Source organism: Callorhinus ursinus, unplaced genomic scaffold, assembly GCF_003265705.2.
Source record: "Callorhinus ursinus isolate GAN/ISIS: 27379988/994484 unplaced genomic scaffold, GSC_fseal_2.0 scaffold20, whole genome shotgun sequence".
NCBI lineage: Eukaryota > Metazoa > Chordata > Mammalia > Carnivora > Otariidae > Callorhinus > Callorhinus ursinus.
In genome coordinates this window covers 20,475,437-20,612,061 of record NW_027397082.1, presented here as the reverse complement: position 1 = coordinate 20,612,061, position 136,625 = coordinate 20,475,437, and the positions used below count along the sequence as shown (strand labels likewise).

General features: G+C 44.5%; 2 protein-coding genes across 6 annotated transcripts; one reads left to right on the top strand and one right to left on the bottom strand.

Annotated features, from left to right (window-relative positions):
* The first annotated feature begins 25,924 nt into the window (after positions 1–25,924).
* CNNM1 (cyclin and CBS domain divalent metal cation transport mediator 1) lies at positions 25,925–85,948 on the top strand. 5 transcript variants are annotated; one of them, XR_012381693.1, is made up of 13 exons: positions 25,925–27,891; positions 51,321–51,464; positions 54,352–54,492; positions 56,584–56,753; positions 58,448–58,547; positions 58,940–58,987; positions 62,131–62,193; positions 70,250–70,413; positions 80,376–80,559; positions 80,657–80,806; positions 82,389–82,490; positions 83,498–84,706; positions 85,405–85,948. XR_012381693.1 is itself a non-coding variant. In XM_073904326.1 (13 exons), exons 1-12 carry the CDS (start codon positions 26,328–26,330, stop codon positions 83,575–83,577), a joined length of 2,910 nt encoding a protein of 969 aa, XP_073760427.1. In that variant the 5' UTR covers positions 25,925–26,327; the 3' UTR covers positions 83,578–83,599; positions 84,192–85,948. The 5 variants fall into 5 exon arrangements, 4 of the variants coding, with proteins under 4 accessions (XP_073760427.1, XP_073760426.1, XP_025736949.1 ...); XM_073904326.1 differs by having other exon boundaries at positions 83,498–83,599; positions 84,192–85,948; XM_073904325.1 differs by having other exon boundaries at positions 83,498–85,948.
* Positions 85,949–87,639: 1,691 nt separating this feature from the next.
* GOT1 (glutamic-oxaloacetic transaminase 1) lies at positions 87,640–118,451 on the bottom strand. The gene is made up of 9 exons (XM_025880671.2): positions 118,206–118,451; positions 109,157–109,338; positions 101,871–101,994; positions 101,297–101,409; positions 100,962–101,066; positions 99,047–99,197; positions 98,801–98,966; positions 97,917–98,059; positions 87,640–88,208 (listed from the first exon to the last, which is right to left on the bottom strand). Exons 1-9 carry the CDS (start codon positions 118,321–118,323, stop codon positions 88,069–88,071), a joined length of 1,242 nt encoding a protein of 413 aa, XP_025736456.1. The 5' UTR covers positions 118,324–118,451; the 3' UTR covers positions 87,640–88,068.
* Positions 118,452–136,625: the final 18,174 nt, after the last annotated feature.

The following is a 136,625-nucleotide window of genomic DNA, read 5'->3' as shown; positions in this document are numbered from 1 at the left end:
TATCAGATAAAGGGCTAGTATCCAAAATCTATAAAGAACTTACCACACTCAACACCCAAAGAACAAATAATCCAATCCTGAAATGGGCAGAAGACATGAACAGACATTTTTCCAAAGAAGACATCCAAATGGCCAACAGACACATGAAAAAGTGCTCAACATCGCTCGGCATCAGGGAAATCCAAATCAAAACCTCAGTGAGATACCACCTCACACCAGTCAGAATGGCTAAAATTAACAAGTCAGGAAACGACAGATGTTGGCTGGGATGTGGAGAAAGGGGAACCCTCCTCCACTGTTGGTGGGAATGCAAGCTGGTGCAGCCACTCTGGAAAACAGTATGGAGGTTCCTCAAACAGTTGAAAATAGAGCTACCATACGATCCAGCAATTGCACTACTGGGAATTTACCCCAAAGTTACAAATGTAGGGATCCGAAGGGGTACGTCCACCCCAATGTTTATAGCAGCAATGTCCACAATAGCCAAACTGTGGAAAGAGCCAAGATGTCCATCGATAGATGAATGGATAAAGAAGAAGTGGTATGTATACACAATGGAATATTATGCAGCCATCAAAAGGAAGGAGATCTTGCCATTTGCAACGACGTGGATAGAACTGGAGGGTGTTATGCTGAGTGAAATAAGTCAATCAGAGAAAGACATGTATCATATGACCTCACTGATATGAGGAATTCTTAATCTCAGGAAACAAACTGAGGGTTGCTGGAGTGGTGGGGGGTGGGAGGGAAGGGGTGGCTGGGTGGTAGACATTGGGGAGGGTATGTGCTATGGTGAGCACTGTGAATTGTGCAAGACTGCTGAATCACAGATCTGTACTTCTGAAACAAATAATGCAACACATGTTAAGAAAAAAGAAAAAGAAGAAGATAGCAGGAGGGGAAGAATGAAGGGGAGTAAGTCGGACGGGGAGACGAACCATTAGAGACGATGGGCTCTGAAAAACCAACTGAGAGCTCTAGAGGGGAGGGTTCTAGAGGGGGATGGGTTAGCCTGGTGATGGGCATTAAAGAGGGCACGTTCTGTGTGGAGCACTGGGTGTTATGCACAAACAATGAATCATGGAACACTACATCAAAAACTAATGATGTAATATATGGTGATTAACATAACAATAAAAAATTTAAAAAAAATAACGCTACCCTAGGCTGGTGGAATTAAAACCCAAAGCTGAATCCAGATCCAATTTAAAATGTTCTGTTTCCAAGCAGCTAACACCTAAATTTATATGGGATAATAAGGAGTTTAGGAAAGGTGGGTCAACTGTGAACAGCAGATAGGAAGCATGATATGAGCACACGCAAACTAGAGCACACCAGAAGCCATGGTATTCAGTTTCCAAATGCTCATGACTATCTGGAAAGTCTGAGTACAGGCCAGATGCAGTCTGCTAGCTAAGGTGAGAAATTCCAAGAAATTATAAGAAATCTATCCTCAACTATGTCTGATTAACTACTGCTTAACCTTTAGGTTATCATCTTAGACAACACTGCTTCCGGAAAGTGTCCTGTGACTCCCCAAATCTAATTTCTTTAACCTTGGTTTAGGTAGCCCCTACTCCCCTAAACATGTCCCAACACTTATCACACTGCCTGTTTAATCACTTTCTAGTTTAGAGGCCTTTCAAAGGTTACTCACATAGCCCTCCAAAAGACTTTTTAAAAATATGGACCTCTGAACAGTCACATTTCCATGTAGGATGGATTAGTCGGAAGCAGGTAAACTTACCACTTAACAACAACTAAACCTTGGATAAATTACAAAAATCACATATTTAAAGGTATCAAAGAGCTGAGAAGGCAATAAGGAATATTAGGATCAAAATTCCAGAGAGCAGAGAACCATTTAGAGGTAGTATAAAGGTCCATGGTGTTTTGGGGGCATTTGTCATTTCTGGGGACAGACTAGTGGCTGAGATCTGGAACTAAGCGAAATACAGAAATACTGCTATTGGACAGAGAAATTAGCAAAATTATTGACAGTTGCTTGGTCTGAAGTGATAAAAGTGAAGATTTGAGAAACCTCAAACACAAGGCCAGTTTCTTCAAGGTATTTGCTAAATTCTGAACTCAGCCAAAACTTCTAAAAAGCAGAGTGTAAGTTCTTAGACCACCCACACTCTCAATGAAAAGCCATGAAGACCATGTCCTAGAAACAAAGAAAACAAAGGTAGACTAAATCTGACCAAAACTGCAAACCAGTCTTGACCTAAATAATTTTGTAACTGGATTAAGTTGATAAGACGCCCCCCATTCTATCTTTTGAATTTCACCTCTCTAATGAATACTATCCTATGAAGCCTCTAAAGTTGATGGGATGTGTGTGTGTGTGTGTGTGTGTATGTTTTTAATATAAAACATTTGACATTTAAACAAAAATTACTAAGCATATGAAGACAGAACCACTTGACTGATAACCAATAAAAACAGACCCATAGGTGGGGCGCCTGGGTGGCTCAGTCAGTTAAGCAGTGAACCCTTAGTTTCAGTTCAGGTCATGATCTCAGCCCCACATTGGGCTCTTTGCTCATGGGGGAGTCTGCTTATCTCCCTCTCTCTGTGCCCCACCCCCTGCTTGCACTTTCTCTAAAATAAATAAATAAATAAATCTTTAAAAAAAAAATACCACACCCATAGGTGATCGAGATATGGGAGTTAGCAGACAAGGACTATAAATGATTGCTATATTTAAAAAATATATGTAAAATATGGACAAAAGAGATGAAAAGATTTAAAATTTCAACAAAGAATTTATATAAAGAATCAAATGGACATTCTAAAACTGAAAATAAAATCTGAAAATAAAAATATATGAAATTAAGAACTTAACAGACATGTCTAAAAATAGATTGACCTAACAGAAGACAGGAAGTGAATTGCAAGAGAAATCAACAGAAACTATCCAAACTGGAGCACAAACAAACAAAAAGACTGCTAGTCGGTTAGAGGAAAGAGACAGAATGTGAAGAGAAAGAGAACACACACAGCACAGAGACATGTGGGGCACAGTCAAAAGATCTAACACACATGCAGAGTTCCAAAAGAAGAGAAGAGAGAAAAGGAAGCAATATCTGAGGAGATAATGATGGAGGATTTTCTAAAACGGATCCAAAGATCCACTGGAATAAAACATTTAACTCTGTTTTGGGCAGCTTTCAAGCCCTACCCCTCCCTTTTACCTTCTTGCCCCATTTATGGGCAAATTAGTAAGAGTCTTCCTTTGACACTAGCAATATGTCCCAACCACGCTAGCCCTGGCCCATGTGTAACTACTCTCACCCCATCCTTGCCCTCTTTCCACAGTAAAAGCTAAAGCCAGTGTCTCTTCCTTGCTCTCTCAAGCCTGGGAGCTTGAGACCTTGGATCTGCCCGGGAGCCTGTCTGTCCTGCTCTCCTCCAGAAAACCTTATTATGTAAATAATACATCCTTTTCTATCCTCATGGTTCATGCACATTAAATCAGTCTCAACATCTGAATGAACTTTTTGTGGATGGGATTGATCTTGCCCCCTACAGGGCAATTGTAACAAAATTAGTGCTGTGAGCAAAATGTTAAGATGACCACTGCTGGGTGGGGAGGGGGGTACCCCTGGGTCATGTGTCTTGACCAGGACCTATCACTGTGTCTCACATTGAACTGTGTGTCTGAATTCCAGCATAAGCCATGATTAACACTAGATTCAGGAAAATGACTCTTACCCTATAGCCAACGACTGTGTATCTCAAACAGGTGTTGGTCACTCTTCTATAGAACACTCAGAGAAAAAAACTGATACATAGTATACAGCCAATATCATCACTTGTTCACAGAGAAGATGTAATCACCATGTAGCATGCTAAGGTCCACTCTCCTAAGTGCATAAGGCTCACTAGCACTCTCTGCCTTAAACACCTCTGCTTCTGCTGCTGCCAGCTAGGCCTCTGTTTCCAAAAAAAGATCCTGATCCTCAGATTTATAGGAAAAAACACTCATAGGACCCGCATGGCACAGCCAAAGAATTAATTCATACTTGAGCTACACCCAATATCCTTAAACCCAATCAAACTACCATTGTCATGGGTAGGCCCCAAATCCTGATGATTACAGATTTAAGAATCTCTTGAAAAGTGAGCCGCATGGGTGGCTCAGTTGGTTAAGTGTCTGACTCTTGGTTTTGACTCAGGTCAGGATCTCTTGGGTCGTGGGACCGATCAGGCTCTGTGCTCAGCGGGGAGTCTGCTTGAAGACTCTCTCCCTCTGCCCTTCCCTGCCCCCACACACATACACTCTCTCTAAAATTTAAAAAAAAAAAAAGAATCTCCTGAAAAAGAAAATTACAAATACAAGCATACTAGAGAGAATCCCCACACCAGCAATATATTGAGCAAACACACACATACATGGTTACAGAGGGCTGAAACAAAAATCCAGAACAGAAGTTCACAATTTAATCCAAACGAAATCCAAAATTTACTAAAAGAAATTATACAACAAAAAGAAAAAAGAGTGCCAACTGGCTTTTGTGCCTCTACAACATAGGTTCTGAATTAACATTAACATCTGCTGAAATAGGGGTGCCTGGGTGGCTCAGTTGGTTAAACGTCTCCCTTTGGCTCAGGTCATGATGTCAGGGTCCTGGGATCGAGCCCCACATCAGGCTCCCTGCTCAATGGGGAGTCTGTTTCTCCCTCTCCTTCTGCCACTCCCCCTGCTTGTGCTTGCTCTTACTCGCTCTCTCTCAAATAAATAAAATCTTTTAAAAATAAATAAAATAAACGAGATACTCCTAGAGGACTTATGAAAAATAAAATAGAAGACAAAGGGACAAACAGGTATGCTTCCCTCCCTGACACTGCCAATAGCTATTTATCCTCTCAGCACCTACAACATTAAACAAGCCCAGTATCTTTTAGGGCTCTGAGGGTTCTAGAAGCAACATACTTCTCACTAACAAATTTTACTTAAGCCCACTTATGCTACTGATCACAAATTGGCTTTGAAAAGAGCTCCGTACAACAAAAGGTTCTAGAATCTGAATTCCAGTACAACAGAGCCTAGTTCACTGTAGAGGTGTATTAGTTTTCTACTGCTGCGCTAACAAATTACCACAAACTTGGTGGCTTAAAATAACACAAATTTATTATCTTACAGTTTCATAAGTCAGAAGCCCAACACAATTCTCACTAGGCTAAAATCAAGCTGTCAGTATGGCTACAATTCCTTTCTGGAGGCTCTGGGAAGTATTCACTTACTTGTCTTTTGCAGCGTCTGGAAGCTGCCTACATTCCTTAGCTCATAGAACCTTTCACTGTCTTCAAAACCAGCAATGTTGTACCTTTTTGACCATTCTTCCACAATTAAATCTTCGCCTGATTACAGCCAGGAAAGGTTCTCTACTTTTAAGGACTCCTGTGATTAGACTGGACACTGCCAGATAATCCAAGATAATCTCCCTATATCAATTAAGTCTTAACTATATCTGCAAAGTCCCTTTTGCCATGTAAAGTCCTGCAGAGATTAGGACATGGACATCTTTGAGGCCGTAATTCTGCCTACCACAAAAAGGCTTTAGCAACCTCCTCTCATAGATCCTAGAGCTCAGGAGCACCCTTAATGGCCATAAATTGTCTGTGGGTTTTCAATGCAAGAAACTGCTCTCCTCAACCCCATGCTACATGCTATTAGAGAGGCAATTATTGGCTCATTACTGGGATCTCCTGGAAACAGAGGCTCTCATAGACTCTGAATCAGTTACTCCCCACACTCAGCTGCTCATTGTACCTTGCGTCACAGAAGCAGCACCCACAAATTCAGCATGACCACTGAGGCCCCCTTGCTAAAATGGGAACAGTACCTACCTACAAGTTAGAACCAAACGTGGGCCCTCTGGCATTCCCCATTTGCTGGAGGGGGGAGTCTCTCCTGTTCTCAGTCCCTTGACAAATGCCACATTGCCAGAGATCACTTATCTCCTCAGATGCCTGGGGAGCCCCTTGGGATCAATACTTTACAGACAGCAGTACCACCAGCAGTATCACACATGATGGAGTTTAATGGATAACTACTGCTTTTCATCCCTTAATGGCACATCTCTAATAAAAAAGACAGAACTCAAAGGTCAGCAAAATTGGCCAAACTTCAGGCAGTCTTCTTAGCACTGGATACCCTAACCACAATCTGCCCCTTTTACACATTTTTATAGACTCCTGGGTCACTGCAAATGGTAGAAACAATTTCTTATCCAAGGCTGCCCCATTTGAGGCAAAGAACTCTCAAAATATCATGCCTTACTGATACCCAAAATATATATCAAGATCACCCATATCTCTTCACATACTAATGCCACACTACAAGATCTCACTAGGCCACTTCTTATTGCCTTTGGTGTTCCAAACATTATTTATAGTGGCCAGGACACACATTTCAATTCTCAAAATACACAATACTGGCCTCTTGAACAAAGCATTCAATTAAACTGTAACTCCTTTATGAGCTACAGGCTGCAGGCCTCAAAAAATGCCACATGGCTTAAACAAGTTCAAATTCAATTAAATGAAACATGGAACATCTCAGTTGTCAAATATCAGAGTTGAATTATAATAAAGAGTCTGACTCCCATTTCTGATGTTTGACTACTGACAGCTTTCAAACCCATATCTGAGAAAGCTGATAATAATGTACATGAACTCCCTCCTTTGGTACAGATGGAAATTTAAAATACACAAGCCCTGGCCAACATAAAAGTCCTCACTGTGGCCCAACCCTTAACCACAATAAAAGCCAAAGCCAGTCACCTCTTCTGGTTCTTGCAGGTCATTTTTGGACCTATTATGATCCTAGCCCCGTTCTCCGTAAAAAGGCTCATACATACCAATTAAAATCCTAGTCAGTTTTTTTAAAATATATTAATAGACAAACTGATTCTAAAATATATAAGAAAATGCAAAGGACCAACAACAGCCAAGGCAATCTTTTTTTGCTTAGTTTTTTTATTTAAATTCAATTTAGTGGGGCACCTGGGTGGTTCAGTTGGTTAAGCGTCCAACTCTTGGTTTTAGGTCAGGTCATGATCTTGGGGTCATGGGATCGAGCCCCACGTTGGGCTCAGTACTCAGTGCGGAGTCTGCTTGAGATTCTTCCCCCCTCCCTACCCCTCTCCCTCTGCTCCTGCCCCTGCTTGCATGCTCTCTCTCTCTCTAAAATAAATAAGTAAATAAAATCTTTAAAAATAAATAAATAAATTCAATTTAGTTAACATGTAGTATATTATTAGTATCGGGTAGAATTTAGTGATTCATCAGTTGCATACAACACCCAGTGTTCATTACAGCAAGTGCCCTCCTTAATGCCCATCACCCAGTTCCCCCATCCCTCCACCCACCTCCCTCCCTAGCAACCCTCAGTTTGTTCCCTATAGTTAAGATTCTCTTATGGAGGGCGCCTGGGTGGCTCAGTTGGGTAAGCCACTGCCTTCGGCTCAGGTCATGATCCTGGAGTCCTGGGATCGAGTCCCACATCGGGCTCCCTGCTCGGCGGGGAGTCTGCTTCTCCCTCTGACCCTCTTCCCTCTCGTGCTGTCTCTCATTCTCTCTCTCTTGAATAAATAAATAAAATCTTTAAAAAAAAAAGATTCTCTTATGGTTTGCCTCCCTCTCAGTTTTTATCTGATTTTATTTTTCCTTCCCTTCTCCTATGTTCATCTGTTTTGTTTCTTAAATTCCACATATGAGTGAAATCATATGGTATTTGTCTTTCTCTGACTGACTTATTTCATTTAGCATAATACCCTCTAGTTCCATCCATACCATTGCAAATGGCAAGATCTCGTTCCTTTTGATGGCTGCATAATATTCCATTGTGTATATATACCACATCCTCTTTATCCATTCATCTGTTGATGGACATCTGGGCTCTTTCCATAGCTTGGCTATTGTGGACATTGCTGCTATAAACATTGGGGTGCATGTGCCCCTTTGAACCATATTTTTGTACCCTTTGGATCAATACCTAGTAGTGCAATTGCTAGGTCATAGGATAGTTCTATTTTTAACTTTTTGAGGAACCTCCAATCTTTAAAATACAACCTTGAAAAGAAAATGACTGAACTACTGGATAACAAGGCCTATTATAAAATCCTAGAAATTAAGACATTAGTGAAAGGATAAATAAAAACTAATGTTAACAATACATGCTACAATGTAGATAAAAGCAGAAAACATTGTGCTATGTGAAAGAAGCCAGGCACAAAAAGTAGCACAGTTTACAACTGAATTTATATAAAATATCCAGACTGAATCCAAATAGCAAATCCATAGGGACAGAAAGCATAGTGGTGGTTGTCAGGAGCAGGGGGAAAAGGAATATGGGGAGTATCTGCTTAATGGGTACAGGGAGTGATGAAAATGCTTTGGAACTAGACCGAGGTGGTAGCTGCACATTGTAAATGCATGATGGATTGTTCACTTTAAAATGGCTAACTTTATATTATGTGAATTTCTCCTTAACTTTAAAAATTATGATAAATTGGGTCACCTGGATGACTAGGTCATATAAGCATCCAACTCTTGATTTTGGCTCAGGTCATGATCTCAGGGTGGTGAGATTGAGCCCCACATCGGGCTCCCCACTGGGTGTGGAGCCTGCTTAAGATTGTCTCTCTCTCTCTCTCTACCCCTCCCCCACCCCGCATGTGTGTATCTGTGTGTGTGAGAAAATTATGATAAATGATTTTTAACTAGAAAGAGTAGCCATGAAATCAAAAAGTGCACAGCATGCATAAAAAGTTAAAAAAATTTTTCAACACTATTAGAACAGAATAAAGAGCCCAGAAACACAACCCATATATGTGGCCACCTAATTCATGAAAAAAAAGGTAATAGTCCACTAAGGAAAAGTGAACTGGATATCCATACAGAAATAAAAGCAATCTTGACCTCTAACACCTAAAAATCAATTCCAGATGGAATGCAGACCTAATTGTGAAAAGTAAAACAAAGCTTTCAGGAAAAAGAACACAGGAAAACATCTTCACAATCTTGGAGTAGACAAAGATTCTTAAATAAGACACAAAAGTGTTAACCAAAAAGAAGAAATGGTAAACTGGATTATATTAGGAGTAAGACCATTTGCTCATTAATAGACATCATTAAGAGTGCAATGACACCAAGAGAAGACAGAACTCCTACAAATAAAAAACAAAAAACCAATTTAAAATGAACAAAAAGCAGCATATAAAAAAGACTATCAATAGATGAAAATCAATCAATGTAATAAACTACACATACAGAATAAAGGACAATAACCACATGACCATCTCAGTAAATACAGAGAAAACATATGACAAATTCCAACACCCTTTCATGATAAAAGCACTCAACAAACTAGTAATAGAAGGGGACTTCTTCAACATGATAAATGGCATCTACATAAAACCCACCACTAACATAATATTTAATGGTGAGTCTGAAAGTTTTTCCCCTAAAATCAGAAACAAGACAAAGATAGCTCCTCTTATCCCTTCTATTCAACATTTTCCTGGAGGTTTTAACCTAAACAGAGCAATTAAGCAAGAAAAAGAATTTAAAAGCATCCAGATATGAATAAAAGAAGTAAAATGATCTCTATTCATGAAGACATTTATATATATATATATACACACACACATATGTACATATATATATAAGAAATACTAAGAAATCCACTAAAAAACAATTAGAATTAATAAACAAGTTCAGAATATTGCAGGATACAAGATCAATGCACAAAAATAAAATGTATTTCTATACACTTACAATGAATCCCTAAAAATGAAATTAAGAAAATAATTCCATTTACAGTAGCATTAACATGAATAAAATACCTAGGAATAAATTTAACAAAAGTATAAAACCTGTACACTGAAAACTACAAAACACTGTTGAAGGAAATTGTAGAAATCCTAAATAAATGGAAGAACATCACCTGTTCCAATGTTCATGGATTGAAAAACTTCATATTGTTAAGTTGGTAATACTCTCAAAATTGATCTACAGATTCAACACAATCCATATCAAAATCCCAGCTTTTTTTTCGGTGCTTGACAAGCAAGGGTGACCACCTGGAGTAGCCAAAACAACCTAGAAAAAGGATAAAGTTGGAGGACTGATGCTTCCAGACAACAAAATTTAATGCAAACCTACAATAATCAAGGAAGGGTGATACTGGCATAGGGCAGACATACAGACCAACAAAACAGAACTGAGAGTCCAAAAATAAACCCTTACATATATAGTCAACTGATTTTCAACCATGGTGCCAAGACCATTCAATGGGGGAAAGTCTTTCCAGCAAATGTTGGGACAACTGGATATCCACATGCAAAAGAATAAAGTTGGGCCCTTACCTGATGCCATAAATAAAAATTAACTTAAAAAGGATCAAATACCTAAATGTAAGAGCAGTTTTGAAACTATAAAACTCTTATGAGTAAACATGAGTGAAAATTATTGTAACTTTGAATTAGGCAATGGTTTCTAAGATAAAAAACCATGTGCCAAAAGCCCAACTGACAAAAGAAAAATTAGATAAATCAGTTTTCATCAAAATAAAATACTTTGTGCTTCAAGGACACCATCAAGAAAGTGAAAAGACAACCCACAGAATGAGAGAAAATATTGCAAACAGTGTATCAGATAAGGGACTTGTATCCAGAATGTATAAAGAAATCGGACAACAATAAAAAGACGGACAACTCATTTAAAAAGTGGCCAGAGAATTTAAATAGACATTTCTCCACAGAATACATACAGTTGGCCAATAAACCATGAAAAGATGCACATCATTAGTCATTAAGGAAATGTAAATCAAAGGTGGCTATAATGAAAAAAGCAGACAATAACAAACAATGGTGAGGATATGAAGAAACTGGAACCCTTAGATGTTCCTGGTAGGGTTGTAAAATGATTCACCTGCTTTGGGAAACAGTCTGGCAGTCTTCAAAATGTTAAACATAAAGTTACCATATGATCCAGCAATTCTACTCATAGGCATATACCCAAGATTATTAAAAGCATACATCCACACAAAAACTTGTACATGAACATTCATAGCATCATTATTCATAATAGGCAAATTGGAATCAATCCACATGCCCAGCCACTGACAAATGGGTAAGCAAAATGTGGTGTATCCAATACAATGGAAAGTTATCTGGCCATAAAATGGAATGAAGTAATGATACATGTTATAACTTGGATGAACTTTGAAAACATTATGCTAAGTAAAAGAAGCCAGACACAAAAGATCCCATATTATATCATTCTACTTATATGAAATTTTCAGAAAAAGCAAATCCATAAAGACAGAAAGCAGATTAGTGGCTGCCAGGGGCTAGGAGCAGAAGGAATGGAGAATGTAATTGTTAATGGGTATGGGTTGGTTTTTTGGTGTGGGGGTGACGAAATGTTGTGAAATTAGGTAATGATGATGGTTACACAACATGGTGAATATAATAAGACCACTTCATTGTTATTTCAAAAGGTCGAGTTTTATGGTATGTAAATTATATCTCAAACTGTTATTTAAAAAATGAACAAAATAGGGGCACCTGGGTGGCTCAGTCATTAAGCGCCTGCCTTCAGCTCAGGTCATGATCCCAGGGTCCTGGGATCGAGCCCCACATCGGGCTCCCTGCTCAGCGGGAAGCCTGCTTCTTCCTCTCCCACTCCCCCGCTTGTGTTCCTACTCTTGCTGTGTCTCTCTCTGTCAAATAAATAAATAAAATCTTTTTAAAAAAATGAACAAAATACTTGAAAAGGCATTTCATAAAAGAGTACATCTTAATGGACAACACCTGAAAGGATGCTCAACTTCATCAGTCATCATGGATATGTGATTTAAAATCATAATGAAATACCAGTACACATTGACTGGAATGGCTAAAATGAAAAGAACAGAAAATACCAAGTGTTGGTGAGTATACAGAGTAAGAGTCAGCAAACAAAGACCCACCACCTATTTTTGTAAATAAAGTTTTATTGGAGAGCAGCCGTGCTCATTCATTTATGTAATGTCTATGGCTTCTTTCATTCTACAATGACAGAGCTGAGTATTTGACACAAGTCCATATGGCCTATAAAGCCTAACATATTTACTATTTGACTCTTTCATATCTGGCACCCAGCCCTTGATGCAAAGCAACCAGAACTCTCATACATTGCTACTGGGAGTGTAAATCGGTACATCACTCTGGAAAACTATTTGGCATTATCTACTAAAACTGAACATTTGCATATGTTATAAACCTTATGTATTAGTTTCCTGTAGCTGCTGTTACAAATCACCGTAGCCTTGATGGCTTAAAACAGAAATTAATCCTCTCACGGTTCTGGAGGCCAGAAGTCCAAAATCAAGGTGTCATTTACCACAACCATAAGACTCAAAGTATTAAAAAAAATTTCTTTTGAATGGTACAATTAGTACCCAATCGAGCAAAACAGCATAAACATAATTTATATCGATATTAAACACAAGAAAAATTTTTGGCATCATAAATCTTAGTGAGATGAAATGTGGCTTTTACTTTATAAATCTATGTACTTACTGATAGTATCAGTCAATGTACAAAAGCAATCACTTCCCTTTTTTAAAAAATTTATTTTTAAATGTAAGCTCTGAGAAAGTTTGTTTACATAAATAAGTAAATAGGAATAGTAACCATTTTCTTATAGCAACATCACATAACTCTTTGCTCTCCTCTAGAGTTATATGCCAAATCCCAGTGATCTCTTACTCAAAACTACTTTTAATTATCTATCAACAACTACAGTAGGTGCTCCTTCAGTTTTGTAGAAAGAACTGGAAACCACCTAAATTGTAAAAGTATTTGTGGTACAATGATTTGGGTCATTCACTTTCTCAAGATTGGCACTAATTTTCCTTCTACACACCACAGTAAGATTAGGAATGGATGAGAAATATGCAAAGGAAACCAATTATATTGAACTATATTTATCAAAACATTTTTTAAATTAGTGACACAATTTAAGTGTTTCAATGTTAATGCAGTGAATAAAAGATCAGGTGGCAGGGCGCCTGGGTGGCTCAGATGGTTAAGCGTCTGCCTTCGGCTCAGGTCGTGATCCCGGGGTCCTGGGATGGAGTCCCGCATCGGGCTCCCTGCTCAGTGGGGAGCCTGCTTCTCCCTCTGCCTCTCTCTCTCTCTCTCTCTCTCTCTCTCTCTCTCTGTCTCTGTCTCTCATGAATAAACAAATTTTAAAAATCTTTAAAAAAAAAGATCAGGTGGCAAATCACATAACTGAAAATTTCACAGTAGTGAGCAAGAATATTTCTAAATATACATAATGTGACAGTCAACACCTAAGATTTCTATGGTCGAAGGTACAGGCACTGTTAATACTACATGATTTCTACTGATGACATTGACACAGGTACTGCTAACACTTCTGTGGTTTACAATTTCATAATCGATGAAAATGCGAAAGTTGATTTAGATGTTAAGCAAAATAAACATGTGATTTTCCTTCCATCCTAGTTCACGAATCACCAAAATTCTCATTTTGGTGATTCTCCTCATTCTCTTCTCATTCTCCTCATTTAATGGAAGAAAAGAGGGAGTGAGGAGGAGAAGAAGCAAGGGAAGAAGGGACAAGTGAGGAAGGGAAGAAGAGAAGGAGGACCGGCAGGAGGAAAGGAAGGAGAGCAAGCAAGAAAGATATATACAATGTATCTAAATCTGTAGACTCAGGCAAAGCAAATAAGCTTGGATAGTCACTCCCAGTGCTACTGTTATTTCTAAGATTTTATATATCAACATTTTATAACTAGGTTGTTCAGCGGAGTCCTACCCACTAATCTCCTCCTCAATTCCCTAGTCACCCAACTGCAGCAACTCGGAGTCCAAATGCAATCAGTATTTCCCGCGGTCTTCCAGAACAGTGAGTATAAATCTGATCCCTTTAGGGCCATACCCCAAAATAGTCCCCATCCCCCTAATTAACAGGGAGTCCGTATTTTCTCGGGATACCCCCTCCTCCATTAGTCCCTCTAGGAGTTCTCAAAAGCGGGCAGTGCTCACCTGTCTACCGGCCACCACCTGCTGCTCTCCGATCTCGGCCCAGAGTCCCTCGGCCCGCAGCTGGGTGTCGGGTCCGTCGGCCCTCTCTGAACCGACACTAGGGCTAGCTTCTCCCTTGCTGGCCGCGAAAAATAATCCCCTCCTGGGTCCCTCTTTTTTTGGAAGCAGAGCTTTCCCGCGTTCGCCAATCCCGGTTTTCCCGCTTATCGCCAGGCCGCCGCCCTCGCAGGGCACACGACGATTCCCCAGGGGCGCAGGCCTGCTCTTCTTCCCATGCGGGCGTTTTTCTTCTCAGGGACTCCAGCCAGGCGGCCACCATTCTCTCGCAGGCTCTGGCGGGTCCAGTCCGGTGTTCCGGGCCCCACGGAAAGACAAGCCCAGAGGCGGAACACGTGTTGGAAAGTCAGCGCACATTCGAAGACCTAAGAAAATTCCTGAACTTTCTTCGCTAACCCCCCGGGAACCTGTCAAACGCGAACACTCGGCTTCGGGGGCGGTATCGCGATGTCCTTATTGTTGACGAGGTATCGCAATGTTTCCGTCAGTGGGAAGGGTCCTGGCTGAGAAGTAGTCGCGCTCCAAGGGTTTACAGACGCGGGGTGGGATGGTGTGGCCCCACCCAGCCAAAATACCGTTAGACCCACGAAGAAGGGCCCCTGAGGGCAAAGCCCTAAGAGCAAAGCGGTACCAGCTTCCACCCGCTCCAGCTCTGTCTTTGTCTGTTTCTCCTGAGCATCTCTGCTGCCTTTTGAGTTCTTTTTAGGTTGTGCTTTGAATCCCCCGCACAAGAGATCCAAACAGGAAAATAACTCTAGTATGACCTTCCCGACCCCCAGGATTAAGTATCTAAAAATGTCCAGAATAGGAGCATACCTTTTTAAGGAATTGTAAATCTTCTGTTCGTTTATTCAACAAATATGTTTCCAGTACCCACTATGTGGTAGGCCTTGGAGATGTAATGATCCATAAGATAATTACAGCCCTTGAAATCACAGAATCTAGATTCCTGTCAAAGAACTAAGTAAATTAGCCATTATAATATAATGAATATGTTATATGTCAAGGGAAGAAAGGGGATTTAAAGGAATATAGGGCAGGGGGCGCCTGGGTGGCTCAGTTGTTAAGGGTCTGCCTTCGGCTTGGGTCATCCCTCTCCCACTCCCCCTGCTTGTATTCCCTCCCTCGCTGTGTCTCTGTCAAATAAATAAAATCTTAAAAAAAAAAAAAAAGGAATATAGGGCAGAATCTTCGGACTCAGACTTGGGGAATTATGTAAAGCTATATGTAAGATATAGAAACTTCTAAGCTGAGATCTGAAGGATAAATAAGGGAGGAGTTTTCCAAGCCAGGAGAGTGAACAGAGAAAATTCCAAGCAGAGGCAAGAGCATGTAACAAAACCTAAAGATAAGAAAAAGCATAGTTCATAGGAAACAATGAAAGAAATTCATTATGGCTGGCTGCTGGGACAATGCAGGAAAGCAATTAAGAATATTATTACTGGGAAGTCAATTATCTGGGTTTAAATTTCAGCTCTGCCATTTAGCACCATTGAGAAGTACAACCCATGAGATACCTGTTAGGATGGCAATTATCAAAAAGAGAAGAGATAACAAGTGTTGGCAAAGGTGGAGAAAAGGGAACCCTTCTACACTGTTGGTGGAAATGTAAATTAGTATAGCCATTATAGAAAACAGTATGGAGGTTTCTCAAAAAAAAAAGAGAGAGAGAATAACCATATCTAGCAATCCCACTTCTGGGTATTTATCTAAAGAAAACAAAAACATTAATTTGAACACTGACGACTGGTGAGTGTTGGTGAGGATGTGGAGCAACAGGAAATCTCATCCATTGCTTGGTAGGAATGCAAAGTGGTATAGCCACTTCAGAAGACAGTTTTGGTGGTTTCTTACAAAGCTAACCATACTCTTACCATATGACCCAGCAATTGCTCTCCTTAGCATTTACTAGGTAGTCCTAATAGGGGGAAAAGATAACAAATGAGTAGTAAATAATTACATATTGTGACCGTGCTGTAATGGATGGTGGTGTGGGGATGGAGACTTTACTTTTTTTAAGATTTTATTTATTTATTTGAATGAGAGATAGAGAACAAACAGGGGGAAGTGAGGATAGAGGGAGAGGGAGAGGGAGAAGCAGACTCCCCACTGAGCAGGGAGCCCCATGTGGGGCTGAATCCCAGGACCCTGGGATCATGACCTGAGCCAAAGGCAGATGCTTAACAGACTGAGCCACCCAGGCGCCCTGGGGATGGAGACTTTAGATGACATGTTTATGAAAGGAAGAAAGTTGAGAAGGAATCAGTAATGCAAGAAGCTGGAGGAGTGAACAGCAAATGCAAAGACCATGAGGGGGTAATGATCTTGGAGAATTCTACAAACAGCAAGGAGGCCAGTGTGGCTGAAGACTGGTGAGCTCAGGGGAGAGTGTTAAAAGTCAAGATTTAGGCAAAGGCCAGATTCAGAAGAACAATGTGGGCCCTGTTAAAAAGTTAGGTTTATTCTTGGGCGCCTGGGTGGCTCAGTTGGTTAAGCGACTGCCTTCGGCTCGGGTCATGATCCTGGAGTCCCGGGATCGAGTCCCACATCAGGCTCCCTGCCCAGCGGGGAGTCTGCTTCTCCCTCTGACCCTCTTCCCTCTCATGCTCTCTATCTCCCATTCTCTCTCTCTCAAATAAATAAATAAAATCTTTAAAAAAAAAAAGTTAGGTTTATTCTAAATGCCATGGGAATCCACTCGAGGGTTTTAATTAGAATATCAGATCTATGTTTTAAGAGGACCCTTTCTAGAGCTCTATGAAATGCATAGCCCAAGAGCAACCTGCCCAGCTAACAGAATTTTAGCACAGCCCAGGAAATTAAACATCACCAAAATTCACCTCCAAAGTCCCTCCCTGCTCTAACAATCAATGGGTCCATGCTGAAATTACAGTGAAAAAACCTTTGATTTCTTTGATTTCTCAGCAATGCAATCTAAGTATAGTTTCATTATTCCTTTTTCCCTCTGTGACATTGGTTTTGAATGGTTGAGTAGTGTCAAATAAATGCTTTTATTTATTTATTTTTTTAAAGATTTTTTATTTATTTGACAGAGAGAGACACAGGGAGAGAGGGAACACAAGCAGGGGGAGTGGGAGAGGGAGAAGCAGGCTTCCCGCCGAGCAGGGAGCCCTATGCGGGTCTGGATCCCAGGACCCCGGGGTCATGACCTGAGCCGAAGGCAGACGCTTAACGACTGAGCCATCCAGGAGCCCCAAATAAATGATTTTAGTTGTTCCTGTTTCTTGCCTCCAAATTCCCAAATGTTAACCAACAATTTTCCACTAATGAAGTGTCCAAAACTAAAAACAGCATCCCAGGTGCTATCTCACTAGGGCCAAAAAGAAAGAACCATTATCTCCCTGCTTTGTAACCAGAGGCCGGTGTCATATTTTTCTCACAAAATTATACAACAGACATGTATCTAATTTGCTATTTAGCATCACCATTGGGCCTATTTTGGCCATTACTATTTTCCAGGTGTTGCCCTCCCCATGAAAAGTTTTCTTTCCAATGACTTCTCCCCAGATGCCTCTACTTGAATTTTTTCCAAGTTGAGTGTCTTTCTCTTTGCCATATTGCTAATGTTTTACATAATTTCTTCGGCTTTCCTGGTGTTTGCAGCATACCCTCTTTTGGGGTCATCTGCAAATTTCATTAACATGTTTGTGGACAGGATGTAGCTGGAAGGGAATTGTTGAGGGATCCATCTTCTGTTTCTTTATTAGTTAGGAACTACTTCTAGAAATGGAGAAGGAACTCCTTCATCAAAAGTAGAATGGCTTCTGTCTTATACACACACACAGGCTCACATGTACACACAGACATACACACACACACACACACACACTTAAAAGTGTTCTCAAGTCTCTAGACCTCTCCTTTTAAAAAAGCTTTTTGCCATGATGTAGAACAAAACCTCTGTATTGGGGTCCCTAACATGAGGATCATGGACACAAGGCTGCTGGAGTTCCCTTGCAATTGTAATCACAAGATATTCACATTATTGTGTCCTTGCATACATGCGCAATTTTCTAGGAAAAAGGCCCATAGTTTTCATTAAAAATTCACAGGAATGCGTAAATTTAAAAAAGATTAAAAACCACTCCTTTGTATCTTGTTTCTCCAAAAGTGAGCCAACAGGTCAGCTCTATTGGAATCACATGAGATGCTTGTTAAAATGCAGATTCTTTTTTTATTTTTTATTTTTTTATTATTATGTTATATTAATCACCATACATTATTACATCATTTGTTTTTGACGTAGTGTTCCACGGTTCATTGTTTGCATATAACACCCAGTGCTCCACGCAGAACGTGCCCTCCTTAATACCCATCACCAGGCTAACCCATCCCCCCACCCCCCTCCCCTCTAGAACCCTCAGTTTGTTTTTCAGAGTCCATCGTCTCTCACGGTTCGTCTCCCCCTCCAATTTCCCCCTCTTCATTCTTCCCCTCCTGCTATCTTCTAAAATGCAGATTCTTGATTCACAGAATCAAAATGGAAATAGGAATGTGCATTTTTAATTAAATGTAAATTATTTGGAATAAGAAATGAATGTTAACTGTACAAAATGTAAAAGATCAGAAGGAAAAAGTCTCTCTCCTGTTTCCCAGCTACGAGTTTCTCTTCAGAGAGGCAACCATTGTTACCAGTTTCTATGTATTCTTCTACTTTTTTTTTTAAGATTTTATTTATTTATTTGACAGAGAGAGACACAGCGAGAGAGGGAACACAACAGGGGGAGTGGAGAGGGAGAAGCAGGCTTCCTGTGAAGGAGGGAGCCCAATGCGGGGCTCGATCCCAGGACCCTGGGATCATGACCTGAGCTGAAGGCAGACGCTTAACGACTGAGCCACCCAGGCGCCCCTCTATGTATTCTTCTAGAATCTGTTTCAATAAAAACAAACTTCCCAGGTGATTGTTATGATTATTATACATAATAAAAAGAGAAACATTGCTCTATAAAGAAAAAATGTTTTGCTACATTAAAGACTGTCTTAATCACATTGATTTTTCCCTACCCATCTGAGAACACATTATCCTGAAAAACAGTACTCAAGCTGATCACCTAAATAACATTCCATTTTTCCCATTTCTTCTTAGTAAAGAAAACATCTTCAATATTTTTTTCAGTTTGCCTAGAAGTTACCTCTGCTGCCAGTTCTCTGTGACCCAGTCTGGTATCCCACACTGGATTGCCTGGATTTTGGTGTTGAATAAACTAACTAGCTAGTGATCAAGTGGGGTTGACTTTCTGACTGCCCAGATGCTGAGGATTAATCATTTCCCAAAAGAACTCTTGGCTGTTTTTGAAAGGAAAAAAAAAAAAAAAACCCTCCCTGCCCTAGGCAAGAGCTTTTCTTATTAACTATAGAAATGCCTGTATCTCAGAAATACTGTGCACACAATTAACTGTTTATTGTGGACATTAACAAGTCCAGACTGCCTTACCCCTGCTTTACTGGGAAGCTCCATCTCATGTTTCTGTCTCAGTGGGGTCCAGGGCTTCAAGCAGAGTAAAGCATGGGTTAGTGTTTTCAGATATAAACCACTGTTGAAAGTTTGTCCTATGAAAGAGCAGGGGTACTTTAAATTCTAGCCCAAAACTTTAGCCCCGTTCCACCCAATTTCACACCTGAAAGACTAACAAATAGGGCGCCTGGGTGGCTCAGTCGGTTAAGCGACTGCCTTTGGCTCAGGTCATGATCCTGGGGTCCCTGGATCGAGTCCCGCATCGGGCTCCCTGCTTGGCAGGGAGTCTGCTTCTTCCTCTGACCCTCCCCCCTCTCATGTGCTCTCTCTCTCATTCTTTCTCTCTCTCTCAAATAAATAAAATCTTTAAAAAAAAAAAGACTAACAAATATATGAAGAGATGATCAAAGTTGTTAGGAATAATCAAAGATGGGCAACCCCATCTGGTCCCCTCCCCCCTTGGGAGCTTTGTACTATCACTTTGCTATCGCTCAATTAACCTTGCTTTGCTGCCCACCAACAAACCAAAAAAAAAAAAAAAAAAGAATAATCGAAGACATTCATATTTTAAAAATGAGATAGCACTTCATACCCCATCAGCTTGGCCAAATTTGGAGAGTGAATAATAATAAGTTTTAGCTAAGACGTAGGAAAACAGGAAATTACAGACACTACTGGTGGAGAATAAGCTGGCTATCCTGCATGAAATTAAGTGTATCTATACACTGTGACCCAACAGTCCCACAGCAGGTACATCCCAGAGGGATCCCCCATACGTCCAGTAGGGAATGGTCAAGGATTTGAGTGTGGCTTTGTGTGTGGTAGTGGAAAGTTGATGGTAATCTAAGTGTCCACCCTCAAGGAAATAGATGAAAATAATGTGGCTATCCACTGTGGAAGACCACCCAGCATTTAGAAACATTAAACCAGGCGCACATTCAGCAACATGAACTGATTTTACAAACATAGTATTGAGTGACAATGTAAGAAACACAACAAGTTCTATAGCACATTTAATGAAAATGAAAAGCACATACATAAACAAATGTAAATCAGCAGATGCTAGAGCCTGGGGCAAGGGAAGGGAGGTGATTGCTAATGGGTATGGGATCTCTTCTGGAGGTGATAAAAATATTCTGGAATTAATTAGATAGTGATGGAGGTTGTAGAACTTTATGAATATACGAGAAACCACTGAATTGTTTGGTTTAAAAGGGTGAATTTTATATGTTAATCATATCTCAATAAAACACACACACAAAAGCCAATATATTTTACAAGGATACATATGTGTTTAAGGACATATCAAAATATTGGAGTGGCTACCTAAAGGGGGGTAGGATGGGATTGGGAATTAGGATGAGGTGAAGGAGGCCCCTTCACAGCCCATGAACTGAGGAAGATGATTCACTCAATCCTTTGGGCCTTGGTAAAATCAACAAATAAACAATAATAACAACAAAAACAACTACCACCTGCACCATAACAGCAGAGGACGAGAGGAGGGAAGAAAAAAGGAAAAACATGCTTGTAAATAGTTTTATTGAGCAAAGTATGCTATAATGATGAATGAAAAGAAACAGAATATTATAATTGTAGGTACCTTATACATGTAACTATATAAAACAATGTAGGTAAATATTTGTATGTATGTATGCATGTCACAAAAATATGACAGGTAGCTATAGTGTGTGTAGAGTAAAATAGTGTGGTAATAGTAGCAGTGCTTATACCACTGGTTGTATAATTTTGTCCACTAAGATACTTAATCTGTCTGTAGCTTAGTTTCCTCATGTAAAGTGGAAATGATAGTAAAAATACCTACTTCCAAAGGCGCTTATGAGAATTACATGAGATAACTGATGCCTGATATATAAACCTTATATAAGGGTTACCTGGTATTATTATTTTCCCAACTTTTTAAATTGTAGACTCCAGACTCAGACTGGTATCCAACTGGGCTCCATCCACTACCCATTGATGATATGACTTTCACAAAGTTACCCAATCAGAACCCCAGTTTTTATCTATTATGAAGATTAAAAAGGAGAATGTATGTGGCATGTAGTAAGCTCTCAGTAAATGTTAATAGATTTATTATTAGGAATATTATTAATACAGTGTCATAGTTTGTTATGTACAAATAGGGATAGAAAGCACAAAATACATTTTTCATGTTCTTCCTAACGTATAAATTCTTCCATTTTCATTGAATTTCATTTTTGGATATAGTCTTTCCAAACTTTCCTCTCTAGATGGGTTCCCAGATTATATACTTGTGTGGCACTTTGACCATCATCTTCATAGGAGTAATTAATTAATTAGGGAAGTAAGCAATTTCTGGTTCATGTCTGTCATCTTCACTAGAATCTAAGCTCCATGATGGCAACCATGGTATCTGTCCATGCAGAGTATCTAGCACAGGGTCTGCCACTTTGTTCACAGACAAGAATTTACTGAATGAATGAATAAGTAATGAAATAAACAAAAAGCATTTTAACATGTACATTCTGAAATAGCATAGTCTTGAGATTAAAAGCAAGTATCATTTCCTCCATCTCTCTGAGAGGTGAGGAATTGCCCATCTTGTAAACTAGGAAGTGCCCGTTTTATAAGAGATATGATGATCTCATCTACATTCAGATCCCAGGGAGCTATTTTTGGCAGTTCTTCCTTTCTAGAATCACACTGCCTAAACCTGTCCCTAGGTATCCTTTCAGTTATAGTAGAGCTCTGGAAACCCAGTACTTTTCCAGAACCTCCTGTTCAGTAAAGGAAAAGTATGTCTCTCTAGATTATCTTCACCCAGTGTACATTAGCCGTTACTCACTGACTCATGAAGGTTAGGGATCTTAAAACTGTCTTTCATTGGGGCGTCTGGGTGGCTCAGTCGTTAAGCGTCTGCCTTCAGCTCAGGTCATGATCCCAGGGTCCTGGGATCGAGCCCCGCATCGGGCTCCCTGCTCCGTGGGAAGCCTGCTTCTCCCTCTCCCACTCCCCCTGCTTGTGTTCTCTCTCTCGCTGTGTCTCTCTCTGTCAAATAAATAAATAAAATCTTTAAAAAAAAAAACAAAAACACTGTCTTTCATTTCACAGATGAGGAAATGGGCCCAGAAAAGTGGATTGACTTTCCTAAGCTTAACACTTGTGAATAATAGAGTTGAAGCAACTGGAAATAGTTTCATTCTTACAGTTCCCCCTCTCTCCCAATATAGATACAGTAATAGTCCTATTCATTAAAAATTATGTTTACAAAAGAATTTTTTTATATTCAGGAAAATGCTCTTGATATATTGACAGAAGAAGAGTAGAATTGTATGTATAATATGTATTCAATTATAAAATAGACAAATATCTGAGGGGGTGTGTGTGTGTGTTTCTATCAGTGTACATAGAAAATAAAAAAAGGAAATGTGCCAAAACATTAACACTGTTTATCTCTGGATGGTGGGGTTATAGTTTATTTTTATTAATGCTTTTCTGCATTAAAATTTTATTTTCAATGAGCATGTAATACTTATAATCAGAAATTTAGGTTTTTAAATTCCTGATCTAATATTTTTGAAGGGTTTTATTCTAGTACTGGTCAACACTGCAAGGTGAGGGAGCATCAATCTAGAGTCCAAAGAAGTTTTACCGAGACATTTAACCTGATCTGTAAAGTGGGTAGAATTACATCTACTACACAGGGCTAGTGTGTGTGTGTGTGTGTGTGTGTGTGTGTGTGTAATAATAAATAAGACATTCCTTTGTAACACTAAAGCTTGATAAAGCTGTTAAGTGGGATTATAATGATGATAAAGTCCTGTGGCCCAAAAGAGGTAGGAGAACCCTTAAGATAGGAGGTGGTTTTGTGCTGAGGAAGCTGGGCTGGGAGAGGAGAGAGATACAAGTGTCAGGAGAAAGATGAGAGCAGTTTTTGCCAATACTTAAGAGAAACGATCACATGCTTTTTATTTATTGATTTATTTATTTGAGACAGAGAGAATGAGAGAGAGAGAGAGAGAGAAAGAGCACATGAGAGGGGGAAGGGTCAGAGGGAGAAGCAGACTCTCCAACGAGCAGGGACCCCGATGCGGGACTCGATCCCAGGACTCCTGGATCATGACCTGAGCCGAAGGCAGTCGCTTAACCAACTGAGCCACCCAGGCGCCCAAGAAACAATCACATGCTTGACCCCTCTTGTCCCTTTCCTCCATACTTCCCCTACATGCCTCAATGTTCCCTCTTGAGATCAAATCTTCCTTCTATCTCTCAAGCTGCCCACACAAAAGGCAGCTTGTAGTAGACAGGCTCGAGTGACTTTTTAAGGTAATGGTAGGTTTGTTTCACAATCCCTGCATTCTATTTCACATTCCCTGGGAAAGGCCTCTATGTAGGAATGTGACCAGCGGTCTACTAAGGCCTGTCCAGTCCCAAACTGGGAAGGGGTTACTTCCACTCTGGATGATAAGAGTTTGTAATGAAAACAAGGTAACTTTTAGCTAGAACCATTTGTACTGAGCTATATCATTTGCAAGGCCTTTTTAATCAATATCTTTGGAGTCTTACAAATTCTGTGGAAAATAAGATTTCACACAAAGCAATGATTTTTTAAGTTAGTCAAAGGCGCCAAAGGTAGCATGTCAAATTATTGTTACTTTTACATTTTTTTAAAGATTTTTTTATTTATTCATTCGAGACACAGAGATACGGGGAGAGAGAGAGAGAGAGAGAGAGAGAGCATGAGCAGGGGGAGAAGCAGAGGGAGAAGGAGAAGCAGACTCCCCGCTGAGCAGGGACCCCCCCGACCCCCAGGGCCCTGGGATCAGACCCAAGCTGAAGGCAGAAGCCCAACCATCTGAGCCACCCAGGCGCCCCACTTTTACATTTTTAAAAAGTAATACAGACCTATAGTCAATTTACCCAAGAAAAATGAAAACACATGTTTACACAAAAACCTGCACACAAACATTAATAGCTGCTTTATTCATAATTGCCAAAAACTGGAAATAACTGGTAAATGGATGAACAAACTTCGGTGCATCCATGTAATAGTATACTACCCAGCCATAAAAAGGAATGAACACAACAACATGGATGACTCTCAAATGTGTTATACTAAGGGAAGCCAGATCCAAAAGGCTTTAATTGTATTATTCCACTTATTTGACATTCTGGAAGAGGAAACTATAGGGGAAAACAAATCAGTGGTTGTCAGAGGATGGGATTGGGGGAGGGGTTCCACAAAGAGAGACTCAGAGTGAATATTGAGGGATAATGGAACTATTCTTGATTGCGATACATGAATATGCATTTGTCAAAACTCATAGAACAGCATATCAAAAAGTGAATTTTACTATATAAATTTTAAAAATAAATTTATAAAAGTAAAAATAAAGTAACAGGTCCATGGTAAATTCAAACAATACAAGGAATTCGGTAAAAAAAAAAAAAAAAGTCTCCCTCCCAGAGCTTTATGGTGATAGAAAAAAATCTGCATTTTGATTGCAGTGATGGTTATGTAAATCTACCTATGTGATAAAATGAGATAGAACTCTGCATACATTTTACACCCATGCCAATTTCCTGCTTTTGGTATTATACCATAGTTAAGATGTAACCCCTGGGTAAAACTGTGTGAGGAGTAGGAGGATCTCTGTATTTTCTTTGCAACCTCCTGTTTATATATATTTTTAAGTATCTCTCAACAAAACTTCCTATCTAGTCCTGCTCCCCTGCTCCCCAGAGGTGAACACTTAGAAATTTCTGGTGTATCTTTTGCATATTAATCTTTTATATGTGTATATATGCATATCTACATTTAACATTTAATACAAACTGGCATATCATACATTGTTCTGCATCTCACTATTTTTCTTTTTTTAAGAGTTATTTATTTTAAAGAGAGAGAGAGGACAGGCAAGCACAAGTGGGGCTAAGGACAGAGGGAGATGGAGAGAATCTCAACCAGACTCCCTGCTGAGCCTGGTGCCCATTTCAGGACACTGAGATCATGACTTCAGCGTAATTCAAGAGTCCCACGCTTAATAGACTGAGCCACCCAGGCGCCCCTCCCTATTTTTCAACCATTACTTTGGAGATATTTCCACATCACAAACACAAGAATCCCCATCATTCTTTTTTCCTGCTGCATAGTATTCCATCACCTAGTAGCGTCACAATTTATTATGGACATTTGCATCTTATTCATGGACATTTGGAACTTAAGTAATTAGGAAATTTTTAAAACCTAAAAGGTCAACCAGACTTGAGACCAAATGCAAAGTTTTCAGACTCAAGACTTGTCTAGGGCATATCTTTTGACCAGAAGGGGGAAGGCAAGAGACAGGAGGAGAGGCAAAACGCTAGGAAATATCCCTGGCCAATGGGGAAGCAGTGGGGCCGACAGGGAATTACTGCCGGGTAGGAGCTCCCGGAGGGGCGCCCTACTGCTGGAGCAGGAGGCCGAGCTCCAAAGCCAAGCTTTCCTTAGGCTGCCGCTCAGATACACCGAAGTGTTTCGGGGGTTATACATGATGCAGTGATGCGTAGCCACCTCCGGCCTCCTGCGGGGACCCCCGGTGGGGGCAGGGTCTGAACCCGCAACGCCTCCAGCCCACGCTCGCAGGGGGCGCACACGTGGTGACCTGCTCGCGGCCCGGTTCCCGGCTCCGGCTCCTCCTCCCTCCAGATCTCGCTCTGTTCTCTGCAGTATCACGTGCAGCCGCGCCGGGTGCAGGATGGCGGCTGCGGCAACAGCGGTGGGTGTCAGGCTCCGGGACTGCTGCAGCCGAGGCGCTGTGCTCCTGCTCTTCTTCTCCCTGTCCCCTCAGCCCCCGGCCGCCGCCGCTTGGCTGCTGGGCCTGCGGCCCGAGGACACCGCTGGAGGCCGCGTGTCCCTGGAAGGGGGCACCCTGCGCGCAGCGGAAGGCACCAGCTTCCTCCTGCGAGTCTATTTCCAGCCCGGGCCAGCGGCGCCCGCGGCGCCGGTGCCCGCACCCACCCTTTCCCCAGGAGAGAACGGCACCGGCGACTGGGCTCCGCGGCTCGTGTTCATCGAGGAGCCCCCGGGAGGTAGCGGCGTGGCGCCCAGTGCTGTCCCCACGCGCCCCCCGGGGCCGCAGCGCTGCCGCGAGCAGAGCGACTGGGCGTCCGACGTGGAGGTCCTGGGTCCCCTGCGCCCCGGAGGCGTGGCGGGTTCGGCTTTAGTCCAGGTGCGGGTGCGGGAGCTGCGCAAGGGCGAGGCAGAGAAGGGCGGCGCGGGCGGTGGCGGGAAGCTCTTCTCGCTGTGCGCCTGGGACGGGCGCGCCTGGCACCACCACGGCGCCGCGGGCGGCTTCCTGCTGCGCGTCCGCCCGCGGCTGTACGGTCCTGGCGGGGACCTGCTGCCGCCCGCGTGGCTTCGGGCGCTCGGGGCGCTCTTGCTGCTCGCCCTGTCTGCCCTATTCAGCGGCCTGCGCCTGAGCCTGCTCTCGCTGGACCCGGTGGAGTTACGGGTGCTGCGGAACAGTGGCTCGGCCGCAGAACAGGAGCAGGCGCGCCGCGTGCAGGCGGTGCGCGGCAGGGGGACCCATCTGCTCTGCACCCTGCTCCTGGGCCAAGCCGGAGCCAACGCTGCCCTGGCCGGCTGGCTGTACGCCTCGCTGCCGCCGGGCGTCGGGGGCACTGGCGAAGATGACGGCGAGGCAGGGATTCACTTCCCGTGGCTGCCGGCGCTGGTGTGCACCGGCGCCGTGTTTCTGGGCGCCGAGATCTGCCCCTACTCGGTGTGTTCGCGGCACGGGCTGGCCATCGCCTCGCACAGCGTGTGCCTGACCCGACTCCTGATGGCGGCCGCCTTCCCCGTGTGCTACCCGCTGGGCCGCCTGCTGGACTGGGCACTGCGACAGGAGATCAGCACCTTCTACACGCGGGAGAAGCTGCTGGAGACGCTACGGGCCGCGGACCCCTACAGCGACCTGGTGAAGGAGGAGCTCAACATCATCCAGGGCGCCTTGGAGCTGCGCACCAAGGTGGTGGAGGAGGTGCTGACCCCCCTCGGGGACTGCTTCATGCTGCGCTCCGACGCCGTCCTCGACTTCGCCACGGTCTCGGAGATTCTGCGCAGCGGCTACACTCGCATCCCCGTGTACGAGGGCGATCAGCGGCACAACATTGTGGACATTCTGTTTGTCAAAGACTTGGCCTTCGTGGACCCCGACGACTGCACGCCGCTGCTCACCGTCACTCGCTTCTACAACCGGCCCCTGCACTGCGTCTTCAATGACACCCGGCTGGACACGGTGCTGGAGGAGTTTAAGAAGGGTGAGCAGTGGTCTATCTCCTCTCTCAGCTACTTCCCCCTTCAAAAGTATTCATAAACATGTGAAGTTTCGGGTGTGCAAAGCAACTCTCCTATGATAGCAAAAACTCAAGGAAGGCCCCACCTCTTGGTGGCTATTTTCATTTCACTTTTTCCTACCTTCCTTGCAGCTGACTGAGCCCCAGCCTCTAACCTTTTACTTGGCTCACAAGATGCGCTATATGCCTCATTCATTCCCTTTCAGTATTTTTCAGGAGCTAACAATTGCCAGGTATTGTGCAGGTTGGACTCGGGGGATAGTCCTTGGAGGTCATTGGGTCGCTCTCCACCCAGTACAGGAGGATCCTCTACAGCCTCTGATAATAAGCAGCCTTCCTTTTAAAAACTCTTCCCAGGGCTGGAAACTCACAATATCCCAGGCAAACTAACTCCATTGTTGGACAGCTCCAGCTGCTGATAATGTCTTTCTTACATGGAGCAAAAAGTTATGTCTCAGGAACTTCTCTCTGGGTCCTCTTTCTATCCTTTGAATCACACAGAGTAGTAAGCCCCAGACACCTTCGTGGTTCTTTTCCCTTATTTAACTTTCCCAGTACCCAGGTTGGATTAAAAATGGACCCAGATTAAAAGTTGACTAAGGCATCGGGGTCCTTGTACTTCTGGGAACCGGGGTTCCATGAGGAAGGGTGGATCTGGATGTGAGGAAATATTCTGGTAAAGGGAACCACTAGAAAATTCGCATATACAAATGAATGGGGTTTCCTTCAGAGCAGTCACCACTCCACCCCTGTCATGTCTATAGCATATCTACTACCATCTGGGGTTTGCCTTTAGAAAGTGTCTTCTGGAGTTGAGTACAATTCACTCAAGAAAAATCAGCCTGGATTCTTTAGGGTCAATCTTCTTGGGATTACACAGTTTGACTGGTTCTCCCAGTTAACCAGAAGAACACTTGATTGTTTTTGAAAATCAAATCTACCTTCAAGAGTCACCATTGAGTGCAGAAGACTGTCTCATAGACCCTGGAAACAATTCCAGGACTGAGTTGAGAACAGTGACATGGTGAGGATAAGTGTAGAACCTTCTAGAATGACCATTTTGAAGGAGGCATTCATCTGTACATATGAGTTAGCATGTTTAGTAAAAACAAAACAAAAACGTCAATCCCCTGACTTTAGAATCAAGCTTCAAATACAGCTTCCCTGTGGCTAGCAAGACATTTGGCATATCTTGACACATCTTTTTGGTTATCAAAAGTTCAGTTTCATTACTTTATCATCACAGGTACTCTTTAGGACTTTCATACAAAGAGAAATCTGGGGTCTTCCTCCTGCCACAGTTTTTTTGGACAAATAAAATTGTGTTAAGTATCAAAGTGTAGCCTGAAAAGGGTCGGGGGGAGGAGTTGAAAACCTATTTTCAGTCCCAGCTGTAGACTTCGTGTTGGTATCATGAGAATGGGAGGGAAATGTGTATATATTACAGTTGTTTTAGCCCAGTCTGAGCTGTTGTTTAACCCTTTTCCATCTGTCTCCCCCAAGCCCTTGCCTGACTCGATCCCACTGTACTCCGAGGTTCATCCATCCACTCTTAGAATTATTCTTACATTTTGTAAGACTGCTTACAGAAGGGAGTCTTGGATCTGGGCATAAAAACTGTGAAAATTTATATATTAGTTTGCAAGGACTGCCATAACAAAATACCATAAACTGAGTGGCTTAAACAACAGAAGTTTATTTCCTCATAGATCTGGAATCTGGAAGTCTAAGATCAAGGTGTCTGCAGGTTTGGTTTCTTCTGAGGACTCTCTTTTTGGCTTGCAGATGGCTGCCTTCTCTCTGTCCTTTCACGGTCATCCTTCAGTGTGTGTGAGCTCATTCCTGGAATCTCTGTGGTTGTAATCATTTCTTCTTATAAAGACACCAGTCAGGTTGGATTAGGGCCCACCCTATCAGCCTGATTCTAGCGCAACTATCCCTTAAACGTGATAGAGAGAGTGCAGTTGAGATGGTGTCTCATTGTCATGTGCTGCTGGAGGATATTTTTCATGAAACTCCTATAAACTCATTCATTCATTCGTTCATTTACTATTTATTGAGTACCTCTGGAGCAGGCAATAGGTGAGACAATAACAGTGCCCTCAGAAAGTTAACAGTCTACAAGGGTGTACCATGTCAGAATACAGACAGTCTTCAGAAGCAGGAATTGTGTCTCACTAACCTTGGTATCCTTTGCACTTCGCACAGTGCCTTGCACATAGTAGGCTGCTCAAAAAAAGTCAGTACTGATCTGAAATGAGTCCTGCTGCAGAGTTTCTAAATCTGGTCTGAAAAAGGCTTGTCGGTGTTCTATCCGTAGTCAGTTTGTAGTGAGCTAGATCGCTCAAGAGAAGCTGGGAATTACAGCGCACACCATGCCAACGAAGAGATTTCCACATCCCTTCAGAGCCTTGCTCCTTCCTCAAGGTGTGCTCCAGAGACCAGCAGCATGGGCTTCACCCCAGACCTTGTTAGAAATGCCGAATTTCCTTCCTCATTTTAAATCCACTGAATGAAAATCTGCATTTTAACAAGCACCCAGGTGACTCATGTGTACATTAAAGCCTGAGAAGCATTGCCTTCAGTGAACCCTTATTAATAGTGATGGGTAGATTTACTTAGAATAAATACAAGGAATAAGTATCAAGTTGAGTGTTCTATGGCTTCATGCCATAGAACACAGTGGTCATTATCTATACACGTTGTGTTTGCACCATAGGTTAGGAAAGGAAAGCCGAGTTGAACTACTTTTCTTTACCTTTAAGAATAACTTTTAAAGTAAGTCATAAAAGCCCTTCTGTTTCCCTCACTTCTTTGCATCTCAAGTAACTACAAACCCCTTAGGAGGTAGGGGAGGTAAATGATAAATAGGAACAATTACCATTAATTGAGCAACAGCTCTGATAGGCACCCTGCCAAGCCCTTTACATACTCAGAATAACCCTCCTGGGTGGACATTATCAACTCCATTTTATACCAAAAGAAGAAACTAAAGCTCAGATCCATTACATGACTTACTCAGCTCCCCACAGTTGATAACTGAATTGTGATTTGAACTAGATCTGCAAGACCCCAAAGCCTGTGTTCTTCCCACTACACCAGTCTCATTCCATCCTCTACCCTAGAACTCCTGCCACCCACAGGGTTCAAAGCCAGCCTTTCACCTCTGGCTTGCTGCCTCTGTCTGATTTACCTCTAGTTTTCATAGGTTAGAAATGGAGCTTTTATAATTACAGGGATTGCTAACATGTATATTGCATTTTACAAAACATTTCTACCTATCTTCTCTTGTCTGATCCATAAACCAACTCTGCAGTTACAGGTGAGGACCCCAAGACCCAGAAAGTTTACTTGGCCTATCAAGACCATCACTAAGCTAGTATTCCAAGGCCCAGATTCAAACCCAGGTCATGTGACTCCAGAGGTCTTACCCATATGGGATTTTACCTCTATACTTCTTATGAGCTCCAGGTCTTTAGAAATGGGGAAAAGGAAAAAGATCTTTCTAGCGAGCATGCTAGCTTTACTAAAAGGAACAGTATTTCTCCCCACTGGACTGTGAGCTCCTTAAGGGCAGACAATGAATCTTACTTATTTTGTATTCTCAGGACAAGCACAGTGGCCACCGTCACAAGGGGATGAATAGAATATTTATTGAATGAATGGTTTTAAGTAGCTAATTTCTACTGTATTTTTTATGTTTGAGTGAGGTGAACCCAAAGTATAGGATAATTAGTGTTGTTCCATTGACCATAACCAACCTCTCCTCTTCCCAGATTCTCTACCCCAGTCAGCAGCACCACTGCCCTGCCAGTCTCCCAGGCGAGAAAGCTCCCCTCCACCCCACACCCTCATCCTACTAATCACTGATTTGTCTGTTGAGTTGCCATCGACTGGGTGGCTTCAACAACAGACGTTTATTTTCTCACAGTTTGGAGGCCAGAAGTCCAAGATCAGGGTTCCACCTGATTCGCCTTCTGGTGAGGGCTCTCTTCCTGACTTCTTACTACATCTTCACATGGCCTTTCCTCAGTGCGTGTATACAGAAGAGAGCGAACTCTGGTCTCTTCCTTGTAGAGCAGTCCTGTTGGCTTAGGGCCCCACCCTTACGATCTTCTCTAACTTAAATGATTTTCCCAGAGGCACCACTGCGGGGAGGGGGATTTGTGCTTCAACGCATGAATTTGGGTCGGGGGAGAGAGACATTCAGTCCATAACAATCACCAAAGTCTGCCAAAAATTTGCCAAAATTGCATCAGAAATATTTCTTGTATCTATGTATGGTATAGTCCACTCTTTTCACTCAGGTGAGTCATTGAGTTTATTCAGGAAATAGTTGCTGTGTATCTGTTGTTTCGGCACGGTGGGGAACATACAACAGTCCTGTCTGCATAGGGCTTTCATTCCAATGGGAGAGACAAAACTGAAACAAAAGAGATAGAGATTAAGAGCATAAGCTTTGCCACCAGGCTGCCCGAACTGCATCCTGGCCTCAGGACAGTTACCTAACTGTTTTGTTAGCTGTAAAATGAGGATAATAATGGTATTTACTCATAGGGTTGGTTGAAATAATAAGCTACTTTGCATTATACTGCTTATTTAGTAATTGTCGTCATAAATGCTAAATAAATGTTCGCTGAGATTCTTAAATATAAACACAAACCTATTACTCTTTTGTGCAAATGCCTCCTAAGAAATTTCGCTTCTTCTAATTTTTGCCTCCCTCTAATCCGTCTTCTCCCTTGCCACTAGAATAATCTCCGGTAACGTCATGCCCCGCATAAAAACGCTTCTGCTCTCCCCCCACTGCCTGCAGAATGGAGTCAAAGCTGTGCTCTCCTCACCCGCTCCCTGCCTTCCCCTCCAGGCTCATCCCTCACCACTCCCTACCTCAGCTCCCTGCTCGGGCAACATTGAATTTCATGGCCACACCGCTATTGCCTTTGTACCTTTCCTCATGCTGTTCTCTTTGTCAGGAACACGCATTGCCTGATTAATCCCTACTCCAGCTCCTCTGGGAAGCTTCTCCTGTAAAGCCCAGTTTGAGCCAACTTAATTGTCCCATGTCTCTCCTACTGAATTAACAGGTTGCCTGATTGGTTTTGCTTATTAGTGCTGCTCACCCGCCGAATGAGCCAGGGACTATCCTCTCCGACTTTGTAGCTGTAGCACCCGACAACGGACAGGGCACATGATAAGTATTCAGTAAATGCTTGCTGAATGACTAAATGAATAACTGAAGGAGTTAAATTTTAACAGAAAGGATCTGCACAGCTCTGTAGTAAATGCATCATTAATGATCTCCAGCCAATCATTGTGGGCCATGCAGGACAAAGGCACATTTTAAGTGTTAGAAGAAAAGTGTTGTATATATGGTTTCTCCACTTTTTTTAGGTGCATCTATTTATTGTAACAATTTTTGATCCCTTATTGTGTTGAAAGCACTGTGCTAGGAGTTGGATGTATGAGATACTGTCCCTGCTCCCAAAGAGCCTACAGCCTGATGGGAGAAGAGTGTTCCCCTTTGAAAAGCAGGAGGCAGGCTGGACTGACTTTTCCCCCCATCCCCCACTTCAACAACGTTACAATTCACAAGTCGTGTTTCAGCATGTAGCATGTGGCTAAGACGGACCTGTATATAAATCATTAAAACAAAAGTGATACAATAGAAATATAAAAATGCAATGAGAGCATGGAGAAGAGAGTGACTATGGTTAGGTTTTTGGCTTTTATAAAATTTTTACTGAAGTTTGTAAGTTTCTATACTACATATTCAGAATAGAAAACTGAAAAATATAGAACAGTAGACAAAGCATGGAAATCACCTGAAGGTAATCATCCCACTATCCTGAAATAATAACTCCTCTAATATTTTGTCATATTAAAAAATATAGCACCCATAGTAACCTTAATCAAATTCTTAAAAAGAAAATAAAGAGAAAAATCCATGGTCTTGCCTTCTTCCATTAATAAAATATCCCATTCTAATCCCAAGAGTGATTTTTTTTTATATGATGATAATTATTTTCACTCACTCCTTGGGAGTGAGTCCCATAATTTGGGAAGACTGATTTATAAAATGGAGCCCTAAAGATTTGTTGAACTTAATTTCTACGGATTACTCTGTTTATTGGACTGTTTTTAGGAGAAAACCAACCGTATGCAGAGAACAGGGAGAAGGAATAAAGCTTCGTTCTGAAGTCAATGGCCTCCGGGTGCTATCGCTCTAATGTTTAACGGTTAAACAACTTGGCTCTGCCGGGTTAGTAACACCATCTTCCTACACAAAAGACCTCATAATGCACATAATGTTGGATTATTCTATCTATAGACCAGCATGGCTGTAAAATAGCTTATTGCAGTTTTCATACTCAGTCTTTGTTCATTCATTCATTGATTCATTCATTTATTCAGTAAATATTGAACTTCCGCTTTAGACCAGGCACTGTACTAGGCCCTGGGAATACAGTGGTGAACAAGACAGACATAGTGGAGCTGAAAAGGTGTCCTCTTCAATCTTTGCTTCTACCACATGCAATCTGTTGCCTAAAAGACATCCAGCTAGCCAATAAACGCTCCTGGCAGAGACACACAATGTAACATTTTCACTGAGGAATAATCTGGTTGAAAAGTCAGTGTTTTGCTTTATCACTCCAAATTCTGGTGTGATACTTTAGCAGGAAGAATAATCATCCCATTGCTTAATTCTATAAAAAGCTGCCAAAACATTAGTGCTACATTTTTTTGTCTTTCGTAAAAGAAAATAAAAAATTATTTTCACTCAGAGTTCTATTTCACTGATATAATAATAGGTTTAAAAACATGTTAAACATTGCTAAATAATAATTAGTAGAATTTAGAATGTTTACCTTCTAAACAGTAATTAGAGCAAACGGTAAACAAAGCATAGCCCATCATGTACAGGGAGGCAGAACAAAAATAAACAAGAAAAAGTAGAAGTAATTAGATATACGAGACATTAAATTGCTGATTTATATTTTTTTCTGTAGATATTTTTATTATGATTATTGTAATATTGTTCTGAAATAATTTTTTCCTCAGCCTGGCAAAAGAAATATGAGGTAACAATAGAATCTGAGCTGGAAAGGGCACTGACAAACCTGACTGAGAGTCTAATTCATGCTTTCATTTTTAGATTTAGTTATCTTTTCCAGCACATAACAGCCTTCATTGTCAGACTTTTTATCTAATCTAAATCCCACAGGCTGCAGTTAAATTCCATTTCCTCATTTTATCATCCTTGGTGAGTCCTCTCTTATTTGAAGAATATAGTAGCTCACCTCACTTCCATTTTTTAACAATCAAATACATTGGGTTGTATTTCTGGACCCCTTATAGCATTTGGATATCAAGGCGGGGGTGGTATCTGTGGATGTTCCTAATACTTTCTCTTTTTTTTGTTTGTTTTATTTATTTATTCATGAGAGTCAGAGAGAGAGAGAGAGAGAGAGGCAGAGGCAGAGGGAGAAGCAGGCTCCCCGCCTAGCAGGGAGCCGGATGCGGGACTCGATCCCAGGACCCTGGGGTCATGACCTGAGCCGAAAGCAGATGCTTAACCATCTGAGCCACCCAGGCCCGTCCTGTTCCTAATACTTTCTTAAACTGGTTTACCTCTAGGCCCAATAAGACCTTTCGTAACAACTCTTCCAATTCTCCTTATTGTCTGCTGTCTCTTCCTTTCCCAGTTGGGATTCTTCTCAATTCATTCTTCTTTCCTTTCTTTCTTTCTCCCTCCCTACCTCCCTTCCACCCTCCCTCCCCCCCCTCTCCCTCCTTCCCCCCCTTCCTTCCAAATGACATTATTCTGTGTCAGGCCTCCTGCCCTCCTGGTGCTTGCCATGCAGTAGAAAGATCTACCTTAACCAATAAATAATTACAAGTGGTAACAAGTGATTTGAAGAAGAGGTAGAGGGAGGCATGAGAGCGTACAACAGGGGTCCTGACCTGGTCTAGTGGGGAGGATAGACTCCTCCCCCTCCCCAAGTGATATTTGAGCTGAATCCTAAAGGGGGGCAAGAAGAAGTGTCCCAGAGGAAGAGCTTTCCAGGGGAAGGGGGCAGACGTGCAAAGGCTTTGAGGAAAGGGGGCCCGTGTGGCTGTCACGTGGGTTCCTGGGCCATTTAATATCCCTTAGGGAAAGTGCCACCTCGGCCAGCCAACCTTCCCTCTAACCCTAGTGACTGTGGGCAGCCGAGTTCAGGAACATTCACTGAGGGCATGGCTACCAGGGCTCTGGGAGATGGATGCAGATGTAAATGTGGGAAAGAGCCTGCCCTCCAGGAGCGTGAAAGGGGGAGGGTCCCTGATGGAAAAGGGTACCGGGCAGCCCGGTAGGCAGGCAAGGGCATCCAGACATCTGTGGGGAAGGCAGAAGGGAGAAATTCCCTGGAAGGATCTGGGAAAATTCTCTGAGGAGAAGGATTTTGAGAAGCAATTATGAAGGGAAAGGGTGTTCTAGCTGAGGCAGGAGACTGAACTAGAAGAATAAAGGCAGAAAGGAAGCAGACGCCGCATTTGAATGCTGGAAGGCAATGACCTTAATGCTGGTTTTCTTCAAGTAAAATGGCAGAATGAGATATTTGTCAAACAATTTCTGTTCTCTCCAAAGGCCAAAGGTATATATTTTAACCATTTTTGGTGGTGATATTTCTAAAATGTTTTATGCCCATTCCTGCCTTCCTTAGGAAAGGATCCTAAATATAACCTAATCTTTTCTTGATGACGCAGGAGGGTGGTCATGCGAATGTAGTTATTTTATGCCGTGTTATAAAGCCATCCGTTGTCTATTTTTTTCCTGTCCCCTGGTTATCAGCTGCTAGTTCTCTTTGAGTCGGCCTCGAGCCAACCCTTCCCCCCACCTCACTCATCACAAAACCACTCTTTCTGTGTGTCTTTCAGAGCCTCTATTTACTGAGAAATCAAGTAAATATACGTGTTGGGAATTGTGTGCCTGGTATACAATAAGCTCCAATAAATATTTGTTGAGTAAATGATTAATTAGGCTTTGACTGGGAGCCTAGGGCATGGGGTTGGTGTATGGACCTGGGGTAGTTCCTTCTGGGACCAGATTTAAAGCTGTGCAAAGTCAGATCTCCAGATGATGGGTAGTTACTCTGCTAATTTTGCAGCGTTGCTTAGCAAGCCAAACTGCCAACCGGCTCAGATCCTAGTGACTAACAACTATTTTTTCATGCCCTGGTAATACTGGTTACCATGGTGTTCTGGGTGACACAGTTGGCTTTTTTATAATTGCCTTTAGGGGTGCCTGGGTGGCTCAGTTGTTAAGTGTCTGCCTTCGGCTCAGGTCATGATCCCAGAGTCCTGGGTTCGAGCCCCACATCAGGCTCCGCCTGCTTCTCCCTCTCCCACTCCCCCTGCTTGTGTTCCCTCTCTCGCTGTGTCTCTCTCTGTCAAATAAATAAAATCTTCAAAAATATGTATATATTTATATGTATATAATTGCCCTTAGTGGCTCAAGAAATTTTTTTGTGAGAAGTGTATTGATTGTTCTATTTTGGATGAAGTAGAGCAAGATAATTACTACAAAGTATAGCCTTTTTTCATAAACTAGAGAAAGGGACTGTTTTGTTTTTCCAAATCAAGGTGGTTGCTACAGGACTGGTAGGGACGGTAACATTTTTGTGTTTCTCTTCCTGATCTGATAGAAAGTAATTTGATTTGTTTGTATAGATTAAAAAAAAAAAATCTAGCTTGTGTCAAGGCATCTTTCTGTCATCTTATTCCAATGGAATTCTTCAATATTAACATATAAATTGTGTGCCTGGTATTGAGTTCACAACCCTTTGTAAATGCAAGAGGCTATAACTGTGGCACTGTTAAAATTCTGGTATACATCACAAAGAATCATTCTATAAAGCCAAACTGTTTTTGTAGCCAAGGACTGTTTAGACTTCTAAAAGTAGAGAATTTTAGGGGTGCCTTTGTGGCTCAGTCAGTTAAGCGTCCAACTCTTGATTTCGGCTCAGATCATGATCTCAGGCGTGGAGCCTGCTTAAGATTCTCTCTCTTCCCCTCTGCACCGCCCTCTAAAAAAAAAAAAAAAAAATAGAGAATTTTAGGACCTTGGAGGTCATCTGGTCCCATCCTTGAATTTTAAGGTGGAGGAAACTGAGGCCCAGAAAAGACAAATAATAAAAAGAGCAATGATAATCCCTCATAGTTAATCTTTACATTTGCAAAGAACTTTCCCAGTTAGCTCCTTTTGCACCACCGTGCACGTAAAGTCAGTAGCATTTTTTCCCTTTTCGTATATGAGGCACCTGCGATCTGGAGACATGAGTGTCCTGCTCAGTGTTAGTGACTGAGGCAGAATCAGAAGCCACATCTGTGACTTGCTGCCTCAGGCCATGGAGCCACAGACACCGAGTCCTGACACCTGGGCTCAGGTCCCGGCTTCTTTGTTTACTGGCTGTGTACTAGGGCCGGTGACTCTACCACTTTGACTGAGGCTTATCTCCCTTCCCAAAATGGGAATAATGATACTACATTGTAAGTTTACTGAAAAGTCTAAAGATAATGCCTGTACTATATATACCACATTCAAGACATTCCACCATTTGTCTTCTACCTTATTGATCTAATGACACAAAATGTATCTACTTAGTCAGTTAGTATAACAAGTGCTTTCTCTGATCCAACCCATGTAAATGTGACTGGACATAATGAACAGAAGTGAGAGCTGTTTACTTCGGACAAGTGACTATTTCTCTGAGTGTCCGTTTTCTCATTCGTATATTAATAATACCAGTTCCCATTTGGCAGAGATATGATGAAGACTACAGGTTAAAGTGTGCACCCTCTGAACAATAGTTATAGCAATTACCCCTACGGCAAAAACTGGAAAATGGGGTGAATGTTGATCTGTGCTCTCAGGAGTCAGCTGGGTTTAGATCAGAAACAGTAGGGAGAATGTTGGAGTAGCTGTTGGCTGTCTTTACCAGAATGATAACCTTCAAAAGGGTGGGAGTCTGACTTACTTAAATAGAGCCCCTGAGAGCCACACCTTTTTCCTCCCTGGGACCAGCCTAGTTCGGCCAGGGCCTCTGGACTGGCCCAGAACTGTATGATTTCTAGGCAACTTATTAAGCCAGGCTTATTTGCCTTTCAGTGTCTTTCCTCATGTCTGAGGTTGGTTCATGGCCTGCGAATGTCACTATCAGTCAAAGCTTAGCTAGATCACTCTGGGTCACCATGGTGATTTTTTAAGCTGAGGATCCTGGTTATGTTTAGCCTGAACCTAGAGAGACACAAACCGGCCCCACAGTCTGCCTCTAAGACCAGCTCTGAGTCTGAGAGGCCTGAAATTCAAGAACCAGTCCCGTTTAGTTGTTTTGAGGTTCCCACAAACCCCAGGTGGGTGGGTCCTGTTCAGTTCCCTGAGTTCAAGTATTGGCTCTACCATTTATTAGCTGAATATCCTTGGACCAATTGTTGTTTTGGGGAACAAACGCAATCCATTAGAGTAGTGGGAAAGAAGGCAAGGTATATACCAAAAAACCATGGAGGCCTTTAATGGCAGCAAGAAGACTTCAGAAATGATCCTTCCTGGTCACTGGTACATGTTACTGAAGTGGGGAATAAGCTCATAAATGCTGTTTGGGGGCAGTTATTCTGTTTTTTTGTGGATAGAATGGATTGGAGTTGGAGAAAACAAAAGGAGGATTGGTTAGGATATTAGTGCAGTTGTCCAGGATGTGATGAGGACATGGAAATGAAGGACTGTGCACTTGCAATTGGAATGGAGAAAACCTCTGAGACTTCATTACCTTCTAGACCTTCCTTCTCAGGCTCCTTTACCAGCTCCTCCTACATCATATTCACTGATGTATTCTCAGCACTTGGTGCAGGGCCTACCCATATCAGATGCTCAAGTATTTGTTGCATGAATGTTGCATTCCTATGGCCTTTAAATGTTGGAACACCCCAGGGCTCAGAAATGGATCTCTTTGTCTAGTCTCACTCCTGTGATTATGCCTCTCAAATGGTTATTTCTCATTCTCCCAAAGATATCATCAACAGCTACCACTTGACGTTCCACTTGGAGGTCTGAAAGGCGTCCCAAACTTAAACTGTCCAAAACTAAGCTTCTGTGCTTGGTGCCAAACTGACTCCTCATACAGTATTTCCAAACTCTGTAAATTGCTACTCTGGCCCAAACTTCTCTTTTGCTCTTGCCCCACATCCAATCCCTCATGTAGGCTCTGCTTTCAACATAACCAGAGAATCTGCTTATATCTCACCACCTCCCCTACTACCTCCCAGCCAAGCCACAGCCCATCTCTCACTTGGATGACTGCCAGAGCTTCATATGAGGTCTCTGTGCTTCTACCTCCGCCCACTTTATGTCCATTCCTAACACAACAGCTAGGAAGAGCCTTTTAAAACATAAGTCAGATCACATCACTCTTTTGTCAAAACACATACACACACACACACACACACACACACACACACACGCACACGTGAAACTGTACAATGGCTTTATCTCGCTCAAAGAGCCAGGTCCTTACAAAGGCTTTGCAGGCTTTATCACAGGTGCACCAACCACCCCTTCCCTGACCTTGGCTCCTACTACTGTCCTCTCCCACACTCAGCAGCTACCCCACCAGCATCCTTGCTATTCCTTAAGCACATCAGTAGTACTTCCAACTAAGGGCCTTTGCTTCTTGTTCTACTGCAAAAGGTGTCCCCAAGATACCCACAGGGCTCCCCACCTCACTGCCTTCAGATCTTTACTCAAATACCACTTTCTCAGGGACTTCATCCCTGCCCTCCCTTACCTAAAATTGTAACACCCACACACTTCCTCATTGCTCTACCTTGCTTTCCTTTTCCCCTTAGAACTGTGATGTAGATTTTACGTATTTCTCTGGCTTATTATCTCTCACCCCAAGTTACTAGAATGTAAGCTACAGAAGGGCAATGATTTTGTCCATTGTGTTTATTGCTGAATTTCTAGTGCCTAGAATAGTGCTTGGTACATAGCAGGCATTTAATAAATATTTGTTGATAAAAATGAAGGAAGAAAAGGCAGATTGCAAGAATGCGGGGATTTTGTTTCCTAATAGGAACAAAGGAAAAGGAAGTAAAAAGTGACTCCTGAGTGATGACCCTGGGTAACTAGAAGGTTGATAGTGACACTTACTATAGTGAAGAGGCAGGAGGAAGAAGGATAGTGGCCCTTGAAGACCACGTGATCCTATTGAGATAAGTGATTTTGACAAGACAAAGAGACAGCTCAAGCAAAATGTTTAAAACAGGTTGGGAGATCAAAGTAGACACGATGCTGAGATATAAATTGAGTCCTCAGGGGAGAGGTAGTGGTGATATTTCAAGTGATGGGCTCTGCTGGGATCTGTAATCAAGAAGAGAGGAGCAGAGGATCAAGGACTGGAGGAGAGACTCTTAACTGCCCAGTAGAGTCACCTGAAGGAGTTTTAAACATCCCAATGCCTGGACTGCACCCCAAGCCAGTTAGATCAGAACTTCTGCGAGTGGCACACAGGTAATCAATAGGTTTTAAAGCTCCCCAGGTGACTCGCACTTGCAGCCAGGGTTGAGAATCACTGAGCTAGAGGCTTTGAGATGTATTTATCTTTAGGTGAGGATGAAGGAATCTGCAGTGGAAACAGAAAAATAACAGTCATAAGGGTGGGAAGGAAACCAGGGTCCTGACCAGTTCTCTTACTCAGATGTGCAGAAGAACCACCTGGAAATCCTGAGGACATGCAGATTCTAACTCAGACTGCAGGGATGGGGCTGAGCTGCCACAGCTCTCACGAGCTTCCCGCTAACGCCAAGTCTTCTGGTCCGGGGGCCACACGTTGAGTAGCAGGTGTCAGAAGCAGTGCTTCTCGAACTTCAGTGTGTGTGAGAGTCACCTGGGATATCATTGAAACAGCTGTCTGGACTGCATCTCACCACCAAGTCCTGATTCTGGGTGTCAGAGGTGGCACCCGAGAACCTGCATTCTGAACAAGCACCCAGGTGAGGCTCAGTGCTACTGCTCCCAGGAACACACCTGGAGTTCGGGGCACACTCCAGGGTAGACTGTTCCGAAGACCAAGGTAAGAAAGAAGAGGCACTCGGGCGCCTGGGTGGCTCCAGTTGGTTAAGCGACTGCCTTCGGCTCAGGTCATGATCCTGGAGTCCCGGGATCGAGTCCCACATCGGGCTCCCTGCTCAGCGGGGAGTCTGCTTCTCCCTCTGACCCTCTTCCCTCTCGTGCTTTCTATCTCTCATTCTCTCTCTCTCTCAAATAAATAAATAAAAAATAAAATCTTTAAAAAAAAAAAAAGAAAGAAGAGGCACTCGATGCTGTCTACTAAATGGATAAAAGATGCTGCAGGGACACCAGGGAGAATAAAAAGGTAGCAAATGTCAATGTGTTTTACAAGGTGAAGGTCATAAGAGAGGCAAAGCCCATAAAACCATAAAACGATTTCTGCTTTCCTTAGTTCTCTCTTTCCAAGCAATTATGATTTTGTCTTAGCTTCTAAATTTTATCTTGGGAACAGTTACCTTAGCAAAGTGCTGTAGCTATTTTTGAAAAAGAAGCAAATCAATTATTTGCTTTTTTTTTTTCCAAGGCATATGCTAACCGAGGCCTTAGGAGGTCTTCTCTGTGATGTGCGTAAGCCATCTAGAGGCTATATTTATTAAAAACCCTTGGAGAACATTTCCACTTCTTCCAACACTGAAATATAGTTGTGGTATTGCCACCGCTTGCTGACTTTCTGTCTCTTTAAAGCAGTTTCCAATCTCAGCTCTATTGACATTCCTTGCTGTGGGGCTGTCCTGGGCATTGCAGGATGCTTAGCTGCATCTCTGGCCTCTACCCACTAGATTCCAGTAGCATTCCCCGCCCCAAGTGTGACAACTCAAACTTGCCTCCAGCCATTACCAAATGTCCCCTCAGGGTGGGGGTGGGGGACATCGAATCAGCCCAGTTGAGAACTGTTGCTTTATTTTTTATTTTTTTATTTAATTTTATTATGTTATGTCAGTCACCATACAATACATCATTAGTTTTTGATGCGGTGACCCACGAGTCATTGTTTTCGAATAACACCCAGTGCTCCATGCAGTACGTGCCCTCCTTAATACCCATCTCCAGGCTAACCCATCCCCCCACCCCCTCCCCTCTAACACCCTCAGTTTGTTTCTCAGAGTCCAGAGTCTCTCATGGTTCATCTCTCCCTCCAATTCCCCCCCCTTCATTTTTCCCTTCCTTCTCCTCATGTCCTCCCTGCTATTCCTTATGTTCCACAAATAAGTGAAACCATATGATAATTGACTTTCTCTGCTTGACTTATTTCACTTAGCATGATCTCCTCCAGTCCCATCCATGTTGATGTGAAAGTTGGGTATTCATCCTTTCTGATGGCTGAGTCATATTCCATTGTATATATGGATCACATCTTCTTTATCCATTCATCTGTTGAAGGGCATCTCGGCTCTTTCCACAGTTTGGCTATTGTGGACATTGCTGCTATGAACATTGGGGTGCCTATGGCCCTTCTTTTCACTACATCTGTGTCTTTGGGGTGAATACCCAGGAGTGCAATTGCTGGGTCATAGGGTAGCTCTATTTTTAATTTTTTGAGGAACCTCCACAATTGTTTTCCAAAGTGGCTGTACCAACTTGCATTCCCACCAACAGTGTAAGAAGGTTCCCCTTTCTCCACAACCTCTCCAACATTTGTTGTTTCTTTCCTTGTCCACTTTTGCCGTTCTAACTGGTCTAAGGTGGTATCTCAATGTGGTTTTAATTTGAATTTCCCTGATGGCTAATGATGAACATTTTTTCATGTGTCTGTTGGCCATTTGTATGTCTTCTTCAGAGAAGTGTCTGTTCATGTCTTCTGCCCATTTTTTGACTTGATTATATGTTTTTCGGGTGTTGAGTTTGAGAAGTTCTTTATAGATCTTGGGTACCAGCCCTTTATCTGTAGTGTCATTTGCAAGTGTCTTCTCCCATTCTGTGGGTTGCCTCCTTGTTTTGTTGACTAAACAAGGAGAGAACTGTTACTTTAAAAGCAATGCCTGGGGGTGCCTGGATGGCTCAGCCATTAAGCATCTGCCTTCGGCTCAGGTCATGATCCTGGGGTCCTGGGATCGAGCCCCACATCAGGCTCCCTGCTCCGCGGGAAGCCTGCTTCTCCCTCTCCCACTCCCCCTGCTTGTGTTCCCTCTCTCGTTGTGTCTCTATCTGTCAAATAAATAAATAAAATCTTAAAAAAAAAAAAAAAAAAAGCAATGCCTGAAAACCTAGTTGCCCTTCTAAGAAATGTGACATGTAGTTTGGGTGTTGATGCCCGGGGTGATGAGATAGACTAATTCCAGAAACCAGTACTACACCAGCCTTTGGATTTGGGGGACAAGAGAAGTGACTAGTTTGACTTTCAGTAGTGGGAAATTTTATTGACCTGAGTGAGACACACCAAGAGCCTAATAGATAGTGCAGCACCTCAAGCTTGTCTCAGAGGTGATTGGTACAGAAACTACAAGAAACCCCTTTTCAAGCTCAGCATTAAACAGTCCAACACTCACTCTCTGCCCAAAGTCAACCAAATGCCATAACCACCACATCATATGAGAGAGCGCACTCATCAGCTTGCTACTACAACTACCTTTTGTTCCAGGAGGTTGTTTTCTGTCTTTTAGTAAGTACTTAGCATCTGGCGACTTAAACCAGGTGCACCAAAGGGACCAGGATTTTACTAGACATCTCAGTGCTTGTTTTTCTTCCTCATTAGTAAGTCATCTGACAGATAACCAGAGTGCCAGAGCCTGAAAGCCAGTGGTTTTCAAACTTTAGCCTGCATCAGAACTAGCCATAGAGCTTATTAAAATCACAGATCACTGGGCACAACCCCTGAGATTCTGATTTACTAGGGGTGGGGTGGGTCCTGAGAATTTGCATTTCTAACTAAATTCTCTAGTGATTGTTGATGCTGCTGGTCCAGGGAGCACACTTTGAGAACCATGACTATAAGCCAACTCGTAGTGCTCAACCTTGGCTGAGCATTAGCATCATCTGGGGAATATTTTAAACTATTGATGTCATGGCCCCACCCCTAACTGTTGACATCAGAATCTCTGGGTGTGGGATAAAGTCTTTAAAACATCAAAGCTTCTCAGATGGTCCTAACATACAGCCAGTGTTGGCAGCCATTGAACTAGTGAAATGCATTCCAAAGCATTGGGCTTGGAGGATCTCATGTTTAATGGAGGACTATAATATGACTTAATCCCAGAAAGGTGTGACTGACCCCTTATGCTTCACTGAGGATTGAGTTCCAACCAAAACCATCCTAATGCTGTGGTCCAAGCAAGACCCAGGCCATAGGTATATATTCTCTACTTTGTGTCTCATCAGGGTGTAGATAGCATCGAATCTAGAGACTGTAAATCAGAGGCTGAGAGAAAGTAGTCCAGGCTGGAGGGAAGCAAACCAACACTTAAGGAGCTCACAGCTGCTAGAAGCCAGGAAAGGCATGTTGGCAAGTCAACCATCAGGGCAGAGTTGGGGCTTCTGCTGAGACTGGACACCAGGAACACAGCAGGGATTCAAGCCACAGGCCAGAGCATCTATAGTTACCAGTTCAGAAGTAGAACACCAGTAGACCCAGAATAAAATATACTCTTTACAACAGAGACAAAGGTAGCCTTAATTTTTAGAAAGTGAATTGCCATGAAATCCACTGTGTCTGTTATCGGTCAACTCAGCTCACAGATTTCCCATCTGTTGTTGTTCAGTGCCACAGTAGTTTGGTCCAGGGACATAGTACCTCATAAAGCAGTAGCATTCATGAATTTTCTCTGTAAAACCTTACCTTTTCCCTCATTATATCTTAATGAGATCTTTGTTCTTAGATTCTTTCCTCCCAGCTGTGACAAACCCTCATCCCTGCTCACCTTCTCCACCGTCACAGAAATTGATAAGATGGTGCCCTCTCCCCCTTTCCTGTTCTCCTGATGGCCTCGCCTGTGTCCACTTTTGGTCTCTGCCACATCCTAGAGGACAAAATAACAAGTACTCTAAACTAGCATTTTGCCAGCATCGCCACCTGTGTCCAAACTAGTGTTGCTCTTATATTTCAACCTATTCTCTTTTTATGAAACAGTTCCTATTTTTACTCACCCACTGACTTCCTGTTCATTCAAGCACTGGTTTTTTTTTTTTTCTTTTTCCAAATGGCTTTAATAACAGCTTTACTGAGATAAAATTCACATACCATAAAATTCACCCTTTTAAGGTATACAGTTCAGTGGACCATCGACTGTACACCCATCACTAATTCTAGAACATTTCATCACTCCAAAAGAAACCCTACAGTTTTTCCCCATCCCCTTCTTCCTCTAGCTCCTGGCAATCACTGATCTACTTTCTTTCTGTATAGATTAGCCTATTCTGGACATTTCATATAAATGGAATCATACCAAGGTGTGGCCTCTTGGGTCTAGCTTCTTTCATTCAGCATGATGTTTTCACAGTTTGTCCATGTTGTGGCATGTTCCCCTACTTCATTCTCTTTCTATGGCCAGACAATATTTCACTGTCTGGATATACCACGTGTTATTCATCCTTTCGTCAGTTGATGCACATTTGGATTGTTTTGACTGTTAAGCTTTTAAGAATAATATGAACCTTTGTGTACACATTTTTGTGAGGACATATGTTTTCAGTTTGCTTGGGTGTTTACCGAAGTATATACCCGTATGTGGATTCGGTAGAATTGCTGAATCATATGATAATTTATGTTTAATATTTTGAGAAACCACCAAACTTTTCGAAAGCAGGTAACCCATTTTACAATCCCACCAACAATGTCTAAGGGTTCCAATTTATCCACATCCATATCAACATTTGTTATTGTCTCTTTTATTATAGCCATTCTGGTGGGTGTGACGTGGTATCTCATTCTGGTTTTGATTTGCATTTCCCTAATGATGAAGATGCTAAGCATCTTTTCATGTGCTTATTGGCCAGTTGGATATCTTCCTCAGATAACTGTCTAGTCCCATCCTTTCCCAGTTTTTAATTGAGTTATGTTTTTATGAGTTGTAAATTTTCTTTATATATTCTGAATACAAGCGTCCTGTCAGATATAGGATTTGCTGGTAGTCTCTTAAATACGTTCTAAAAGCATTCTAAAGTCCAATTGATCTGTTTTTTTCTTCGTTGCTTGTGCTTGTGGTGTCTTATTTAAAAAAAAAAACGTTTTCTACTCCAAGGTCACAAAGATTTACTCCTATGTTTTCTTCTGAGAGTTTTATAGTTTTCACTCTTCCATTTAGGCATTTGATCCATTTTGAGTTAACTTTTGTGTACGGTGCGAGGTAGGCATCCAGCTTCATTCTTTTGCACATGGATATCCATCTATCACCCACTAGTTATAGAGCTCTTACTCTGTGCTGGGTGTTATTCTTAGATTCTGGGGAAATGGAGATTAAGTAGACCATAGCTGTTGCCCCCCCCAGAAAGCTTACCATCGTAGTAGGTGAAATAACTTAGAACAATAGCATGGTGAAATTATGCCTGGCTCCTTGGGTGGATACAGCAAAAGGTAGCCGCTATAATAATAATAATAATAATAATAGTAATAGTAATAATAATAGCTGTTATTGTTGTTATAAATGGCAAAGAGAGGTTTGTACAAAGTGCTATGGCGGGAAGGAGTGACTACGTTTTCCCTGTCTCAAGATTGGCTTCACTGGGAGCCACCCCTAACCCTTCTGAGGCCTAGGAAGCAGAAGGGTACCAGGAGATAGGTCTCTTAAAGGGCAGCTTTTTTGAGAGAAGATGGACCTCAGGTCTATGTGTCATGAGCACAGCTGGTTTCTGAACAGAGGTTATGTGAACAGGATTATGTGATTTCTGATTCTGATTCCTATTTCAGTCTGTACCCAAGGAAGAACGACTTCCTTCATTTGTCTGTAGATCTCTGTAGGCATTTGAGGTGATCAGAAAGGCTGATTGTGAATTGCAAAATATTTCTAATAGATTACAAAGTGTATTGTCTTGAATATTATATGTAATTAGGACTTTGTTTTTTAATCTCTATTTCCTGGCGGTCACAGAGTGGACGTCCTCAAATTGACCTTATGAAGTGTAGACCAATGGTTGATTTTCACATGGAAGTTATGGCACTCTGTGAAGCATCATAAAATCTTAATTTATTTAATCCCATTACATGAACTAATCTCTTAGTGGCAGAAGTATGGCTGTATTATATATATTCTAAGCTCAACACTACAAAACTTATCCAATTATAGAAAATAATTTTAATTACTCACTTCTCCAAGAGTTCCGTTATACTAGTCATTTGTTTTGTCATCTGTTAGCGCATGTTAGCAGGAAAGTGAGAACAGGTGCCATAAGTTTAAGAACAATGTGTTGAGGAAAAACCCTTTAAATTGAGCACATTCTAACAATTAACATAATCTAATCTAAGCTACAAAATACAGTTGCAATTGCTTCAAAGAAGGATAATTTTAGAACCACTGATGTAGAGTTTAAATTTTAACTTAAACACATTGTATTTTATCAAAAAATAAAGGTTTTAGTGTCTCGTTTTAATATCATCTATTGTATCAACTATGGATTTTCAGTTTAGTTCAGTTTATCAGGCATTTATTTGGCTTCCTGTTAAGTGGAGAGTACCCTATCTTAGTGTATATCCTGAAGGAGCCTATGGCCTGAGGAAAAAACATGATGCAGTAGAGGACACACACATTGCTAGTTACGAGAAGCAGCAAATTGTGACAAATGCTCTGATGGAGTTATCAAGGGTTTCAAAACACAGGCAAGGAGAGATTGGTTCCAATTTAGAATGGGGCAAATCTGGTAGGACTTTCTTGAGGAGCTAGCCCCTGAGCTGGAACTTGAAGAGTGGACGTGGAGTGGGAGGGGACAGTGTGCACAAAGCGTTAGAAAGTACACATGGACAAAGTGGGGGAAGTGAAGGTAACACGGCGCACCCAGAGTATCAAATGAGTAGGGGGATAGAGCAGGGCATTTTGCCATCTTGATAATGCCAAACCAATGAGTCTCGATTTGATTCTGTGCATACTAGGGAAACTTGGAGGACTTTTGAGCAGGGCAGTGGCATGATCAGACCAGTCTGGAGACAGTTGAAAGACAGGTTGAAGGTGGAGAAGAAATTTGAGACCATTCTTGAGTAATACAAATCCCATCTTTCCAATTAAAATTCTGATAGGTAGCTATTTTGTGATTTGAAGTATCTGATACAGAAGTTCATGTGTATAATTTTAATGGTTAATTATGCCTCCAGCAAACTGACTACTCCTTTTATCTGATATTTTTAGCAATGGCCAAGCTTATAAAGGGTAACACTGATAAAGTGTGAACTTACTTTTTTTTTTTTTGGCAAGAATAACTTCTAAGTCAGGACTCCAGATTTTCCCCTTAAATGTCTCTCAGCCAAGGAAAAGAACCACCCAGATTTATGTTTTAGAAATAGGACCAGGAAATCTGTTTATCAGCGGATATAAACAAACCAAGGTGAAGCAGGATTGCAGCACTGTTAGGTAAGACCCAGTCCCTACTTTGGGACTGAATCCAGTTACCTGGGTTTGCAATCCAGCTGTGCCACTTCCAGGCTATGTAACTTTAGGCATGTTTCTTAACCAATCTGTGCCTCAGTCTTTTCATCTATAAAGTGGGGATAACAACAGTACTTGTCTCAAGAGTTGTTATGAGGATTGGATGCATCAATACACACAAAGTGCTCCAAACAGTGCCTGAATCATAATGAGAGTTCAATACACATTAACTATTATTATTCAGTTGTTGGACAATAAAAATTCACTGCCTGCCAGAGACCTATTATAGTCTACAAAGCACTTCAACACACCCGCTAGGTCATCTGAGCCCCACAATGACTGTATGGCTATTGGTTATCCTAGTTGCCATTACTGCTCACAAACCACCCCAAAACTTAGAAGCATAAAGCAACGGCCATTCTACTATGCTCACAGATTCTGTGAGTCTGGAATTTGGACGAGGTACACAGCAGGACGAGCTTCTCTCTGCTTCACAGCCTCTGTGCCTGAAGCCGGAGAAGACTGGAGCGGCTGGGGAGGCTTCCAGTGGGTGGCGCTGGATCAGCTGAGATTGCAGACCCACTGCCAACACAGCTTCTCCACTCACCTGTCTGGCGCTGCGGTGGGATGGCTGGAAGGCCAGGCTCAGCTGCACCTGTCACCTGCGCACTCACACTTGCGTGTGCCCTCTCCACCATCGTGGTCTCAGACTTCTTAGAGCATTTCTCCAGCAGAAGCCACATGCCTTTTGTGACCTTGTCTCAGAAGTATCCTTGCAGATGCTTCCCTGTCCTCTGTTGGTTAAAGCAGTCACAGGCCCGCCCAGACTCAAGGGAAGGAGATAGAGACCACACCTTTCAATAGGAGGTGTATCAAGGAATTTGGGGCCATGTTTTAAAATCACCATACCGGTATTATTCCCTAATTCTGGATGAGAAAATCGAGACCCAGTAGAGGTTAAATGATTTGCTCAGGGTCAGTTTCACAGAGAGTAGCTGGGATAGTTACGGGGGAAGTTTGGAGGAGGAAAAAAGACTTCTAACCTAATTCTTTTTTTTTTTTAAGATTTTATTTATTTATTTATTTATTTATTTGAGAGAGAGAGAATGAGAGAGAGAGAGCATGAGAGGGAAGAGGGTCAGAAGGAGAAGCAGACTCCCTGCCGAGCAGGGAGCCCGATGCGGGACTCGATCCCGGGACTCCAGGATCATGACCCGAGCCGAAGGCAGTCGCTTAACCAACTGAGCCACCCAGGCGCCCTAACCTAATTCTTTTGATTCCAAATCCTCATTCTTTCGATTATTCAACCTCTTTCAGCTTAGATATACTTGCTAACATGTGAAAGTTAAAAGAAAGAAAAGTTAACTAGCTTTGTGTTTATTAGGTAACTTTCCTAGAAAAGAGACAGATATAAAAGTATAAGGTTTAGGGGCGCCTGGGTGGCTCAGTCGGTTAAGCCTCTGCCTTCAGCTCAGGTCCTGCGATGGAGTCCCATGTCGGGCTCCCTGCTCAACAGGGAGCCTGCTTCTCCCTCTCCCTCTGCCCCTCCTTCCTATCACTCGTGCCCTCTCTGTCTCTCAAATCAATAAATAAAATCTGTAAAAAAAAAAAAAAAGTATAAGGTTTGCATTTGTAAGAGCTTGTACACAAACTTCCCATTCTAAGGAGGTCCTAAGATCAGTCCCAAGATGGGTCACAGCGCAACTTTGTATAATTTTCTCTCAAGGAAAGATTACTCAAAATATTCCAGGTGCTTCACTGGGACTTCATTTGTTCTCTAGGAAAATCTCACCTGGCCATTGTCCAGCGGGTGAACAACGAGGGAGAAGGAGACCCCTTCTATGAGGTGATGGGCATCGTGACCCTGGAGGACATCATAGAGGAGATCATTAAGTCAGAGATCCTGGATGAAACTGACCTCTACAGTAAGTGCATGGCTTTGGCTCTTGCCCAAGGTCACCCCGTTTCTTCTGAGACTCTCAGAGCTGGCTTAGTTTGACATACTGTGTGAAAGGGTGACAGGACAAGCCCATGCGTGCACTGCTGTGTCAGACCCCAAATTTTAGGTGCTGGCATGGCAAGAGCACCTGGCTTGAGGCACCCTGCGTCGCTGAGAGCATGCCAGCTAAATGTTTACCAGGAGGGAACCGGTGGGAACGGAGCCAAGACTGAAAAGGAGACCTCCTGCTCCTGGCCTTTGGATGGAAAAGGAAGGAAAGGACCCTAAGTGTGCCTCGGGTGGCCACTCTGCCCCTGTTTCCATCCGCCCCGCCCCGTTTTGTTTTTCTTTTGTTTGGTTTTGGTTTTGTCTCTTCATCCATCTAGACGCGGACCCCAGCACTTGCTGGGGTTGCACTCACAGTCCACCCACATCACAACATCAGTGCACGGCGGGGACCATCATGAGATGGCCCACACACAGCCTAAGCCAAAACCTTAAATACCCCTTCTTGGACACTGCTCTTCTCCCTTACGCTTCTCCAGCCCCACAGCCTGGTTTCTCATTCTCCCTCCCCACCCCTCCCCTCCCACCCATGCCCCCGCTCAGGAACATTACGGACTCTACGCAGACAGTGACTGCTTTCGGTTACTGAGCTTTATCAAAGCTTTGCTGGCAGACATTACAAAGGCTTGCTTTGTCTGTGGGATGAGAGGGTTATCTAAATCTGTGGGAGTCCCTAGGCCAGGAAGTGTTTCCTCCTCTGAATTTCACTTCATGAGACAGCAGTCCCTTTCCCCTACCTCAGCTAATTCATTCCATCCAGACCCCTGTCCTTAGCTTGCTAGAAGCAGCCATTCAGAAACCAGCTCCCAGTACAAAGAGCTTTGATGCTCTAAGGCAGTGAGTGGTGCAGAAAGACTGCTTCCCTTTAGACTTAGAAGAGATCAAACCCAAAAGGTGGGTCGGGCCCTGACAAAACACAGTAAGAGTGTCACGTATCTGGTACTGCCCTGATACCCTGGCCAGGCCCACCTTCTTCAAATAGGGGTTAACCTCCACCTCCCCCTTTCCCTTCTCCCTTCACCTCTGCCCACCGCTCTTGATTTGGAATTCCCAGGTATCTCAGTAGATCTGTTGGGGAAGGCATTCACACTGGTGTTGGGGGCTGATAGTAGTGATGATAGTCTAAATGAGTATGCTCCTCCAGCATTTAACAACCTTAATGCTCCAAATAGTCCCTATTAAAACAATAGTAATGAAGAGGGAGATGAGGAATGATTCTCCAAGGATGAAATGTTAAGTGGCATTCTGATGGAGGAGGGAGAGGGGATATTTAGGCAAACGTCCTATAAAGCAGAAGGTTGCTCACCAGTGAGAACAAAATAATTGATCCAATACGTATATTTGCTGCTCTCTTGCTGAGCAATCCTCTCTCTGGAGGACGGGGTTAGCGCTTTCCTGCCCTTATAAATACACTGCTGGCATGATTCCTTAAGAGCTGTGAGAAGGCCAAGGAGCCAGGAATACTGTGTTTCTTCTCACTTGACCCTGACCCACAGGACAGCTGGGTCTGCATCTTGCCACTGTTGCTACCCGAGCAAAAGGAGTATTAAAGCAGCAACCCAGGGTCCAAGATAGGCCCACAAGACCGCAGCACGGTAGAAGGACACTTTCTGTCTTCTAGGAGGAAACCCAAACAGTGGGGCTGAAGTGAACTCCAAAAGGAGAAGGAGAATACCAGGGAACCAGATTCTAGGGCCCTGGTTCCTTGTCCCTGGGCTTCATTCCCTTTAACGCCCACTGCGTCCGCTCAGCCTGCACTGAAAGATCCCCCCAGCCCTGTCTGTCTCCAGGCCAAGTCTAGAGAAAACCCAAATCCCTTTCCCTGCAGCCCTTAGCACTGTGAAATAGGCAAGACATTTCAAAATTGTACTCAAAACTAAGGGAAAGCAAAAGACACCTGACCAAAGAAAACATTCCCTCTACCCGTGAGAATTTTTTTTTTTTAAACAAGCTTAAAAAAAGAAGGGAGAAAAAAATTAAATTGGAAAAAGCAGATTTTCTCCCTCAGTAGCACAGGTTCCCCTCGTTTTGCCTGAGGGCTCCGCGTAGAGAGCCCAACCTTGTAAGTTAGAGGGCTGTTCCCATTCCTTCTCCTTTCTTCTTCCCTTGATTTTTTTCCCAATCCCCCCCCCCCCCGGGGAGAGGCTAGGGTTGAAGCAGGAGAATTGTGAGTGGAAAGAGGAGGTGACCACCTACGTCCCTTGGGTGACATGCTATGGATACTGCCCAGGGCGTGGTTTAAATCCGCAGGAAGAGACCTGGTAAGCCCAACTCTGGGGACAGGAGAAGGGCAAGAGGCGGAAACCCTCTGGGCTCTGCCAAACCCCTTGATGCTGAAAAAGCTAGTCCCTCATGTACGAATGCCATTTTGTAAGCACTTCACAGGTAGGTTCTGCTCGGAGTCTCCTAAGAACTGCATGGGATGAGTAGAAGCATCATCGCTACTTATGAACCTCGTTGTGTAGATGAAAACAAGCACACGCTGTGTCCAGAGAGGTTGCACAGCTGGTCAGGAGGGGAGCGAGCACTGGAACCCCGGCTTCGGGGAGGGGGGGGTTGCCAGGCCTGTCTTTCCCGTCTTCCATCCCACACCACCTAAGAGTAAATAATCCTGTGACCTGGCAGCATCTCCCACCTTCTGTCCCTTAGTAGCATCCTTCTGCTCCCCGGGGAAAGAGAAGTTGTGAGGTCACCTACAGTTGACACGTTGCAGAAATTCATGGGATCCCAAGGGATCTCTCTGTCCCATGTGGCTGTGGGAAAACTGATTCTGAGATGGCCGCCGTCTGTCCCCTGTGACCCTGCAGCCGACAACCGGAAAAAGCAGAGGGTCCCACACCGGGAGAGGAAGCGGCACGACTTCTCCCTGTTCAAGCTTTCCGACTCGGAGATGAGGGTGAAGATCTCCCCACAGCTTCTGCTGGCCACACACCGCTTCATGGCCACAGGTATGGCCCTGCCCCCCGCTTCCCGCCCGCGTCTCCTCCCCAGGCAAGAAAGCAGAATCTGGAAGGGGAAACCCACACCAATCACGTCAGTACCTTGCAACCTAATTCCAGAGCGCAGCGGAGACGGAGAACCACTGTTCCAGGGGGAGGGGCTGCCGTAGGTTGGGCCGTAGGAGGCCACGGTACTGTCCCTGTTCGGCCCCAGGCCTGATCTAGGGCGGAAGTGAGTACAACTCAGCTCTGCTTTTCTCTCTTCCACTCAAGAAAAGAGCTAAAGAAATCACTGCTGCTCTTTTCCCTTCCTCCCCTTGCTTCCTGGCAGGAGCCTGAGGCCGAGTGCCCCCGAGGATTTGCTGAGGAGGGAAAGGCCCTGTCCTACTGGGCAATGAGGCCTGGGTTACTGGGCAACAGGTCCCTCCCAGGACCAGATAGGCTTGTGAGCTACAAGTTCTTAAAATACAGAAGTCAGTTGTGAATCTTGGAGTCTTCAGAAAAAAAAGAAAAAAATGAGGATCCAAATACAAACTTCTCCTTCTTATAAAGAAGGTAGTATTTGTCTTTGAACTTTCTAGTCTTCTCTCACCCAGGCCTAATTAAGGTTCCTACTTAGAAGGATCACACCCATGACTAAGTTCAATTGTCAGTCCAACATCTATTTATTGAGTGTGTTATGAGTGCTAGTACCGTTCCAGGTGCTAAGAAGTAGAAAATTTTAAATTGGAGCTTCTTGAAAGTAGTTTTCAACATGTTTCCTGGGCCTGATTACAGACTTCTTTTAACTACTGCCTGCCTGTCACAGCAAACCAGCTGTATCTGTTCATAACATAACATATAATAATATAATAATGCCTGTTAATAGGAAAATGTGATGCAACAAGGCTTCACATTTTTGGGAATGTATCACTTATGTAATTAACTCTGTATTAACTTGGAATTTCATTTCATTCAGCAGATACATGTCATACCAATAAGTCAGATTAAATTCTCTGTGTTTCATTTGATTATAGCATTTAAGGCCTTTGTTCTTTACATGGCTTGCTTACCCATGCTTTTTTTCTTCTTAAACCACTTAATTGAGGTAAGATTGACATACAAAAAGCAACACATATTTGATGTGTACGACTTGAGGACTTTGGAGCTAAGTATTCGCCTGTGAAACTTAACCACAGTCTCTGCTATAAGCATATCCATCACCTCCAAGAGTTTCCTCCCACCCTCTTTACTTATTACTATTTTTTCTATGTTAACATAAGATCTACCGTCTTAGCAAAATTTTAAGTATACAATAAATACAGTATTGCTAATTACAGGCACTAAGCTATGCAGGAGATCGCTAGGATTTATTCATCCTGCCTAACTGAAACTTTGCACCCTTTGACCAATACCTCGCCCATGTCCCCCTCCCACTAGCCCTGGCTAACCTCTCCGCTTCTATGAGTTGGACTAATCTATTACTTTTAAAAGATTTTTTGAGAGAAAGAGAGAGCATGCACAAGGGCGGGGGAGGGCAGAAGGAGAGGGAGATAGAATCTTAAGTAGGCTCCAGCCCCAGCGGTGGAGCCCAACGAAGAGTTCAGTCTCACCACCCTGAGATCATGACCAGAGCCAAAATCAAGAGTCGGATGCCCACCGACTGAGCCATCCAGGAACCCCCAGTTTGACTATTTTAGATTCATCATGTAAGTGGTATCATACATATTTGTCCTTATGTGTCTGGCTTATTTCATTTAACATAACGTCCTCTGGGTTCATCGGTGTTGTTGCAAGTGGCAAAACTGCCTTCTTTTTTAAGTCCACACTCAAATTTAAATAATATCAAGAAGAAAATTAATAGCAAAACCGACACTTCCAAAATGGTGACCTGTTTCCTCCAGGGTGCCAGCACAGGGACACGTATCCCCAGAGAGCATGGGGAGACGCTGAGATGCCCACTTGGGTGGGAGGCCCCCTCCCCCCACCTGAGAGACTCACAAGAGCCCTGCCGGCTTGGTGCCCTGGAGCATGAATGGAGGTGGCTCTAGACACAAGCCCTGGTTTGCCCATCCTGACTCCTCCAGCTGCTTATTCTTCCTGCCTCCCTATCTCCCCTAGAAGTGGAGCCCTTTAAATCTCTGTACCTTTCGGAGAAGATCCTGCTCCGGCTCCTGAAACATCCCAATGTGATCCAGGAGCTGAAGTTTGACGAGAAGAATAAGAAAGCCCCAGAACACTACCTCTACCAGCGCAACCGCCCCGTGGACTACTTTGTGCTGCTCCTGCAGGTGAGTGGCGGAGTTAGAGACCCTCCCAGGGCAGGACGAGGGCCTCTCCAGGCTGGATGGAGAGGAAGGGCTGTGCCTTCTCAGTGCCAGGTTCAAAGCCTCAGCCTGCTACCTCAGGGCAAGGCCAGTTGGGGTGGGCGTTTGTCCATGACCCGCAGAAGGGGCCAGGTGTGACTGGCAGGTGTCCCAAGAGTGGTGGGACCTTGACGGCAGTTAGTCTGACCAGTCAGCAGTGTTTATGGTGGGGTGGGGTGGGGACTTCTCCAGCAGAGGGGTTCTGGGACTACACTTCCTAAACTGTCGTCCTGAAGAATCCCAAACACCCCGTTGTCTGCTTAGACGTCTCCAGGAATGCAACGGTCCTACTACCTCCCAACATGTCTGTCGTGCTGACATCTCACCATGTCTGCGTCCCAGCCGCTCCTTGCTCTGGAGGTGCAAGGAACACATCCACTCTCTCTGCCACATTTCAGCCTTTGCCGCCTCTTGAAACTTCTCCTCCTTAAGAGGACCAGGGAGGGAACAAATGACGGAAAGAAGAGGCACAGCGTCTTCCCGGTGCTCACATAACTACCATCGCCTTCTGCCCTGGGTGCTTGGATAGGCCTGTCATGAATACATGTCCCGTTGTGGTTCCAGCTTGTGACGCCGCTGGCTCCCTGGCCCGGCTCCAGCGTTGGCCCTGTCACTATTACCCATCTCTTCGCAACAGAATCTTCCAGACCTTAAATACAGGGATTGCCTTAAAAATCTTAATTAAGCTCAGTTACCTTAGAAGTGGCCTCTCTTTGCTTACAGTCCACCTACAGCCTGTCTGCTCTGACCCTGTGGTGGGCCTCACACCCGTCCTTCCACGTAGCCTCAAAAAGTGACCTCCCTTCTCCAAAAATGGAGTCCCACTCTTCACGGCTGAAAATCAACAAGAGTCCCGTTACGTTGTGTATATAACATAATGAACCCATATAACCTACTATCCTATGCTTCATGTAAACGTAACCATTTTCAAATAAAAGTTGGAGGGAGTGAAAGGTAGTAGCAAGAGTGCAGGTTCAGAAATGGGAAAGATCTGGCTTTAAAATGCCAGTACTGCTGCTTCCTAACTAACCTTGACCGAGTTATTTAACCTCTCTGAGCCTCAAATGGATTCATCTGTAAACTGGGGATAAATAAAATAAAATAATAAATAAAAACTGGGCCTCATAGGGTGGGGGGACGGAGTGAGAATCTGTGCAGGGCACATAACGCAGCACCAGCCCACAGATACACGCTACAGGCTAGCCATTAGCTGCCATTATTCCTGGCGATGAATTAAACAAGCTCTGCACGGAATCTGATTTTCTCTCAACCAGACTCAGAGACGGTCTAATCTCAGACTAAACCAATGCAGCAGTTTACGGGGCCCGGGGCTAGCTGGGGCCGGGACATTCATCACGGGAGGGCCATCAGAACATGCGAAGAGAGTTGGTTATTCAGGACGGGATGCTCCTTTATGAATTAAGCCATTAATGTGTTGCCAAGGGCTACTGAAGTCGGAGGTGCTATTTTTGAAATGGATCCAGATAGACTTCACATTTCCCTGTGATAGGAACTTAAGTCCACCTGTCATCATCCAGACAGAAGTGCTTAGGGTTGTAGTCAATAATAGAACTGGAAGTACTCCTACACGCCCTCAGTATACTTCCTTCTTTCCCCAGGGTAAAGTAGAAGTGGAGGTTGGGAAGGAAGGCCTTCGCTTCGAGAATGGAGCCTTCACCTACTATGGTGTCCCAGCCGTCATGACTACTGCTTGCTCAGGTACCCCAGCCCCCAAGCCAGAGCTTCTTGGGGGAAGCAACGGGATGTTGTGGAAGAGAACATCTGGGCTCAAGTCCTGACTCCTTTTAGGGTCTCTCTGTACGAGCCATTTGACTTGCTAGACTTTAGTTTCCTCCTCCGTAAAATGGGTCTAAGAGTCCTGTCTCATTCAGAGAGTTTGTTTGTGGAAGTACATGGTAGACTGCAACATTATCAAGTGTCAGGAGTGGATAGTGGTATTTTTCTGTATGAAAGGACAAGCTTATTTTGCTTTTTACACTTCCATTTGATTGCCTGGTTTTTGCAGGGTTAATTGGTGCTGGGGCTGGGGTGGAGGAGGGGGCATTCCCATAAGAAGGGGTGTGTTCTGAACTGCGTCCTTCTGCCCTTAGATAACGATGTGCGGAAGGTCGGAAGTCTGGCTGGATCCTCGGTCTTTTGTATGTATCGCTCAAACCCCTCCCCCATCCGCCCCCACCGTGGTCCTGCCTCAGCCCACTCTGGGGACCTGGACCGAACACTTTGAGCCTGGCCTGGGGCTGACCCCAATGTTGGCAGCCTCTTTGTAATGCTCTGCCAGGAACACTGCCTCCTGCCAGGTACCCACCGACCACAGGTGCTTCGTTGCTGTGTTTGGAATGTTTTCTGCTGCTTCTCTGCTCCTGTGCAAGTGACGAATGACAGGGAGGGAAGTTGTGAGGGGAGGGGCCCCATTTATTGTCACCTGCCGGAGAATGCAGGTGGGTGATTGGGGTGCTCTGGTGGAAGTTCCGCCTTTCCTTCTCTGCTAGGATATAATTCGCGCACTGGCCTTCATTTTACCTGACATGGGTCTGTCATTACTGTGTCAGTAGGAAGTGCCCACAAGGGCTTAGGATGTAAGTTCCAGACTGGCGCGGTATGTGGCTCACCTGCTTCTCTTTCCTCATCACCACATCTTAGCTGGTGGAGAGCTGGCTGCCAGATGGCTGTGCATGCTCATGCCGGGGGCTGCCACAGGGCTCATGGCTGGTTTGTTCTGCCCCGTCCGTGCTCTACCTTCTCACTGTTTCCTGTGTGGAGTTATTGTACTTGTGTTTAGAAGGCATGGCGTTTATGGGGATATAAGCGTGATCCAGAAGGAATTATTTCTCTAGATTTCTTTTTGATTCACGGGTGTGAATTTTGCATTGCTTTCAGCTGTTAGTGTCTACAGTGGGGGCTATTTTCGTGACAAATGGGGTGTTTCCTCTCAACATAAAAAAGATTTGATGGAGTACTTTCTATTGGGATTTATCAGAGGATCCCAAAGCTTGATATCACAATCCCTGGCACAGGAAAGGTAGATACCATTTTAACACAGAGAAACTAAAGAATTGACTTGCTCCAGATTACCCAGTAAGTGATGACTACCCGGATGCATGCCCGTGTCCTGGCTAGTTCACGCAGCACAAGGAAATGCAGATTTGAGACCCATCATGTTCCAGAATGCAATTTCCATGTGGAAATAGTGGAACAATTTACAGTGTAATTCATACCCTAGCCGAGCAGAAGGCTGAAATGAAGTTGAAGTACCTCCCCATACCCAAGGCGTGGCCCAACGTGAGCTGAAGATCTATAAAAGTAAAGCCTTGGTACAGTATTACACTTGTATAAGCCAACGAATCTCAGACAAGGTTGGTGAAGGAAGCATCATCATCTTAGAACAAGAACTCTGGATGGGTGAGGGATGGGCTACAGGACCACGAAGTCTTGGTTCTCTAAAGGAGATTTCCATCCATCACATTAGGGATTGCTCAGGGTGGAGTAATTCCTAAGATTCTGAATGTTACCTAGACAAGGGACCCTGTTCTGGCTCTTTCAGAAGACCGAAAGATGGGAGAACAAAGAGCTACATGAGGCTCCTCAGCCCACCTAATATGGATAACCTTTTTTCTTTAAAAAGAAAATTATTTAGAAAGTTGTGGGAAGCTGTTACCTGGTTTCCTCCATTCCTTCCTACCTGTCTCTAGTTCTCTCTATCCATTTCTCCTTCCATTTTATCAGTGAGACAGGAGTAAACTTACAACACTGATCTCTCCTTCAAAACTGGTTAAGAAGGAGCATTAGACTCTTTCCCTCCCCTCACTTCTGAGCATCTTTATAAATCTTCAGAAGGAGAAAGAAATCGAATTGGCCAGTAGGGGTGTGGAGACATTTTCCATCGTCCCCGCAAGCGCTCCCCACCTAGCGGAGTACAGTGTAAAACATCCACCAAGGCCACCACACCCCACAGTTGTGCCAGGTGCACCCCCAGCCCAGGGTCCAGCCACCCAGCATTGCTCACGGGCAACGAACCTCAGCATGCAGTCAAAGGAGAGCATAAGGCAGTGAATTCTTGTAGGGTCTCGGTCTAGCAAACTACCCCTGTCCTTGAAGCCAGCCTGTAGCTTTATTAGCCTTTGAGGGAGATAAATGGGGTGAGGTTCGCCAGAACACTCGCCTGGGGAATCTAGCCTCAAGGTCGAAGTTGAGGTTATCAGTAAGACCTTAGTTTTCCTGTGCAGGGTAAAGGGAACACAGCCAGCACCGTCTCCTTTCTCTAGGATCTGATTGCCAGGGACCCCAGGAGGATCACGGTGAGCCTGGGAACTCTGAAGGAACCAGGCTTGAGCTCAGGGTGGAAGGAACGGATGCCCACAGGGCAATGCAGGCAGGGAGAGGCTTGTCTCCTACCTGTTTGGTGGGGTGTACATTTTGTTGGCGGCCCAGAAAGCTCTAGGATGCTTCTTGAGACTGTGGGGTTTCTTATCCCAGTATGTCTCACATTAGGAACCCATTCCAATATTCTTTGACATCTGGTGTCAGACCAAATGATTATCAATCAGGTAGGTATAAAGCTCCCCGCTCCCCCGCGTGTGTGGGTAATGTCCGTACCCTCACCTGGTGTGGCAGATAAGACCACAGAAGCTGCCGATTTCGGTGTGCTGTCACCTGCAGACTGACTTCCTTTAGTCCCCAAGGAAAGGCTCTCCGATCAATTTGGTAAGAGAGAGGAAGGCAGATTCCCAGACAGAAACGCCCCCTTGATCCAGCAATGCACAGTTCATGCCCAGCACGGTGACCACGGAGGAGCCCCTGGGAGGCGGAGGCAGGCTTCCTCCCGCTGCCCCTGGCAGGATCACGCACTCTGCTTTTAGCCACCGCGCAGGGGGGCAGGGCCCTGTGGGGGTTGGGGAGCCCCGGGGGCGAGGCAGGGCGGGACTCCCAGCATATTTGCGGGCTCTGAGAGAATGCTGTAGACACACGTCATCCCCCCCCCCACCTCCTCCCAGGGACCCTGCCTGCTCTCGTCAGCGGCAGGTCGAATCCCCTCTAAGATTACTGCGCATCTTTTCAGAAGACTTTCAGCCAAGACTGTTTTATGTTCCTGTTTCTGGAGAGTAACGTTGTGAGAGGATTTACAATTTCCCTGTTTTCAGAGGCAAGATTCCCTTTTGCAGAGAAATGTGATGCCGTGAAGACTCAAGAACAGACTGACTCACACACTTTGCTCTTTGTCTTTCTCCTTTTCTGTTTATCTTCTCTTTCGCAACTCACAAATCCTTGGCCCTTGACTCTTTAGTGCCCGTCTCTGTGTCTCGTACCTTCGCCTTCAGCAGAGGGGACTCTCTGGCGGGCTCCCCAGGTAAACGTGCGTGGGTGTGTCGGGTCTCCATAGATTCAGTGTGCAAGAGGCCTTTGGTCTCTGTCACCGTCCTGCAAGAGAACTAGTCTCTCCCACAGGCACTGCCAGGACTGAGGCATAGCACATCACACAGATAACACTCACTGGCACATACAGCCCGGGCATTGCCGAGTCAGTGGTGTCACTTGTGAATTTAGCTCCCGGGGATGTCTCTGTGTATGTACGGGGAAAAATGATGGGGTGAGTTCTTGCTCATCATTTGTCTCACTGCAGAATGGAGAGATGAGGAGTGCAGCAGGAGAGGAATAGAAAGAAACAGCAGAGTACCATTCCTTATTGCTATTTTCCCTCCACCGTTCGTTCTGTGTGGCCTCTGCCTTTAGCTGACCATTAACCCATTCTCATCTTCCCCGTAATGTTACTCTCTGGTGACCACATTCTCTCTGGCCTTACTGATACAAAGAGTATGTGTAAAAATTTCAAAACGACTTTTCATTAGGTTTAACCTCTGTTGTTAATTAAATAAAAGTTGCTGGGTTTCCTTTTTAACTGGGTCAGGCAGCTCCTCATAGAACTACACAGTAACCCGAGGGTTGAGAAGAACGTAATAAATCTGAATAATCAATGAAGTGTTTGTATTGTTTTCATGTCTAGAGGCTGCTCTCTTAGGCTCATGAAACAAGTAGTGACCAAACCAAGAATTTATCTGTTAAATTGCCCTGAAGTTAGAATGTGAAAACACAGTCCAATTCCCTGCACCCCCCACATCTGTCTCCCTAAGCCGGTGCCACAGTAGGGTTCTGAGGCCCCACCATAACCTCAGCCAGCAAGAATCCAGCTACGTTTTGCTATCTGTACAGTTGACCCTCAACTTTCAAAAACGCTATGTCCTGAGACCTCAAACCCCCAAGTTTGCTGCTTCAGAAGTATTTATGTTGACTCCTGCTTTCCTCCCAAATCACAGTTTTCCCATCTAAAACCATCTGGTTCCCATGTTTATCTGTACAAGACAAGTTAATCACCTTCTCAAATTTCACCAAGGTTTTCTCTTTCATTTAGTGATTTTCCACCAAGAAATAAATTTTTTCTCGCTTTGTGAGAGTTCATGCCTTCATCATGACTACAGACCAGCATGGTCGATGTGGAATGCCAAGCTGGTGCCTTCTACCAACTAACTGGTCTACTCCTGCCGGCTGGCAAAATGAGAAATGACCGCATCATGGACCTGGAAGGTCCTTCACATGCAGGGAGTCTTGGTGAATGAAGAGTATGCTAGGAAGTCTCAGTGGAGAGGGAAGGTTCACATTTTTAAAAAATATTCAACCAAAAGGATTAAAGCAGGCATATATTTTCCTTTTAAATTACCCTCAGTTAACCAGACAAACCAGTTCTTTTTAACTTTCCAGTTAAAGGAAGGTGAATTCTAGTTCATTGATATTTATTATGAAAAACTGGATGGTAACCCAGCGTCAGACCAAGATGAAGGCGACTTGTTCCTGCTGTGACATGTTCCCCCCCCCCCCGCCCCCCCCCCCCGGAGGTGCAGCAACTTCTGATCCAACCCTGGTGGGAGGCACTTCCACCTTCCTGTTGTTTTCTGTGACTGGCTGTTCAATCCGGCAAGAAAGAGGTGAGCCACAAAGCTGAGAGCAAGGCCAGCTTCTTCCCACCCTTGCTTTACCTCTGCAGAGTGGAGCAGTGACGAACACAGCAGGAAAAAAGAAAGGGCGTGGGTGCCTTGCTCCTCCTTTGACTCTCCTTCCCACCTCCTTTCATCTGGTCTCCTCTGGTCCGGCCCCGTACTTGATTCATGGTTCAGATACAATTATTTGCATATATTACGTCTTGCCCCCATCTTACACAGAGGAAAGAGAAATCTGGGAAATTAATAGGGCCTTTAAGTTTAAAAAGAACCCAATCATTTTATTTGATCCCCACAACCACCTCGGAGATGGGAAGGAATGATCATTGGAAAACAATAGGTAAAACAGGCTCTGAAAACATCGAGCCATCCATCCGCATCACCGGTGTAGTGAGAAGGGAGAAGGACTAGAATTGGAATCCGAATCTCTCTCCCTTTTTTCAATGTTACATTTATTATTTTTTTTTCGCATTTTTCCAGTTCTTTTCTATTTTTAGCAAAAAGTTTCCACTTGAAATGAATAAGTCACGGGAATAAAAAGCAGAGCATAAGGAATAGTCAGTGATACTGGGATAGCGATGTAATGGGACAGACGGGAGCTATACTTTTTTTTTTAAGATTTATTTATTTATTTGAGAGAGCGAGAATGAGAGAGAGAGAGAGAGAGAGAGCACATGAGAGGGGGGAGGATTAGAGGGAGAAGCAGACTCCTTGCTGAGCGGGGAGCCCGATGCGGGACTCGATCCCGGGACTCCCGGATCATGACCTGAGCCGAAGGCAGCCGCTTAACCGACTGAGCCACCCAGGCGCCCCGGGAGCTACACTTGTGGTGAGCGCAACATGACGAATAGACTTGTCAAATCACTAAGTTGTACACCTGAAACCAGCGTAACACTGTACTCAAAATAAAAAAGAAAAGTTTCCAGTTTTATTGAGACATAATTGACATATAACATTGTGTAAATTTAAGATGTGATAATTTGATATGTATATATAGTATACATTTGCAAAATTCTTTTGTTGTTTTAAATTCCAGTGTAGTTAACAGACAGTGTTATATTAGTTTCAGGCGTACAATATAGTGACCTGTGGCATTTTAGAAACAAAACAAATGAGCAAAGGAAACAGAGAGACAAACCAAGAAACAGACTCAGACTGATGGTTCCCAGAGGGGAGCGGATGGGGAGATGGGTAAAATATGTGATGGGGATTGAGGTGTGCACTTGTCTTGATGAGCACTGGGTGATGTATGGAATCTGAGTCTCTCAGGTCCTGCTTCTATTGTCTGGACTTGGCTACCCCTTTGAATATGGGCATTTTGTGCCCCCTAGAGGATGGTGACTTATTAGCATTTTGAAAGCAGTCATGCCAATGAATTACGGTGCTCACAGTGGATTGAGGCCAGTGGGCCCCGCACCAAATATTGCCACCATTATCCATAGGCAGTTTCCTTCTATTTGAGCTTCAGTTTGAAATAAGGAGAGTGGAGTGGTTTTGTGCATTGCTTCCAGAGCATGATGTAATTAGCCAACTTTGCAGGTGCTTTCATTTAAAAAGTAGACTTCTGATCAACCCACTGAGATTACACAGCTCCACTGCAGTTATCATTCCCTCTCCCCAGATTCATTCCTTTTTTCTTTTCCCAGTGGAGATGATTTCGGGTTCCCCATGACAATCCTTCCAAAACCACAAAAGCACAGAGGCAGGAGAGAGGTCAGGAGCAGTGATGTTTTTTCAGTGTTCAATTGACATCTGTAATGTGCTTTCAGATCGATAGGGACTGTTTCCTCCCAGAATGTACAGGGAGTCTCTAAAAATAATCCTTTTACTTTGTGAAATGTGGTAAGTGGCAATATTCCTTCGGGTTGGCTTTTGTGTCAGAAACATTTGGGAACCATTAAAGTTCCATGTAATGTGAGCGAGTTCATCTGGGCTCCTAACTTGGGCTGATTTGCAGAGTTCACATTGTAGCTTTGACAGAGAGCTCTTGGCATTTGGTTGTCTGATGTTGAATATTACCCCAGAATGATGAATTTTAATAATCCTAGTTTGTACTCCTATCGACCTATGTAATTAAGCTCCCCCATCCAGTTTGGAGAACACAGATGGCCCATGCCACAGTGACCATGATGTTCCCCCTTGTCCCTCACTGATGCTCCAAAAGATAGATGCAGGCAGCCACTGAGCCCTACTTTCCCTTCAAATCCCCAGACTGAAACGGGAAGCGGGGCATTCTTCTGTATCATGGGTTCTGCTCTAGGTACATGTGTCATGAGTGAGGCAAGCATCCCAGAGCTGTGTATGGGTTCATGGGGCCCCGCCTATCGGTGCAGAGATTTCATTCAGCCCCAGTTAGAGTGTAAAATCCTCTCCCAGCCCACGCCCAATTTTGCTCCAGGGTCTTCTCCACCCAACCTCAGTAACTCCAACTTGCTGTCTAGGACAGATATCCCTTGCAGCTTGACCATGCAGAGGCTGCAGGAATGGGGTCTATCACACTTCTCCATAGCACTTGGGAGTCTAGAGCAGAAAACCCTGCTTCCCACCAGTCTCCAGGGCCAGCTTGAGGGTGTGATGTAAGCAAGAGCAGACAAGGGATTTGTCGGCTGCTTGGCTTACCTCCTGGTGAGGGATTCTGTGGTCAGTTTGATCCCTGTTTGATCTGTACCCTCTTAGACCTCTTTGACTATAGTTTAGCATTTTCCTCTTCACTTCACTCCCCCAGCCTGGGCCTCTGCTCTTAGGAAATGCCAAGGGGAATTATACAACTTGAACTAGTTTGCCATGCTGCTGGGACACTCGTCTGTTACTGATTTCTTCTCTTTTTTTTTTATTAAAAGCATTTCCATTTCCCTTGCTCAGAAACCTCTGAATGTATGTGCACAATTACCAAAATGCCGAGTCATCAGCATCCTACCTATTGAGGAATGTCAGGCTCTGGGACGTGAAAACATTGATCTTGCACAACACTCAGATGAGCTGGGACTTTCTTTGTTGTGAAGTGAGGGTTGTTGTTGTTGTTGTTTTTTTTTCCTTTTTAAAAATTGCTTTTATAGGCCTGACCTTTATAAGACAGTTGTATCTTTTGGTGTTGGGAGTCCTTTGGGATTTTGAATAAACCTTCAATAGCCTTGTTCTTACTTTAAAAAACGAAACACAATATGCTTCTCCTCCTCGCACAACAGTGATGTCGCTTGCATTTGACGTGTGGTCCTGGAAGTGACAGCAGAGTGGCATGCCTGTGCGGAGTACCAGCGAAGACCAGAGCTCTGGGCGGAACAGGGAGATGTTTGTGGCCTCTGTTTCCAACAGAGTGTGGAAGTGATTCAGGCAGAGCCTTCTATGGATGGAAGTGGTCTAGTAGATAAGAGAGGCCTGTCTCCCTGCCATCCTCCTGGAATGTGCCTGGAATTGTGATATAAGGGATGACGGGGTGGAACAGCACAGGTGGGGTGTGTGCAGCCCGTGTCCCACCAGGCAAAGTGGAGGGTTGTCAGGGAGAGATGGTTATTTCTCAGGCCCTGCTCATACTCTCTGCACTGGTTCCAAACTAAGTCGAGGACAAGACCCACCAGGTCAGGGTATGGCGTTCCAGACTCCACTCACACGACAAAGAAGTCACCCTCCTACAGGACTGCCTGCCCCCTTTTCCACAGCAGTTACCCCGAGGAAGCACCATTGACTTAACTTAGCAGCCACCACCCCAGAAGACCACAAAGGGTCTAGCCAAGCCGGAACACATCAGCTTGTTTTCAAGGGACCAGAACCAGAAATGCAATGCATATTCTTCTGCCCAGTACTGCTGCCATTTACGATCACCTGGGTGCTTCACTCTTGTTCTCCATGGCACCATCACTGACCTTAGTCTGTGGTCACTGGAAGAGGGTATGGCCCTCGCATCACCCAGTGGATGAGTAGGGCCCTAGAGACCTGACGCCAGGCTCCCCAGTTTCACATGCTTTAGGTAAACAAAGTCCTGGTGTTCCCTGTGGCCTCCTCCTCAAGTTACTGGGCCAAAGCCCAAAGCCTTTTGGTGCCCTTGATTGTCATTGTATGCTCTCTGACTCTGTCCAGCCACAGCGTTGGAGTGTCCTTCTATCCGCCCCTAGCTTCTTGGAGTAGTCAGCTTCCCCAGGATGATTGTAAGCTGCAAAGGAAAGGCTTTTCAATCCAGGATGATTTGAGAGCTCTGAAATCTTTTTTAAACAAAATTTAGATTCTACATTAAAACTCTTTAAGGGACCCTTAGGTATTGATTCATTCACTCTATACATTTTTATTGAGCACCTGCTCTAGGCCGGGCACAGTGCTATAGGTACTTAGTGGACCACAGTGACCAGGAAAGACAAGATCTCTGCCCTCATGAAATTTAGCATTGAGTTGAGTAGACGTCACAAGTACAAACACGTAATGAATTAAAACTTGTGAAAAGTACTTTGAAGGAATGAACAAGGGACAGTGATAGAAGAAAACAGGGAAATCTTAGGACAGCCAAAGTCTTCAGAGAAGACTTTCAGCTGAGACCTGATGACTGAGACCCAAGGCTGGGGGGTGGGGTGGGGGGAAGGTGGGCAGGAGAAATGGCATCTTCTGAGGTAGTGGGGGCACACTTGCATGATTGAGGGCAGCCGAGCAAGCAGGGGAGGGGAAGAGAGTCCCCAAGATGAGACCAGACAGGAAAGCAGGAGTCAGGTCATGGGGGGGCTTTCGGGGACAAAGCAAGGAGTTTAGGGGTCCTGGTAATTGGGACTTGAGTGGGGACAGAGACAGAGGCCGACCAGCTTACGTTGGACGTGGAGGTGAGAGGGCCTGGTGTGGGGCTGGGGGAGCGGCAGGAGGCGGGGGCGCCCCCCAGGTTTTTGGCAGTAATTGATGGAGTATATGTGAGGGGCACTTCCTGAGAAGGGGCCACTGGAAATAGAACCCCTAATTCTATAATCCTATCAAGGCAGCAATTGTTATGGTTTTAATGAGAAAAATGATGCAGCCTGTTGTTATTTTACCCGTTGCTGGCCAGACAATGGTAACAGCTTGCGGCTAAACAGACCATCAACCCTCAAGGACTCGCTCCAGGTAGATGCTAATCAATTATCTTGACTGGTTGGCACCGTTATCTCAGGAGACAGGACTGAATTCCCGAGGTTCTCCCCTGAAAGCACAAGGAGCAGAAGCTCTGAGGAGCCAGACCCTGCCTCCGAGCCCCTGGACGGAGTCTGTGCTACCAGCGGCCGGCTGCACAGCCCCCTGCCCCGTGGGGAAGGAAATGCGGAGCGGCATTCTCTCCCTCAGGTTTATTCTGTGGTTGAGATTATGTGAGAGTCACCTGAAGAACCTTTCTTCTCTTGATCCAGGGAAGGTGGTTCACATAATCCGTTTTGAAACCAAGCGACGTGGTCTTAACTGAACTTTCCCTAGAAGCAGTTCTTGAAAATGGGAAAACAAGCCAACCAACCCTGACTCGGAACATTTAGGATGCCTGTGGGTTATTCCAGTACCCCCCCCCCACTTAGGCCTAGATAGAGTCTTGCCCTAGACCCACACTTTAGAGGACCCCACTTTGGCCCTCCTCAGTCCTCACCCCACAGAAAGGGTGAGGAACTCCCAGGGCCAGAGCCTGTGTTCTGCCTTCCGGACCACACTTCAGATAGGGGAATCCCGGAATGCCTCCCCTAAACAGCCCTGGGGGAAGGGGACTGGGAAGCCCCGAGGGCAGGGGCTGTTTGTCCCCATACAGCCCTGTTTTATGTTTTCCATTTTAGCAGAAATTCTAAGGAGCTGGACCTTGCCTTCCAGGTTATGATGGTGTAATTGTCAAGGACAAGGATAGAACACATTTTAACAGTTTATTAATGCGACTCAAATAGGTACCCATATAGTCTGTGGGCCTCTGCTTGTCCAGGGTCCTGCCAGTGTTAGGGGAGACCTGAGTCATCCCCGCTAACGTGCCTCACCACGGCAAGGATTGGTCGTATGTGCTGTCAAGCCTAAGGCTTGTAAGTGGAGCTCAGATCCTGGTAGAGGATCCCTCGCTCTGGAGTAGCTATACTCACACTCACAGCACGGTCCTCATCTCCTGCATTAGCCCAAAGACCAGAGCTGAGAAAGGCTGTGGTCCACCTCTGCCCAGCTCCTTGCTGGTGGAGGTTGTGGGGAGCAGGAGGAGCCTGAGCTGAGGGGAGCTCTGAGCCTCTGACGGAAAGGGTGCGGGCCCGGGTCTACCACCCAGTGCTAGCATTGCCCAGAAGTCCTGCCGGCCCTCCGTAAACGCCTCTCTCTCTCTCTCTCTCTCTCCCTCTCTCTCTCTCTCTCTTTCTCCCCCTCCCCCCTCTCCCCCCCCCTCTCTCTCTCCCCCCCCCCCCCTTTCTCCCCACCCACCTCTCCTTGCCTTTTCTCCCTCTCCCCCACCATCTGCAGTAAACCGGTCCCCTTCTCGCTGCAGCGGGTTGAACCGCTCCGAGTCTCCAAACCGTGAGCGCAGTGACTTTGGGGGGAGCAACACCCAGCTGTGCAGCAGCAGCAACAACCTCTACACTCCTGACTACTCAGTGCACATCCTCAGCGATGTGCAGTTTGTGAAGGTAATTCCCCGCCCCCTCCCCCAGGAGGGCCATTGCTCGCCAGCCAGCCAGCCCCGGAGGCCAGGGCGGCGGGAGAGGATGCGCATCCCAGTGCCCTCGGACAGAACGCTGGCTGGTCATTGTTCCCTGGCTTTATAAGGACCCTTAAGATCTCCTGATCCCCATTTCTCCTGTGGGGAGACGGAGGCATAGAGCAATAGGGAATTCGCTTGCCTGAGACAAGTTGCCAGCAGAACTGTTTCCTTTGGATCCCCTGCCATTGGCACCAGGTTGCTTTTTTTTTTTTTCCAAGATAAATTTGCAGGTGATTCGTAAACCAAGTGTCTAAAAGAAACCATGCTATGATTTTAGGTATGAGGTATATTTTTACATCTTACTGTTTCAGGTCTAAAATGCAATTTGGCATGTATGATAACCATTAACCCTTCGTGTAACCGTCCTGCCCTTGGCCATCACTGGGCTGTGTGGGGCTCAGGGGAGCGTCCCTGCGCAGGTGGGAGAAGCAGTGATGCTCATCGCCTTGTAGTTAAAGGGTGGGGGAGCTGTCTCTTCATACTCCTCATTGAGACTGGAATTGCACAGAAACCTAGAATTTCCTCCTTTCTCTTGCTTTGATAGGCTTTATTTTGTTTTGTTTGCTAGCATTCTGCAAACCGTTACATGCTTGGGCCGGAGATCAGGAGTGAGCCCCCTTTCTCCAAGTCCAACTAAACACCCAGTGAGTTCACTTGGTAAATTGCAGGCTGGATTATGAGAGATGTATTAATCACAAAGGTGGGAAGAGGTCCTCTCCCGTCCAGAACACAAGCTCTGATAATTTGAGAGCAGGGTGCGCTGGCTGGTTTTCTGTGTTCCAGAACCTTGCAGACACCCTGAGCTGAAGCTCTTAAGGATGGAAAGTTACCAGAGGCAGGGGCTGAGCCTGGAGGGTGGGGTGGGATAACTGTTTGTAGGGTACTCTGTGCATGTGCTTTATGGCTCCTTTGTCTGAATGATACACTTAGTCTTACCACCACCCTGTGAGGTAGGTAGGTCCTACTGTCATTCACATTTTAGAGATGAAGACATTGGAGCTTGAGGAGTCCAGCGCTGGTGAGTGGCAGAGCCAGGCTTCAGAGTTGGGTCTCTCTGTCTTCAGAGTCCAAGCCCTCAAATCCCTGGGCTTTAGGGAGAGTTGTGGGAAATCAGAGCTGAAGGAGCCCCAAGGAGAAGTGACTTTGGGAACTAACCCAGCAATACTCATGGGTCTATATGACCGGAGACACTTAACAAATCCTGTATGACAATGAAGGTAAAGCCTCAGAAAACTGAAACCTGTGATTCCCCTCCCTGCTTTCAGCCCTGAGGCCCTCTCACTGCAGGCCTTCCTCAGAAGTGGAGGTAGGAAAAATGTGAGCAGAGAAACTATTATGCCAGCTCTTACTGGTTTTGTAGTACTCGTCACATGGTTTGTGGGAAAAGAACTTGAAAGTCACAGTATGAGTAAGTGGCTCAACAATATTGACCGCATGCCTACTCTGTGCTTGTCTAGGCATTGGCAAGAGACTGTGGTGAACAAGACCCTAAGCTCCTGCCTTTCTAGAGCTTCTGTGCTAGGAGGCGGACAGAGAGGATAAACCAGTAACCACAGCGTAAAGAACCTAATTTCAGGTAGTGATAAAGGCTATGAAGGAAACAGGGTCGTGGGATAAACAGGGATTGAGCAGAGTTGGCAAGGAGGCTGCTTGCTTTAGAAATGGTTATCAGAGCGGGCTGAGAAAAGGACATTTTGGCTGGGACCTGAAAGGGCCGGTGGGGAGGACTCAGGAGAGAAACCACGGAGGCAGGAGAGAGCTTGGTGGCTCACGGATCTGAGTACCCGCACACAGTGTGCAAAGACCAAGGCTGATGCGAAATGACAGTGGAGGCTCAGCAGCCGTGTCCTGTGGCATCTTTAGGCCGGCGGGAGCCCCCTGGATTCACTGCAAGTGCGCTGGGAATTTTTGTTAAGTTTGCTTCTCAGGTCTTCCCATTTGTCTTAGTTTGGGTTGCCGTAGCAAATTGTCATAGACTGGGTGACCTCAACAAACACTTACTTCTCACAGTTCTGGAGGTTGGAAGTCCAAGTTCCAGGAACCAGCAGATCCAGTGTCTGGTGAGAGCCCATGTTCTAGTTTGCAAGTAACTGTCTTCTTGTATCTCCACGTGGTGGGAAGAGAGGAACAAGAAGCAAGCTCTCTTCTTAGCAGGACACTAATTCCATCCATGAGGGCTCCACCCTCATGACCTAACTACTTCCAAAGGCCCCACCTCCACCTTTCAGCACGTGGGGGGGTTAGGATTTCAGCGTATGAATTTGGGTGGGGGCACAGGAACGTTCAGTGCCTCACATTGTTTATATAATACGTTTAGGAAATCAGTATGAGGATTTGGCTTGCTGGTCTGGGGAGGAAAGTGAATGAGATTTTGAGGCGTCCTGTTTAATGAGCAACTGTGGTGAGCCCAGAGTTTTCTGGAACATCTCTAGGCGTACATAGATTGGAGAGCACTTTCAGGGGATGGAGGGGGCAGCTCCTCAAAGAGGAATGTTTTAAGATGAACACCTAGCGTGAGGTTTGTAAGGATCTTCTTAAAACTTACAGGTGAGCTCATAGACATCCAGGCCTAGAACATAAGGAAAGGGGACATTCACAGCTAATGAGGAACATTGAAAGGGAAGTGTCTCGCCTGGCGTGAGATGGCGGACGGGTTAAAAACCCCAAACCCGAGGTCAGTCCTCAGGTGCGGGTGTCATCCTCTTGGTCAGGCAAGAGGACCATGCTGTGACCCGGGGCGACTGAGCAGCACAGAACATGGTCCTTTTTCCCACCTCGACATTTTGACATTGAGAAGACTAAATGTCAAAAGAAGTTGAGGGAAGGCTAGAAACCAGTTAAAGTATTATTCAGAAACCTCCTTCAGATCATGGCCCCCATCTCTTAAAAACTTCGATCGTAACAGTTCTATAGAAGGGAACTTTGGGAGTTCAAGCTGTTTGAACGCAAGTGTGTGTTTTGTTGTAGTGCTGGTTTTCTCTTTTGTTTTGTTTTTCTATATGTTAAGATGATGCCTTAGACTAAAGTTAAAAATTTCTTTCTGCTGATAGACTTGTTAGGGCCATTGTTTAGGCTGTCCTTTTATTACCCTCGCCCACCTGCCCCCCACCTTTTTAACAGAGGACGAGCTTTTGAGGAAGCTAAAGAGAAAATTGTGCAAGAAGGCTGGTCTCACAGCCCAAGCCCCTGTGATGGGCTGCAGGAAGATTTTGCAAGGGTTTTTCATGTCCGGCAGACCGAGGTTCCAGAACATTTATTAAGTCCAGGAGTAATTTGACTTCAAGATGAGCTACAAAATTAGATAGAAAGGTGTATCTAATGATTATCTGGGAGAGCTGTTAAAGCTGTGATTAATCATAGTTACTGAATTATGAATGAAGGTACCAAAGCATCCCTATGAATTTTTTAAAATTGTATTTTGTAAATTTCATTGTTAGACTATTTGGCAGATGTCTTACAGTCTGGATTGTGTAACCATGACCAAGATGCCCCATCACCATCTGGTGGCAGAATCCCTAAATTGCAGGATGGTGTTTTGGGGGATGAATGTCGTAATGATAGGAGAGAGAGCCCACTGGTTGAAGGTTAACTTCTGAACACATTGGCTGCGAAGTCAGAATGTCCAGAAGGGCACACTTACTTCTGGTTAGTTTCAAGATAAACAGATCTCCATTTCCTTTGTAATTTAGTGGCTGCTTGAGTTCTTAACTGGCCACGTGCAAGAGAAGACAATTTGAACTCAAACTATTGCTAAGGAATGGTTGTTTCTACAGTAGTAAAGAGAGAATAAAAACACATTGCCTTTTGAGCAGTGGTTTGATTCCCTCAGTGAACCAGTGGGTACGTATTTATCGAACATTAATAATGGTTCTAGACACCATGGTCTCTCTAAAGAAATATAAAACATATCCTCTGCCTTATGAGATTAAAATCTAGTTAGGGAGAAGAAACACAGGATAAGCTGTAGTGACCGATGCAGGGTAGTATCTAATTGATTACGAATTCGTGTGGCACTTATTTGAAGCACGATATTGCTGGAGAACGTAGTAGACGTTTAAGAATTAGGAAAGAGGGGGGACACTGACAAACAGGCATGTGGAAGGCAAGTAGACAGAGTGCATTCGAGGGGCAGTGAAGAAGCAGCTGAGCTGGCCCCGTGGTTCTCTGGGGGCTGTGGGATCACCACTGGCCACGCAAGGCCACATTATCAAAACTGGGCAGAGAGGTTCAGGTTGATCTGCCGGACGTTTGCTATCCAACCCGGGGACCAGCAGCCACATCCACGAGCACACAAAACGTGGCTCGTCCAAACTGATGTGCCACACCTGTAAAATACTGCTGGATTCCAAGAACGTAATACAAAAAAGAATGTACGAGTCCCCATTCATAATTTTATGTTGACTCCATGTTGAAGTGAATTTTTTTTTTTGGATATGTTGGGTTAAAAGAAACATTACTAACATTAATTTCACCTATTTGTTTTTACTTTTTTAATATGACTACGAGAGAATTTTCAATGACCCGTGTGACTCCCGTTCTATTTCTGTTGGACAGTACTGTGCCAGAGAGGAACGAGTTCTCAGGCGGTTGAACAGGGGGAGCAAAGTGACAAAAAGTCATGCTTGAAGCAAAATAAAAACTTAAAAAAGAAGAAGAACTGAAGGGGGAATTAAAAAAAAAAAAAAAGGAACGCTTGAATCTAGAAATGCAGCTGGGGAGAGGTTGTTTCCTGAACACATTTTCTAGAGTGGCGCCTTGTCAACAATTTCTGTGAGGGTGACATGTGGACAGGGCAGTAGTTTATGGTTTTGTTTTGTTTTTTTGTTTTTTTTTTTTAATTTAAAAAGAGGAAGCATTGTGAAAGCAAGGCTGTGAGACCGAGAGAGAAGGTAGCCAGTGGGGCAGTGCCTTTCCTTTTACACAACCATCCACCGCCAGTGTGGGTCCTGCCCCCACACACACCCCCACCCTTGCCCCGGACACTCCCCCCACCCACCGCCACACCCAGAGCCACGCTTCTGCCCTGACAGGGGTCCTGGCTGTGGTCGAATCTTCCCTCTAGCACCATTGACTGGTGGTTATCTAACATCTGTGTGATGCCTCTGGGACAGGGAACTCAGCACCTTGTAAGGAAGGAAGACCAGAAACAGTACTTTATCCCCAGCTCATTTCTTACTCCAGAACCGTGCTTAAAGAGGGTTAGAGTTCCTGGGTCCTTGATTCCAGCTTACTGGAGGATGATCTCACTTCTTCTTAAGAACAAAGAGAGAATGGTACGGCTCACTGTGCCTGCAGCCTGGACAGAACCTTTCCAGAAATAAACTAAATACAGCACTTTGCAACACTCCCCAGAGGCTTCTGGCTTGGGGACCACTGCTAAGGTACCAGCTGACTGGAGCCCTGAGCCCCCAAACCCATTTCAGTCAAACCAGAGCACCCCCCCTTCTCCCTCTCTCTATTTTCCCTCACTCACCAGCTCTCCTCTCTCCCCATCTTCTTCTTCTCATTGTCCCCACTTAGAACCTCCTTCCTTCCCCTACTTTGTCTTTTGCTTTATTTGCTCAGTTAAGAATTTACTTTCCTAAGACCTCGTCCTGCTTTGGCAGCCCCTCCACTCCTACTCCGGGGTCAGAGGCGCCATTGCCCCTGCCCCCACCTCACCTCATACCGTGCCGTCCACAGTTTAGACATAATAAGATGGTAGGTTTGTCCCCTTTCTTTGAAGTGTATGCCCACTATAAAGTTAACTTGTGAGAGATGGGTGTGGACGTGTTTTAAGCTGTCATTTCTAACAGCTGGACGACAGGTTCACTGATGTTACCTCATTATCTCTGGGCCTCTGTTACGGGCTCAGAGAGGTTAATGATTTGGCCAAGGTTGCCCAGCTTGAACGTGGCAAAACTGGGACTAAACTAGAAGCCAAATCTAAACTAACTGGTTAACCCAAAAAGAGTAACATCAAGTGCTTTGTCGAGCTTATCAGGTGTCATTTAGGAAAATTTTCTGTCCTTTAAGCCAGGAGGACCCGCGAGACTCCAAAGCAGGCTTCACCTAGAGGAAGGTTACGGGCACGGTAGAGAATTGGGCTTGATGGTGACACTGGTCCAGGCCGTGTGCCGGCTTCTTGTCACTCATCAGATGCCTGCAGACCCCAAGCCTACAAAGTAGTTATTGGGGCACCTGCCCTAAAGGGTTGTGGAAGCAGCCCCAGTGCAGCCGAGGGACATCCGTTCTCAGAGCGCAGAGCCCAGGCTGAGATGGTTGCCCCTGGGAAGCAAGAGTAAAGGCCTTTAACCCCAAATATCCAGGTTGCAGGGGCACCATTATCAGACTCTGGAGTCTCCCGCTCTGGGAACTTAGAATTCCACCATCTCACGTCCCCTTCCATCTCCCTGGCTCCAAAGAGTGAACAGCACTTTCCCAGGCAAATTGCGCAGCGTAGGAGACCGTGCACTGGCGAGGACTCTGAAAGCTTGCTAACTGTCAAACTTTAGACAATCCCTGGACATTTCGGGACTTCGTTTTCTTATCTGTATGGTGGGGATCCCAAGAGCTCCCATGCCTATCCCACACAGTCTCTACGAGCAGCAAAGGCGATAACACATCCCAGTGCTCTGTGAGCCATAATACGCTCTATGGACGGAAGGTTCTGTCTTCATAGCCCCACCTCCATATCCTCCATTTCCATATCCTGCCAAAGCAAGCTCTTATGGGTGACACTACATCTGAACACCTAATATCGGTCCTGCCTCTTTAGGATATTTATAGCACTTCCAGCAATGTATATGATTTCCCCCCAGAATTAACCCAGGGATGTTTTAAATACGAAATTAAGAAGAAATGGCAAACCAGTTTGGTGAAAAAGCTATCAGGCATGAATTTGTTACTGTCAGTAAATAATTTATCTGTGAGCTTCCTGGCTATAAAAGCAAAGAGCGCAAACACAGGGGGATATTTGGATTCTCATCCGGTGTAAGGAAGAACATCATTTATCTAGAGAAAGGAGCTCTTTCCTGGCAGTAATTTCTGGGAGGGTTTATTAAATGGATTTCTATAGGACTATGGAAGGCATCAGAAAAAAAAGTAATACATGTTGGCTTCATCTGTAGTTTTGCCAGAGTTTCTGTTTTTCATATGGAAGTTTCTTATTTCAGCCCTCGACTCAAGCTGGGGGTCCAGTAGGAAAGTTGAACATCAGTGAAGGCCATAATCAAGGGGAGCCAAGATAATAATTGATTACAGGGGGCATTTCCAAGAGTCCAGAGCTGTGGTTTTCATCCGTGGTGTGCATTGGGATCACCTGGGGAGCTTTAAATGCTCCTGATGTCTGTGCCCCACTCTCAGAGATTTGGGTATAATTGCTTAAGGGTGTTGCCTGAGTATCAGGATATTTTAAAGCTTCCCAAGTGATTCTAATGTGCTGCCAAGGTTGAGAAGCACTGTCCCAGGAGGCATGAATAATTAGCATGTCACTTTGATCCTTTCTCTGAAGCACTGCAAGTCCCTGAACCATCAGCATGGACTGCATCACAGACAGTTGGTGGTGAAATCTCTAACACATGCCTGATGTTCTGTGTGATTGAGTCACGATAAGGTTTAAGACTGAGGGTAGGCTCCAGAGTTGACATCTCCTGGGGACATTTCAGAACCTGACTTCTCTCACTTCCCAACAGAGGGGGCTGCAAAAGTCCACAGTCACATTGACTCTATTGAAGACTTTAGACAGATGCTAAGTGGAGACCCCCCCCATCGTTGCATGCCATAAAACATAGAGCATATCATTTTGACCTGAAAAATATCAACGCCCATTAACGCTTTGTCGCTTTATCCATTTGACTCCTTTAAAGGGGGAAAAAGAAAAACCTGAGCAGGACTGTGTCTGATTTTAACTAGGTCTTAAGTCAGTGGTTCTCAGAGTGTGGTCTCCAAACCAGCCGCATCAGCATCACCTGGGAACTTGTTAGAAATGCAAACTCTCGGGCACCACCCCAGACCTCGTGAATTAGAAACTTGGAGAGTGGGGCCCAGCAGTCTTGTTTTAACAAGCCCTCCAGGTGATTCTGATGCTGAAGTTTGAGAATCACGGTTTTAAACTATCAAGAGAAGTATATCTGTCCCCTCTAATGGACGACAGTATGGCTGTCCCTCTGCATGTGTCTGTCCCATAAGAATCGCAAAAAGACACGCATTCTTAATTGGTGTTTTGTGTTTGGATTAGTTGTGCTTAGAGTTTGCTTGATCCGCATGCAAGATACCCTAAGGTCTGTTAGAGAAGAAAGAATTGATAACGTCCAACGGAGTAATGAGTTCCCAACTTGAGGGAAAATAGAAGATTTCTCTTTATGAAGAGGAAACACTCACTGCCTAAATGGTTGTGGAGGTTAGGTATGTTGGTGAAGATTGTAATTAAACATTTGGGATGAGTACTAAATAATTGTAAAACATTTTGGAGTAATTAGAGGACCATAGGATCTAGAAAATGTAGGAAGACCGTCAGAGGATAATACAGCAGGAAGAATTAACTCACCTACTCAATACAAACGACCGGAGCTACAGCCCGTGCAGAAGAGAAAGGAGGAACGCCAGTGTGTGAGGAAGGCAAGTGGGATGAGCCGCAGGTGAGGAAGAGTCAACCCAGAGCACGTGAGGATGGAGCAGTCTAGGCTTGACTCCAGGCCTTGGGTCTGACCATCACCCACAGCCCCCAGGGAGGCCAGGCGTGGGGCACATCCCAGCGACCAGGGAAAGGAGGGCCTGGAGAACAGGTGCTGAGGAGTGGGCAGGTGCCCAGGGGCCAGAGTCAGAAGAGCCCTTGCCAGATACCAAGCCAGCTTCAAGTCACCTCTGTTCCAACATGGAAATCTTAACCATGCCCTCTCCAGTTTCCAGCCACACACCCTTCCTGTTCCCACATGTAATACCAGTCCTGCCCCTAAAGGAGAGAGGACTATGAGCAGTTTGTAGTTTTGCCAGTCGTCTAAGTAAATGCAATGAAGATGGGAGGAAAACACTGAGGGGGCCGTGGTACGTGGGAAGGATGTAGCACTGTGTGCCATTTTCATTTTTCACCCAGGGCCTTTACTGATTAACAGTATCATGTTTCTATATTGGGTGGTGCAAAAACCAGCCCGTTTTTACTGGAAACAAGGATATCAGGCAGACGTACACCCAGGGAACGGGGATGACCGATAAACCTTCCGTATTCCAGAAAAGACATTTGATCCATACTTTTCCTGCCTGGAATTCTGGAAGTTCCCTTCGGGCCTGGCTAAGCCTGACTCTCTAGATGCTTTTACTTGTAGGTGAGGCTTGACACATCAGGAAAATCACGAGGAAGACTCCCGTGATCTGAGGAGACAACTGGGAGACCTCTGCTGTGCATTTTTCCCACATAGGAGCATGAGCCCACATCCAGCCCAAGTCCAAATCAGAAAGGCCTGCGTGCTCTCGGGCCTCAGCCTCCAGCTTCCTGACGGGCGGACCTGGAACAGCAGAACTTCCCTCCCCATAGTCCCCGCCGACTGACCCTTGGGAAGAGGGCCCTTGGCAATAGTACCAGCATGCCTTTAAAACTTTGCACTGGGCAACTACCCTGCTAACTGAAGGTACCCTCCATCCTCTCCCGAGTCTCGGGAGAAGGTATGGCTCCTCCAGGTGCACTGAGGAGCCCAGAGCCAATAAAAAAGAGAGTGCTGACGCAGTGTCTCTCAACTGCCAGGCTGGTACAGCTTGGGAAAGGACCCAGCTCATGGATCCTAGAGCACAGAGGTCAGGGGTTCCAACTCACCCCGGTAGAGTTGCTTCCGAGCTCGGAGAAGTAGACCACATCCAGAGAGGGCTCTGCCCCGCTCCTCTTGAGCTTCCTCCCCCTGTGCCTCTTTCTTCTAGATCACACGGCAGCAGTACCAGAATGCACTGACCGCCTGCCGCATGGACAGCTCACCCCAGTCCCCTGACATGGAGGCCTTCGCTGACGGAGACGCCACCAAAGCCCCTGCGACCCGGGGTACCCCCCAGACCCCCAAGGATGACCGTGCCATCACCCTCCTGAGCAACAGGAACAGCCTGCCCTGTAAGTCGGGCGGGTGGGCTGCGCTGCCATCCCGAGCCAGCTGGAGTCTCGGGTCTTCTCCAGAGCAGACTGATCACACACTTGCTGTCCTCCACAGGCAGCCGCTCAGATGGGCTGAGAAGCGCTGGCGAGGTCGTGGACCTGAGGATGGAGGAGATGGCCTTCGCCCAGGAGGACGTGAGGGGCCTCGAGGAGCGGAGCACACAGCAGCTCTTGCTGTCTTCTGCAGCCGTTCCCACCACAGCAGGTCAGGGAGGAGGTCGGGGTCCTCGCCATCGGGCGCTGGGATGGCCCGGGGAGAACCGGGCGAGGGACTCCAGCCCCCCTGTGCTATTTCCCACCTCCAAACACAGCGAGCGAGGGAAGGGGAACTCCCGCGTAGAGAGCACCAGCCCCTCATCGGGCGCGTCGCTCCATTCTCCCAGGAAGACGATGTGTCAGGCAGGGTCAGGAGCAGGTTTCCACCTGGATTCAGATCCTTGCAATTTTCTATTTCCTGACCTTAATAGGTAAGTTTCTTCCTTATGTTAAGAGATATAGGTTATCAAGTAGCTTTGCACATAAATGAGAGAGCAAATACAGAGGGTAGCTCACAGTGCTTGGTACCATGCTCTGGGCATAGTAGGTGGTTTTCATGAGACCAACCTACAGATGAGGAAACTGAAGTCAGTCGTCACTCTTACTGGCAGGGCTCTTCCCTTCCTTTGGGCCGGACGTGATCTGTAGGACTTGTCCTGAGCTCTGAGATCATATCACCTCCCTCTGAGACTTGCAACACTTCCATCTTGCCAGTGGTATTGCTCTGAGCTCCCAGTGTCCCACCAGTCCTGAGATCCTCCTGTACTTGCCTCACTGAGATCTACTCCAAGCCTTCAGCCGTGCCTATGTTCCCCCCAACCCCCCACAAGGCAGCAGTTACCCCAGCTGGCCTCCTAGACCCGCTCCAGTCCATAGTCTGAGACCCCTCAAGTCCAGAGCAATGACCCAGCAAGCGCTCATCCATTTTTGTGGTCAGTAAGACAACATATTTGAGCTTGTGGCTAACTCAGAGTATCTGGGACATACATCACCATTCCAGGAATATAGAACAGATGTTCTTTTTCTCCCTCACACACTGAATTTAGTAGCTAAAGCATGTAGCCAGAAATTGTATCAAAGGAATAAGAATGGAGAACATAGTCTTTGGAGTTCAGCTCGTCCATCATCCTTGTGTGACACAGGGGGCCTTGCGTGAGGACCCTGAGGTCCGGAGAAGGGGCTTGTGTGGTCTACATACTGGCATTGGAAGCAGGCACCCCCAAAAGTGTCCACAACCCCACCCTGCCTCCCAGGTCGGGCTCTTACCTCACGGGCATTAAGGGCCTGGGCCTCTTCCTGGCCTTGAGATTCTGTGCCTGTCTGAATCCCCACTGGGTTTGGCGGGAGAAGATAGAGACGTGTGCTTAGTTGTTACTGAGTCCTGTGATTTCCCAGGTCTGAGCAAGTATTGGAAGGAAATATCCCCATCCCCAGAGTCCTCAAATGTGCTTTTGGTCTGGCAAAGATACTGAACAGAGAACATCTTGTCCTCTTCACCTCTCTCCTGCCAAATAATGTTTGGGTAGTTGGAGTCTCACTTCTGATCTTTTTGTTCCTTTTGTGACACTAAAATGTCCCTTGCTAGTTAACGAGAGCCCACAGGGACCTGGGCACCCCTCCCTGTTACGGCCACCACGGCCTCGCCTCTGGTTCTGAACTGCCACCTGCTGAGGAGCGTCAACCAGAATCACCCTTCCTAGATCCCTGGGTGTTGGCAGGACTTGAATTCTTTCTTCTCTCCTTTTTCTCAGCATCAGATAGTGAATGCTGTAATATCAACCTGGACACAGAGACCAGCCCCTGCAGTAGCGACTTTGAGGAAACCTTGGGCAAGAAGCTGCTGAGAACCTTGAGTGAGTAGCTCTTCACCCAGATGAAAGCTTCCCACCACCTGGTTACTAGAAAAAGCATGTTAGGACATCACTCCTGGAGGAGGAACCATGCACTCCTTATGGGAACCTGATGAGAGACACCCGTGAAAACCCATAACAGGGCTTGGGCCGGTACTGTGCCCTTGACAGTTTGGGGATGTGTCCCATTGAGTTGGTGGTTGTCTAGGACCGGAGTCTGCAAGCCATGATCATGGCCAAAGCCTGACCTCCCTCTCCTGCCTGTTCTTGTAAATAAAGACTGACTGGATGGTCGACCCATTTGTTATCTTTGGCCATAATGGCAGCGTTGAGCAGTTGCAACGGAGGCCAGATGGCCTGCGAAACCTCTAAGATTTACTATCTGGTCCTTTAAAGAAAGAATTTGTGTCCAGGAGACATCAGTAGAAAGGAAAGCAATATCCTTCATGGAAGGAAGTCGATAGCAGGAAGAACAAGGTGAAAAATACTCCTTCCTGAAAACAATAGAGCTAGGGACAGGCAGCCCCTCCATCCTTGAGGACAATTATGTGATTACCCCACCTGCCCCATTGCAGAAGGAAGATTGTTTCCAAGCTACAGAATGTAGATCCGTGGGCATGGCTCCCAGCTATACCCACCAAAACCCTGGCTCATGGAACATCAAAGCCTGGGAGACCAATCCTCTCTCAGGGGTCCGACCATGAGTTGGGCCAGGGCCTTCAGGGGACGGAGAGATGATCCTGAGGCATTACATGGGCTTTACTCAATCCTCCAGGGCGGGGGCTGGGTGGGGGGAGGGGGAGGCGGATCTCCATTCCACCGACACCAGCCTGGCTTTTTGGAGATGTTACCTCAGGTAGAAGGTGTTGCCCTAATCCTTCCAGATGTACATATGCCAGTATTTGCACCAGGATTCCATGCAGATTACTTCCTGCCAAACTGTCAAGGGCTTTGTCTGCATTTCTGCTTTTTCCCCGGCCAGAGATTGACCCTTACAAATTGTTTTCCAGGTGGTCGAAAACAGAAGAGGTCACCCGATGGAGAGAGAGCCTCTGAGGAGAACTCCAATTTAATGCCTCTGATCACATGATGGGGCAGACAGTGCTTGCTGGGTATGTGAGATTCAGCGTTGAGGGAGAACCCACCCTCCCATCTTCTGCGTCTCCCGAGGCCTCCCACAGGTGACAGAGCATTCTGCTTTCCTTACCACCTCCTCAACCCTCGCTGTCAGTTTGGCAGATTTCCCCTTGTTGCCTCCAGTTTGACTCAGAGCCTTGCTGTGGCCATTATGGATGGAGGTGCCTCCAATGGAACATGCTAGAAATGGTCTTCTCCACAGTACAATCTGGGACTGGAGAAGAAATGACCCCAAGCTGACTATGCCACTTTGGGCCCCTGACCCCCTTTTTGTTCTTTGGGATCCCCTGATGCCATATTTCATGCTTCGCTCAGCTCAGAAGGCGCCTCGGACAGGCACAGAGGCCGTGGGGTGGCAGGTGTCAAGGTTAGTGCAGGAGATTCACTGAGACTGCCTCCAGGACTTGAGGCAGTGGGACCCAGCTGCGTTGGCATGGGACGGTACAGAACAGAAAACTGTTGGTGACCGGTTTCCTGTTAGAGAAGGGTTCTAGCAGCCAGGGAAGTGTGTCTCGGCTGGAATGGAAAGACCGTGAGATGGAACCTCAAGTCACCGTTTTTTCCCAGGGACACATCTTTCTGGCTCCTGATCAGCAGTTCTCGATCCAACAATAAATCTGCTCTGGAAGAGGAGGAGCAGAGAGCAGAGACCCAGTTGGGAGCGAGAGATGGAACTTCAGGTTTTAAGTTGAAATCAAAGCAAGCAAGCAAACAAAAACTTACGTAGAAAAATTCTAAGCTGTTAAAGCAAGTTTAGCCATGACAAACCAAAGAGTGCCCAGGTCAGCCAAGAAGGACGCAAGCTCTCGTGGGACTTCAGTGTCCATTACACAGGGGCACTGAAGAATCGCCCTTCTTTTTCATCTGATCCCGCCACACTACCCCTCCCCTTTCTCCTCCTCCCCAGCAGGTCAGCTAAGTGTACTTCAGTCCATGAACTTCTAGGTCTTTTTTCACCTGGATGTTGGAGCAGATGCAATTCCAAGTATGGCCACCAGATGGCAGAATGACTCCATACCTGCTTCGAGAATAAACCAGATCACTAAACCACATAGCCGACCAACCTTCAGGAAAATGTGGGAGTAAGTGAAGGTTGTCTTTGGGACACCTGTCTCCCTTTCTGTCTCCCATCTCTTGAGTTCCGTCTATCAGGGATCCAGTGATCCCATTCTGCCTGCTCAATCTCCAAACCATTCCCAAAACCTTTCACTGGGATATTCTATTCCAGGCTTACCTTGCTTTACCCCCAAAGCATTAATCTCACACCCCCACACCCATTCATTCAATAATCACAAGGGGAGAGGGGGAGACTGATAATTCCTCTGGGTCATTTGCATCTCGAAAGAAAATGCTAACCCAAAGGAACCTTTAACTCAGGGGTTCTTAATTTGGGGGTTAGTCACCCCAGGTGGGTCCATTATTGGACTTCAGAGGGTCTGTGAAACCCCTCATACTGTCAGAGTTTAGTGTATGTGTTCTTATATGTGTTGTCCGGAGGGCTAAAGCTTTCGTAAGATTCTCAAAGGTCTCAGACTCACAAAGTGTTAAGAAACCACTATTTTAGCTAGTGGAACTTTTCAGCCCAAAGTTTCTGCAGTGCAGAGTGAAGTGACTAGGGGGCAGTTCGAGACAGACTTTGAGAGACAGGCGGTCTTCTATCATACCGATGGGGAAAGCTGACACCCGCCAGGAAGTGAAGGGCTTCAGAAATCCTTGGCATACCCCAGGGTGTGTTACCATACCCCTACGTAACTTTGTCCCCTCTTCCCCACCAAACCAGAGCAGGTGTCGCAGATGGGAGGGCCGCAGCACGTGGAAGGAAAGACTTTCCAGCTGGAGATGCTCTTTCCAGCAATGGATGATTGACTTCCTCCCCCTTGCCTGGTTCTGCCTGAGGCTTAGCAGTGCATGACCCCTTGAGAAGCCCACAGCTGCCACCCATCCCCAACACCTACTCCTGCCTCCTAGGAAGAGGCCAAGTGTCAGCCCTCCGTGCCGGGCACCTGAGACCCAAACCAGCCAACAGTGAGTTTCAAGCAAGAACTGTCATCATGCAGTCTTCTTGCCCGGCTGGCCACTGGTCCAGTGGGGCCTGCCTGGCTAGTCTCCCTTTCATTATCCCTCAGGCCACGGGGCTCAGGCCACTGCTGTTGTGTTACATCCATCCCTTTGCAAAATCCCAAAGGAGCCTGTCACCACTCCCCTCCCTATTCCCTGCTCCGTTCCCCGAGATTTTCTTCAGGTTAAAAAAAAAAGATTTTAAAATAAAGCATTTATGAAGGCTTAATAAATTGTAAATAATTTTTTAAATAAAATGAAAATGCTTTTCCTGGAATGTTTTTCTTGCCCCTGGGAGAGCTCAGTTCTAAAGGGGTTTCACATGGGAGATGAAGGCTGGGTGGGGCATGAGGAATTGTCTCAGCTGAGGCCCACCTGCTCAAGATGGAGGCTCTCAAGGCCAGGTGTGAGGCTGCAGTTAAGGTTACAGGAAAGCCCTGGCGCTCTACTCTGGGCGCCGGATGGGTAAGGTTTTGCTGCAGCGAATGTCAGCAATGAAGTCAAACCCAAAAAGCAATGAGAAGCCAGTGTGAATGAGAACAAGAAGTATGAAGTCGGTAATGAGAAGGGCTGGCATTTGTTGAACCCACATGATGGGCGAGGCACGGGGCTGGGTGCCTTCCAAGTTCAAGGTCTTGGGGGCCAGCCCCTGAGACAATGTGCTGGGCACACTGCCTCGCTTCTGCAGACCCTTTGGAGAGGAACCGAAGTGGCACAGCTCCAGCGGGAGCTGGGAAAGGTCACGGGGGGTGGGCCAGGCATATTGGTCAATGGTAAGCCAACCAGTTCCACTGGGAGGCAACAGCCAGACAGGTGAGGAGGTGTGTTTGGGCATCTAACGTCTTTGTGGAAGGAAGGTTGGAATTTGACACTTACTAGGGGTTTCTCAAACCCCCACCAAGGTCAAGGTCAATGAGTGGCCTAGGGACAACTACAGATTCCTCCCAGGGGCCTCCAGAGTTGGCTACCCTTACTAACAACAATCATAAATGACAGTAGCAACTGTTTGGGTGTAGGCTTTCTGTGCCAAGCACTGTGCTAGGATACATTTGCTCGTTTCTGTCTCAAGACCACCTTGTGAAGTTTAGTTTACAAAACGGGCTCTGAGTCATTAAGTGGCTTGCTCAAGGTTACACAGCCAGGAAGTGGCAAGAGTCTGGAGGTGGGAGTGCCCCTCCTCCTGAGGAGACAGTCCTGCCTCTGAAATTCGAAGTGTGCACCTCCATGAGAGGCCCTGAGAAGTCCGATTACGGTAAAGAAATCTGTGGAACTCACGCTTTCTCACGTGAGCATGGAGGGGACTAGAACATGGAGGGGAACACCAACCTATGTGTCAGGATAGAAGGAGGGCCCAATTCCCCTTGATTGGGGCTTTTTTTTAACACAAAAAAATATTTTAGCACTTTGGTAGGGACATTTTGATTTAAAGAAGTGTTTTTAACCATTTTTTTTTACTCGTGACTTCCCCCAAGAGAAAAATTAAATTCTCCCTAACAAGAGAAATGAAATACTAAGAACTGAGGCTTTGTGGGTAGATCTGCACTTTGGGGGGCCACACATCATTTTACTGTCTCAGACTTCTTTTGCCCCCTTGGAGATACTGTCACCTCTTAGTTTTTTCTTATCAACTAGCAAATCCCTCTAGAGCACTCATTTTAAACTGCGGCTTACAACCCATTAGTGGATTGCAAAATCAATTCCATGGGTCTCAATCAACTTTCATTTCTTTAGTGAAACAGAACCCAATAGGACAAAAACCATCAGACACACTGCTCACAGCAAGGGTATATACTGCTGTGTCAAACTTCCACTTCAGGTGTGTGTGTGTGTGAGAGAGGGTGTGCGTGCGTGCGTGTGTGAACTGTAAATCTCTCTCTGACCTTGCTTGCCCCAAACAACTAAAGCTTGGGGCTAGGGACACATCCATGCAGAACGAGCAGGAGACAGACACTCTGGGTAGAGATGACAAGCTTTAATGACACAGCCAACACTCACAATCACAGTTGGCTCTTCAGACAACTTGATCTTTGGGGCAAGATTTTGTGCAGAGTTAAGCAACCCAGAAGCCCAGGAGCGACAGAGGCAACATTCTGGCTTCCAGTGAGGGAGCAAGGTAACTACGTCTCATGATCAAAGTACCTTTTTATTCTTCTTAAATAAAAACCTTAATTTGCTCCAGCCTCCCAAGGGGCTCTGATCCCAGGCCCCCATTTCTTCACAAGGATGCTGTCCTCGTGTGGAGCCGCCTTAAATGGAAGCCACCTCACTAGGGCAGATTCTAGTCCTCCGGAGTCTCTATCCGTGGTACACACAGCGAGGCTGGCGCAGGCGGGGAACACGCAAGACAGAGGGCCGCTTTGGTGGTGCTGGTTTGGGTGGTGTTTCTTCACTGAACTTTGGTGACTGCTTCGTGGATGGAGGTGGCCACGTAATCCAGATTTTTCGTGGTTAAGCCACACATGTTGATCCGACCACTTGGCAGCAGATAGATGTGCTTTTCGTTGACCAGATATTCAACCTGCTTGGCTGTTGAAAACCAAAAGAAATAGGATGAGAGTAGTAGGCATCCTCTCAGCAATGGGGGTTCAGAGATTCCATGACATTTGCCGTTTTCCTTCTTTCCCCCAACACAGAGAAGCAAAATAAAAGTTTTTTTATTCAATTCAAAAACACAGGGAATTATGCTTCATTGATTCTTACTTCTAATCCCCAGAAAGCTTAATATGGCTGCTCCCAATGGGAAATTGTAATGTGGGACTACCTCCCAACGGAAGCTTGCATGGTACCTTCACCGGGACACCCTTTTAAAACAAGCCTCAGACTTAAGAACATTCCACTGGTATGAAAACAACTAGTTTGAAGTGCTTCTTTTAGCTCTTCCTTAACCCCTGGAAGGAAGGGGGTTTGCTTCTCCCCAAACACACAGCAGCAAACTCCCTTTGACGTTTCCTTCTCACAGCACATCGTCCAAGGCCCCGTGCTAGAGGTAGTGGGTAAGTGCTGTGTGCATGACCCCGTAGGCTGAGATACTGCCAAGGCCCCTGTAACCTGGCACTTCTCAGGTCCCTCATTCACACACACACAGGAGGGCTATCCCGCGTGTTTGCAGAAATGCTCATGCAGGAAATTGGAAGGGACTGCCTGTCCTTCCCTTATGCCACAGTCTCTAGAGATTTTTGGTTTATTGCAAAGCCATGAGACAATTTTATTTGATTTTTGCCTAAATAATTAGCACCCTTAATTAGCACTATTGATTTGAAGGAATGGGTAATTGTCATGGACTGGATGTTTGTGTCCCATCAAAATTTCTAGGTTGAAACCCTAACCTCTAACGTGACGGTATTAGGGGCTGGGGCCTTTGGCAGGTAATGAGGTAGGTCTGGATGACGCCCGGAGAGTAGAGCCCCTGTGCTGGCAGGAGTGCCCTTATGAGAGACTAGGGAGCTGGTATGTGTGTGCCTGTGCTCTCTCTCCCTTTCCCGTACCCCCAGCATGGGAGGACACAGCAAGAAGGCAGCTAGCCGCGGTGCCTGCGTGGCTCAGTTGGTTAAGCGACCGCCTTCAGTTCAGGTCATGATCCTGGAGTCCCAGGATCGAGTCCCACATTGGGCTCCCCACTCAGCGGGGAATCTGCTTCTCCCTCTGACCTTCCCCCGTCTCGTGCTCTCTATCTCATTCTCTCTCAAATAAATAAATAAATAAATCTTAAAAAAAAAAAAAAGGCAGCTAGCCACAAACTCGAAGAGAGCCCCCACAGGAACTGACCACGCTGGCCCCCTGATCTCAGACTGCCCGGCCTCCAGGACGCTGAGAAAAAAAATGTCTGTTGTTGAAGCCAGCTAGGCCATGGTGTTATGTCACAGCAGCCCAAACTCAGATGGTAATAAAATCTTAATAACCAGAGGAGCAGAGGGAGGTAAGATGGTGGAAGAGTAGGGGTCCTCGTTTCATCTGGTCCCTTGAGTTTAGCTAGATGACTATCAAATCATTCTGAACACCTATGAATTCAACCTGAGATGTAAGAAAAGAACTGCTGGAATTCTACAAATAGAAAGGCGATCACTTTTTGCAAGGTCGGAGGTATGAAGTGAATCGGAGGGGATTAATCGGAAGATAATCGGCAGGGAAGGGAGCCTCTGGAAGCTGGCTACTGGAAAGTGATATAGCCCTGGAGCGCAAAATTGGAACTTTTAGAAGGCTGCTCTGGTGAGAGACATCCCTGCCTGAAAGGTGCTCAGTTGGCCAAGAGGGGCAGAATCCTAGGTGAGACAGTATGGTCTCAGGATCCCCGGGGTCACGGAAAGAACGGGGGTGCCTGAGTCACTCCAATACTCAGGAGACTGGCTATGGTCAGTGAGCCCAGGAGTGGGTGCTCAGCTTGGTTTGCTATAAAGCAGGAACGGGTGACTGCTCTCTGTCCAGGGGCCCTGCAGGCAGCAGGCCCTCGGCAACCCTCCTCCCTCCCCCAGGAGGATCGGTGTGGGTGCACACTGCAGGAGTCTGCAGAGTTTGACGCACACAAAAGTGAAGACTGCATTTCCCTGAGAGTTTACTGAAGAGAGAGGTCCTTGATCTTTCAGCTCTGGGGCTGGAGATCAGGGTGCGGCCATTTTTATTTTCAGCCTCTGAATCGGCTTGGAAAGCCTTCAGGGAAGAAAAGCCACATAGAAGAACCTGAAGCAGCTTACACTGAGCCTGGCCTCCTGGCAAGGGGTGGTATAACTCTGCCCAGGCAAAGACACCCGAGAATCAGCACAGCAGGCCCTTCCCTCAGAAGATCAGCTGGAACATCAGGCAAATACCAACTTTATGGAGCACAAAGAACTGCAAAACTCCAGCACTAGGAAAAAAAAGTATATATAATTCAAGGTTTCTTCTCATGATTCATCTTTCAGTTTAAAATTTTCCTTTTCTTTTTTTCCTTTTCAACTAGTTTCTTATTTTATCAGCTCTTTATTTTTAAGTCATTTTTTAACATTCATTTTTACATTTACATTTTACAGATATACTCTTCATTTTTGGCTTCCTTTCACTGTCTTCAATTTTATTTTTGTATATATATAAGTTTTGCTTTCTTTACAATTTTGGGATTGAGCATCTTCTAACAAACAGACCAAAATACACCCAGGACCAAGTGGATCACCCTGTTTTGTTCACCTGGAAGATTATATTCTCTCTTCCCCCCACCTTTTTTTTCTTTTTCTTTTCATTTTGGTGCCTGACCTCTTTGGATTTGTCTAGTGTGTATTTCGCTTGGGTCATGGTTGATATTTTGAGTTTGTTCTAGCAATCATTCACTCTTCTCTGGGCAAAATGACTAGAAGGAGGAATTTACAACAAAGGGAAGAACGAGAGGTAATACTCTCTGCCACAGATCTAATCAATATGGATATAAGTAAAATGTCAGAGCTGAAATTCAGGATAATGATTATAAAGTTACTGGCTGGGCTTGAAAAAAGCATAGAAGACACTAGTCTCTTAGTGTAGAAATAAAATCTAATCAGGCTAAAATTAAAAATGCTTTAACAATGAGATGCAGTATAAATTGGATGCTCTAACAGCTAGGGTATATGGGGCAGAAGAGAGAGTCAGTGACATAGAAGACAAGATGATGGAAAGGCAGGAAGCTGAGGAAAAGAGGGAAAAACAACTAATGGGCCATGAGGGGAGGCTTCAAGAAATCAGCAATACCATAAAACAAACAATATTTGAATTATTGGGGTCCCAGAGGAAGAAGAAAGAGACAGAGGGACAGAAAGTATATTTGAGCAAATCATAGCTGAGAACTCCCCTAATCTGGGGAAAAAAACAGGCATTCAAGTCCAAGAGGTAGAAAGAACGCCCCCCAAAATCAATAAAAATAGCTCAACACCCCAACATATAATAGTGAAGCTTGCAAATTTCAGAGCTAAAGAGAAAATCCTGAAAGCAGCTTGAGGAAAGAGCTTCTTAACCTACAAGGGTAGAAACATTGGACTGGCATCAGACCTATTCACAGAAGGCCAGAAAGGCCTGGCATGACATATTCAGGGAACTAAATGAGGAAAAACAGTGCAGCCAAGAATACTTTATCCAGCAAGGCTGTTATTCAGAATAGAAGGAGAGATAAAGAGCTTCCAGGACAAACGGAAACTAAAAGAATTTGTGATCATTAAACCAGCCCTGCAAGAAATATTAAAGGGGATCCTGTAAGCCAAGACAAAGCCCAAAAGTAACAGACACCAGAAAGAAACAGGACAATCTACAGAAACAGGGACTTTACAGGTAATATAATGGCACTAAATTCATATCTGTCGATAGTTACTCTGAATATAAATGGGCTAAATGCTCCAATCAAAAGACACAGGGTATCAGATTGAATAAAAAAGCAAGACCCATCCATATGCTTTCTACAAGAGACTCATTTTAGACTTAAAGACACCTCCAGATTGAAAGTGAGGGGGTGGAGAACCATTTACCATGCTAATGGACATCAAAAGAAAGCTGGAGTAGCAATCTTCATATCAGACAAATTAGATTTTAAACCAAAGACTGTAGAGTAAGAGATGAAGAGGGACACTATATGATACTTAAAAGGTCTATCCAACAAGAAGATCTAACAATTATAAATATTTGTGCTCCTAACTTGGGAGCAGCCAATTATGTAAACCAATTAATAACCAAATTAAAGACACACAATGGTAATAATACAATAATAGTAGGGGACTTCAAGATCCCACTCACAGCAATGGACAGGTCATCTAAGCAGAAGATCAATAAGGGAACAAGGGCTTTGAACGACACCCTAGACCAGATGGACTTCACAAATATATACAGGGCATTCCATCCTAAAGCAATAGAATACACATTCTTCCCGAGTGCACATGGAACATTCTCCAGGATCGATCACATACTGGGTCACAAATCAGGTCTCAACCAGTACCAGAAGATTGGAATTATTCCCTGCATATTTTCAGACCACAATGCTTTGAAACTTGAACTCGATCACAAGAGGAAATTTGGAAGGAACTCAAACACTTGCAGATTAAAGAGCACCCTACTAAAGAATGAATGGGTCAACCAGGAAATTAAAGAAGAATTTAAAAAATTCATGGAAACAAATGAAAATGAAAACACAACTGTTCAAAACCTTTGTGATACAGCAAAGGCAGTCCTAACAGGGAAGAAGTACATAGCAATACATGCCTTTCTCAAAAAATGAGAAAAGTCTCAAATACACAAGCTACCTTACAAAAGGAGCTGGAGAAAGGACAGCAAATAAAGCCTAAACCCAGCAGGAGAAGAAAAATAATAAAAATTAGAGTACAGATCAATGAAATAGAAACCAAAAGAATAGTAGGACAGATCAATGAAACTAGAAGCCAGTTCTTTGAAAGAATTAATAAGATCAATAAACCCCTAACCAGAGTTATCAAAAAGAAAAGAGAAAGGACCCAAATTAATAAAATCATGAATAAAAGAGGAGAGACCACAACCAACACGAAGGAAATACAATTTCAACAACATATGAGCAACTATATGCCAACAAATTAGGCAAGCTGGAAGAAATGGAAGCATTCCTGGAAACATATAAACTACCAAAACTGAAACAGAAAGAAATAGAAACCCTGAACAGACCCATAACCAGCAAGGAAACTGAAGCAGTAATAAAAAATCTCCCAACAAACAAGAGTCCAGACCTGATGGCTTCCCAGGGGAATTCCACCAAACATTCAAAGAAGAACTAACACCTTTTCTTCTGAAGCTGTTTCAGAAAATAGAAAGGGAAGGAAAACTTCCAAGTCGTTCTATGAGGCCAGCATTACCCTGATACCACAACCAGACAAAGACCCCATCAAAAAGGAGAATTACAGACAAAGATCCCTGATGAATATGGATGCTAAAATTCTCACCAAGATACTTGACAATAGGATCCAACAGTATATTAAAAGGATTACTCACCACAACCAAGTGGGATTTATTCCTTGGCTGCAAGGGTGGTTCAAGGACCATATGATCCTCTCAGTTGATGCAGAAAAAGCATTTGACAAAATACAGCATCCTTTCTTGATTAAAACTCTCCACAGTGTAGGGACAGAGGGAACATACCTCAATATCACAAAAGCCATATACAAAAAGCCCAGGGCAAATATCATTCTCAATGGGGAAAAACTGAGAGCTTTTCCCCTAAAGTCAGGGACACGACAGGGATGACACTCTCAACTCTGTTGTTCAACAGAGTACTAGAAGTCCTAACCTCAGCAATCAGATAACAAAAAGAAATAAAAGGCATCCAAACTGGCAAAGAAGTCAAACTCTCACTCTTTGCCGATGACATGATACTTTATGTGGAAAACCTAAAAGACTCCACCCCAAAATTGCTAGAACTCATACAGGAATTCAGGAAAGTGGCAGGATATAAAATCAATGCACAGAAGTCAGCTGCATTTCTATACACTACCAAAGAGACAGAAGAAAGAGAAATTAAGGAGTTGATCCCATTTACAATTGCACCAAAAACCATCAGAGACCTAGGAATAGACCTAACCAAAGAGGTAAAGAATCTGTACTCTAAAAACTACAGACACTCATGAAAGAAATTGAGGAAGACACAAAGAAATGGAAAAACATTCCATGCTCATGGATTGGAAGAACAAATACTATTAAATTGTCTATGCTACCCAGAGCAATCTACATGTTCAATGCAATCGCTATCAAAATATCATCGACATTCTTCACAGAGCTGGAACAAATAATCCTAAAATTTGTAAGGAACCAGAAAAGACCCCGAATAGCCAAAGGAATGTTGAAAAAGAAAACCAAAGTTGGTGGCACCACAATGCTGGACTTCAAGCTGTATTTCAAAGCTGTGATCATCGAGACAGTATGGTACTGGCACAAAAACAGACACATGGATCAATGGAACATAACCGAGAACCCAGAAATGGACCCTCAACTCTATGGTCAACTAATCTTTGACAAAGCCAGAAAGAATATCCAATGGAAAAAGAGACAGTCTCTTCAACAAATGGTGTTGGGAAAATGAAACTGGACCATTTCCTTACAACGTACACAAAAATAGACTCAAAATGGATGAAAGACCTAAATGTGAGACAGGAATCCATCAAAATCCTAGAGGAGAACACAGGCAGGAAACTCTTCGACCTCAGCCGCAGCAACTTCTTGCTGGACGTGTCTCCAAAGGCAAGGGGCACAAAGGCAAAAAATGAACTACTGGGACTTCATCAAGATAAAAAGCTTTTGCACAGCAAAGGAAACAGTCAACAAAACCAAAAGACAGGCGACAGAATGGGAGAAGATATTCGCAAATGTCTTATCAGATAAAGGGCTAGTATCTAAAATCTATAAAGAAATTATCACTCAACACCCCAAAAACAAATAATCCAATCAAGAAATGGGCAGAAGACATGAACAGACATTTCTCCAAAGAAGACATCCAAATGACCAACAGACACATGAAAAAGTGCTCAACATCACTCGGCATCAGGGAAATACAAATGAAAACCACAATGAGATACCACCTCACACCAGTCAGAATGGCTAAAATTAACAAGTCAGGAAATGACATATGTTGGTGAGGATGCAGAGAAAGGGGAACCCTCCTACACGGTTGGTGGGAATGCAAGCTGGTGCAACCACTCTGGAAAACAGTATGGAGGTTCCCCCAAGAAGTTAAAAACAGAGCTATGCTACAACCCAGCAATTGTGCTACTAGGTATTTACCCCAAAGATACAAATGTAGTGATCTGAAGGGGCATTTGCCCCCCAATGTTCATAGCAGCAATGTCCACAATAGCCAAACTGTGGAAAGAGCCAAGATGCCCATTGACAGATGAATAAAGAAAATGTGGTTTATATATACAATAGAATATTACTCAGCCATCAGAATGGATGAATGCTTACCATTTACATTGACATGGATGGAACTGGAGGCTATTATGCTGAGCAAAATAAGTCAATCAGAGAAAGACAATTATACGGTTTCACTCCTATGTGGAATATAAGAAACAGTGCAGATGATCATAGGGGCAGGGAGGGAAAACTGAATGAGAAGTCATCAGAACCATGAGAGACTCTTAACTAGGGGAAACAAACTGACGTTGCTGGAGGGGAGGTAGGGGGATGGGGTATTTGGCTGATGGGCATTAAGGAGGGCACATGATGTGATGAGCACTGGGTGTTATATCAAACTGATGAATCACTGAACACTATATCCGAAACTAATGATGTATTATACGTTGGCTAACTGAATTAAAAAAAAAAAAAAAATCAGAGGAGCAAACACTATGTGCCAGGCAGTGTTCTAAGCACTTCATATTAACTCAGTTATTCTTGATAATAACCTTATCTTTCCCATGTATCGGTGGCACAGAGGGAAGTTAGAAGACCTTCCCAATGTCATACAGCTAGTCAGTGGTGGGCCTGGGATTTTAAGGAAGGCAGTGTAACTCCCAAGTCTGGGCTCTTAGCCATGAGGCTAAGCTGTCTCTGCATGGAAGTGTAAAATCTGGACCCTGTACCCCGTGCTACCATGGACCCCTCCAAACAAAGTGACCTTCACAAGCAGCCTTGACCAGCGTGAGCTGTGTGAACTCAGGCAAGGAGACCAGGCCTAGCCTCACACACCCTCAGAGCCACAGGCACACCACTACTCGTAAAGCCGAAGCCCCACTGGCAGATGTGGTTCCAGGGTTCCAATCCTGTTTTTTGTTTGTTTGTTTTTAAGATTTTATTGTTAAGTAATCTCTACACCCAATGTGGGACTTGAACTCACAACCTCGAGATCTAAGAGTTGCATGCTCCACCACTGAGCCAGCCAGGCGCCCCAACCCTTTTTTTTTTTTTTTTTTAATGAAAATGAAACTTCTCTGTTTTTGTCAGGGGAGGGGAGCATCACAGCAAAGAAGCTAAACTTATGGACTCTTTCCCTGGAAAAAGGCCGATACACACATACACAATTTCTCAAGTACCATTTCAGGGGCTGCACAGATCTCACACGGACGACAGAGGGACAGAAGGCCATAAAGGAGGCCTGTAGCATGAGCACGGTAGAACTGAGGTGGTGGGTACAATTCCTCCACCTCTTCTGCTTTAAATTTCTCCTAATAAAATGTTGGGAGGGGAAAAAAAAAACATAAACAAAAATGTGTTTTTAAAAAGGGTAAATAGTGTCAGGTGCTAAAATATAACTTCCATGTTATAGGCACAGATCTGTTCTCACGATTTTTTAATTCATAATAAAACTTCCTACTCTGGAGAGTGGGATAATATAGGTATTTTATGGGGAGACATCCCTACCTTGTGAGCTTTTAGAATATTACTACTAAATACCATTTCTATTACACTTAATATTTTAAAAATTGTAAAGGATGATTTTACTTATTTAAATGAACTTAATGCCCTTTTCCAGAATCACGAGGACAACTGGCTTTTACTTTTTGGGAAACCTTATTTTACCCCAAATTATTCCTAGGGATCTATAATATACAGTCACCACCACCTTTCTTGTTTATATTTCCTTCTGCTTTTTCTGAGCTCATTTTACACAGGCGCCCTGATGGCCCCTGTTTACTGTGCTGCCCAGCACCTCTGATGTTCCATTTACTTACCCACGTCAGGCACAAACTGTCCCTAGAGCCATGGGACACAAGCTCCACACACAGGCAAGTAGCCAAACAGCACCATGTGACCCGTGGCTTGGCCAGCAGGTGCTCGGGAATTATTAAATGAATGAATCCTCTGTCAGCAGGACAACCAATTACTGATATGCCCCACCGATGGCTGCCCAAGATCATGTACAGCTGCCCACTAGACTGCCAATGGGCTCTCAACTCCAACTACCAGTTCTTATTTATGAACTAGAGATCACTCCGTAACCTCTTTTTTTCAGGGCAATGCTTGAAGACGAGGAAAGACCTGTTAAGAAATTAGGTCCTTGAATAATCAGGTGTAATAATTACACTTAAGATTAAGGAAAAGCCAAAAGGTACCCTAGCATTTACACGAGACCTTTCATAAAGCAAGGCTCCGGGCTACAAATCCTGTTACTTCCCGGCCCACAAAAATGAAAATATCCTAGTTACGGGTCAGCAGGTTTTCACTAAGAAAACCTAACTTGTTCTGGCCCAAAGTTAGGGCTGACCAAAGGGGACAGCTAAAGGAGCCAAACGCAAGAGCACAGGGAGAAGGGCTGTGTCTGATAGTGAGCATTCGAAGTGGTTTGGGGACACTTACGGTTCAAGCCCGTGAAGCTGAACATTCCAATTTGCTCAGTGATGTGGTTCCAGGTTCCAGGAGTCTTGAGGGCTTCTAAGCGTGCCCTGAGTTCAGATCTCATGGTCAGAATGCGGTCAGCCATTGTCTTCACATTACCTGTCCTGAGTGGACAGCAATATAAATATCAATCTAGGTTAGGGCAGACAGGTGGCTCACAGAAGCACGTAGGTTTAAAAAATGTAATGTAATACACTGAAAACGAGATCACGACCTGCCTGCGGTAGTATGTGGGTGCGTGGCTGGCTGGACAAGCAGGCCAGAGAGACACTTAGTGGGCGGAAGGAAGGAAGTGAGCTTCTGATGGAGTTTAGTGCTCGTCTTGGATCTACTGGCAGTAATACCATTCATGTTTTAACCCAGAATTCACCTAGGCCCTGACCCAGACGGGATAATGTATTTTATCAGGCCTAAATGAGCGGACTGTAGATTTAGCTACCATATAAAAATTACTGTTCCAAAAAAGGCAAAATATATGCAAATTAAATAAGAATGAAGAGTCCCCAAATTGTCACAATGACTTGCAGCTGGATAAACTATTCTATCAGGAATTCCTTCCTGTGTTTCCCACCTGTTAGGGGAGGAAGCCTAGTGCTGGGAGGGTGGGGAAAACGCCCCATTCCTCGAGTGCTTCCTCCTCTGGGCCAGCGTCGTGTACTCACACGTGTGTGTTACACTCATGAGAGTAGGCGCCAGCCTCATTTTACAGAAGTACCTGAGACTCGGAGTTTAAAGTAATTTTGTCCTGCCTCTGCCAAAATCAAAGGAAGAGAGAGTTAAATGTAATGGGACAACTAACTGTTCTACATTCCCACACCTCACCCATCAGGCCTCGCGCCCCTTACCATTCCTTAAAGAGCTCAGGGTTAGAGAGGGTACAGGCCACAATTCGTGCTCCCTGAGCGGGGGGGTTGGACCAAGTAATTCGCACAATCTTCTCCATCTGGGAAAGGACCCGCAGGATGCTATCAGGATCTTTTGCAACCACGGTCAGATTGCCCACTCGCTCATCTAAAGGGAAGGATGAGAGTCAGCTCGGAGCACTGAGGCGGGCGGGGCGGGGCAGGGCTGTAACTCAGGAGAGCACTCACTGTAGAGCCCGAAGTTCTTGGAGAAGGACTGAGCGCAGAAGAGCTCGAATCCTTCAGACACAAAATAGCGAACGGCCCAGGCGTCTTTCTCTAGGTCTCCAGATGCAAAGCCCTGATAGGCTGAGTCAAAGAAGGGGAACAGAAACCGGCGCTGCGAGGAAGGAAAGCAAGTCAGGGCAGGAGATCCTTCTGGAACCAACCTCAGACACCAGCCTTCCTTCCCCAACTGGTGCCTGCACAGAATTTCTAACACTACCCATTTGTCCTCGCTCTCCCTTTCTGCATTCACCCACCACTTTACCTCTGTTCCTCTGTTCAGCTAAATACCAACCAACAAATCTAACAATTTCAGTAAACCTTATTTTTTTTAAGTATACTGTCCTAGAGTCACGATGCCACTTTGCCAACAGGACTTATTTGTGACACATGGAGGTAGTGTCCTGTGTTGGTGGAGTCTTCCCTCTGAATTCCTGGTGTGATAAGCTTAAGTCAGCTTGGTCTCCCCAGGGCTCCCCAACAATCTCGGGGATAATCTACTGGGCACTTAAGACGAAGGAGACCGCGGAGTCCCTACTCCCACCCCTCCGACCTCCTCAAAGAACGCCCCACAACTGAGGCTGCCCATCCTACTGGGCTTGTGCTCTGAGTGGACACCACTTCTGTGCCCCCAGCTGTCCAAGCCAAGGCCAGGGTGCATCCTCCACTCCTGGTAGCTCCTCCCTCGCATCCAGTACATCCAACCACATCCCAGGTCTTATCACCCCATCTCCCGGGAGCTCGAGAGTCCTTTCAGGCCTGCCCCTGCCATGGCCTGCATTCAGATCCCCATCAGCTCCCACCCGGATCGCGGGAACAGCCTCCTAACCACTCCCTGGGCCTGTCTCAACTTGCCTTCCTCTGACCCACTCCCTGCTGTGTAGCCTGATGACCACAAAGTTTTGATGACATTGAAGTTTTTCAGTGGCTCCCCAGCCCTCCAAATAAAGTCCAGTGCCTCAGCACAGGACCTGGCCCCCATCTACCTCTAACTCACTCACAACCCCTTAGAACTCTAGGCTGTACCGAGAATTACTTCCAATTCCTTAAATGGGCCGTGACTTCTGCCTTGGGCTTTGATCACACTCCTCCCTCCATAGGGAACATTCCATCCCTGCCAGCCCCCACCTGTCCTCAACCTTCAAGTTTCAACATGGCTTCTTCTGCCACTACTGCTCTCCTAGCATGCACACGTGCACACGCACACGCACACATGCACGCACTCCCCGAAGTCTGGGCTACATGCCTCCACGTAACCCCATCAACACAGCCACAGTACTTGGCTGTCCCCCCAGACAGGCTGTGTGCTCTCTGAGGGCAGGGACCGTCTCTGCTGTGTTCACTCTTGTACCCCCTGGTGCCTGCCACATAACAGTTTCTCACTGTTATTCTCTAAACATGTTAATGAAGAATATATACACTTTGAGCTATAAATTCCAACCTAGGAAGTGTAATCCCAAAGAAATAATAAAAAGGAGTCTTATACACAATTGTTCAGAAGAATAAGAAATCTGAGATCTAAATGTCCATCGACCGATTTAATCAATCGCTAATGTGACAAAGCCATGCATGGGAACTGTGCTACAGAACTTTAAATGGCATGTAAAGGAATTCAAATGAAACACAAAGTATGTTACAAAACTGTATAGATAAAATGGTGCCATCTTTGTGAAAGAAATATATTTACATATGTAACTACTTCAACAACAACAACAACAATATTCTATATACCAAAATAGTAACAGTAGATTTCAGTTAATACTTATATTCTTCTTTGGGTTTTTCCCCATTTTCCAAACTCTTCCGTAAACAGGTATTGCTTTTGAATACATAAAATAATAATACTATTTTTCAAGAGATGCTCTGAAAGAGCAGCTACCTTCATGACAGAGGCGATCTGCTTCCACTGCTCCGGAGTTGGGTCAGTCCCAGTGGGGTTGTGTGCACAGGCGTGGAGGACAAAGATGGAGAACTCGGGGGCATTCTGAGGGGAAGGAAGCTACATCAGTTCCGACGCTAGCAGGAATATCCAGGGGTCAGAGTCAGTGACACACTGGGCAAGGGGCAGCATATTTCTTCCTTATGTGCTAACTCAGAAACCACCATTTTGGTTTGAGTAGGGATGTTTTAGACTGTCTCCCTTATCAACTGATCCAAAGACCTTTCCCTGGGTCTGACATCATGGGTCTGTTTACTTTTCATCTAATCGCCCACCTCCAGATCATTTAGGAAACCCTGGAGATCGAGTCCTCTCTTCGCTGCATCCCAGTAGTGATAGGACCGAATGTCTTTAAATCCAGCGGCAGAAAACACACCGTTATGATTCTCTGTAAGCAGAAGGGTAAAAAGTTAAATGCTCTGACAAACAAGGAGGCATAACTGGAAAGGACACACATCAGCTGCCGGGGCCCTCACAGGCTCAGCATTCACTGGGCAACATCGAGGTGAGGGGTGAAGACTTAGAAGAATGACTGCAACCACCAAGAACAAGTTCCACCAGTCAGTCGTGCTAAACTTACATCCTACCACGGTGAGACTTCCTGTTATCTATACTTTCTGCCTCCTTGGGGGAAGTTCTGACATATGCTAAAACACGAGTCTACCAGGAGTCTTGAGAACAAGTATTCCTAATCTGGACTGGAGAATCGGGCTACTCATATACTGCCATAACCCACTGCTCAAGCCATTCCCAAATGTCAGTTGATCCAGGCCTGGGCTACATTTTCCGTATAAACAGTGAGAATCATGAGGGTAATTCCCCCGGCACCTCTGCAGTCCAAGGACTCACCCCAGGTTGGTGAGGACACATAGACGGGCGTATCCTTGTTGTTGGTTCCATTGTACCATCGGGCTAAGAACTCGGCTCCAATTCGGAGTGCGCCTGTCCCCCCCAGAGACTGCACACCTCCAACCTGAAAGAGAAGCAGCAGCAGGGTCACTGGCTGATAACGGTGAAGTCAGACGATTATCAGGAAAACCATGGTAATGACAAGCACTTACTTTGTGCCTGCTCTGTGCTAAGCCCTTTAAACACTCTCTTACGGAAAGCTCGTAACTACGTATGGAGATACTATGATTTGCCCATGCTTACAAACGAGGAAACTGGGCCTATGAAAAGTGAAGCCCTTTGCTCAGTAAGCAGCCCCTGAGCACTAAGGCCAGGTCTTCAACCCGAGAAGTCTGGGAGTCTGACTCTTGGAGGAGCTTCCCAACTGAACACAGGTTGAGGACATACCCAGGCCACATTTGAGTGTGCCCGCCTGGAAGGCAAACCTGTCCCTTCGGCACCCATCCCAAGATCAAAATTTATGCCTCCAGTGGAAGCCTGTGAAATGTCTCTGGCTTGCCAGTGACTTCAATCTGCAATACTCATCGCTATAAAGCAGGCCCATTAACCCAGAGAAATATGTTCTAACAAAGGTGACATGTGAGGATAACTTTCCTTAACTTCCTCGCATCTCAAAATGACTTCACATGGGCGATGACAGAGTCCTAGGTCTTCCCATTTACAAAAGACCTTCACGCACATTCTTACTTGATTCTTACACAGTTCTCTAAAGTAAGTCCTAAATCCCCAACCCCAATACACGCGAGGAAATCCATTCAGAGAAGTGGTCTGCGAAAGGCTAGGAGTGGCAGAAAAGCGGTAAGCGGCAGAGCTGGAAATGAATCCAGGAGGCCTCCTCACTTCAGATCTAGTCACCCGCCCTGGTTATGCTGCCCTGCCCACATGCCTCCGATTCTGCCCTCTCGCAATTCTTAGTAGGCTTTGGCAAGACTTTCAGTAGAGGAATGGCCTACACTGCTCAATATGTCAAAGGACTAAGGAGAAAGAAAAGGATCATCTGAGAAAATCTATCTAAATAAAAGGAAGGGCACAGCAATCTGACAACAATGGCAACCTCCAGGGAGCAGCCTAGGAGGGGGAATAGTGGTCAAGGGGTCTCTGGCCTACTCTAGAAGTTATTTTTTTAAATTAAGGAAAATGTGTTCATGTATTATTTGTAAAACTTTAAAATAATTTCTAAAATATATTTCGCTGTCTGGGATTTGCTGGAAAGTAATTCACCTTTGGCATGGGGGTGGGGGGGTCATTGTTGAAGCTAGGCGATGGATACAACACGGGGGTTTGTTCATCACATTGCATTATCTATTTTGTAAATATTTGAAATTTTCCACAATAAAAGTGGTCTAAAAAAGCCCTTCCTAGACAAGAAGAAAAGCTTTAAATTTTTAAAAAACAAAACACTGATGCTAAAAGATAACAAAGGGAAAAAAATGGAAAAAGGGAAGACCAAGCTCATTTCATGAATATTGATACTCACTTTCCAAACAAACATTAATGAATAGCACAAATCCAAGAGTACACTAATAAATACCCCCTTGCTCAAGTGACAGTCAGCCCACGAATGCAAGATTGTTAAGAAATATATCATAAAATGTGTCATGCTGGGCGTCTGGGTGGCTCAGTCAGTTAAGCATCTGACTCTTGATCTCAGCTCAGGTCTTGATCTCAAGAGTCGTGAGTTCAGGCCCTGAACCAGGCTCCACACTGAGCATAGAGCCTACTTAAAAAAAAAAAAAAAAGTGTCATGCTGCTAGGTAGAGAAAATCCAAATGATCTTCCTAACAGATTAAAAGCGTAGCTATTCCTGATTTTGACGCTCAGTAAAACAGGAGATAATGGAATACTTCTTGAAAATAACAGGAGAAATTCATTCAGCCGTGATGAATAAGTCAGCTTCCTGACAAATAGTGACTCAGTGGCAGAAATCCTCTTTAAGCCAGGAACGAGGCAGTGATAGCAATTATCATCATTTGTTATTCCTCCCCAGTGTTCTATTTGTATTCAGAGGGTCTGAGCATCTGTGAAGGAATGCTGTCTGAAACGTGAAAAAAAAGCAAAGTGGACACTCAGGGGAAGGAGCCTGGGCACACCAACGTGCCTGTCCTTCAGGCTGACCCAGAGTGCCAGGCGCCTCCCATTACTTTCAAGGTCTTTTTTTTTTAAGATTTTATTTATTTCTTAGAAAGAGAGAGAAAGCAAGAGTGAGCACAAGCAGGGGGAAAGGGAGAAGCAGGCTCCCCGCTGAGCCAGGAGCCCAATGTGGGGCTCGATCCCAGGTCCCTGAGATCATGACCTGAGCTGAAGGCAGACGCTTAACTGACTGAGCCACCCAGACGCCCCTACTTTCAAGGTCTTGCCTTCACATTTCATCTACCTGAATTCTTCATACAAATCACTACCAAGGTGATGTTAAGCCATATGTGTGTTTTTCATGGATTTGTCACCAGCTAAGTTGAATGTCAACTTTATTCATTATTTCACATTTCAAACACCTAAGCAATTCTGGAATGTTGCTATTTCTATACAAATGAGCAGGGTTCCCCTTCAACCTGGTTTTCAGTTATCATGGATATGTGACAGGTGTATGTGGACATCAGTGCAAACATTCCCAGGTATAATCTTTTATTTCCTTTCTCTCCCACTTCAAAACACAAATTCATTAAATAAAAGAAGTCAGAAGGTCAGGAGACTAGACTGAAAACATATTTGGAAGAAATAAACCCACTTCAGTAACATTAACTAATTCTTAACATTCATGACGTATATGACACTTGACATCAAATTCTCAAGAAATTATCATTCCCTAAAAATATATTGAACATGGCATGGCTTCAGTGAAACACAAGCAACATCAGCAATTAAAAGAGAAACATTTGGGGTGAATCAATAATGTATCAATTTGGTCACTTTGGGAACTGAATTTTGGCAAACTTCCAAAACGCCCAAGGAAGGCCCACATTTGGGATGAAGGTAACAAGTGTAAAGTTCCAAAGGAACCAGGCAACTAGCCCTGGGTGGCTACACTGGGGGAGTCCAGAACAAGAAAAATCCAGTAACACATGGTGTGCATGATGCCAGGAGGTAATCTACACTCCTGGTTTAGCTACATGGACAGAAGAAATCCCTGCTGGATTTGAAAACACTTATCTGAGACCACAGTTTGCCGATGTGCTGTCTTCAGTGTGAGGAACAGGAGAGCGACCGGAAGCTGCTTATGGCCAAGGCCATGATGCATGAACCTGGGCAGCCCTAGCAGTTCACACGGTCTCTGGCACAGGGTGCTGACACGGGCAAAGCAGATGAAGAAGACAGTGTTGAAAGAATGAGCCGCAGAGAAAGCCCTAAGCCTCCCAGAGGCGACGGTCAAAGTGAGGACGTGGGACCGCATCACATGGCCCACAAGCCCTCCTACAGACTGTGACGCAGGAATTTCCAAAGCTGAAATACTACAGTGCAGGAGGTGAAAACTGGACCTATGGTCTGGATCCTAAGGTCTAAAAATAGAACGCAGTAAGAGGCAGTGGCGAGTGTAGAAAACAGGTCTCCTCAAAATGGTTGATAGACCTGGTAGTGTTAAATCTTGAGAAGACAAATCTAAGGGAAGAAATGATTACTGATTGTTTTCTGGTCCATTCATTCATTCGCGCCTCATCTCCTTCAAGTTTTAGCTGATGGGCACCTGGGTGGCTCAGTCCGTTAAGTGTCCGACTTGGTTTTTGCCTCAGGTCATGATCTCAGGGTCGTGAGATCAAGCCCTGCATTGGGCTCCATGCTCAGCGCAGAGTCTGCTTAAGACTCTCTCTACCTCTCCCTCTGCCCTTCCCCCCTGCATGCACACGTGCTCTCTCCCTCTCAAATAAATCTTTTAAAAAAAAGTTTTGGCTGAAATGTCATTTCTATTTCTATCTTAACTATCCTAGTGAAAACCATATCGACCCCAACTCCCACACTCAGCACCCCTAATGTGCCTCTTCTCTATTTTTATAGCATTTATATTCTTTTAATATACTCTATCATGTCCTTATCTATTACATTTACAGTTGGCTTCTCCTCACAAAACTGTAAGCCAGGGCAGAAGATTTTGGGTCTTTTGGTCACCGCTGTGCTCCAGCTTTCTAGAACAGGGCCTACCCTTAGTGGTAAGCACTCATCTGTTGACTGAATGAGTGAATTCAAACATCTGAGAATCTCTGAAATGCCAGGCTAGGAGCTAAATGCTGAAGATTTACGAGAGAAATAAGTAAGCCATCATCTCTGCCCTGAGGGAAGTCATGGTCTTGTAGGAGACAGACATAAAATTATACATCATAGTATTAAGCACAGTTAAGTACAGTTATTCCTAAACTGTGAACAAAGTCCTGTGATAACTCAGCGCTGCCGGAGAGAGCGAAGGATTCGGCATGGAGGTGACCCCTGGCTGGGCCCTGCACGACTTACAGGCTCCTGGAATGGCTGGAACCCAGGGGGGCTGGGGGGCTGTGAGTCACTGGAGGACAGGATGAAGGTTGGCCATAAAATACACCACACGCCCAGCTCAAAGTCTAGATTTGCCCTGTAGATAATGGAGGGGCTACTGTGTGTGTATGTGTGAGGCAGGGAGCAGGTGATATGATTATCAGGTTGCTGCGGAAGATCATCCTAGTTGCACAGCGCAGAATCTTTTAAGATTTTTTTTTTATTTGAGAGAGAGAAAGGGGCTGAGAGAGAGAACACGAGGGAGAGGGAGAAGCAGACTCGAGGGCCCGACGCGGGGCTTGATCCCAGGAGCTCAAGATCATGACCTGAGCCAAAGGTAGATGCTTAACTGACTGAGCCACCCGGGAGCCCCTGCACTGTGCAGAATCCAACAGAATGCGGAGGAGACTAGAGGCAGGAGGCTATCACAAGCATCCACATGAGAGGACGGTGGGCTGAACTAAGACGGCAGCTTGGGGATGGTGAGAACGTCCAGGGAAAAAGGAAAAACTCAGAGCTCAGAACCAGCCAGGACCTAGGGGGATGCAGATGCCAAGAGAGCCTCCTAACCCCCCCTCAAAAAAAGCCTTCAAATATTTACAGACTGCTATCTAAATTTGTTCTCTGATCAAAAACACAACACCGGACAAAGCAGACAGAGGGCAGGCCATGTTCCACAAGTCTTACAGAACGAAATGACCAAAACGGGAGCACTGGTCAGAGGAACAGCACCTGGCCACGATGGTTAGCACGTGTCTAAGAAATGTACAGTTTCAGAGGAAGAAGGTCCCCAACACAGAAACCGTTTTTCTTTGTCAACAACAGAATTCCATCGAATCTACCCACAGCGTCTCTCAAGATAACCCCAGCTGCCTAACCCCCCACTCTCAAACTTCATCAGGACTCTCCTCCAGCAAAACTCATTAATTACTTGCCTAATCATGACCCGAGTTCCAGGACCTTCACTCAGAACCTCCCTGCCTCCTGAGAGAAGACTGGGCCTGTGTGCCCCTCATTTTTTCCCCTGGCCACCGAGGCATCTGGATAACAGCATGTGGAGAATAAATCAGATGATTCCAGGATGTCGTCCCTTCCACGCACAAAGGCTGGGCTATGACACTGGCCTGGAGGGGCAGTCAGGACAGCTGGCTTTAATTGCACCATACGTACCTGGGCTAAAGCAAAACCCGAGCCCATCCCCTGGCTACTCCTGCAGCAGGTTTTATCTTCTTCAGACACTTGGACTGGCTAACTCCTCTGCTCAAACCTTCAGGTGGTTTCCCCTGCCCAAGGTGCCCAAATCAGCCTCGACATGCTCCCAGCTCCAATCAGGTAGGTCTCTCTTCCACCTAGTGGAATTCCCACTACTCCAAACAAATACCTCTCCTTTTTCCTTCCTCTGTACTTTGTGGTTCCCAACCCTGGCGGTACTTTGGAGTCACCTGTGGAGCTTTTAAAACTATGCCCTTGCAGGGAAGGGAAGGGAACTGGGGAGAGGAAGGGGGAGCTGGGAGTGAAAGGGCAGGAAGGGGGGCACCTGGGTGGATCAGTGGGTTAAGTGTCTGCCTTCGGCTCAGGTCATGATCTCAGGGTCGTGAGACTGAGCCCCAGGTGGGGCTCTGTGTTGGGTGCGGAGCCTGCTTGGGACTTTCTCTCTCTCTCTCTCTCCCTATCTCCCTCTGCCCCTCCCCAATTCTGCTTGCACATGTTCTCTCTCAAAAAAAAAAATTTTTTTTCAAGGGGTTCAGAGGCCCCTTAACCAATCCCCTAAGCAAGTGTTCCCTGTGGGACATGAACCACAAACCAGTCCTTTCCTAACATGTAGATGAGATGTAGGAGTTAGAGGGTAAATGCCTTGCCCATGGACAAAGAAGGAGCAGATCTGGGTCCAGACCCTGATCTCTTGATCATTCCATTAAATTCCCTTGGCTCGGCATTTCCACGGATGGCTTCAACCCCAGCAGCAGCAATCTGATCATCTAGGGCACACGACGCAACAGTCACAGAGGCCGGGCTTGGCGTCTGGCCATACCACGTGCACTATCAGGGCCTTAAGATCACACCACTTAAACTCTTACTCACAGACACGTCAATAGACATAACACCTAATACTTTAAACCAAATTGAGTTTTCTTTTTTCTTTTTATTTTTTTATCACACACACAATTCTTTCTTACTTTATTTTTTTTTAAGATTTTATTTATTTATTTGCCAGAGAGAGAGAGATCGAGTGAGCACAAGCAGGAGTAGCGGCAGGAAGAGGGAGAAGCAGACTCCCCGCCAAGCAGGGAGCCCAATGGGGGACACGATCCCAGGACCCTGGGATCATGACCTGAGCCGAAGACAGACCCTTAACTGACTAAGACACCCAGGTGTCCCCCAAATTGAGTTTTCAACCTTTTTTCACCTTTGCAGTTTCTAAAGAAAATACAGTTGACCCTGAATGACACAGGCTTGAATTGCACAGGTCCACATACACCTGGACCTTTTTTTTTTTTTTTAACAAATCCAGTGCAGTATTGGAAATGTATTTTGCCTTCCTTATGGTTTTCTTAATAACATTTTATTTTCTCTTACTTTATTGTAAGAACATATGCAAAATATGTGTTAACAAAGTGTTTAGGTTCACCATCAGGCTGCCAGTAGACTATCAGCAGGTCAGTTTTCGGGGAGTCAAAAGTGATACAAGGATTTTGGATGGAGCGTGGAGTCGGCACCCCTAACCCCCATGTTGTTCAAGGGCCACCTGTCCATCCTTACCCAAAACTCACCCTCTTCTCCCGGAGAGCTGGGCTATCATCCCCGAGGGCCAGGCGGGAAGCACGGGACCGGAACTCGGCTAGGCCCAGGATCGGCAGGTACTCGTGGTTCAGGCTGTTGTCATTGGCGATCTCCTGCTCTACCTTCCTCACGACCGGCAAAACCCAGGGCTGGCTGTCATCTGTGCGATAAGCTGGGACATGGCAAAGAGTCACGTCAGAGAGAGGAGGCAGGCTTCATTCAAGTAAGAGCTGGTGCTGGGACTGGAGGGCCAACCACCTCCTTCCATCAAACAGGACGGGGAGCGAAATGAAAGTAAAGCTCATTCACTGACTGCCCGCCTGCTCCGGGCCAGGCACTGGGCTAGGTGCATGCAGTCAGGACAGCCATGGTTCCTACCCTGAGCTCTTAAATACGTGACCGCGAAAAGACAGAATGCTGAAATGAAGCTGGGATATCACAGAGCCTGACAGATGGGAAGAGTGCACGAGCGAGCACGCCGCACGCTCAGAAACACCTTACAGTTGCTCTGTTGATCGTCCTAGCGCACTGAGCTCTGGAAAGCCCTGAGCCCAGAATCTTCCTCCTTCTGCATCTCCCCAGGAGATTTCTGGAAAAGTGCTAGGTGCTACTTCACATGACTGCTGCCACTTCAAACATAAAATATGGAGAGGGGGTGGCAGAAGGGGGAAGGCTACCTCCTCCTCTTGTCCTGGAAGAACAGAAGCGGAACAAATCGTGAGCAAAGGCCCCAGGGCTGAAGATTCCAGCAGAAGGTTACACAAATGACCCAACAACCTATTTGATATCTGCACATATCTCTGTCCTCTCTCTGCCACTGCTGGCCATTTTGCCTGTCCCTCCTACTTCATATTCCACACTTTTATCGACCTAAATGTATCTATTTCATAATACTTAGTCTTGCCTACAGCAAATTCCTAAGCCCCTCGACACTAAAAGTATTTTTAGTCCCGTTATCCTATCACTGATTTTTTTCCCCCTCTAGTACAGTATGATTATCTCAGGCTTATAGCTTTAGAGGGCAACTGCTGTGGCTTGCACCCAAGCCAGTGATTTGAGCAGATGCCTCACAGGGGCCATTTGACTCTGCTGGAATGTTTAGGTCTCCAACAGACCCACACAAACACATTCTTTTTTTATAGCTGCGTAACTCATGAGTATACCATAATTTGTTTTGCCAGTCTCTTGTTGATGGATATTTGAGTTGCTTCCAATCTTTGGCTATTACAAAACAGTACTTCAGTGAACAACCTCATACATATGTCATCTTCCATGTAAATATATCTGTAGGATGCAAGGTTGAAAATGGAAGAGTAGGCTAAGAAGTATGTGTATTTGCAGTTTTGACAGATATATCCAAATTGACCTCCATAGGGATTGTATCAGTTAAAACTCCTACCATCAATGTGTAAGTGTCTGCTTCCCACAGCCTCATCCAGCGTAAATTTTTGCCAGTATGAGGATGCAAATGGTACCTCAGAGTAGTTTTAATCTGCATTTCTCTTATTATGAATGCAGTTGGGCATTTTTCTTATTTACTTACATACTTATTTATTTAAGTGGGCTCCATGCCCAGCGTGGAGCCCAACACAGGACTTAAACTCATGATCCTGAGATCAAGAAATGAGCAGAGATCAAGAGTTGGAGACTTAACCGACTGAGCCACTCAGGCGCCCCCCATTTTTCCCATTTATGATCCATTTACAACACAATTTTAGTGGCTAGGCAACATTCCTTTCCACGCATACTTAACTATTTGTGTTGCTTTTGATGATTTGATATTATAAACACTGTGATAAATGTCCTTGTATCTTTACATATATTCATGAGTGTTCCCTTAAAGTTTCTAGATGTAAAATTACACTCAAAAGTTATACAACAAATAAGACTTTATAAGATCATTTTGATTTGGGGTCTTTCTTCTATCAGCTAACTCTACCATCTAGGAATGTGTCATCTACAAATCTGATAAGCATCTCAAACTAGTAATAAGAATGTGGACGGTGGACGAAGCTGCAGCCACTGATGAGCCACTAGTCTCTGGGTAGGGTGGCTGTGCCTCACCATACTATCATAACAGTCACATGCTACGCCCTGGCCTACTAAACTCCTTCCAAACCAGTCAAAAAGCCTACTTAATCAGGTGGGATTAGGTCTGTTGTTTTTTTTTTTTTTAAGATTTTATTTATTGGGGCTCCTGGGTGGCTCAGTCGTTAAGCGTCTCCCTTCAGCTCAGGTCATGATCCCAGGGTCCTGGGATCGAGCCCCGCATCGGGCTCCCTGCTCCCTGGGAAGCCTGCTTCTCCCTCTCCCACTCGCCCTGCTTGTGTTCCCTCTCTCGCTGTGTCTCTCTATCAAATAAATAAAATATTAAAAAAATTTTTTTATTTACTTGAGAAAGAGCAAGAGCGAGAGCTGCACGTGCGCGTGCAAGAGCAGGTGGGAGGGGCAGAGGGGAGGGAGAAGCAGACACCGCCCCCGCCCCCCGCCAAGCAGGGAGCCCATGCGGGACTTGATCCCAGGACCCCGGGATCATGACCCGAGCTGAAAACATATGCTTAACCGACTGAGCCACCCAGGCGCCCCTGGTCTGGTTTTTTTAAAGAGATACCAAAATAACCACTTTGAAGTAAGAGTCGTCCCTGAAGGAAATCTATGATCACAATGCTACCATTGTTCATGATATTCTTGGAATTCTTCTTTTGGAATTATTTTTAGACACGATATCTCATTATTTTGAATATCCTCAATGGTGCCAAATCTTTGTCCTTTGAAAGTAAATTTGATTTTTGGAAATGGAACTTGCAGCAAGAGCAAACACATCTTTAAACCACACAGAAGGGATACTATTTAGATGTAAAATGTGGGTGTTCATAGAAAAACCAATTCTATTATGCTTCACATCTGTGTTTGGAAGTTATGTATATTACATAATTATGACATATGTATATTTATGATAACATGTCATTTGTAAACCATGTATTAGAAATAACAAGGAAAGATGAAAAAGTCCCAGAACTGCTGTTCTTACCCATACGGTATATTCTGTGCTACTCTAGTCATATGACTAGACGCGAGGAGGCATTGTGTCTATATTGTGACAAAAGAGAAATTGGCCAACTTATACCTCCCCTGCCTTCTTCCCCATCCAGTTTCTCCCAGGTTCAGTTCCAGATTTATTCCCCATGCCTTGCCTAAATGCCCTAATTAAGCAGAACAGCCAAAGGCTCTTGGGTGATTAGAGCAATGAGGTCAAGCATTATTAACGACTATGATTCCTGCTCTCCCAGGAGATTTTCATTTCTGTTTGTCAGATCCAGGAGTTTCTCATTCATGTTTTCATTCACTCACTCATTTAACAAGGACTTACTGAATCCACAGAGAACCAGACACTGGCTACAAGTAGCTACACAGAAATAGGTAAGGTCAAATAAGATACTGTCTGCCTTGAAGGAAACATAGAATATACAGCCCTTAATTCTCTTGTAACGAGTCAGGGAAGATTTTACAGAGATGAGGGATGAAAGATGAATAAGAATTTAAAAGGTAGTCAGGGAAAGGGCATTCCAGCGTAGCAGAGGAGACTTCCCTTCCACCCTTCTAGGTTCTTTGGCTGGTCTACTACTTAAATTGCCATAACAGATTAACAGGAGAAAAACAAAAGTTTAATAACCTCTGCCACCTGAATACATGGGAGAGACCCAAGAAAACTGAGTAACTCTCCAAAGTAGCCAAAGCCATAACCTTAAATACCGCCTTCAGCTAAAGACAAAAGATGTTGGGTGTGGGGAGTCAGTTCCTGGGAGGTGACCAGTAAAAGCACAGGAAACAAGAGAAAGGTCGTGATGCAGATTTAAGCCCCGCCTCTCCACTGATAAAATTCCTCCAGATTTAGAGTCATCTGAGAGAAGCATTCTTACAAATGGATATTTCCCTTATAAATGTAAATGTTTCTTATAAAAGGGTAACTTCTACTTGGTTTTCAGAGCTTCGCCTGTATTTGCAGTTTCTTAAAAATAACCAGCTTAGGGCATATTTGGGGGGGGCGGTACATTTTGCTTCCCTTCACCAGACTGAGGGAACACCTGTCTAAAGGTCCAAGAGGCTTGGAGACATGATGGTTTTGAGGATCTGCATTTTCATGGCTCAGACATAGGACCATGGAGGAATACGGGTTAAAGAGTCTTGAAGGCCGTCCTCATCTAAGGAAGGTCATTTCAATGGGGAAACCACTGAAAGCATTTAAACAAGAGGGTGATAAACTGCAAAGGGTAACAGAGATGGATCATTAAGTTAGGTGGGTACTGCAATAATTCAGAAAGGGAATAATGAAGTCTTCGATTCAGGTAGTGGCAGCAAGGAAAAAGAAAGGAGGAGATAGTCAAAATAGATTTATGAGGTAGAAAATACAGAACCTAATGACCAAATAAATTGACGTGGGATCAAGGAAAGGACGACAAATAACTCAAAAGTCTCTCTAGTCTGGATAAAGGCTGGTGGTGAGGCGGGGGGGGGGGGGGGGGGTGGGAAGGTGGTCTGACTAAGACATAAAACATAAGCAGAAAAAAAAGATTGAAGGGAAGGTGGAAATGATGAGTTGTGTTCTAAACATGGTGAATTTGAGGTGGTTGTAGGATGTGTCTAGCAAACTGTACCAAGTATGGGTCTGGCATTCAGGGAAAAAGTGCAGGATGGAAAGAAAGATTTCATAATTATAGACATCGATGGTACCTGAGCCATAGTAATAACAAGGACTTACTGAATACTTAGTAGCTATGAGGCATTGTGCTAAGTGCTTTACTTTTTCTTCTAACCCCCATTTAATTCCTATAATGACTTACAATATAGATACTACGATCTGGAAACTGAGGTCAGAAGAGTTGAATAATTTGCCCAAGATCAAATGGATTATAAGAGCTAAGCTGTCATACTATTAAGTTCATGGATCCATGTGTTCTTTTTAAGGGCAAGAGAAAGCCTGAAGCAAGCAGGCCCCAGAGGCCTGTGTGAGGGGCCTATCAGCAGGCTCCCCAGCAGGCTCCCCAGCTCCAGGCACCTCTGCCCTTCTCCATGGGTACAAGTTCTTTTAGAGAAGTCACACAAGTTTCAGGGGAGTGCAGCAGTGTTGCTTTCCAGAAGAAAGGAAAACACAGAGAATTAAATGATCAAACCATCCCCCTACCCTCCGCTGAACATCTCCACTTCCCTCCCCCCACCCCCAGGAGCCCCTGCACATATGTATGCCTCTTAAGGCCCTTTTCCAACTAGAGTCATGGGAAGAGGGCCAGGGAGTATTCAGAGACACCTGACACAGCACATATAGCCAACAATTTTATGTGAAGATGCTAGAAATCCACATTAAAGACCACAACAAATATTAAAATAAGAGTAGGCTATCTGGAACCAAAGGAAGCTCAGTCTACATGACAGACAGACAGGAGTCTATGAAGAAATGTCTTGCTTCAGGCTGCAGCAGGCTAGACCCATGTCTCCCCTGCCCTTGAAGCACTAAAATGGTCAGCTAGGAGCACGTCACACTTAAAATGTGATGCTCTGCAAGATGTCCATCGACAGATGAATGGATAAAGAAGATGTGGTATATATACACAATAGAATATTATGCAGCCATCAAAAGGAACGAGATCTTGCCATTTGCAACGACGTGGATGGAACTGGAGGGTGTTATGCTGAGTGAAATAAGTCAGTCAGAGAAAGACATGTATCATATGACCTCACTGATCTGAGGAATTCTTAATCTCAGGCAACAAACTGAGGGTTGCTGGAGTGGTCGGGCGTGGGAGGGATGGGGTGGCTGAGTGATAGACATTGGGGAGGGTATGTGCTACGGTGAGCGCTGTGAATTGTGCAAGACTGTTGAATCACAGATCTGTACCTCTGAAACAAATAATGCAACATATGTTAAGAAAAAAAGAAGAAGAAGAAGATAGCAGGAGGGGAAGAGTGAAGGGGAGTAAGTCGGAGGGGGAGACGAACCATGAGAGACAATGGACTCTGAAAAACAAACTGAGGGTTCTAGAGGGGAGGGGATGGATTAGCCTGGTGATGGGTATTAAAGAGGGCACATTCTGCGTGGAGCACTGGGTGTTATGCACAAACTGTGAATCATGGAACACTACATCAAAAACTAATGATGTAATGTATGGTGATTAACATAACAATAAAAATTTAAAAAATAAAATAAAAAATAAAATGTGATGCTCTGCTTTAACGATAAAGAAATTATGGAAACAGTCACAGCAAGAGTATCTCTGGAGCAACTCTCGGCAAGTAGAAACTAGGCAGTGAAAGTATAGTTGCAGCTTAAACACGTCCAACATCACTAGAACCTGAGCTGGATAATCTCCACTGGATTTTATCTTAACGTGGGGGGGGGGAACAAGTACCTTCCCCAAAGTCAGTGATTACTTACATTTCCTTCACAAAGGATATATTTGAGGATGTGTGTTAACTAGAGCTAGGACATAGAAAAGCTGGAAGGAGACCTCTTATTCGACTCTAATCAGACCCTTATCTGAGCACCTGCCATCCACAAAAAAAGAGATCATAAAAAAAAATATTTATATGACACTTTTCACTTATATATCACATTTCACACATAATTATTCATTTAATCCTCAGCCAACTGATGAGGCCAGTAACATCATTATCCTACACGTAATGTGCTAGTGAATCTTCGAGTAGAATTTTAGAGAGAGATCATTCCATCCCCCACTCATTTAACAGACTGAGTTCCAGGATGTTAAATAGCCCTCCCAAGGTCACGTTGCTGGACTGCAGGGATGGCCTGTACTCAGAATCTCCCAGCTCTTCCCACTACAGTGCACTGGCAGCCTCTGGATCACCTGAAGGACCCAAAATAGAGGAGAGGACAGTTCCATCACCAATAGCTGTATGAGCTGGGGCAAACTGCTTCATCCATCTGGGCTTCAGCTTCCTTATGTCTCAAACAATCCTCCATAGTTGTAAGCATTAAATAAGATTAAATGCATAAATCATCTGTTCATGGTAAGGAGGGGCAGTTCCTGGGTTCCTAGGAAACATGACAAAAGCACCGTCACAGGTGAGGTGACCACCTGAACTGCAAACTCTACTTCCGAGCCGATCACTTCCGGCCTGAGCTGGCAGGGTGCTTTTTCTCTGCGCGAGCAGTTTATTTCTGAACCAAAGTCAGCAATGATTTCATTTTGCAGTTCTTAAGCTGAAAATTTTTATGCAACATCTTCTGTGCAACCTATCCGAAGAAATGCCGAAACAACAATAATAGTATCAGAAATGCCAAAACAACTCTTACATAACCCCTACTTTTCTGCCAGATACTATTCTAAGTGTTTGATTCTCACAAAAACCCTGTAAGATAGTTTAATGGTAACTGAGTCAAAAAAAAAAATTGAACATTTTTAAAAGATGTATTTAGGTCAACATCAACATATCTATCTGGCCCTAAATAAATACTTGGAGGTTTTAAATTGGATTTAAATTAAGAGCTTGAATGGTGCCCAATTCCGATTCAACTCAAGGCAACCTTTCAATACTTCTCCCACTCAGGTGCCTGCTAAAAACATCACTTACTCGGGCGCCTGGGTGGCTCAGTCGGTTAAGCGTCTGCCTTCGGCTCAGGTCATGATCCCAGGGTCCTGGGATCGAGTCCCGCATTGGGCTCCCTGCTTATCGGGGAGTCTGCTTCTCCCTCTCCCTCTGCCGCTCCACCCCCCACTTGTGCTCTCTCGCTCTCAAATAAATAAATAAAATCTTAAAAAAAATAAAAATAAAAACATCACTTACTCTCCATGGCTGAAACTATGTATTTACTTTTTAAAAAATGCTTTATTACGGAAAATTTCAAACATATACAAAAGTCACAAGAATGACATAATGGATGCCCATGTACCCATTACCTAGCTTCAACAAACCATGCTTTTTAATGGCTTTTTTCTCACCCCTATCCCATACTCCTTAGTGAAGACTTATTTTTAACAGGTCCTATGTACAGTCAGTATAGGAAGTCTGATTCTGAACCTCCTTCTCACCACCATCTACTACAAATAGTTCAATTTTCTCTTTCCAAAATTTCTGGTCCTTTTACTCTATATCTGTTCCTTAGCACAGAACATCATCATACTCATTTTCTTCAACCTGGCTGGTCTTTGTGTGTGGTCAAGTGTCTTTGAGGCTTCAAACATTCAAATGAGGATGATAAGAAATAACAAATTCACCAAAGGTTAGAGTTGTTCTGAGGCACTCCAGTCTAAACCCTTCTCTTGCAGAAGGGGAAACTGAGAGCCATACTCTGAGCTGTCCAAGGTGAAGAAATACAAGCAAGAACTGAGGAACTGAAGACAAGAATGTGTGAAAAGTGAGCTACTTCCTTTCCACTCTTTCCACTCCTTCCCACCATCTCTACCCATCCTACCACATCTGTGAGGGCCAGAATATTATTCCCAGATCCTCCCAGACTGCATTAACCTGTCTCAGAAGCATTTTAGATTTCTATTATTTCACACCTTGATCCTAAAACCCTTGAGACCAAAACCAAGCCTCAGTCTTCCCCCCAAGGCTTGGTAAAGTGCTGACTGATTGTGACCTACCTGGTAGTCACTCAAATATTTACTGACCCAGACCAGAGCACCCTAAGGCTTAAGAGTTCTCCTTCATCTATTCTCCAGCAACCAGGACATCAAGCCTGTCAGGATTCCTAGCTTCCTCCCTCTCCTTACGTTCTCTGGCCTCCCCATTCATTAACAGGCGAAAGGATGTAGTAGAAAAAGCACAGAATGGGGAATCGGAAAAACTGGATTTGTGTCCTGGCTACTAGACCTGTACTGTGGACCTTGGACACATCTCCTTTTTCCAGGGACTCCACATGCCCATCTGTAAAATGGGCAGGTTGAAAACCAGCCTCGTGATTCTTGCTTCCTCTCCAGCCAGCGCCAAGCTGGGCCTCGGCCTCTCTCACTGTACCCACCGCCCGGGTTAGGTCCGCTCCACTCGCCAGGCTGCTCCTACTCACTGCATCTTTACCTCCGACTCCCAGGTTGACCTTGCGGGGGTCCGGATCCTCCCGGAAGTCGGCAGTGAGCTTAAAGACCAGGACCGGCTGGGCCTGCGGAACCTCGGCGAACACAGACGGAGGTGCCATGGCAGGAGAGTTCGAGACAGCTGAGAGCTCTCACTCCGCGTTTGGAGCCACAGGATCGGGTCTAGCCAAGGTGCCTGGAGGAGACTCTCACCTTCACCTAGCCGGCAGGGGCGGGCCCGCGGCCTCCAATGGTCTAGCTGCGTCCGGAACTTGGCAACGCGGTTAACCAATCGCGAGCTTCTGACGCAGCAAGGCCAGGAGGGAGGGGATGCTATTAGCCAATCCAAGCAGAGAATCTTATCGGAGGCCAGGCACGATGCAACCAATGCCCTGTACGCCGGCCGAGGAGGGGGGGACCAGGACTGGGGTTGATTGGCAGAGCGGACTCCTATGGCTGAGGGCGTTCGTCCTGGGGCCTCCGGTGCTGAGGGGAGGAGCCGAGCGGCCCGGGGGCGCCGGAGGTGGCCTCCCTGACCTTCGAGGGCCCGGCGAGGAGGGAGGTGGCCGGCGGCAATTCCGGAGGACCGGCCTTCCGGCACCCACGGGCAGGCGTTCTCGGTGCCGGGCCCCGCAGCTCGCGCTTTCCTGACCCGGGCTGGCAGCCAGATCCCCGGCGTCCGCGCTCGGGACGGAAAGTCCTTGGCCTGAACGTTCAGCTCCGGAGCCCGCGGGGGCGACCCTGACCCTCCCGGCCGTCAGTCCGGCCTGAAGAAAATGAGTGGGCCCCCTGCCTGACTTTCAGGCTGGGGACATCCTACGAAAAGTGGGGGCGTGACCTTGAATTCCTTTTTGCCGCTCTTAGAGTTTGACATTTTTGCTTCCCTTTCCTTACGAAGAGGGGCCTGGTCCTCAAGGACCTTCAGGATCTGGGCACGGCGTCCCTCTCCAGCTTTGCTCGCACGTACGCACTCAACCAGGTCTTGCTGACATCAGCTGGCAGGTACCCAAACTGCCTCTTCTTTTAGTCTGGCTGTTCCTTCCTCCCCAGCTCCCCTCTCCACCTGGTGACCTTCAAGACCCATAGTAAATAAATGCCTCCTTCGTAAAGACTTTCCCTAACCCCTACTCTGGTCAAAATCCGCCGCTCTTTTCCTGTGCTTCTGTACCCTGTTGGCAATATTACCATTTCAGAAAATGCCCTAGTTAAGAGCCTAGCTCTGGAGCCAGACCACCTAGGTTTAGATTCTGGCTCTCGTTTACTGACTTAGGCAGGTTTAGGCAAGTGACTTAACCTCTCTGTTCCTTCTCTGTAAAGTGGAGATAATAGTATTTTCCTTAGGGCTGTTGTGGGGATTATATGAGCTGATACATATAAAGTGTTTAGTTGCATATAGTAAGCACCCCCTAAATGTTGGCGGCTGTTATCATTACACATCTGCCACACCCCTTGTAGATGGTAAGCTTCTTTTAGCTAGAGATCTTACTCTGTGTAATATCCCCTAGTTTTTTGCACTTAGTAAGTATTCAGTAAGTGGTGGAAGGACGAATCCATTCTCTTGGTGTCTCAGGAGAAAACAATACCTCAGCCTCTATTCATTGAAAGTACGACAAATCTCAAAATGAATTTTCCATTCATAGTAATGAATACCAGACGAAGAAACTTGGTGCAACACCTGCCAACGTTTGTATCACCTGCTTTTTTTCAGAAGGTTTGCCTCTGCTTTTAAAGCTAACTGCCCATGGTGTTTCATTAACGATGCTTTCATCTAAGATTGCAAGTTCAACACTGAAGGTGAAATGACAACGAACTTTTAGTGGTTCCAAAAGCAGAGGCAAAGGGCAACTGCTGAGAGGGGTGTTCTATAGCCCAGCCTTCCCAGAGTTTCAGAAGGATGATCTTCACAGCGTTGGCCAACAATATCATGGTCACTTCTTACGTCATTCCCTGGGGGAAAAACAACCCATGGTTACCTAAACATGATGAACTTAGCTAAATCCAAATAAATATTTATTGACTATCTAAGCAGCTCCAAAACCAAGTCAAGCTGATAGGGGCAAAGAAAGTGTCATATGCAGTTTTTCTGCTTGTCTTCATAATACCTGTTCTAAATTTTAGAAAGGGGCAAACAGTTAATGGGGTGTGGCGGGGAAGAAAACTACCTATTATGTGGGATCCAAGTCTCACACTTTTTCCTTGGTAATATTAGGTTCTTGGGAGATTACATTCAGTTCCTTCTGTCTTGAGCCCGGGAGGCTACCCCCCTACACAAAACGCTAATCTTGAAATAAACAAAATGCTTTCGAGGCCATTGCTAATTTCAACACTTTGACTTGGAATTGAGCAATGCTGCCTCCCTGCTGAATGGATAGAACAAGCAAAAGACTTTTTAGAGGCCAACACTGTCCAGACAAGTAGGCAGCCAGGTAAAGTGAGTGTCCAGAGAGAGGGCAATAGGGTCATAGGAAAGAAGGACTAGTATTCCCCTTGCCTCATGATTTGCCATGCCTGTCTGTCATTGCATCCTCCCCACCATCTCCCTTCTGGCTTTTTTTCTTTCCCTTTTTTCTTCAAAAGAATTGAGAGGGAGGAACTGGGAACCCACACAGCAACAGCTTCATCTTGGAATATACCCTCCTGGAAATCGGAAGCCTTCAGGGCTGAGCAGTGTTGCCCCAAAGCATAAGAAGCAGGCCAGGCCAGGTTGGCCGTGGACACTGCATGGACCTCTAAGCAAATCCAAACCTGCTTATTGTATTCAATTTTGACCCTGATACCCAGAAGGTCTAAACTTAGGAACAAGTCAGGAGAGGGAGGAGTTTTTCAGACTTTGCACTCAAGTGCAAATAGTTTGGAATAGTTACATTTAAATGTATGCTGTCACTAAGGGTAGGATATTAATCAAAAGCTGACTTGTGTGCTGAACAAAGGTTTCTTTAGAAACCAAACCTGCAAGAGGAGATCTGTTCAAGAATCACTGTGTGGCTAAATAGTAGGCAGTAAGATAAGCACAGAGCCCCTAAGGCAGTGCTGTTCTCTTGCTGTGTTGAGTTTACTCTTGGTGAGGAAAGTGATCGCTTATCAAGCTCCTCCTTCAGATTAACTGGCTTGTTTCCTGGGCATGCCTTAGTGGAACTATCATCTCCTTTTGCTTCCTTTCCCTCACGTCTCTCCTTCCTCTTGTATGTATGACTCTTCTCCCCACCTGCACACATGGATGGGACCAAGTGTGGGTCAAGTGTTCCTTCCTAACTCATAGAAGGGTATGTGTAATGAGGCCTGAGGTAGGCAGGATCTAACATTAGTTCCTTAACTGGGCACCCACATGGGCAGAACTTTTTTTAAAGCTGCTGAGACCTTTGTATAACAGAGATATCAATAGGATGACAACTATTGGTTTTATCTACTTGCTGAACATAATTCAGTCCAGGGCACCATTTAGAAATTGTTGTGCTGGCGCACCTGGCTGGCTCAGTCGGTGGAGCATGGGACTCTTGATCTTGGGGTTTTGAGTTCAAACCCCAGGTTGGGTGCAGAGATTACTTAAAAATAAAATCTTTAAAGGGGCACCTGGGTGGCTTGGTCGGTGAAGCACGTGACTCTTGATCTCAGCTCAGTTCCTCAGGTCTTGATCCTAGGGTCTTGATCTCAAGCCCCATGTTGGGCTCCACGCATGGAGCCTACTTAAAAAAATTTTTTTTTAAATTTTAAATCTTAAAAAAAGGAAAAAAGATATTGTTGTGCTGTATAGTTTTTGTACTTAAGAAGCAGTATAGCTGTGGTTAAACTAGTTCCAGAGGCCATGAATTAATTTCCTCTGTATGCCTCAGTTCCTCATCTCATCTGTATCATGGGGATAATAACAGCTCTACCTCATGGAGTTGCTGTGAGGATGAAATGATGTATTTTTTAAAAGATTTATTTGTTTACTTGAGATAGAGAGAGTGCGCACGTGTGACCGGGGAGAGGGGCAGAGAGAGAGGGAGAGAAGCAGACTCCCCACTGAGTGTGGAGCCCCATGCGGAGCTCGATCTCACAACTCTGAGCTCAGGACCTGAGACGAAATCGAGTAGGACACCCACGCCCGAGTGCCCCAGAATTAAGGGATTTAATGGAAAACACTTTGAATTGTACAGGACACATAGTAAGTACTCAATATGTTCTCAGTCACCACCATCATCATCACAGATGTTGTTTACAAGCACTTGCCTTTGAGATTTGTTTAGTTTGTTCGTTGAATGAGGAGCTGCCTAGTAAAACAATGCATAGGCTTGGCACCTACAATCAAATTCGAGTTTTGCCTCTCACTAGTCTTGAAACTTGGAATAAGCTTCTTCACATGGCTGAGTGTAAATTGGGACAAAAAGATTTTTGCTTAGTGTTGACACACACATCTTTAACACAGTTATAGAAATGATTGCTATTATTTTATTTTTATAGTGATGATGATTATGATTACTATAGAGATTACACTTTAGTCCCTGGGTAGCTATAGGGTAGTAGGCTAACTCTGAAATCTCTCTGCCCTGGCCTCTTGCCGGCACATACTCTGAAATTTTTTAAAGATGGAAAAGAAAGCAGAGAATTACAAGTTCTCTGTAGAGATCTGTAAAATCTCAAAGTAATTTAAAGGTAACATAATATGTAATTAAAATATAGCAATGTTAATAATAACTCCTTGTGTTTCTATATTATCTTTTTCTGAAGAGTAGAAAGTGTTTTAGAAATGCTATTCCACTACTCTCTCAACATTTCAAGGTGACTGTTGTCTCCTGTCAAAAAACACAAAGGAAGTGGATAGCTTTAGCAAAAAGCAAAAAAAAAAAAAAAAAACACTTCAAATAACAGAAGAATGGGAAGTCTGCAGACCTTAAGTCATAAGAAAAGTTCCTCTCCTTGCCCTGTTTCTCCCTAAATGCATCACAAATACAACCTCTTACTTCTAGAGCAAGTTCTTAAGCTTTCGTTCCCCGCCCCCCCATCCCAAGCTGGGATAACCTTTTTTTGTTGGGTCATGTCCTAATGTCCTATGCTTTGATGCAAGATGAAGGTAGATGAAGAGATAATGAAAGGAACAAATTCAATGGGTTTGCCAAGAACAGATTTCTTTTAAACAACTCCGAAAGGGATGGTCTAACGCAATGTAATATATTATCCTAATCTATTCCACATAGCTCTTGAGGATATAGAAGTGTATTGCTAAATTTCAACATCCAGCAGTAGAGGGCAGCACTGCCCTTCTTTTGGGAAACACTGAGCGCTCATAAGAAGGAAAATAAAAGACACTCTTGACCACAGTGTCTGTGTGTTTACTTTTACCTAATGCTTTAGAAAAAAAACTATTAGACTCTTTTTCTTACTGTTTAGGTGATTAGGTAGAAAGAACGTCAGAGCCTGTATTGCCTTGAAGTAAATGGTGAAAAACACGGAATATGCTCAGGATATGGGTTCTGTCTAGCAAAGATAAACAGTAGCTTGAGCCTGGGCAATCAGATAGGGTTGTTGTACGAACAGACCTAATTCTCCTGCACTTTTTGGGTAGAAGTCAATCTACTGAACTAGCAGGATGTGGTTTTAAAAATTTGTGTGTATCTCATATGGTTTTAGCCCCGATAACTAGTTTTAAATCCTGATTCACAGACTTTATTCTACTCTTTGTGTTAGTTTTCCTCTCTGTCAGACCTGGGTCAGATCAGACCTATCTCAACTATACCACTTGTATTATGACCTTAAAGAATGATGTCAGACATGATGGTGAGGAATGTCTTTTGTGAGACTGAAGCTGGCTAAAGGACTAGATAGATAGATAGATAGATAGCAGTGAAACTGAAGGCTGGTGTGCTAGTCCTCATTTTATTGCACTAGGATTTGAGTTTCTCTGTCCAGTAAGTAGCAAGAAATAAATAATCTGCTATTTTGTACTAAAAGTTACTTGATGCTCCTTGGCAGGATGACAGAGAGGAGAAAATAATCGTAACTTTTTGCAAATATATAACCACAGTATCCCTAGCACATTTGGGTTCTGCTCTAACCCTCAAAACTTTTTTGGCAGCAAATCTTCTGTGCCAATTCAAATAAATTCTACCAGGAATAAGAGCTGGAAGACAGTCTAGTTCCCAGCTCTCTGTGTGAACTTGGAAAAATTACAACCTTTGAGGCTCTGTTTCCTCAACTGTTAAGCAGAGATAATGCCTCCTAGATCTAGTAAAAGGGTCAATTTGGAAACTATTTATTAAAGTGCTTTGAAAGCCACTGAAGGAGCTAACAAATATTTCTATCACTGTAGCCCAAAGAGATTCTTGCCTTTTCTAAAAATAAGACTGTGTGTCATTTGTCCGCATTTGATGTCATTATATTACCTGAGATGGTTCATTTTCATAGGTACTTAACGTTTCCCTCCAACTTGATTGCTTGTTAGTTCTTGAGAACTGAAACCGTCAACTATACTTCCTGGTATCCTCTATGAGAACATATTTGGTACATAATAGGTACTCAAATATGTGCTGCTTGATTAAAAACAAAAACCAGGGGCCCCTGTGGTGGCTCAGTCGTTAAGCATCTGCCTTCGGCTCAGGTCATGATCCCAGGGTCTTGGGATCGGGCCCCACATCGGGCTCCCTGCTCGGCGGGAAGCCTGCTTCTCCCTCTCCCACTCCCCCTGCTTGTGTTCCCTCTCTCGCTTTGTCTATCTGTCAAATAAATAAAACCTTTAAAAAAAATAAAAACAAAAACAAAAACCACAATGCAGAATTAATTTTTTATGGAATCGTGGTAAAAAAAAAACAACACACACATAATGTAAAATTTACCATCTCGACCATCTTAAAGTGTATATATAGTAGTGTTAACTATATGCACATTGTTGAGCAAGAGATCTCTAGAACTCTTTCATCGTAGTTATTTCTATTTCAATTTAGTTATCCTTAGTAACTATCTTCCACATCTCATGGTGTCCAAAGTGCTTCTTTACTGATTGGACAAAAATAGGAAAAAAAAAAATACAGGACTGTCCCTCTGTGGCTAGGGATGTGTGGAACAAGGTTATCAAAATTACTTCTACTCTTTTAAATCCTTCCTGCCTTCATCAGGTTCTGCCCTCATCTCTCTCTAATCCACAGATCAGTCATTTTCTGTAAACTTGGGAACATATGCCAGAAAGGGAGTGCCTCTCTAAAATGCATATAAAATGTGTTCACGCAAACAATGAATCATGGAACACTGCACCAAAAACTAATGATGTAATATATGGTGATTAACATAACAATAAAAAATTTAAAAAAAATGTGTTCACAAGTCACATCTAACACATAATTAAACATTTTATATGAAGGAAACTATTACATTAAAATAACAACACTTTGCCAATTATTTGATTTTCAGAATATCTGACTTTTGTTAATTACTGAAAAGAAAGTACTATTTTAAATTGTTAATGATACCATCACAGTAGCACCTTTATTTAGCTGGTATGGGGAGGACTGGCGTAGAGGGGGAAACTGTCCTCCAAAAAGACCCTGCTTTGTCTATAGATCCATGTGCTTTTAGGACTCTCTCAGGAGAGCACGGCAGTATTAAACTCTCAGTATGTGGTTTTAGAAACTGCATCTTTTCAAGCACAGAGCTTCATCTAAAGTGACTGTCGATTATCATGTCAAATTCATTTGAGATAAAAAAAATTTGGTTTTCTCTTTTCCGCCAAGTGAAAACAAAAATAAACTCTAGGTGGATTTAGGATTTAAACATTTTAAACTACAAACAAAATATGGAAAATAAAGGAGATTTTTTAAAAACAGTATTAGGGTAGAAGAGACTTTCCCAATCAGGACACAATCTCAGAAGCCATACAGAAAAAAATTGACTTTGTATGGTGATAGACACCATAAATAGAAATATGATGACTTGGAAAAAATATTTGGAGCATGCTTATCATGCATATCACATCTATTATATGCTCAGAGCTTCATTGTAGTGATAGAAAAATGAGGATATAAAAAAATCAATCACAAAAGAACAAATACAAATGGCAAATAAACATACCAAATCATCCTTATTATTAAGTTGAAACCACACCAATTCATCCATTTTTGTCCATCGGACTGATAAAAATTAAAAATATTGGTGAATGGTATTGTTGAGAGCGCAGGAGAAAAGACAAGCTCATGCACTATTGGTGAGAGTGTTGAATGATGAAACGTTTTCTTACAGTGCATTTTGGCAATATCGGTCACAATTAAAATGGACATATCATTTTACCAAGTTCTCCTCTAGGAATCTGTCCTGACAAAGTTTATACAAGTTTGACAAGATACATAGGTACAGAGGTAAACAGCTGTACATTACAGCATTGCTTTCATAGAAAAATACTAAACAATAACAGACTTTCCAACAAATGTGTCATTTTATAATGTGAAAAATCAAGTTTTTATTGAAAAAATAACAGATTTGAAAGAGATTTCACGAGAATACTAAATTAAGATAGTCTCTAACAATGACAATTAATGAGAACAGGAAGAAAAATGGTTGTCCAAAGCACTGCAGATATTGCCATTTAAAGCTTCAGAAGTTAGGAGAAACTACTTTTAATAAAGAATAATGTCTTGTGCTATAGTTTAGAGCTAATCTGGACGTGGAGAGAACTATCAAAACTCACTTTTTAATAAAATAGTGATTTTTAAAAATATAATTCCCAGACTCTGTATCCCGGGATCTAAATAAGACAACTCCTGACATCTAGTAGACAATAAATATTGGCTGAATGAATGAATGAGAACGACACTTCCATCAGGGTTGTCCTAAGACATGATGCAAAACTGCCTAAAGATTAGCGCTTGATATATAACAAGTATTTAGTTGATAATAGTTCACTACTTTCCTGGAGGCCTGTTGGTGCTTAATACCTGCCTGGCATATCACAGGAGTTTGTTTATTTAAAACTATGTATATAGTGCTTCCCATGTGCCAGGTACTGTTCTAAGTGCTTTACAAACACTAACTCTTGCTTCAAATTACAATAAGCTGAAGTAGCTGGTCTTATTATCCCATTTAACAGATGAAACAATTGAAGCAAAAAGCAATCGAGCAATTCGCCCAAGATGGCCCAGCTAGACAACAGCAGGGACACGAACACAGATAGTCTAGCTTCGGGGTCCCTGCCCCACTGTGCCACATTCACTGGTCATGTGAGAAAAATGTCTCCAATGAAAGAATGAATGTTACTGTTTTTAGAAATTATATTGTGCTTTTAATCTAGGGAGCTCAGAATATTTTATATTAAATCGTACCCGAAAGTTAATCCTGCAACTTCCCTTTGAGGGAGAGCATATTTTAAAAACATTTAAAACATATTCCTAGTTCATGAATTGTGTTTGAAAAGACCATGGGTGGTCCTTGTTCCTGGTGATGAAGTCACTATATTTGCTTTCTGATGTCATAGAATTTCCATACAACAATTCAAAGTTCTGAACAGAAAGCCATCCTGCCAGAGAAATGGAAGAGACATAAGGGCTTACAGAGAACAATTATATGACGAGACCAAAATTACTGAAAGGGGTAAGGGGGTGTGAGTTTTAATCCTCCACGTGACTAACACATTGGCTCTCCACCTTGTCCAATCAGGAATCCTTCTCCTGGAGCTAGGCTTTGTAGACTTCTTGAGAGCTTTTTGCTTATTTGTTTTAGTTTTAACCTAATTTAGCTTCATCTCATAACATCATACCACTATTTCTTTTTCATGATTTATTCATTCATGTATGCAATTCATTCAATTAATATTTATTGACCATCTACTATCTGTAGGCATAACACGGGGTGTTGAGGATAACATGGCAAACAAAAAAGGCCCTCGTCCTCATGGTTTCTCTAGTCTGATGGGGAAGACAGATAACGAGAACACTGCATAAATGAAATGGTAAACATCACAGCCATGATAAGTGCTTACCTTCATGGAAAAGGCTCATGAGAACATATGAGAGGGGGGATTGAATCTCTGGCCTCAACTAGATTTATTTATTTATTATATTATATTATATTTATATTCCTCTCAGAATGTTCCCTCCGGCATGGATAGCATTCCTCTTCTAATTCCCGTCCCAGCAGCACCTCTTAGATCCCACAGCTTACACGTATTAATCTTCAATTTCTGGAATCCATTTTGGCAGCCAGTATATTCAAGAGAAAATGGCCCATTAAAAATAATACCTTTATTATTTCATTATTGCTTCTAGCTCTTGTGTGCCAAAAGATAAAAACACCAAAACATTTTTAAAAATCTAATTTCTAATGTATGTTTTTAATTTAAAGATTGCATCAGTTTTGGGGCACCTGGCTGGCTCAGTCGTTAAGCGTCTGCCTTCGGCTCAGGTGATGATCCCAGGGTCCGGGGATCGAGCCCCACATCCGGCTCCCTGCTCCGTGGGAGGCCTGCTTCTCCCTCTCCCACTCCCCCTGCTTGTGTTCCCTCTCTCGCTGTGTCTCTCTCTGCCAAATAAAATCTTTAACAACAACAACAACAAAAAGATTGCATCGGTTTTATTGAATGATTTATGAATGTGCCCCTGTTTAGGGCACGGGATTCTAGGATGAGGGCATCGTGGTTTAGCTGATATAGAAGATGGGTTTCTTTGCCCTCCATCCTTCCCCACCCTGTATCCCCTTCTCCTTTCATTCTTTCCTTTCTTTTACCAAGTGCTCATCAGTCTGATGACACCCTATGCCTGCTATTGGATTGGGTTCTCCATTGTATTTAGCTCATTACCCTTTACCTGCATGTTTATTAATCAGAGTGTGGTCCTCAGACCAGTCACATCAGTGTCACTGCTTGTTAGAAATGCAAAATGTCAATGCTTGTTAGAAATGCAAAATCTCTGGCCCCACCCCAGGCCTACTAAGGCGGAATTTGCATACCGAGAAGATCCCCAGATTTTTTTCTAAGCACATTAAAATTGAGAGGCATCATTTTATCCCTATTAGCTTCCAGGAATGTAAAATGGACAAGGTCATTCCTGCCCAGCCCACCGTGCTCAGAGCTTTGAATTAAAGATGCTCTGAGATTTCAAAAAACAAAACAAAACAAAAGCATTTTCAAGAGATAAAAATGCTATGTAACTATTAAACATCAAATTTAACATTATTTATTTTCACCTAGACAACTTGATTTACTAAACTGGTTTTCAGAGGAAACAAAGATTACTCCTGACGATTTGACAGACTCTGTTCCTGTAAAAATTGGTTGCACTATCTTGAAATACCCTAGAGTTCTGTTTTATTTTGTGTAATATATAGATCAATGATCCTTGCTGCACATGAGAATTTTCAGATTTTTTCCTGAAAATCCAAAGCCTGAGCCCTACTCCCAAAGATTATTCTGATTCAGTGGGTCAGTGATGCAGCTGGGACAGATGTACTTTTTTAAGGTTCCCCAGGTAAATCTAAGGTTCTGCTAGGGTTAAGAATCATTGATGGAAATAAATAAGAGAAGAGGAGAGTTAGACCTATGGTGTAATAAACAAACATAGAAATAGCAACTGCAATTCCGTTTTTAGGAATTTATTCTACAAGAATACGTGTACAAAGATGTATGTGCACACAGCCTCACTGCAGCATTATTTGTAAGAGCAAACATATGGGATACAATTTTAATATCTACCAATTAGCAAATGATCACATAAGCAGGACACATCCATATAATGCAATACTGTGCTAATGTTAAAGTGAATGAGGAAGACATATCTACTGCCATGAGAATATCTCCAAGATATTATTAAATTTTTAAAGGTTACCTAACAATATGTGATAAATGATCTCATTCATATGAAAAGACAAGTGTGCATATATACATACATGGGTATGTAAATGTTTAGAGAGATCACTGAAGGATACTCACCAAACTGTTGACAGTGGTTACCTCTGGGAAGAAGAATGGGTAGGAAAGGGACTTTTCACTGTGTAAACTTCTAAATATTTTACAACAAGAATGTATCCATGCGCTACTTATATAAGTATTCAAAATACATTCCAGGGCTGCTGGCTGTCATACCATCTATAATCCTGGATAATAGACTATTTAAACTAATTATTATTTTTATATTATAATCTTGAATATAATTGTACAATAAATAGTACAGTGGCTGACAAAAACAAAACAAATCTATAATACCTACACAACACAAACACTGCGGGGGCACCGAGAATTTTTGTTATTCAACCTGTCACTTCTCAACTCCGGGATTACTGGAATTACATTGTTCTGACTTCTCAAGATACCATCCCACCCGATGTTATACTTGGCATTGACTCTAACGACCGCTCTAGTTCCTTGAGTAACGCACCCGTGCAAGCAGATCCCACTTCTAGAAAGATCTCTATATTAGCACTCTGTAAATTCTCCCTTCTCCAGCCCTAGAAATCACTAAAGACAGAAGGCCACCTACAACTCAACCTTGCTGAGAGCCAGGCCTCCTCCATTTCGGGTCATTGGGAAGAGTGGGCTGATGAAGCTATAGTGTGCGGGATGTGCATCCTGTCTAGGGAAAAATTCTCCAAGTCGGCCGTGAGAGCTCTTCCTCTTTGAAATGGTGAGTAAGCCCTGGAAGTGTATAATGAGAGAAATTACTTATGAATCTGTCCCTCTCGGCCCCAGGCCACCTCGAATTCTCTGAGAGAAACTGAAAGATTTTAAGCTAATAGCATTGGAATAAAGTCAGGGCAGAGGCCTCCTGACAAAGAGCAAGGTTTCCAGCCCCGAAGGGGCCCTGTTGACAGCTCGTTAGAAACTGTCTCTCTCCCGAGCCCCCTTTCATTTCTTCAAGTTACAGAGCCTGGCAGAGTTTGATGGGGAAGGCAAGGCAGGAACAACCCCTGTGGCAACCAGGTCCCTGCTCGTCTCTGTCTGACAGACAAGAAGAGTAATGTCACCTACAAAGCATCTCACTCACCTGAGCCAAGTGTGCCAGGACAGTCCCTACGGGAGGGATCCCAACAAGACCCACCTACCCCAATTGAGATTTGTCTCAAAAGAACATCATTGTAACCAGACAGTTCCTGGAAACCAAATGCCCACTCTAGTCTTCAGAAAAGCGTGTAACACCTCATGACTCCAAGGCAGTTATGCTTTGATTCACAAAAGTCTTTCTCGGGTTACACCCTCCACGTGGGCCTTGAGGGCTGGTGACCATCTGAGACCTGAGAAGTCTGTCTGCGATTCTCAGCAGCATGTCTGGAACTCCAGCCTTGCCAAGTTACCAGGCAAGGGGGTGTGATGAAATGAAACGCTGCTCGCTCCAGACTGCGGAGAGAGAACACGCTGGTGGCCCGAGGTCTCTTCGGTCAGCGGCTCTCCAACTGTAAACCTGCTTCCGAAACATCTCAGAAGTTCGTTTAAAATGCAGATCCTGACTCAAAAGGTCTGGGGTGGGTCCAAGGAATCTGCATTTTACAAACTCTCTAGGGGATTCTGGATGCAGGTGACCCTGGGGCCCCACTTTGAGAAACACTGCTGCTACCGAAGCCAGGACCTCCAGCCAGGGCTCCTAATGGCCCTTCCAGCACACCTCTTGGCCAACAAGCCTGGAGCCAGGTGTCAGCAGCTATTTCCATTGGAAGTGGAGCCAGCTGTCTCCAGGATTCTCCTTCGGGTAACTATAGTCCCCAGAGGCCACTCCCAGCAGAGAGGCATCTCCCAGAAACCCATCATTCAGAGCCCCCCATAGAAGGCAATTCCCAACAAAGAGCTGCTGAGCCCATCTGCTGCCACATGGTCCTAGAGGTTGATTAGAACCAGTTGATTTTTATGAGAGACAAGTTCTTAAACCTCATTCAGTATGCATCGGAACGACCAGGGCAGCTTGGTTAAAGTCCACGGACCCAGGCCCCATCCCAGAACCACCCCTGGGATGGAGCTGGTTGAATCAGCTTTAACAAGCTACCAGGTGATGTAGATTTACTCCAAAGCTTGAGAACCGTCATCTAGAACAAAAGCATCATAAAACTCCAGCCATGGTACTGCAAAAATTAAAATCTAAAGCATTATTTTTTAAAAGATTTATTTATTTATTTTAGACAGGGGCCGAAGGGGCAAAGGGAGAGAGAAACATCCCAAAGCAGACTCCCTGCTGCGAGCAGAGCCCAATCAATGCAGGGCTCCATCCCAGGACCCTGAGATCATGACCTGAGCCAAAACCAAGAGTTGGCCGCTTAACCAACTAAGCTACACCCAGGTGCCCGGAAATCTAAAACATTATTAACACTGAACACAATTGGTTCTCCTTCCTTGCTCTCTTAATGTCCCTAATAATTTTCCACCCAAGTATTCAAATACTTTCCTAGAGGAAAATAGCTACTAGACTTTCTGACTTGCTAAGTACCAATATGCTGTTGTTTAAGAAAATCTATACTCAAAAATCTAAACTTTTAAAACTAATTTAAGATTATTTTTATCATGACAAAAAATATAGTGATAATAACTAACATTTATTAAGTTCTTATTGTGTGCCAGGTACTGCTCTAAGCATTTTTTAAATGTTAAAATAATGGGGAGCCTGGCTGCCTCAGTCAGAAGAGCACGCGACTCTTTTTTTTTTTTTTAAGATTTTATTTATTTTTCAACAGAGAGAGAGAGAGACAGCGAGAGAGGGAACACAAGCAGGGGGAGTGGGAGAGGGAGAAGCAGGCTTCCCGCCAAGCGGGGAGCCCGATGCAGGACTCGATCCCAGGACACTGGGATCATGACCTGAGCCGAAGGCAGACGCTCAACGACTGAGCCACCCAGAGCATGCGACTCTTGATCTCAGTCATGAGTTCGAGCCCCACACTGGGTGTAGAGATTACTTAAAATGAGTAAATAAAAGCTGAAATGTTAAAAATAACTAGCATTCATTGAGCATTTGCTTTGCAATGAAAAAGATTATTTCATTTACTCTATCATATCACTTCACTTAAGCATTTTAGATGGAGTAACAGATAAGGAAACTGAGGTACAAGCAAGTTAATTTACTTGCCACACATTGCACAGCTGTGGAACAGTAGGGCTATATTTGAATCCAGAGACCAATTCTTAACCATTTTATCACCTTGCTCATATTAATCATAATAGTGCTTTATCCAACAGATATCTATCATAAGGCTCTTAAGTGCCAGTATTGGGGGTTATGTTCTAAGTATACAGTGACAAACCAGACAGTGCCCATGATATGCTGAATGATCCAAATGTGTAAACAAGTTATTCAGTGCAGTGTGAGGAGCGCGATACCAGGAAATCACGGGTCGGGGGATAAGACACACAGCCTAGTCCTTGGAGGAGCAAGGAGGGTTTCTCACAAAAGGTGAGGTGTGAGTGAAAATCTAAAGGATGAGTATGATTTGGCCAAGGAAAGAGAAGGTGAAAGGAGAGTCAGGGCTGAGGAGAGTAGTTGTGAAGGCCCCGAGTTAAGTGAGCGCACAATACGGTGAGTCAAGGAAATGAAAATGACTGGTTCGATGGGAGCAGGGAGGGACAAGGGCAATGCGTGAACAGTGAGATGGGAGAGAGAAATCCAAACGTGGTTTTGAAGTGTTAAAGGATATTGGTGTGGGGAAAATGGGGATCCATTAAAAGGTGTCAGTCAAAGCCTGGAGCTGAGGGGAGAGATTTGGCCTCATCCATTGACTTGCATATCACAGGGAGATCATATCCCCCAGGGAAGGGAGAAGACCGCAGCCTTGAGACCACCAACATTCCAGGGCTGGAAAGAGGAGGAGGAGCCCCCAGAAGAGACTCAGGAGGTGTAAGAGGAAAACAATGAGAGGTGACTCAATTTACCCAAGATCACAAAGCTAGTAAGTGGCAAACTCCGAATTCAAAATGTCTCTATCTTCCTAAAGCCACGGTCTTGACCTTAACGTCTCTTAAGTATTGTTTTCCTTTACTACCTAAAATTATGGTTGATGTAAAAATTTTATTTATACATATTTTTCCAGTAGCTCATTTATACAAAAAAACACCCAAAAAATTGGTCAAGAAATTGGTTCACTGGGTCCTTAAATTGCATTAAGGAAGCAAACTCATGAAACAGGCTTCCAGCTGCCTCCTTGTCTCTCTCCTGGTGTACCCCGCCGTATCTTTGGCTTGGATATGTTTTCATTCTACCTAAGAATGTCTCCTAGGACATAGCCATGTATAGCCCATGGGCAAAGGCTTAGGATTTCTCTTTAGAGGTCCTCCCGTGTGGCACCAGGGCACCTGTACAAGTCCAGGACCCACTCAGGTATCCAGAATTCTCCAAGGCACAAACCAAACCTTAGTAATAATCTTGTTTCCGACCACGTGTGTGTCTTCTCCAAAAGATAGATTAATGAAAACTCTGGCTGCTTAATTAACTGTTTATTACTTTATTAAAGCAATAAATGCTCATTCTAATATATATATAAGTGCAGAATATACAACAGTTCACAAGTTATAGAGTGAAAACAAAGTCTCACAGTCCCCTGCCTGCCTGTCTCCTCCACCCCATTGCCTATAACCCCATTTCCAGAAATACCAGTTAGCAATTTGATATATATCTCTATGTGCATTTCTCCACACGTATATAGAGTTCTTAAATGAAAAGGATCACGTTACCTGCATTATTCTGAGACCTGCTTCTTTAAAAAAAAAAAGGTATTATTTATTTAACAGAGAGAGATGGAACACAAGCAGGGGGAGTGGGAGAGGGAGAAGCAGGCCTCCCACCAAGTGGGGAGCCGGACGCAGGGCTCGATCCCAGGACCCTGAAATCATGACCTGAGCCCAAGGCAGATGCTCAACCAGCTGAGCCACCCAGGCACCTAAGGCCTGCTTCTTAAAGCAAGTATAGCGGCCACCTCTTCGCATCTGCGGCTGTAGCTACTTTAATCTCCCCGCAGACCAGCCCACGCATAAAGCGGCCACTCTTTCTTTAACCAGTCGTCCACTGATGGCCGTTTGTATTGTTTCTGGGGATTTTTTGGCCTGCCTTTACTCTACAGAGCATGAGGGCCCCAAAAGAATGTTGTTTGGCCTCAACTTTGGACTGCTCATTTTTCTGAATTTGCCATTGTTTGTCCTTATGTTTCCTCCCTTTTTGAGCTTGGTGGATGCTTCCCTCCTGCTGTTCTCTCTAACCAGACTACTACTCAGTGTAAGGTATGTTTGTGTGTTGCTTTAAAGATCTCCTTACAGAGTCTAGGACTCTTTGGAGGAGGTAGGTTCAGCAAATAAACAAACTATTGTCCTAACTTTACATTCTTATTCTAGAGGATTTTGGAGACACTGGAAAGAGTTCTCTTGTTATCTGGGAATCAGCTTAAAAACCTCCTTATGTTTGAACTGTGCTTTTCATTTCCTTTTCGAAGAGCACCCCAGACAGAGATGGACTGACTATATTTAAAGTGAAGGCGTATCCTGTAACTCCCAAGAGCTTACATCTCCTACAGTCTGTCGGGAAGCAAAATTAGCTGGGGCAACAATTAAAGAGCAGCTGAGTGTTAATTATGTAATTATGTGTTAGGAGCCCCTGGGTACCAGAGTTCAGGGAAGACAGAGCTGGAGGAGTTCTCTGCCTTCAAGGGGAAAGCACTTGAGCTGGGCTAGGAGGCAGGAGATAACATACAGAGAAGTCTAGGCAGAAGGTGGAAGGCTTTTCAAGTACCTGGTAACTGGTCATACTTTTTTTTTAATCTGACCTTTTAGTTTTTGTTTAGGATTTGCCAACCCAAGTGAGAACCTTAGCTTGACAAGGGCAAGGACAATGCCTTGTTCCCTCCAGAATCCCTGGATCCTGCAACAGCGCCTGGTACATGGTGGATGGCCGATGAGTACAAGAACAAATGAATGAATGAGCAAATGACCCTGGGTATGTGAGGAATGGTGGGAAGACTGGCCTATTTGGGAAGAAGTGTGTCTCCTTGAGGAGTGGGGCACACTGCAACAGACCAGCTAAAGGGCACCTAAGTGGGCCTGCATGAGATTCAAGCCACAGGGTGAGTGAACCTAGCTGAACAGGGTGTGGGCACTGACAACTGCCAAGGTAGACCCTGTATAGAGGGCAATAGGGGACTTGAATCTGAAATTAAACTAAAGCACAAACAAAACAAAATTGTTCTGCACTGTGCTTGGTCAGCCAACGGTTATACTTAGAAAAAAGATCCGTTCAGTCCTTGTTAAGAACACAGTAAAATATTAATAGGATCCAAGACTTTTATTACTACTACCTACAATGATTATCTTCACCTTTCAAGCAGATAGGTTCATCACCTCATATTGAACAGTTATTGACTAAAAAATATTTTTTGTTGTCGTTTTCACATAAGCTATTGTTTGGCAGATCTTTCCATCTCATACTTGCACAATTGATTATTGGACCTAAATGCAGTGCTATCCATTCCTGGCACATCCTATCTTATTGATTTTAGACCATCTTTCACCTTATGGAAT

Bases quoted from the DNA above. Each gene is read 5' to 3' on its own strand.
- CNNM1 (XM_073904326.1), top strand. From the start codon at position 26,328: ATGGCGGCTGCGGCAACAGCGGTGGGTGTCAGGCTCCGGGACTGCTGC. The intron at 80,807-82,388 runs GTCAGGGAGGAG...CCTTTTTCTCAG, and splicing joins AGCCGTTCCCACCACAGCAG to CATCAGATAGTGAATGCTGT. The intron at 82,491-83,497 runs GTGAGTAGCTCT...ATTGTTTTCCAG, and splicing joins GAAGCTGCTGAGAACCTTGA to GTGGTCGAAAACAGAAGAGG.
- GOT1 (XM_025880671.2), bottom strand. From the start codon at position 118,323: ATGGCACCTCCGTCTGTGTTCGCCGAGGTTCCGCAGGCCCAGCCGGTC. The intron at 101,995-109,156 runs GTGAGTTTTGGG...CTTCTCTTTCAG, and splicing joins CAGCTCTCCGGGAGAAGAGG to GTTGGAGGTGTGCAGTCTCT. The intron at 98,967-99,046 runs GTGAGTGCTCTC...CCTTCCCTTTAG, and splicing joins CAAGAACTTCGGGCTCTACA to ATGAGCGAGTGGGCAATCTG.